Below are 142,092 nucleotides of genomic sequence, written 5' to 3'. Positions count from 1 at the left end.
TAAATGAATAAATTTTTTTTTTTTGGTTCTTTTTTTTTCGGAGCTGGGGACCGAACCCAGGGCCTTGCGCTTCCTAGGCAAGCGCTCTACCACTGAGCTAAATCCCCAGCCCCATAAATTTTTTTTTTAAAAAAAGAAAAACTAGTTTAAAAAAAAAAACCAAAAAACTCCACTTCTACAAAGAAAAGTCTAGAACTAAAGCTCTTCCACCAAAACGGCACCCTCTAGTGGCAAGGATGTGTTGTTTGATGCCAGCCTCTAGGGTCCTGCCAGCCTGCCCAACAACAGGCCTGGTGTCTGATGGATTTTGCTGTTGTTGTTGTTGTCAACTTGACCCAAACTAGAGTTGTTCTGGAAGATGGATTCTCAGTTGAGAATATGCCTTCATATGCATGGTCTATAGCCAAGTCTATTGGCTTTTTTAAAATTATTCTTGATGGCTGGGGTAGGATCCAGCCCATTAGTGCTACGGTCTCTATCTATGTAGTTCCACCCTGGGTTGGGTGGTCCTGGGTGATACACAAAAGCAGGCTGAGCAAGCCATGGGAACCAAGCCAGTAAGCAACACTCCTTTATGGCCTCTGTGTTGGCTCCTGCCTCCAGGTTCCTGCCTTGATTTCCCTTCATGATACACTCTAAGCTATAAGCTGAGATAACCCCTTTCATCCCCTAGATGCTTTTGGTCATAATGTTTTCTCAGAGTGGTAGAAACCTAAGGCTCTTGATTCTGTCTCTCCCGGCCCCCATCCATTTCATGTGCATGTGCATTTGATTGTTTACATGTTTATTTATTTATTTATGCATTTATATGTGGGAATGGAATCCAAGATCTTAATATGCTAAACATATGCCAAGTTCAAGAATTTTTTTATTTATTTATTTTTTTTAAAGATTTATTTATTTATTATATATAAGTACACTGTAGCCATCTCCAGACACACCAGAAGAGGGCATTGGATCTCCCCACAGATGGCTGTGAGCCACCATGTGGTTGCTGGGAATCGAACTCATGACCTCTGGAAGAGCAGTCGGGTGCTCCCAACCGCTGAGCCATCTCTCCAGCCCCCTATTTATTTATTTTTTGACACAGGGTTTCTCTGTGTAGCCCCGGCTGTCCTGGAACTCACTCTGTAGAACAAGCTGACCTCGAACTCAAGAGATTTGCTTGCCTCTGCCTCCCCAGACATGTCCCTTGCTTAGAAGAAGAAAAGTATTAGAGGGCATCAACCCTCCTTCTCAGCAGCGACACCCCACAGAGTCCTAGTTTCAACTCTCTGAGAAGGGGAGCTCAGATGGTAAAGAAGTTCTTGAGCAGGGCCTGAGAAGGCAGGCTTGTAATTCCAGCTAAAGGAAACCTAGGATGGCTGGCCTGAGCCCAGGTGAGTGGCCTGGACAACTTAGTGAGACCCTACCCCAAAAAGGATTAAAAAAAGGGGGGTGGGGCTGAAGACACAGCTCAGTGGCTGAGTCTAGAGTGTTTAGAAGAAGTGAGCCCCTAGGTTCAGCTGTCAATACTAAAAATTAAACAACAGCCATGCATCCAATAATCAAAGCAAATCAAAGAAGCAACCACAAAGTGAAACAAGGTGAATCGGGAGTTCACGGTCATCCTGGGCCACACAGGAAGTTTGAATTTGGGGCTGTCTTGCACTACTTATCATGCCTCAACAAGCAAACAACCTGCGGGTCTCCTGACCCCGGTGCCTCCTGGGAGCCTTGGGTTTCATGCATCTGTGTTTGCCCCTGGTGCTGGTCATACCGTGTTTCTGAGTTTGCATTTTATATCTGAAAGGATTGTACTGATTTTGCTTTTTAATTTTTTTTTTTATATCCTGCTTCATGTGTTTGGGTGTTTTGCCTGTATGTGTGTCTGTGCACCCCTTGTGTACCCGGTGGGCATTGGATCCCCTGGAACTGGAGTTAGGGACAGCAGTGAGCTGCCATGCGAGGGCTGGGAATTGAACTCAGGTCCTCTTTAAGAGCATCCAGTGCTCTTAACCACTGAGTAATCTTTCCAGCCTCCTGCAGTCCTCAGAATTAGAAAGAAAGAAAGAAAGAAGAAGGAAGGAAGGAAGGAAGAAAGGAAGAAAGGAAAAAAGAAAATAGGAAGTTGAGGAGGTCCAGTAAAAAGATGCTTTGGGCTTACACATACCTTTGTGCATCTTTGTGACTGTGTTTTTACAGTGGTGGGGACAGAACCCACCATGTCTTGAACACCAGGCATGCATTGTACCAGTAACCTGTATCCTAGACCAAGGGCTGTATTTTATATATATTTACTTTGCCTTGTTACTTAATTTTAAATGAAAAATGAGGAATAGCTACAGGGCTGCAGGGATAGCTCAGCGGTTAGAACACTGTTCTTACAGCGAACCCAGGTTTGGTTCCTAAAACAACACAGTGGCCCACAGCCGTCCGCTGTAACTCCAGTTCTAGAGAATCCAGTTCCCTCTTCTGACCTCAGTGGGCACCAGGCAAGCATGTAGTACAGACATACATGCAGGCCAAACACTCATAACATTAAAATATTATTAAAATAAATAGCAAGACTCACATCTTCAATCCCGGTGCTCAAGGGCAAAAGCGGAGGATCTCTGTGGGTTCGAGGCTGGCATGGATTACTAGAAGTGTTCCAGGCCAGCCTAGTGAAAAACCCTGTCTAAAAACGAATAAATGAGAGATGGTGAGATGGCCCAGCGGTGAAGAGCACTGGCTGCTCTTCCTGAGGTCCTGAGTTCAATTCCCAGCAACCACATGGTGGCTCACAACCATCTGTAATGGAATCTGATGCCCTCTTCAGGCAGGCAGATGTATGTGCAGCAGAGCACTCATACATTAAATCAATAAAATTTTAAACAAATAAATAAAGGACTAGCTAAATTATGAGGCAGATCCTTTCTTTATTTAAAAAATTTCTGGGGTTGGGGATTTAGCTCAGTGGTAGAGCGCTTGCCTAGGAAGCGCAAGGCCCTGGGTTCAGTCCCCAGCTCCGAAAAAAAAGAACCAAAAAAAATTTTTTTCTATTAATCAGTTAACTAATCAATTAATTATATGTGTGTGTGTATGTGCATACACATGTGCATATTCATGCTCGGTGGCCAATACCTTTAACCACCTTTAACCTCTCTTTCCTCGGGGGGCCCCCCTTTTGCAATTTACCCATGAGAAAACTAAGGCTGAAGAAGTTGAAGTCTCTCCCTCAAGGTCAGAAAGCCTTAACTGTTGTCCAACCCAGCCCTGTGCTAAGTTGGTCTTTTGGCTGCTTCCCACACCAAACAGCACTGGGTTGTGCATTCAAATACCAAAGACTTGATGGCAGTCTGGGTGAAACTCAGTGGTAGGGGCTTTGCTCTGTATGCACACTGCAAGGCTCAGCTTTGCCCTCCAACACTAGGGGATGAAATGGTGTGGCCAACCGAAAGGCATGCACGGGTCTTTCCAACGAGAACCTTCTGCATAAACTGTAAAGAGAGGATTCTGAGGAACTAGAGGCACAGGGTGAGGAGTGGTGGGGGCCTGGAAGGTTGGAGGGTGGAGAGGGCGTGTGTGTGTGGGGGGGTGGGAACGCAAGGACACAAACTAGGGCACCAAATTCTATCAACTTAAGCTTCTCACAGTTCAGGCGGCTGGCAGTGCAGGGTTCAAGCTGTGAATTGCTCTCAGAGCCTCTAGGGTATCTCACCAGCCAGCTCAGGGCACACGCTTGCTCCCTGGGAAGAGGCACTCTGGAGTGCCTCTCCTGTGTCCCCAACTAATGGGACCTTCTGTTAATGCTTGCCATCGGCGCTGGGGACCTATTAAGCACGCTAACTTAGGGCTTCTATCAAACCCAAAGAAGTTTGTTGCAAGGCCACACGTACAATACTATATGTAACATACATGTAACAAGAGCACGCCATGTATATGTGCCTTCCTTGCACTATCAAGTATTATACTGAGGCGACTGACTTTCCTTCGAGTTTCATATGGGCCTTGGCCTCCTGGCCTCTTGAAGTTTCCAGAGCCCCTGCCCTCCATCTCAGAGCCTATCCCCCCTGCAGTCTGGAATGGAACTGGGCCCCTGAGGGCTTCTCTCTACAGATTAACCCCTTCCTTCCACTCTTCCTGTGCTTGGCAAAGGACTCTGGGCCAAATGGCCAGACACTGGCTGGCGGATGCCATAAACCTGTTCTCCTTGGGGACTCACTCCAGAGATCCATGCCTGACTCTCAGAAGCACAAACGTTTTGTTTAAAATGGCCTCGGGAGAAGAGAGCGCAGGGCTCCAGACATGTGTTCCTCGTTTGCCATTGGTGGGGCACGGGACCGGCGGGCAGGCGGGGGTCTGGGGGTGTTGAGGAGTAGTGCCAGCAGGAGAGAGGCAGACTGCAGCAGCTGCTGCTGCCACCATGCCACCAGGGAGTGTGGCTTCAGGGGGGAATGGAGGGAGAGAGTGCATGGAAGAAGGGGTGGGACTTGGGGACAAGGGCGGTGTCACTGGGGAGGAGAGAGCAGGTGGTGGCTTGTTTATCTGCTCAGCTGTTTTGTATCTCTGAGCTTGAGCACTGGAGACTGAGACCAGAGCAGCTGGGAGGGGAAAAAGCGGTGCAACCAGGAGCCCTAGTGGTCTTTTGCCTTAGTTACAGGTCTGGAAACCAAAGCGGAGTCACTCGAGGGAAATTCACATGGGTGCTGTTCTCCCTCCTCTGTCTATAGGGTTCCTTGCTGCCCATGTGCCCTCTTCTGCCGTGCAGACGCCCTGGCAATGGCCTCCTGCACAGTGCAAAGGTTTTCACTGGGTAGTTACCCCCCGGGCTGACACTGGCACAAATGCAACGTAAATATCCCTGGGTCTCATTGGCATAGTCTCATACGTTAATTGGCAAGGCCGGGCGGGTGGGGCGGGCTAGCCTGCCAGCTCCCAGCCTTGGTAGCAACCCAGCCCGTACCAGTGGAAGCCATCTGGGTGCAAACAGGTCACCCCCCAATCTCTGCCTGGTATGCCCCAGCACCTCGGTCCATAGGCTGGGATTTCCCCTCTCCTATATATAGTCCAAGACCAACGGAGTTACTAACGGGTCCCCTTCACACCCCAGTGCCTCTGTCTCATTTGCATGCTAAATTGTTCAGAGGCAAAGCTACTGTTTAGTTTGCCTTGCCGCCTTTTGACCAGGTTAATAAACACAGGGGCTTTAGCGCAGGGGCTTCTGGGACGGAGTCCACCTTAATCGCGGTAGTTTGAGAGTTCACTTGCGCTGTCTTCTTGGCCCTTCCTCCAGCTTTGTTCTTGTTTGTTTGTTCAAATGAGAACATTTCGGAGACTTTGGTGGCTGAGTCCCTCCCCTCCCCATGAGGATTGCCAAAGGTCTCTTTCTGCTCTCCTCACGGTGCACAAAGCCAGGATGGCTCCGGTTGACAAAGGGTCTGCTCCCCTGGCACTGGGCCTAGGGGTTAGGATGGGGTAGGAAATGCAGATGCCTTTTGCAGATGCCTGCTGGGATCTTTTAAGCTGCCAGTTTAAAGACACACACACACACACACACACACACACACACACACACACACACACACACACACAGCACCACTCCTGTCCTGAGATGTTGACCTGTGCGCTAGGCTCAGGACCCTTGACCCTCCCCAGAGAGATCATGAGCTCAGCATTCACGGATCCACACTCAAAGCCCATTAGCCCCTAAATACTTTTTTTAAATTTATTTATTTATTTATTTATTTATTTATTTATTTATTTTTCTTTTCTTTTTTTCGGAGCTGGGGACCGAACCCAGGGCCTTGCCAGGGCCTTGAGCTTGCTAGGCAAGCGCTCTACCACTGAGCTAAATCCCCAACCCTTTTTTATTTATTTATTTTTTCTTTTTTCTTTTTTTCGGAGCTGGGGACCGAACCCAGGGCCTTCTGCTTGCTAGGCAAGCGCTCTACCACTGAGCTAAATCCCGAACCCCCCTTTTTTATTTTTAAAAGGTTTATTTTACTTTACATTTGTGTCCATTTTGCCTGCAGGTGTTTGCGTACCATGTGCACGATGCGCCCTTTGAAGCCGGAAGTGGGTGCTTATCTCCTGGAACTGGTGTTAAGGATAGCTGTTACCTGCCATTTGTGGATGCTGGGAGTCAAACTCCAGTCCTCTGGAAAAGCAATCAGTGTTCTTAACTGTTGAGCCATCTCTCCAGCCCCCATTTCACGATCACCACTGTTACCTCCACCACCACTCAACCAACACCCATCACCACCCACTACCAATGGCAACCATCTTCCAGCATTTTACCAAAATCACACACACACACACACACACACACACACACACACACACACGAGAAAGAAGAGAAGCACCCCCTACAAGATCTCTAGGGCGGTTAGGAAATGGAGTTGTTCCTTTGGCCACATGTATGTGAAGCTACAGGAAGAGTGATGGAAACATCAAGGGAGTGGGTACTGTTTGAGGAACGTCTTGTGAATGTTACTATGACAAAGCTAGACGTGTCTGTGACATCACCCATCATGCCGTGGGCATCCCTGTAAACAAGCAAGTTAAGGGCAAGATCCTAGCCCAGAGAATTAACATGCAGACGGGGCATATGGGGCACTCTGGACAACATCCGGAGGTGGGCAAAGGGAAGGCCAAAGAGCTGGGGCTGCCTCACCAGGAGAAGCACAGTTCTCTGTGGGAAAGAATGAAAAGGAGCCTGAGTAGCTGAGTCCGTTTCCTCTGAATCCATGGCCTGGACCATAAAGTGCTGTTCTTAGAAAAGGCAAGAACAATTTAAACAGTAATGTATTTATTATTATGTGCAACCTAATAGGAACTGCCATTATGGCCATCAGGAAGTCTGGTGGGTGGGGCCTGGCCTTTGGCGCTCCTCAGGGACAGGGCCTTGCTGGTGGAAGCCTGGTCTACCTCAATGAGTCAGAGTAGTCAAAGACCTGGAAGTCTCCAGGGGTTTGCAAGGAATCTATGAGGGCCTCAGGGAAAGGCCTTCTGCCAACCAAGTCGATGTGAATAGCCAACATTCCTCCCTTTTTTGTTTACTAAAACAGTCAGGGTTCAGGAAAGGGGGCAAGGCTATCATTAGACCAGTTCTTGCCTAATGGTCTTCGCCATCAGGGTATAAGGGTGTTGCAGGCCTCTGGCTCCATAGCTAAGGGCTTGGTAATCCTGTACTAGCAACTGATTAAAAGTCTGCTTAGAAGTCTTTGGCTCTGTTGTTGAAAAATCTAGATAGGAAGCTTATGAGGCAGGGCGAGATTAGTAAGATTAAGGAAAGGAGAAGAGGGGGTTAAGAAGGGTAGTGTGGCACTGGGCAGTGTTGTGCACATCTTTAATCCCAGCACTTGGGAGGCAGAGGTAAGTGGAGCTCTGAGTTCGAGACCAGCCTGGTCTACAGAGGGAGTTTCAGGACAGACAAGGCTACACGGAGAAATCCTGTCTCAAAAGAAAGAAAGAAAGAAAGGAAGAAAGAAAGAAAGAGAGGAAGAGAGAAAGAAAGAAAGAAAGAAAAGGCTGGGCGGTGGTGATGCATGCCTTTAATCCCAGAATTCTGAATTCTGAATTCTGGAGGCAGAGGCAGGCAGATCTTTTTGAATTCGAAAACAGCCTGGTATACATGGACATTCCAGGACAGGCAGAGCTACACAGAAAAATCCTGTCTTAAAAATAAATAAATAGGGGGGCTGGAGAGATGACTCAGAGGTTAAGAGCACTCACTGCTCTTCCAGAGGTCCTGAGTTCAAATCTCAGTAACCACATGGTGGCTCACAACCATCTATAATGGGATCTGATGCCGTCTTCTGGTGTGTCTGAAGACAGCTACAGTGTGCTCATATAGATAAAATAAACAATTCTTTAAATAAATACATAAATAAATCATTATTTATTGAGATAGATAAATAGATGGATAAATAGATAGATAGATAGATAGATAGATAGATAGATAGATAGATAGATAGATAGATAGATAGATAGATAGATAGGGTAGAGTTTTGTGTATCAACTTGCTACAAACTAGAGTCACCAGAAAGGCAGGTGTGTCAGTTAAGGAAATACCTCCATGAATCCAGGTGTAGGGAATTTTCTTAATTAGAGATCATAGGAAGGACCAAGTCCATGGTGAGTGGTGCCATCCCTAGTTCTACAAGAAAGCAGGCAGAGGAAGCCGTGTGAAGCAAGCCATGTAAGCAGCAGCCTCTGTGGTGTCTGCATCAGCTCCTGCCTCCAGGATCCTGCCCTGTTTGAGTTCCTGTCCTGACTTCCTGCAATATGGAAGTGTAATCCATAAACCCTTTCTCCCCAGTTTGATTTTGGGTCATGGTGTTTCATTGTGGCAATAGAAACCCTAACTAAGACAGGTCCGATTTCACAATGGACTGTCACCAAGCTGCTTCCTAACATCTTTAGAGGTGTCAGACCTTGTCTTTTACTATTACTTATTTTTACAATTGATTAACATAGAAGCAACATCCCCACCCACCTCCTCCCCCAAGGAAGACTCAGAGACCATCTCTCTCTGCTGTCAGTAAATCTAATTCTTGCCAGTTTTGCAGTGCTGCAGTGGCTGCTGAATATATTTGGCCCTAGAGGGTGAGGATGGTCCGAGCCACCCATTAGAGATCCTGGATGAACTGAGAGGAAAATGAATGGTAAATAACTAGCTAGAGAAGTAATCTGTCCCCCGACTCCAGTGGTGACACCAGAGGTTATGCCCAGGACTGCTAGAAAGGGTAGGATTCCAATCACTCATTTATTCTCCTGTACCCCTATACACCCGGTGATGGGAACTGGCAAGGGCTCTTCCCTCTTTTGGAAAAAGGAACACCAGGGGACAAGGCCACACCACCCAGCAGGTAGGCAGTGATAAACTCGAGTGCTGCAGAGAATCAAGGCACTGTGAACGTTTGAGCATAGGGGCTGGGTGGTAGTACTAGGGGTTACGGTATTATTACAGTCTCTGGAATCCCGTGTGCCCACAGAGCATGTTCCTGAGGAGCGAAAGCAATCTGTGATACCAAAGAAAGGGATGTGGGAGCGATAAGAGGTGGCTATGATATTTGGCTTAGAGCAATTAATGAGTGGCAAGGAGAGAGAGTCTGAAAAGACAATGGTCGAAGCCACAAGTGGTCATGAATTTGACCCAGGAGGGACACACAGCCAACGTTCTCCAAATGGGTCAGGTAGAGCATTATTCAACAGCTGGCCATGCAGAGGTTAAGGTCTGAAACAAGAGATGGGATGTCAGGAAGGTGGGATCAGTATCATCTAAAAGGGGTGATATTGGGGATGGGAGGAGCTTTGGACCACTTCTACCCTGTCCATACCTAGGGGCTGAGAGATGTGTACCCTCTGTATCTTGATTATGTCTGACGGGCAGCTGTGTTGAATGCTAAAGTTTCCCAATCACTCCCATCTCCCATCTGGGGTGCCATGGATCATTAACCAGAATATAAAAGACCCCCCCCCCCATTCTGCATAAAAGGTAAAATGCCTTCCTGAATATGCGTGATGTCTCTGACAGGCCCATTAAGGGCATCCTCCATACGTCTCTGGCCAACATTAACAGCAGTCACCAGTTTGATTATAGAGAAAGCAAGGGACGTAGGGGACAGGTGTTGTAGAAACTCATTTGAGTCTTACAGGAAATAGGTATCTCCTTTTGGTAACCTGCTGGTGGGCAGTCTTCTGACCTCACCACATGAATGGTCTGATTAAACGACTGGGTAGAGGTTTTCTGGATCTCAAATCTCCATTGGTAAAATTCCCGACCTATGGGGTGCAAGCAAGAGGAAGCAGAAGGAAAAGAGGTCAGGCTCAGGGCTCATGTAGAAGGCCTCGTTCTTCTGAGACTGGAGGCAGGCTGGTCAGGCTCGTATCTTCTGAAACCTAAGAGAGCAAGGTCCTGTTGGGGCCGAATGTAAAAAGGGATGTATCTTGTGCCTTGGGATGTATTTTGGGATGACGCCGTGAAGGATTTGAGATGAGAAAGATGAATCTAGTGAGGGAAAACACTTCGTGGTGGTTGGGGCAGTCAGTATGACTCTAAAGCATCTGTCCACTTACAAGAGTGAGGAGGGGGTTGTGATCAGGACAAGAGGAGAGGACCAAGCCTCTGATGTTGATCAGTTGTACCTGGGCTGCCTTGAACTTGCCCTGTATCTGAGGACAATCTGGAGGTCCTTGTGCTTGCTAGGAAAGTGCTCTACCCCTGAGCTAAATCCCCAACCCGGCAGGTTAGGTTTTCACCTAATCGTTGATGCTTTCTTTGACAGCCTCATGTGGCTTCATCGGGACTTGAACCCCTGACCCCTCACACCCAACCCCAAGTATTCGTATCACAGTCATGTGCTGTCACGCGTGACTCTGCTTTTCTTTTCCTTTTTTTTTTTTTTTTTTTTTTTTTTTTTCCGGAGCTGGGGATTCTTTTCCTTTTAAGACAATGTCTTGCTATGCAGCCAGAGTGGGCTCAATCTCCCGAGTGCTAGGAGAGCACTAGCGTAGTGTGCAGCGACATGCGACATCTTTGGTAGTCAGAGTTTGCAAATTATTTTTTTTTCTTTTTCTTTTTTTCTTTTTCGGAGCTGGGGACCGAACCCAGGGCCTTGCGCTTGCTAGGCAAGCGCTCTACCACTGAGCTAAATCCCCAACCCCTTAAAGTTTTAAGTGTTATATATAATTGTCTCTTTTTTATTTTTGCTAAGTGCATGTGTATGCATCTGCATGAGTCTCTGTGGGTGACCACAGAGGCCAGAAGTGGGTGCTGGGTCCCTTGGAACTGGAATTACAGGCAGTCATGAGCCGTCTGGGTTCCGAGAACCAAACTGGCCCTCTCGTAAAGCATTAAACGCTCTTAACTGCTAAGGCCTATCTCTAACTCAGAATGGTCTCGTTTTAAATGCTAGCAATAGTCTGGTTCTCAGCGGATGAGGAAGGTTCTACCCAGTCTGATGACATGAATTCAATTCTCTGAATCCACAAAGAGGAAAGAAAGAAATGAATTCCTAAACTGTCCTATGACCTGCTTGCGTGCACATCCCTGACCCTGGGGATTTCCAGAAAGCCTAGGTGACAGGAGACACTTCCTCCAAGGGAGTCTCCTTTTCTCTACTTCTCAGTCTGCAGTGGACATTGGGATAAAACACCTCAGAGCGGGGCCTGAAATTACAAACAGCTTTCATGGTTCTAGGCACAGATGTGCGAGGGCTGGGTTCTCCTCATGATCAACCCCACTCTCTCATGCTGTACCTACCAGCAACCCTGTGAAATGTGCCTTGTGGCTAGCTACAGTGCAGACAGCACAAGACCCAAGCTGCGTCATGTTGAAATGACTCCTAGGGGTATTCTTAGTCCTCTTTGCCGTCACGTCCACAGGTCTTATGCAAACTTTTACCCTTCTGGGTAAGACCGATCCGTGTGACTGGGCCAGTGGGTGCTACAGGTAGAAGCCAGGTCCCTCGGGCTAGCACAACACAATCCGTTGAAAACTTACTTTGGTAGTAATTAACTCAAACCTGAGTTCCCAATAAGACACAACTCAGTATCCTTGAGGAACAGAGTAAGCTAAATACAGATCAGACGTGATGGCATCGAAACTCTTGGTAAAGTTTATAAAGGTGGACTCTGACGATTGATGGAGAGAAACAGGCTTACAATAAGGGTCTGGGGAAGACCTGGAGCTGGAAAAGGCTCTAGTCACACATATAGAGCAAAGGTCGCCATTTCCAGCTGCAGCCTTCTGGGGGCATTGCCGGTTATGCGTTTCTTCCCTCGAAGGAACATCCGGTGTTTTTTTTTTTAACGTTCCCAGAGCTACATCCTCAGCCTGCCTTTCGGGTTCTAGGAAGCATTGTGAGGTTGTGACCACAGGCTTCTCTGGGTGTGCTTCTATTCTCCTAACAACAGTTCTTGTGAGTTTGTTGTTGTTGTTTGTTGTTGTTTTTGAGAGAGAGTCTCATATAGCCTAGGTTGTTCTCAAACCACCACATCGGTGAATCTGACCTTACACTACTGATGTCACTGCCTCCTCTTCCCAAGTGTGAGAATACTGTGTGTGCCTCCACCCTGGACATGCCTCCTCCATGGAGCTCAGGTTAGCCTTAAACTCGAGGTCTGTAGCCATCCTTGAGGAATGTAGACATTCTGAAGAGACCCTGATGTCCCCTGGCTATCAGCCTGTGGAACAATGGTCCCCAAGGAACTGGAGTTTCCCAGGAAGTCTCCTGCTAAGAGAAAGAAAAGGCTGGAGCCTAGTGGCAGTCAGAGTATCAGCTCTCTCCTGGGAAGAGGCCTCCCAGCATTCTCCTAAGTTGTCAGACCACCCTGCAGCCAGACTACAGCAGAGGCAATGATGGGCTGGCAGGACACCTTGCCTGGGATTGCTTAGCTGTGCACACCTTGTCCTTAAACCTACACTTCATGCTGCTCACCTCAGGATCATCTTGGGGTGTTACTGGGGCTGTTCCTCTTGTCGTCCTAAGGTAGCCACAGCAAATGAATCTTTCTCTGCTTTTCACTATTCTTCCTTTCCTTAGAAAAAAGGAAGGGGGTTGGGGATTTAGCTCAGTGGTAGAGCGCTTGCCTAGCAAGTGCAAGGTCCTGGGTTCGGTCCCCAGCTCCGAAAAAAAGAAAAAAAAAAAGAAAAAAGGAAGAAAGGAAGGAGGGAAGGAAGGAAGGAAGGGAGGAAGGAAGGAAGGGAGGAAGGAAGGGAGGGAGGGAGGAAGGAAGCAGGGCAGTGGTGGTGCACACCTTTAATCTCAGCACTAGCAGGGCAGAGGCAGGCAGAATTAGGCAGATCTCTGTAAATTCAAGGCCAGCCTGGTCTACACGGTGGGTTCCAGACCACACGGAGCCTCAATAACAATAGCCAACAGAAAGGAGCTTTGTGATACACCCCCGTAATCCCAGAATTCCAGAGGAAGCTGCCACAGGAGGCTCACTGAAGATTCTAGGCCAGCCTCGGCTACATAGTGAAACCATGTCTCTGCTCCCCTCTGCCCTGTCCTCCCCGGCTCAACAGAAAAGCTCAAACAGAATAAGATAGTAGAGGTGGGATGTTGTCAGCGTCTGAGGGAACATGCACCTCCAGTTACGAACGTCAGTGTTAACACGCTTTCAAAGTGCGGCACCATTTCGTTTAAGCTAAAACTTTTTAAAGAGAACTGTTTCCACTCCTATGTGCCATTTGGGGCCCGAGACATGGCTCACTACTTAAGTGCCATTGCTGTTCTTCCAGAGGTCCTGGGTTCCATTCCTCATGTATGGAGGAGTGCAGCCCTACCAAACCAAACCAAACAAAACAAAACAAAAACAACAAACAAACAAAATAAACAAAAACAAACAAAAAAAAAGTCCTCCATCTTTCTTTCTGGAATGACCACCTTAAACGGAGCATGCTCGGCAAAGTGCCTGCCCTTGTGACTCTGATTATTTAGGCTCTCTGAGTGATATCCCCACGCTTTTGTTCCCAGAGAGCCTTGCGTGGGAATTAACTTGCTTTACCCACTGCTGTAGGCAATATATCTTTCTCCACTCTTTTATTTACTAAGACAGGGTCTCACTCTGTAGCTTTGTCTGTCCTGGAACTCACTCTGTAGACCAGGCTGGCCTCAAACTCACAGAGATCCACCTGCCTCTGCCTCCTAAGTGCTGAGATCAAAAGGTACTCGATACCACTGCCCATCCCCCTTTCTCTACCTTCATTTCTCCCTGTGTTCATTCTCATTCTCTGCACCAAAATATGATCCTGTCGCATTTGGTTACAGTGTAGCATTTGGGTCAGTGGGGGCATGTGCCAGGTCCTGGGTTTCACCTCCTTCATCCCCCTTCCAAAACAAGTAACAACGACGACAACGACAACGACGACGATGACAACAACAGCAACAACATACAGAAGGCTGGGCATGGGGGAGCATTCTTGTGATCCCAGCATTTGGAGGGAAGGAAGAAGAGCAGGAATCAAGGGTAGCTTTGCCTACATAGTGAGTTTAAGGCCAGTCTGTGGGACAGAGTGTGGCAGTCTGACTTGTGCACTGTCAACAACAAACTCACAAACATATGCACACAAGCACACACACTCACCTCCCCAAACACATAAACCCACATGCAAAACTCACAAACGTCTCTTACTCTCTTCACTTAGACGCACACACACACAGAGAAGACCATGCGACATGCCCAAGCACACAATGGACATAGACACAACTTCCCTGCCCAAAGAAAAACCCATGCAGACACAAGGCAAGAGAATCTGTGGTAGGTCCTCCTGGCTTCGGAGGCTGCCAGCAGCCTCTTGGCTTGCTTATCCTCAGAGACTTGGGTGACTGGCTAACGAGAAGTGAAACCTCCCTGACAGGAAGTGAAACAGCTCATGGGTTTTTCTGGTACATCTGACATAGCTGTTGGGACACTAAGCAAACAGCCCTAGTTTCTGGGGCTGCCCTGTCTAACGGCCAAGGGCTGCTGTTTGAGTGGAGCCCAGCTGTGCTTAAGATTGATTTCCTTGGGTTTCTGCCCAGGGGCAGGTGGGAGGCCCAGTGGGAGAAAGAGGTCCACAGGAATCCCTCATAGCCACAGATGTGCCCAGCACCAAAACCACCACCTTTCTTCTTAGTCTGTAAAGTGCTGTCCAAAGTGTAAAGAGGGCCCCCATGTGCCCTCGTTACAGAGGAAGGAGAAGTCACGGCCACAGTAAGAAGTATCCACAGAAGTTTGCCTCACAGCTGACCAGTCTAGTTTTGATAACCTTTGTTTGTCATGCTTGGAAAAGTCCCCAGGTGCTAGGACACAAATGCTTCCTGAATGGGTCTTGGTGATTTCTTAATCGAGGTGGCCCGTGTTCTGTGTTTCTAGTGAGAAAGAGACAGGAGCTCAGACCATCAAGTGGGGAGTAGGGTGGGAACATGAGGTCACGGCCCTCCTGCCCTTCAGAGTCAGTTTGCAGGCTAATACTGTGGTCTTGTCGAGACACGTAGGGGTGTAATGAAGTAGAAGGTGTTCTTCAAAAGTCTCAATGTTTAGTGGGCCACGGTGACTTCCATGTGCTGTAATCCCTTCACTAGGAAAGCTGAGGCAGGGGTATCACTGTAAGTTTGAGGCCAACCTGTCTACACAGTGAGAGCCAGTCTCAAAGAAACGAACATTAAAAAAAACAAAAACAAAACCAAAAATCTCAACTCCTGGGTCTGGCTAGGATAGGACATCAGTCTAGCATGTGCCTCTGAGTTTATATCTAGCACCACAAATGAATGGATTAATGAGTGGATAAGTAAATAAAAGACTGGTGGGTGATAGCCCTGTGATAACTATAAGACTAAGTTCTTCTTAAAATTCCCTCTTCCCATCCACTGTAACAGAATAATTGAATACTGGCGGCGGAAAGGATTTGGGAGGCCCCGTAGACTAATGGTTTTGCAACTTTCTACTTTTGTTCCATTTTTTTTTTTTTTTTGGTTCTTTTTTTTTTTTTCGGAGCTGGGGACCGAACCCAGGGCCTTGCGCTTGCTAGGCAAGTGCTCTACCACTGAGCTAAATCCCCAACCCCCAGAACATACCTTTTAATACAAGTGAGAGCCTATCTTTAATTTCCATACTGAGTACAAACGTGCACTGTACGAATATGTGATTTTTTTTATTTTAGGTTTCGATTGATTGTTGTGTAACAAAGGGGTCTTGCTGTACTATCCTACCTTGTATTTGCTAAGCCACGTAGCCTGCCTCAGCCTCCCGATAGCTGGAATTATAGGCTGTGCCAGTAGATCTGGCTCACATTGTAAAACTGTGAATCTGGGCTGGAATTGTATGTAATGGTGCTGTATATCATACAGCAAGCTCCGGAGTCCGTCTCCAGCACTGCGGAAATCTCAAATGAAACTCAACGACTTATATGTTATAATGATTCCCACTCATTTGAGGATTGCCTGAAATCATATAGCGTATCCTGATGAAATATACGTCATATGTGGTGAATGCAGTCCCGTCAAGTCACCCTTTGCATGGGGGCGCATACTAGGCACAAGCTCAGTGGTTCTGAAGTACAACCCTGGCCTTAGAAGACATTAAAAAAGATATAAATCCGGTTTTATTTACTATAGAAAACAAACAACAAACAACAAATAAACAAACTCCCCAGCGATGATTGGGTGCCTAGAAACATACAAACAATAGTTTAGAAAATTATGCCCAATAACTTGGTATCGTACAGGGTTGGACTTTTTCATATAGTTTTGTTTTGTTTTGCTTTGTTTTGTTTTGTTTTGTTTTGTTTTGTTTTGTTTTGTTTTGTGGAGACCGAGTCTCTCTACATAGCCATAGCCCTGGCTGTCTGGGAACTCCCCATGGAGACCAGGCTCATGCCCGCCGTCGTCTGCCTCCCTGAGTGCTGGGATTAAAGGTGTGAGTCACATATCCAGTTCGTATTTTTATTTTTTGAAAGCTCCTCTTCTCTCTGGGGAGAGTGATGTGTGCATACATGTGTACGTGTATGTGTATGTGTATGTGTACGTGTGTGTGCGTGTGTGTATGCATATGTGTGTGTGCATGTGTGTGTTTTGCTGGGCATTTTTCCACGGCAGGCAAGTGTTCTGCAGCCACCTCTCCTCCTTTTTGATGACTTCCTGTTTCTTTTTGTTAGACGAATTATTTTCTTTTTCTAGATGCTGATTATAATTTTTCTGAAATTTTCTTTCATTTCTTTCATTATCTCCACATTCTCATCATGGTGGGAAGCATGTCCAGGCAAACACAGTACCAGAAAAGCTGAGAGTTCTACACGATCCGAAGGCAGTCAAGGAGGAGATTCTCCTGCAGGGATCCCAGGAGAAGGGTCGCACTGGCCAGACTTAAGCGCACTCGCACACGCGCACACACACACACACACGCACACACACACACACACACACACACACACACACACACATTTATATATACATGAATGAGACCTCATAGCCCTGTCACCACAGTGACACACTTCCTCTAACAAAGTCACACCTCCTCCAATAAGGCCACACCTGCTAATAGTGCCGAGCATGTTCAAACCACCATAGCTGGCCTAATGGCCTAGACTTGTAATCTTAGCCACTGAGGATGCCAGGTCAGTAGGAGTGCAAGTTCAGCACAGCCTTGGCAATTTAATGGAGAACTTGTCTAAAAAACGGCTGGGGAGATGGCTCAGTGGTTAAGAGCACTGGATCTGCTGCCAGAAGACCTGAGTTGGAGTCTTAGTACCACCATGGCTCATAACCATCTGTCACTACAGTTCCAGGGGATCCCATGCCCTGTGCCAGCGTCTGAGGGAACTGCATGAGCATGGTGCACATACACACATGCAGAGAAAACATACATGTTAAATAAATAAATAAGGGCTGGAGAGATGACTCAACGGTTAAGAGCACTGACTGCTCTTCCAGAGGTCCTGAGTTCAAATTCCAGCAACCACATGGGGGCTCACAACCATCTGTAATGAGATCCGATGTCCTCTTCTGTGTGTCTGAAGACAGCAATGGTGTACTCACATATAATAAAATAATAATAAAAAAAGAAGATGATGCCTCAAATGATAACATTTAAATAAATAAATTAGTAAGATAAAATTGCAGAAGATATTACTTAAAATTTTTCTCCAAAATGGGAGGACACTTAGGCTCAAAAATTGAGCACTTATACAGAATTCATGCACGAGTTCAAATCCTTATATTGAGAACGAGAGCACTGTAAAGAGACCAAAGGGTAGCCTTTATCTGGGAGACACCTACAATTATACCTTTACTTGGAGGTATTTTCTCTAGAGTCTCTGAGAAGAACTCTTCCATAGCATGCCAACTGGTAATCGGAGAATAGACAGGGAAAAGAAAATCAGGACTCAACTTTAGTTACTTTTCCTGCTCCTGTCACCGAATATTCTGACAGAAGTAACCTGAAGGGGAAGGGTTTGTTTAGGCCCCTGTCTGAGGGTGCAGCCCAGTTCAGTGAATCTGATCAAAACAATAGCTCACAAGGGTTTCTGCAGGCGTTTCTCCCAGATGATCGAAGATCCTGCCAAGTCAGCCTTTGGCGATAATCATAGCTCTGCTATGGGTGGATGCCATGTGCTCGCCGACCAATCCTTAACTCTGTGGACTTTAACGTACTCCCCTTCCGTCTCAGCCCTTGAGTCTCCATGGGAGCAGTTTTTCTCCTGGGCATCCGCATGATGGTGGATGGTGGGTGATCGATCCATCCTGCCAGCCAGCTCGGTTCTCATTGTTAGGCCCTATAACTGTACTGGCTGGTTTTGTGTGTCAACTTGACACAAGCTGGAGTTATCACAGAGAAAGGAGCCTCCCTTGAGGAAATGGCTTCATGAGACTCAGCTGTAGGGCATTTTTTCAATTAGTGATCAAGGGGGGGGGAAGACCCATTGTGGGTGGTGCCATCCCTGGGTTGGTAGTCCTGGGTTCTGTGAGAAAGCAAGCTGAGCAAGCCAGGGGAAGCAAGCCAGTAACATCCCTCCATGGCCTCTGCATCAGCTCCTGCTTCCTCACCTGCTTGAGTTCCAGTCCTGACTTCCTTTGGTGATGAACAGCAATGTGGAAGTGTAAGCTGAATGAACCCTTTCCTCCCCAACTTGCTTCTTGGTCATGATGTCTGTGCAGGATTAGAAACCCTGACTAAGACAATAACCCTTCCTCAGCTCCAGCAGACATCATCTCATAGTAGGTGAGACGTATCTGTAGTGTAGACAGCAGTCGCTGCTGCTGGTGACCCACAGTCCTAGAGAAGGCCAAGAGGAACATCGTGCCCATTAAAAAACCAAGATCACTGTTGCCAGGGAGACTCATTAGTCCCCACCCAGGCCCCCTTCCTTCAAGCCTACCATTTCAGGGTCTACCTAGGTACCTCTGGTTAGAGTAGAACTATGGCAACCATGCTGGCCTCAAGCTTGTGGTGATCCTCCTGCCTCAGCCTCCTGAGTGTTAGTGAAATAAACCCTTTCCTCCCCAAATTGCTTTAGGTCATGGTGTTTCATCATGGCAACAACACCCTAATTAAGACAATATTATTAGTTTTTGTTTCTTTCACTCTATGTAGCCCTGGCTGTCCTAGAACTTGCTATTGTAAACCAGGCTACCCTGGTTATGAAGTTCTGCATGCCTCTGCCTTCCTGGTGCTAGGATAAAGGATGTGTGCCAGACTCCTTTTATATTTGAGACAGGATTTCTAGTAAGTTCCCCAGGGTGGCCTTGAACTTTCTCCGCCTGCCTCCGCCTGCCTCAGTCTCCCTAGTAGCTGGTATTTCATGTTTTTACCACCATGTCCAACCTTTCTTTTTTTGTTTTTGTTTTCTTGAGACAGGGTTTCTCTGCAGAGCCCTGGCTGTCCCTGGAACTTACTCTGTAGACCAGGCTGACCTTGAACTCAGAGATTCATCTGTCTGCATCCTAAGTGCTGGGACTAAAGGCATGTGCCAACACAGCTAAACCTCTAATCCTTCTTTTAACTTCACTTATCTACTGATTTACTTGAGGCAGTCTCCTTTTTGTTGTTTATTTATTTGCTTTTTTGTTTAATCATTTTTTGAGACCAGGTCTCGCCATGTAACCATGGTTGTCTTGGAACTCACTATGGAGCCTAGGCTGTCCTTGTATTAGGATAAGTATTGTATAAGTCACTATGTCCTGCAAAGACAGTCTCTCTTTGTAACCCTGGCTGGCTTGGAACTTCTTAGGTAGACCAGGCTAGCCTTGAACTCACAGCAATTATTTTGCTTTTTCCTCCAAAGTTCTGGGATCCCAGGCCTGTACCACCCTGTTGGGCCTTTTAACTTATTTGTGTCAGGCTCTGTGTCACAGCCAGAGAAGATTGGAAAATTTACTGACAAGTCAGGACAAAACATTGCGATCCAGGAGGCATGGACGGACACACACACACACACACACACACACACACACACACACACACACACACACACACACGGGAGGCAGTCAGGATGTCGAGGTTATATACTTAGCTACATTGTAAGTTTGAGACAAGTATGGGCTGCATGAGATGCTGACTCAGCAGAAGCACTGAGCCCTGAACCACTGTGACCCAGGACCTGAAAACTCGATTATTCCTTTGTAACTGCCTCTCGACCCTTTCTCCTGGGCCTCCCCGCAGGAAAACGCCAGTGTGTGCATCTGCTGTTATCCGTTTCTATCAGAGTTAATTAGACAGACAAGGGCCCTTTGTTCTGATTAGCCAATCTTGTCAGACTGTGAAATCGAGCTCCCACCAATGGGATGCGACACAGCTACCAACTACCTCAGAGATGAAAGATGTCTTCACCATTGTGGTGACGGCGTTTGCTAGCCAGGTTTGGGGTCTGGCTCACTCTTCATGTTGAAAACGAACTTGCTCCTTGGAACCACTTTTGTCTCTGTGCCTTGTGTGACACCAAGATTATTAATTTCCAACGCATTCGATGGAGCGCCCTGAAGCGGGGCAGCTGTCTCCATGAAGGTCACATAATTCTAATCCCGTGTATGTAAATGGCCACATGCTGGGCTGGGGAGGTGTGGCTCAGTCTAGTACCTGGGTGCCATTCCCAGTACCGCAAGTAAATCAATTAAGTTTCAAAATAAGTGCTTACAACTTACAAGGAGTCTTATTTTTTTTAAAACCTATATCTGTTTTACTTGTGGGGATTGGGAGAGTCTGTCTGTCCGTCAGAGGGCAGGTCAGCTCTTACCTTTTGACCATGCATACTGGTTTCAGGGAATGAATTCAAGATGTCAGCCTTGGCAGCAAGTCTCTATCTTCATGTCAGTTCACTGGTTCTACTCTCTACTCTCCTTTATTTTTGCTTTGTCTTTTTTCTTTTCAGACAGGGTCTCACTGGGTAGCCTGAGCTAGCCTGGAATTTGCTATGCAGATCCTGAATTCATAGAAATCTGTCTACTTCTGTCTCCTGCTACTGTGATTAAAAGCCTGTGCCGCCTTGCCCAGCATGTCCTCGTGTCCTCTCCTTTCTTTTTCTTCTCGGTTTTTGAGACAGGGTTTCTCTCTGTGTAGCCCTGGCTGTTCTGGAACTCACTCTCTAATAAACCAGGCTGGCCTTGAACTCACAGAGATCCACCCGCCTCTGCCTCTCAAGTGCTGAGATGAAAGGCACATGCCACCACCACCCAGCCCCTTTTAAAATGTTATAATGAGATTAAAATAAAAAACTGGAGGCTCAGCCCAAGAAATAGTGCTTCTCACTGAAGTGGAAACTTTGTTTGGAAAGTTATTGGATGGTTGTTTTGCTGGGGCAAACACGTGAAGGAACATTTCACTGAGGCAGACACAGGACAGAGGATGCTCTGCTAAAGTAAGCACGTGAAAGGACACATGAGAAAAGAGTCTTTGCTAAGGACACGTGTGTATTGGTTCTCATTACAGTGCGTAGTTGACCTGCGTTTGTTGGGACTCCATAGAGGGAAACACCCCAAAAATCTTCTGTGGTGTGCTGCAGTTTCTTGCCGCTTCTGCAGACTTGGGCTGGTTGGCAGAGTGATGTCAGCTGGGACAGATGCCTGTGCTGAGAGGCACATGGAGGACACGCAGTGTTTGGAGGGTATAAATAGGACTCCATGGACAGTGACAGAGGCTGAGCCATGCTTGCTCACAGAGCTAGCTGTGCAACGCTTGCTGGCCTCATATCTTCTCTGATCTTCAGTTCCCTGAGAGAGGCACAGCTGAAAACTTCTCCTGGCATTTCTACTGACCCTGGTCCCTCCTGCTGCCTCAAGCCGAGGCCTGACTGTCTCTGCTAGGTCTTGTCACCACTGCTGACTGGTGTTTGCTATCCTGACTCTACCAAGCAGAACTGCTGGTGCATCTGTGAAGTGTCTGTGAGATGATTGCACTGTCACTGCTGACCTGTGAACCGAACTGCTCATTTCCAGGCAGCATGGATGGGAGTCGCTCCAAAGAACCTTTCTAAACAGATCCACTCCCCCACCCCTATATCCTATCTTTCCCTCCTATCTCTGGTGGGTGGTGGGCTAAAAGGGAGGTTAAAGCATTTGAGAACCATCATTAGAAACAGGTTTGGAAACAAAATTTACAGCCCATATTCAGGGGAGATGGTCCCACTCATCCGCCATAATTAACCACTAAAACTCCACCCACAGGCCAACCCCAGGTAGACAACTTCTCACTAGGGATGTTGCCAGTTGATTCTAGGTCCTGTCAAGCTGACAGTTGAAACTAACTAGCATCCCCTTCTCCTGTACCCCACCCAGATCTTCCAGTTATCCTGGCTCAGATCCCAAGGACTCACGCTCCTTGAGGAATCTTCCTGCCGTGATTTGGACTCTGCAGCTGAGGCAGCTCCTCTGAGGTGGCCAGTTCATGCTTTTCTATCTTCTCCTCTGCCTTCCCAGGGGGACCTCCCTGTGATTACTTGGAAGGGTCCATCCCAGTACATCCTACTTCCCTCTGTCCTTGGGCCCTCCTGATGACCTGCTTCCTACCTGGAAGTCAAGGAGCCCTCCATGCTCCATGCACCCTCCACTTTTCCCTCAGCACAGCCAACCTCCACCCCACTCTTCTACTTCGCTGGTCTTACTGACCTGGGCCACAGACAGCCATTCCCCAGTTGAGATGACCACAGGATCCTGTCTACAACTCAGGTTTTTACAACCCTGGGCACTTTTAGGGGCTCACGCGATCTCTGTGCTGCCTGTCTCACTTCCTAGGAAGTTCCCTCAGACATCCACTACTCCCTACTTCCTGCCCCTCAAGCCCCAAAGATATGTCCATCTTGCCCATTATAGAAACAGAGAGCAAGTCCCCCAGTTCCTCCAACATCCACGTCCATTCCTGTGCTTTCCTGGAAAAGTCTCCTTAAGGCCATTCTCACTCCCCACGTGCTGGCGTGACCATGACCTCTTCTTTTCCCATTATCACGCCATCTCTTTATCTTCTCTCTCTTTTTTCTTTTTTTCGGAGGCGGGGATCGAACCCAGGGCTTTGCGGTTGCTAGGCAAGCGCTCTACCACTCTTTATCTTCTTAAGCTTTTCTCTTGTTATTTATTATATCATTTCTTTGCTCTGGAAGATTAAATCCAAGGCTTTAAGCATGCTAAGCCATGTGTTCATCTTAACACTGGCTTTAAAAATTACCTGTCTCTTCTTGGGATCAGGAGCCGGGTGTGTTTAATTAGACCCCTCCTTAGTCATGCCAGGAGGCAGAGGGGTTCTTCTCAAAGCTTTAGTTTATTCTGAATAACTTAGAACGGTTTAGGGTTTCAACCTACTTCTTTGTAGTCCTACCAGCACATGGGAATGGACGTGTTCTCTGCCAATCTCCAAAGGGTCAACCATGCTCCCATTTTGAGTCCTTAGGGAGCACTGCCTGTCACCCTGTTACTGGTGGCAATGGCCTGGGTCAGGTAGGTCCAGGTTCTTGGTCTCTCATCAAGGAACTGTAACAAGGGCTCACAGATTTGAAAAATGGCAAGAAAACTTTATTCAAAATTGAGTAATAGTACAGACTGGAAATATTGAGCAAGGCAGTGGTGACACACACCTTTGATACCTGCAGTTGGGAGGCAGAGGCAGGTGGATCTCTAAGTTGAGGCCAGGTTGGACTACAGATGAAATTCCAGGACACCCAGGTGTACACAAAGAAACTGTCTCAAAAGACCAAAAGCAAAACAAAAACCAAAATATACTGTTAAGAGTTAACAATGGGTCACAAGAGTGAGCCAGCATTCAAAGGACTCCCTGACTGTGGTTGTGGCTTCTCTTGGAGGTTGGGGGGTGGGGCTTGGTTCCTAGCACTTCAGTGTGTGTGATTTTCTATTTTGATTGACAGTTGTGAAGTCATACAATCTTTTCACTGCTGAGATGATCCCTTCCCAAGATGTATTTTATTCTAATCATCTGCATGTTCAGTTATGCATAATCATAAGATGGTAAATGGAAAGTTTCCCCTAAAAGTCAATTCAGAGGATGCACTTTGTCTTACTATGCACGTATCCCTAATGGTTCGGGCTGTATCTGCCCATGGCCCATTGTTCCTAGAAATGTTTCAGGATGTGTTTGAATAGAAATGGGACATTATTTAGGGTTGCTAAGAGGAGTAACTTATTTCCATTGTTTAAAGCAGGTACACAGTTCAGCTTGATGCAGATGGGGGCCCTGGGTTGCCAACAGGTTGCTAAGTGCATTGTTAGGAGTTGGTATGTGCAGAGCCAAGGATAGCCTCAGGTTGCTAAGATATTCCCTATGTTTGCTGGCATCAGACCCAGTGGGAAAAGCTTCCCTGTTGGAATTCATTCAGCTCATGTGACAAGCTGTGCAACATACAATGTTCATTCCCAAAGATTCTGGTCTCCTCTAGTCTGTCTGCCTCTTTGACCCAGGAAAAGGCTGATTTTTTTTTAAATGAGCATTATGTCTTTCTGGGTTAGATCAAATACCTCAGATAAGGTATGGAATGCCCTCAATCCTCGTCAGGACCATGTGAAAACATGGCGGTTCTTCTCTTAGCTGTATTAGATCTTTTTAGGGAGAAAGAAACCAAGAGTTCAGATGGGGCCAGATTCTCCATCTCCTGCAGAGGGAGAGAAGACACTGGAGTGCATTTGGTTTGGGGTCAGGTAGAGGAAAAAGCAAGTAGGGAGGCACTTGGATAAGGAGAATGGGGTTTTACAGGGGAAGCTGGCAGAAGGACTTCTGCCCTTTATAGGAGAGCTCTGGTTCTCCATAGCTGGGGGTTACTCTTGTTGACCACTACAGCTGGTAGAGCTGTGTCAACTTTTTACTCTGAGGAAGTTTGGGGTCATCCCACAAGGGAAAAGGCCTGTCCTTAGCTGCCTTGGGCATTTGACAGAGCAGATCTACCCTGGATAGTATCAGAGTTAATACTTCCTTTGGGAGCAGGTCTCTCTTTTCAGCTTGTAGCCATGCCAAATTGGTATAGAAAAATACCTTCCCTTCAAGATCTGAAGACAAAGGATCCCAGGTATCCTGGGAAATACTTGAGAGGAGGGTACTCAGAAGGTAGGTTGTTGGCCCATCTGAAGAAAGAAGGAAAAAGTACTTCCAAGTTCTTTATCCTTTTCCTCTGAGTTCAGGGTTCTCTGTGACTATATACATATGTACACATATATAACCATATCTATCTATCTATCTATCTATCTATCTATCTATCTATCTATCTATCTATCCATCCATCCACCTATGTGTCGGTGGGTCAGACAAAAACCTTGTTTTAACACACAGAAATCCTTCCTTACCAAAATATATGCCTCTGCTCACATCCTTTTAAACATTTTCTCCTTACCTTATTCGTTCCCATTCAGTTTATTTCCTTCACATAGTCACCATCTTTCCATAGCAGCTAACTCCAGTGACAGCTTCCTCCCCTCTAACCCTTCTGAACCATCAAGAAGGATGCCTTAAAGGAATGCCCGTTATAGATGGTTGTGAGCCATCATGTGGTTGCTAAGAATTGAACTCAGGACATCTGGTAGAGGCTTAACCATTGAGCCATCTCTCCAGCCCAAGGCCGCACCTCTTAGGCCTCTCCAAACAATGCCACATTTGGGAACTAAGTATTCAAATGCCAGAGCCTGTGAGGAACATCCTCATCAGAACTTTCCACAGTTTTCACTTTGTGTATAAGCATCCTGTAACTCCTTCCTTGTGGTTTTAAACTTTTTAAAAAATTATTTGTAATTGTGGTATATGTTCTGTGTCTAGAACACCTCGTGCTCTGCTTTGTAGAAGTTGGTGGTAATGAAGAGATAGTCCAGAGGACTGTGTAAGTGTTTCTGCTTCGATGGGAGGGGATCCTGGGGCTCTGAAGCCCAGGAACCACACAGCTCTGAGAGGAAGCCCCCTCAGCAGAGGTCTGTCATGGATCCCCTGTCGTATTCCCAGCTGAGCTGAGGAGCTCAGGAGCTTCAGCCTCGCTCCTCTTCGGTTCTCTTCATTGCTTCTTTTATTCTTGGTCCATCATTTGGAAGGACGGATCCAGGGATGTCTGCCTTCTGCTCCAGGGGATTGGACAAAGGGCAAGATGGAAGGCAAAGGCCAACATCCTAGGGTGTCTTTTGACCTAGCACAGCATACCTACACCTATACCCATCCGCCTGCACATGCACACCTAGAAATAGGTAAGAGAGTAACAGTTCAGATAGAACTTAAGAGACAATTTAAAATCATGCCTGACAACAGGTAATCCTCAGGAGGCCGAGGCAGGAGGATCGCCTGTCACTTGAAGGTCAGCTTGCATCACAGCGAGTTTCAGGTCAACCTGGCCTGCAGAATAAAGTCTTGTTTATAAATAAATAAGCAAATAAATAAAACCAACACAAATTCAGAGTGCTGGTGAGGTGGGTCAGTGGTTAAAGAGCTTGCTGTGCAGACCTGGTGATTTGAGTTTGCTCCGGGGAACACGTAGTGTGGCCAACAACTTCATGAAGCACCAACCTGATTTCTGGGGCAGACATACAGGTGGCTAAGCTGGTTGGAGACTCTTCTCGGTATCTATCACTGCCTACGTAACATTGTAGAAGGACATGGTGAATTTTATGATTTTTTTTCTGTTTTTCGGAGCTGGGGACCGAACTCAGGGCCTTGTGTTTGCTAGGCAAGCGCTCTACCACTGAGCTAAATCCCCAACCCCGGCTTTTATGATTTTTACTTCTGAGTTTTGTACTTCCTATTTAATTGACTTCCTGGGTTTTTAACATACATCTATCCAGGAAGGAATGCTTCATGGAGGAAATTACTTCTCAACAATGGCTTACCTACCTCTTCTTGGGGCTGAGGAGATAGTTCAGTGTGTAAGACATTCCCCATGCAAGCTGAGGACCTAAGTTCAAATCCACATTCACATAAATCCCTATGTGGTGCTGAAAGGTAAAAGTTTTAAGGTTGCCCCCCCCCCGACAAAAGTTTAGAGCAGAAGAATTACACCAGCTGGTTCAGCAACTCTCCCCCAGGAACTAGCTGACCATAAAGTTAGATTAAAATCTTAAAGAACAATCTTGAGAAACAGGAAGCTTCTCCCAGGAACTGGCTGACCATAAAGTTAAACAATCTTGAGAAATGGAGTTTCCTCTTGTGATTTTTCACTGGTATTCTGGACACTTTCCAATGATGCCCTTCCTACCCACTTGAGTTGTGGTTTCTTCCTTTAAATACTCCTTCTCCCAGCTACTCATTGTTGAACTCCTCTACCCCTGCGTGGGATACGAGTCTTTACCCCAGTGCACTGGTTCCTATTAATAAACCTAGTGTTATTAAAGCAAGGATGGTCTCACATGAGTTCTTGGGGGGTCGCATCATACCGAGACTTGAGTGAGGGTCTCCCTGCTCTGGGAGTCTTTCATTGCACATCTCTGATCCCAGCATACCTATAGTGATGTGAGAGGCAGAAGCAGGAGAATCACTTAAAAAGCAAACAAAATTATTTTAGATAATTCATTGATAAGTATTCAACTTCTGCCTATGACATCTCTCATAGGCTAATGGTATTTGTACATATGGCCTTGTCGGCCTCCGGCCCATGAGGACTAAGGGAGTAGAGTCAAGGAACGGGTTTCTGGATACCCGTGAGTATGAACACTAATGACACACGGGGACCAGCTTCAGAGAGACAAATTGACTTTCCTCCGGGTGATTCAAGGATTATGTAGTTTTGGGGAAGGGAGATAGGAATATCCAGGGTGGGCAAAGGCCATTGACTGAAGGCTAAGGCACTGAGATGCCTCCTTAGCATGGGGAGGCATTCCAGGAATCTCAGGTGCTAGCTTTAGGGTTTCTTATTGGGAGAAAGGAAGCTGAGCCTGTAATCTAACCAAGGCTCTATGACATTCCCCAGGTACAGGGTATGGGGTCCGGATCCCCCAGGTTGAGAAGAGGAAGGCTTGCTGACAAAGGGAGTCCACCATTTTGCACCGAGCCCAGGGCTTTCTGGTAATGCCAGACTGAGAACGCTAGGCTGATTTCATGACAGGTTTCAAATTGGCAGTTAAGGAGACTAGGCCTAAATCTCTGTCCCTAAGAACTGGGCAAGTGCAGGCAAGTCCAGGCCTCAGAAGCTGCCCTGCCACCTGTCCTGAGGCAAGGACAATGGGTCAGCAGCAGTTTCCAGATTTCCTTAGTTACTTCCTCAGCAACAGTTTCCAGACCTCCTCAGCAAGGGCTCCACCCTCCCACCCCCACCCCAATAATGAAATGTCCATAGAGATGGACCCAACAGATTAGCATAGAGGTCACCTACCCTGGAGTTCCCTTGTGTCCTTTTTATCAGGCCTGTGAGCACCCTTGGATGTCTCTCTATCTTGGTAATGGGAGACCCCAGCATGCTAGACTTCTGTAGAATAAAATGCTCTCTGCAGTTACATACTATTTGAGTCTGAGGTTTCATTCTGCAAATCATAGACCCCTACAAGACTTCGACCTTAGCAGCAGAACAATAGTCTTTTGCAAATTAGCAGTAAATTCCTTCAGGGATTTTCTGTGTGCACTAACTGACAAATATCATTGCATTTGTCACAGTAAATGTTAAACAAATAATTTCTAAAGTCCCATGAGAGTAGAGCTGAGGATGTAGCTCAGTGACAAGACTGCCTGTCTGGGCCACATGCAGCCCAGGGTGGGATCCTAGCCGGGCATGAGCCAGGTGTGGTGGTGTGGGGAAGTGATCCCAGCACTGAGGGCTGGAAGGATGTGCACCCACCGAGAGACTCTGAGAGGGGATTTTCTTGAGTTCAGCATTTGTGATGACATCACTGCTCGTGTGCTAAAGTCCCCAAAACTAGCTCCAAAGTAGCCCAGAAAAAATGCATTAATAAGAAAAAAATCTGGGTGCTTCAGTGGTGTAATCGGTTAGGGCATGGTTCTTATAAGCAGAAAATCAGAGCACTTTTTATTTATTATATATTTTAAAATATACATTTAAATATATATCTTAAATATAGATAAATACATCTATCTATCTATCTATCTATCTATCTATCTATCTATCTATCTATCTTGGTGTCTATATTTAAGAAAGTCTCTCTATAGAGTCTTGGCTATCCTAGAACTTGCAACTTGCTTTGTTGGCCAGCTGGTCCCAGACTCACAGAGATTTGCCTGCTTTTGTCTCCTGAGTGCTGAGATTAAAGGCATGTGATATATATATATATATATATATATATATATATATATATATATATATATATAATTTTTGTCAAGGCTAGAAAACAGCATCCAACTCCTTTGCAACGGGATCTCTTATGCCTGAAGCTTACTCATTAGACTGGACTCATTGTGAGACCCTGACTTCCTGGCACTGGGATGACAGGTGTGCTTTGTACATCCCCAACCAATTCCCTCATGTGGCAACGTCCCATGTTGGGTGTCTTTTAGGAAACAGAAGTCACCTAGGACACTATGGGGCTATTGATCAGGCCTCCACATCTGCTTCATGACAACAATTTGTCTCATGCATCCCTTTACTGGGTTTCTAGATACGCCAGCCAACAAGTCTTCGTATTTCCTACCTTGGTCTTGTGTACACGAGTTACCACGTATTGTTTTGGAATCTCTCCATGTTGACAAAAGCTTGCTGTCTTGAGATCCAAAAGAAATGTCCTTCGCCGAAGGAGATCTCAACACTTGCCTGGATGGAATTCCAAAGAACTCCCCGATTGTTTGAAGTGAATAATCTTGGTATTCCACAAAGGAACACATAAGCAAAGCAAAAATAACTCTGCAAGGCAGGATTGCAAACCAGGTGCACCAGAGCCTAAACAGGGCCAGCAAACGTTTTCATTCAAATGGCAGCCATCAGACTGGAGAGATGGCTCACTGATTGCTCTTTCAGAGATCCTGAGTTCAAATCCCAGCAACCATATGGTGGCTCACAACCATCAGCAAATGAGATCTGATGTCGTCTTCTGTGTGTCTGAAGACAGCTATAGTGTACTTATATATAATAAATAAATAAATCTTTTTTTTTTAAAATGGCAGCTGTCTTTATCCCAGATAGAGATGGTCATTGTATCTCCTCCCATTGGTGGGAGCTCAACTTCACAATTTGAAGCGATGGGCTATTCTTTGCAAGAAGGAAGGCAAAGGTCCCTGTAGGGTTAATTATCTTTAATAAAAAAATCCGTTTCAAGGTTGGGGATTTAGCTCAGTGGTAGAGTGCTTGCCTAGCAAGCGCAAGGCCCTGGGTTCGGTCCCCAGCTCTGAAAAAAAGAAAAAGAAAAAAAAAAATCCGTTTCTCACAGAAGGAAAAGATCTTTGATCAAAGACACAGTGTCATGGGTGTTCATGTTAGAGGTTGGGCTTCCAAATCTCATGCTTCCCTCCAATAGAGCTGCAAATATTTCAAAGACAATCTGAGAGGGCTGGCTTCCCTCCTCTGTGTCTGAAGAGGAGTGAACAATCCCTGGATGAGGTGGGCTCACTGCAAATGGAGGTGGCTAATGGCAAGGGAGAAGCTTCTTTGGGTAACTCCCAACTCTCCTGCCCTCCCTTTGTTCTTTGGAGTTTTGAGACAGGGTCTCTATGTCGCTCTTGGCTATCTTAGAACTTATAGACAAGGCTGGTCTTCATCAACCTAGCTGCCTCTACCTCTGCCTCCCGAGTGTTCAGGTTAAAGGCCTGTATCACCACATCTGGCTCACCCTTTCCTTGTTTTGTTTTTGTTTTTCTCACTAGGCCTTGGACTCGGGATCTTCCTGCCTTAACACCCCCCCGCCCCCCCCCCCCCAGTGTAGTAGTTACAAGCATCAGAGACACCCAACAGTTCTCTTGGTGTCCTGAGTTAGAACAAGACCCTTCAGCTCTTGCCTGACCTGAGGGAGTTAGAGGAAGGACGGGAAGAAATGACATCAGAGGATGTGGGCCTCATTCTGAGCCTGCTGGAGAAGTTATGGGACAGTGGATTGGAGGAAACGCAGACAGCCCGGTTTTCTGATCCACTTCCCCGGCAGAGAACATTTTCTCCATGAGCTCCAGGTATCTGGGTGTGTGCCTAGCTCCTGTCCTCTCTCTCCACTCTGTCCACCCAGCAGCTCCCAGCAGCAGCCTCTCCTGAAGGTGGAGAGTCAGTGGAATTCAAGCTTCAGTTGAAGCCCAGGGGTTGGAATTCAGCCATTTACTCTGACCTGACCCCCAGACAAAGGCCTCTTGCAATAGAGTCCAGTCTTTTATGCCCCTTATTAGCCTGAGCGAGGCCTTCAACACATTAACAGCTACAACTGTCTGCACTGGAATTTTTTTTTTCCCTAGCCCCAACACCTCCCCCTTGCTTGGTCCTGGGCTACTCCAGGGCCTGGGGATGATGTTGATGGACGGTCCTGGCTGTTGGGCCTCCTATTGTGTTCTTACTATTCCATAGCAAAGGCCTCTAGCAACTGTTGCTAGGAAGGTCTTATCTCCTGGGCTCCAGCCCTGCCCCCACTGGCAGAATCTGAGCCGCAGATTGGATCCCAGAGAGTTCTTATAATTAAGACCCTGGAGGATTTCCAACAGGCAATGGACCTGCTGGCCCTTCTGACAGGAGGTCTTGTGAGAGAGGTGAGATACGAAGTCATGGTGATCACTCCTAGATATTTTCTTGGATGCGAACACTTTTGTTTTCTGAAGTGGGGGGTATTATTTTTGAGACAGGGTCTCATAATGGAGCACCAGCTAGCCTGGAACTTGTTATATAGACCAGGCTGGCCTCAAATTTGTAATGCTCCTCCTGCCGCAATGCTAGCTTTCCAGGTATGTGCTACAATGCCTGGCTGTCAACTCTACCCATCTCCTACCCTCACCTTCCACCTAACCAAATACCACCCCACCCTACTCACCCTGCCCACCCTCTGCTTCTCCCGGATTCTTACCAGTCTTTCATTGAGAAGACTCTCAACTAGCTTTTTACTGTAGTGAGTGGGGTTTTGTGTTGTTCGTGGGGTGCTGCAAAGGTCATCGGCTTAGCTGGGGGCTGGACTGGGCAGTGGTGGTGGTGCATGCCTATAACCCAGCATTCTGGAAGCGAAGTCAAGAGGGTCATGAGTTAAAGCCTTTCCTGCTTGGGGAGTTCAAGACCAACCTGGGTTATGCTATACTGGGAGACTTTATCTCAAAGAGCAAAACCAACCAACCAACCAACCAACCAACCAAACAAACAAACAAATGCCATCCCCTTAGCTATGACAGCTGTTTGTTTTTCTGGACGTGGGTGTTTTGCCTGCATGTATGTCTGTATCATGTGCCTGGTAGTGAGTGCCCTCAGAGACGAAGATACTAGATGTCCTAGAACTGGAGTCACAGATGGGTGAAAGCCCCCACGTATGGTTTGTGAATTTAACTCAGATCCTCAGGAAGAGCAGAAAGTGCTCTTAACTACTGAGTCATCTCTCCAGCCCTTCTCAGCTAGTCTTGCTTTGTTTTGGTGGCTTGTTTTGTTTCTTAGCCTACGGCACCCAGTATTCCCAGGCAGTCTCCCATCCAAGAGCTAACAAGGCCCAACTCTGCTTAGCTTCTGAGCTCAGACAAGATTGGGTGCCCTCAGGGTGGTATGGCTGAAGACGGTTTCTTTTTGTTGTTGGGGTTGTTTGTTTTTTGTACTGGTCCTAGAACTACCTCTGTAAACAGGGCTGACCTCAAACTCAGAGATGTGCCTGCTTCCTGAGTGCTGGGATTAAGGTGTGTGCCACCACTGCTCTGCCTGCTGTTTTTAACTACTCTGAGTATGTCAGTAGTCGTGTTTACTTTCCTGTCAAATCCAATAGATGGTAGATCACCACTGAACACTTGCCCAAGCTGTGTACTTCTTAGGTGTACATTAGGGTCACCTAAGAAGGTTCAAACAAGAAGAAAGCTGGATGTGGTGCATGCCCATGGTCCTGGCACTGAGGCTGAGGCATGAAGATAGCTGGTATGGAGAGAGCTCCATCCTGCCCAGCAAAACTCATTGGTTTTTGCCCTGCCTGCTGCTCCTGCCCCACTTCTGATGCAAGATGGGGTGAGGGAGGACAGAGTTGTAGTTCTGAGTGTCCTACCTGAGTTTGGCAGGCTCTGTCCTAGGTGGCACTCTTGGGTTAGACAGCCTGTCTCCTGATTGATTGGTCTGATCAAGCCAGTTCAGTCAGTCAACAGATTCTCCAGCGCAGGAAGGAGGATTAAAAGAAAAAAAGACAATTAGGCAACATTGTAGCATGACCCCAGACAGTTCTGAGGCTGAGGCGGGTTTATTTTTTTCCCAGTCTGCTTTTATACCATTTTTAACTACATGCAAGTAATAAGGTCAGTTCTAGATTAAGGAACAAGCAAGACGGGGTTGGGGATTTAGCTCAGCGCTTGCCTAGCAAGTGCAAGGCCCCGGGTTCGGTCCCCAGCTCCAAAAAAAAAAAGGAACAAGCAAGACAATAAACACAGTCAAGGAACAAGCAAGGCAATAAGCACAGTCCCTCGATCACTGTTTCTAGGGGTTTATCAGGATGACCAAGACACCTGAGCCCATTTCCCTGTCCTAGGCCAAAGTCAACCTCTTGCCTGAAGCCTACTTCTTTGTTCTAGGCCAAAATCAGATTCCTGCCTGAGCTAACTTCCCTGTCCTGGCCCAATGTCAAATTCCTGCCAAGCTGTCTCAAAAGCTCTCCACATTGGTCCTTATTTTTCTTTTCTTTTCTTTTTTTTTTTTTAAAAGATTTATTTATTTACTATATAAGTACACTGTAGCTGTCTTCAGACACACCAGAAGAGGGCATCAGATTCCATTGCAGATGGTTGTGAGCCACCATGTGGTTGCTGGGAATTGAACTCAGGACCTCTGGAAGAGCAGTCAGTGCTCTTAACCACTGAGCCATCTCTCCAGCCCGGTCCTTATTTTTCACGTGCTTTGCATATGCACTGCAGCCAATTAGGGCCCATCTAAGTCTACAATGACTCCTAAACTCAGCAACCGGGGTAGGTCACATCTCAGCCATTCCTTCTCAGGCACCCAAAGCTTTACCCTTCCCTCAGTGAACTGTCACTTCCTTCACTCTCTGCTGTCCGTCTTCATTATTCTTCATGAGTGGGAGACAAGAACCCAACAAAGACAAGCTGTGAGGTTGTTATTGGTGTGTGTCTGTGCGCAAGGATGTGTGTGTGTGTGTGTGTGTGTGTGTGTGTGTGTGTGTGTGTGTGTGTAAGCCTGCATGTGTCATGCAGAATGTGTGGCAGTCAGAGGACAACTGTCAGAAGTTTGTCCTCTACTTTCGCTGTGGGATCTGGGATCGAACCAGGTTTGCTCAATAAGTGATTTTATCCTCCTGGCCGTCTCACCACCCTGAGCTGCATAACACTTGTATTATTTCGCTATGGGAACCTGTGATGCTCTCCAGTCAAACTGAGAGGTAGCTGGGAATGAGATGCTCTTTGGAACAGTAAAACAGACTCTGCCTTGCCTCTTCCCTTCTCCCCCCCTCCCCCCATTTTCTTTCTTTCCTCCTCCTCCTTCCTCTCTCTCCCTCCCTTTCCCCTCCTCCTCCCCCTTCCCCTCCCTCTCCCTCTCCTGAACTTTTTCAAGTGACGGTCAGCTAAAGCGGCTAACCCTGGCCTTATCTGAGGGCTCACAAGGAGGTGCTCTGCTCTCTTCCTTTCCTTAGCCCCAGACTGTCGTGTGGAATGGCTTGGCCATTCTGCACACTTCCAGAAGGGACACTGTGGGAAGGCTCTTCCTAGGCAGCTGGGAGGTACATCACATTGGCATCTCCTCCCCTTCCCCCAAGGAGACAGATGTGTTTCTTTAACCTTCTCCTTAGATTTAGAAGCAGGACACGATCATGAGGAGAGTGGGCCTGAGAATACATGGGATAACCGGGTCAGGGGTATGGGGTATCGTTTGTGGAGGTTTGCTTCTTTGTTTTTTGAGACAGGGTTTCTCTGTGTAGTCCTGGCTATCCTGGAACTCACTGAGTACACCAAGCTGGCTTTGAACTCACAGAGCTCTGCCTGCCACTGCTTCCCGAGTCCTGGGACTAAAGGCATGTGCCACCACCTCCCAGACTGTGGAGTCTAATTTTGAGAAGCCATAATTATTGACCCCTTCATGAGCTCTGCTTCCAGTGACGGGCTCACAGCAAGTGGATATAAGCATATGAGTCCTGACAGTTGGTCGCCATCAAGACAAGAGGAAAGACAGGAGCTGAGGAGATGGCTCAGTGGGTAAAGTGCTTGCTTTCAAAGTTCGAGGACCTAAGTTCAAATCCCCAGAAGCCACACACCTGGTAGCAGGCATCTATAATCCCTGCACTCTACAGAGAAGTGAGAGTCAGAAACAGGGGAGTGGTCCCATTAGCACATGGGCCACCTAGCCTGGAACACACAGCATAAGACAACAGGGAAGGGCTGTCTGACCTCTCTCACCACAGACTAGAGTCCATCCTGGGAGGGCGACCTCTCCCGAGCCCGCCTCACTGTGAAGATGTTTGCTGTGCCTGTATCAGTGTCTGTACCCAGACAATCCAGCTTGGCAGGAAGTCAATACGACCGGATGTTTGCCTGATCATATGTCAGTGTACCATGTTCATGCGGTACCCACTTACACAGATATCAGTGTGGCACATGTACACGGTATGCGTTTACACAATGGAATATTACTTGGCCGCTAAGGAAATAAAATTATCAAATTTGCAGTTATATGGAGGAAGTGAGAAAAAAATCATCCTGAGGTAACCGAGACCCTTAAAGACAAATATTGCATGCCTCCTTCTTATCTATGTAGATGCTAGCCTTTAAGCTTTGATATATTATGTGCTACAATCTGAATGACCACAGTAGCTGGGTATCTACTAAGGGACCAGGGCAGAGAACAGGATCTCCCAACAAAGGGGAAATAAAATATAGAGAGTGTTCTGGAGAGATAAAGCAGAAATTAGGACAGGAGGAATAGATGGATCAGTGTAGGGGGTGGTTCGGATGCTAAGGTCCTGTTCCCCAATTGGTTCTTAGTCTTCCAGTAAAGATGCCTGGGACCAATTGCTGGATAGAAGAGGCGGGACTTCCGGGGCCCCTGGAAGGGAGTCAAGGAGACACAAGGAGAGGGAAGGGGTTCCTATCATTCTTCAGAGGGGTGAAAGGTGAGCAGCCATGTGAGATCTTGGGTGGAGTGGCCATAGGCCGCTTCTCACGCGGGACATTAGGATGTTGAGTTGGGACTAAAAGTAACTGAGCAACTGAAGCTGAGGGCAGGCTGAGAGGTGCTGAGCTAAGAGTATTGGGGAGGGCACGCCAGCCAAGGAAAGCTTAGAAGCACACAGCAATCGAGCCAGTAAGCAGGTTGAAACTGAGCAACGCGTGCGTGGCTGTGTTTTTCATCTGTGGGTCCAGTACTCTATCTGGGCGGGCGGGGGGGCGCTGGTAGCTCAGTCTGTCCAGAGCTTAAGGAGGGGCAGCAAAAGCTATGAGCTACAGATCGGGGAATGGAGGGCAGGGTGGAGGGGAGAACGCGAGGATCAACAACTAACTCTATACGGAAGCCCACTACTGGTGAAGCCTCCTAAAATATATACACACGTGAAAGGAATTTAAATAGAGACACCGTATAATAGGGGAGACAATGTCCCAGGTAATCTCATACCACCAAGTAAAACCTCCAGTGCCTAGAATGGCATACATCTTGTCAAATTGTTGGCCAAAGGGGTCCCGTTGAAAACCCCCCTCCCCCAACATCATAGGCTATTTTTTTTTTTCGGAGCTGGGGACCGAACTCAGGGCCTTGCGCTTGCTGGGCAAGCGCTCTACCACTGAGCTAAATCCCCAACCCCAACATCATAGGCTATTGACAACACTATTAGGTGCTCTGCATGACCTTATGGTAAGGCCCTATTGCCGAAGACAACACTCACTTGAACAGCTAGCTATCCACCTGTCTGTCTGTCTGTCTGTCCATGTATTCATCTGAACCTGCTGTTCATCCATCCGCTCCTCTGTTCATCTGTTCCTTTGCTTCTACAGCTTCTCCTGCACACCTTGCTTCCGCAGCTCAGTTCTGACTTGGAGCCTAACTCGGTGTCTGCAGGAGCAGCAGCAGCTGTAGCCGCTGCCCCAAAGAACTCGAGCCCAGGTTCCTGGTCTCACTGCAGAAACCCTTTGCTTCCGTCTCAGACCCCAGGTTTCCACCTCTCAGGCCTCACTGGAACTCCATGAAATCTGCTGCAGCCTCTCCAAGCTGTTACAGCCACTCAGTAACACGACAGACGGACAGACAGACGGTCAGATGGACAGACAATGTATAACGGTTCATATTACTAATTAAGATTGGAGTAAGAGCAGGCAAACTGCCTCACAAAGTTGCCCTCTGACTTCCAAATGTGTGCCCACACACATAAAACACACACACACACACACACACACACACACACACACACACACACAAACGATGGTGATAGTTTGTTAATTTAAAAACGTTGGAATGAGAGTGTCACGCCCTCCACAGCTTGGGGCCCACAACCCTGGCTAGGGCTGCTGATGGAATGAAGAAAGGACAGACACACAGACAAATGCAGTCAAGCTGGGATCATAGGGTGTGTGGGTCTGATGGAGTGGCGTCTTGTATCACCACTCTAGAACTGTGGCTGGCATTTGCTACTTTGCGAGTGCTTTTTTCTTCCACTCTTTACCCCCTATCTACCCTTTCACCCCCCTAACACTAGATAGGAGAGAAAAAAGGATAGACGGGAGAGGGGGGTGAAGTTATCCTTAGACTACTTCCTGCTCATTAGGGATGTCAGATTCCTTGGGGCAAATTTGATCTTTGCTGTCAAGATATCTAATTTCTTCTTTTTTTAGAGATTTATCTATTTATCATATATATAAGTACACTGTAGCTGTCTTCAGACACACCAGAAGAGGGCATCAGATCCCATTACAGATGATTGTGAGCCCCCATGTGGTTGCTTGGATTTGAACTCAGGACCTCTGGGAGAGCATCGACGTCTCTTAACCACTGAGCCATCTCTCCAGCCCACCTAATTTCTTCTTGTTTCTCTTTGTGCGTGACTACTTAACAAACCTCAACCAACAGCAACCAACAGCCTACCACCAACCCACAACACCTCTCGGGGCCCTAGGACTTATATACCCTCTAAAAAGTCCCCAGAATTCCAAGTGTCACATAATTGCAGAAACTATCTGCCACTGGCAAAATCACACCACTGCCAGAGCATGAGGCAAATCACAGTCAGCTGCTGTGGACGACCTGAAGCAGCCCCACATCCCACACCTGGTATTAAAACGAAAACATTCCCAAGTGATTTTTTGAAGAAACCAAAACTCCAAAATTTTTACCACATAGAAACTCAGCCTTTACTCTTTCACCTGGTCTCAGTAGGAGGTGTCTGTGGGCAGCAGTTCTCTCTGGGAGCAGGAAGTTGCAGTCACTAGTTTCTTTATACTCGGGTACTCCCGGGGAAGGCTTTGCTATCCCCCTGCATCTTAAGGCGTTGGCAATTTCTAGTGGTGCTGAGACATTAGATTGCTCTGACATGTTCATGCCCATGTCAACAAAACATCCGCCCAGGACTCCACTCACTCAGGGCTGGCTCTGCTCCATTCATGTCTCATTATGCATTGAAAGTTGGCCTTGGGGGGCTGGAGAGATGGCTCAGTGGTTAGAGCACTGACTGCTCTTCCAAAGGTCCTGAGTTCAAATCCCAGCAACCACATGGTGGCTCACAACCATCTGTAATGGGATCTGATGTCCTCTTCTGGTGTGTCTGCAGACAGTTATAGTGTACTTACACAAAAATTAATAAATAAATATTTAAAAAAAAAAAGAAAGTTGGCCTTGAACGTGAAATTTTCCTGCCTCTGCCTCCTAAGTACTAGGATTATGGTCCACCACACCATTCAGACATATTGAACACTTACACATCTGTCTCCGTTGTTATCTCTCTCTCTCTCTCTCTCTCTCTCTCTCTCTCTCTCTATATATATATATATATATATATATATATATATATATATATATATATATTAGACTAGATCTCTTTGTATATAGTACTAGCTGTCTTAGAACTCACTGTGTAGACCTGGCTGGCCTTGAACTCACCGAGATCCACCTGCCTCTTCCTACAGAGTGCTGGCAAGAAAGGTGTACACCTATACCTAGTGCCCCGTTTAATTTATAAAGTGCATGATCACAAGAGTTTGTCCCCTGCCTCAACCACCTGCAATCAAAAGTTCATCCCGAAGCCATGGCAGGAGAGGAGACTGTCTAAGGAGACACTGTGTGCTTACCCTTGATCAGAGTAGCCCTTCTATCGGCTGGAACATTGGTGTACTTAACCTCGCCAAATGAGAGCATCCAAAGCAGAGAGAGAGTGAGTTTCTGCCTCTCCCTAGGATGGGCCTAGGGACTAAGAACTCAGGCAGGCGCCAAATGGGTTGGGATCGTACATTTCAAAGACACCCCCTCTTCTCTTCCAAAAGTGGGATTTGCTGCTGCTGTTCAGGTTTTGTTCAGTCAGATGTGGTGACGCATGTCTTTAATCCCCGCAACTCTGGAGGCAGGGGTGGGAGGACATAGGTAGTTAGAAGTCAGCTTGATCTACATAGTGAGCTCCAGGACAGCCAGAGCTAGACAGACTATGTCTCAAACAACAAACAAACGACCCCAAGATTTTATTTTATTTTTAATGTGTGAGACAATTGTGTGGGTTTGCACACATTAGTGCAGTACTCACAGGAGCCAGAAGAGGGCGTTGGACCCCCTGGGAGCCAGAACTATAAGCCACACCCATGTAGATGCTGGAAAGGAACACTGAGCCATTTCACCTCCCCAAATGGGGAATCCTTAGACCCCCATTTTCCCTGGCCTGAACTGAAATGAGGAACTATGTGTAAACCAGGTAAAGTGTTACCTGCCTGCAGTCCCAACACTGGCATGGGGACGAGGGTATGTGTGTGTGTGTGGGGGGGAGGGGATGGGGATGGGGGTGGAGACAGGAAGATGGATCATAAATTCAAGGTTCTATGAGGCTGTATATTGAGTTCAAGGCCAGTGTAGGATAAATAATACCTTGTCTCAAAAAAAAAAAAAAAGAAAGAAAGAAATGCCAGCTACATGACTTAATCCCCGTACTTGTGGGGAGGAGACAGGCAGGTCTTTGTGAGTCTGAGGTGCTAACCTGGGCTACACTAGCCAGGGTGACACTGTGAGACCGTGTTTCAAAAACAAACACACAAACAAGCAAAAAAAAAAAACAGAAAAAAAACAAAACAACAACAACAACAAAAAAAAAAAACACTACAAGACGCCCCGTGTCTGAAACAGCGGACAGAGACAATAAAGGCAAAACTTGCCAGGTCCAAAATCAAGTCAGGACAAATGGCTGTGATGTCACTAGCACACCTGGTGTGTATTCTGACCTCCAGGCTCCCTCCGCATTCTCAAGTACTTATTACTGCTGGCATCCAGACTGCTCAGCTCCCCTCCCTGCCCCAGCTTCTCAGTCCCTTAGAACCCCACTGCTTCCCGTATATACTCTCCTTTCATGTGCTGCTCCTCCTGGTTACCCCTTTCTCTTACCTTCTCACCCACTCCCAGGCCCAGGTCCAGTCTGGGGGCCATGTTTAGTCTACTACTCTCTCTCTCTCTGGACCCTTCCAGATGCCGCTGGCCATAGCTGCTCTCATACCTACAATAAAGACCTTCCCTTAACCAAACCTTGGGCTCTCGTGTCATCCGTTTATTCAGAGCTCAGCTCACCTCTGTTCCAGGATAAAAATCAACTAACCTGTGTCAATTAACTATTTATTTTTGTTCTAGTCCTCGATTCGAGGGCTATATGAGAGGAAATTATAACACCCCCCTCCCCCAGCCCTTATCCAAATACTGAATAAGATCATTTTTCTTTACTGATCTGTTGAACTTTCTTTGGAATAGAGGTAGTGGATTTATTGGCTTTCGTGCCCAGTAACACAGTTTAGATTCCAAATGAAACATGTCTTAGTGTTACTATTACTGTGATCAAACACCACAACCAAAAGGAAGCTGGGGAGGAAAGGGCTTCCTTGGTTTACACTGCCACATTGTAGTCTATCATTGGAGGAAGTCAAACAGTAGAGCCTGGAGGTCATAGAGGGGTGCTGCTTATTGGCTTGCTCCCTCTAGCTTGCTCAGCCTGCTTTCTTATAGAATCCAGGACCACCAGCCCAGGGATGTCAAGATTGGGCTGGACTGAACCCCGTCGATCACTAACAAAGAAATGTCCTATCACCAGGTAGTGGCAGTGGTATGCACACAAGAGGCCAGCCAATCTCTGAGTTTGAGGCCAGCCTGTTCTATAGATCGAGTTCTAGGACAGCCAGGACTACATGGAGAAACCCTGTTTTCAGACACACACACACACACACACACACACACACACACACACACACACCCCAGAAAATAAAAACAGAAAATCTCCTCTCGAATGATTTTAGCTCGTGTCAAGTTGACATAAAACGATCCAGCACAAATCTCGTTTCCCAGGTCCAGCATTGGTTTGGGCGTAGGGTTCTGAGTACAGGACTTCCCACCTCCGAGACAAGTGCTGCATCACGGAGCCACGACCAAGCCCATAAATAGTATTTTCACAGGTATTACTCGCTTAAAATAGCAGCCATCCTAAAAATACCCTGCCCTCCTGTGTCCTTACTCCGTGTGCGAAGGGTGTAAATAAAACGTTTGGCATCTGAACGGTCCTGAGATGTCTGGAATAGGGTGAAAGTGCAGCGAGGTTGCACTTGCCTTCAGAAACCCTGGCCCACAGAGGCCAGGCTAGCCCAACGCTGTTGGGCTTTCCATCTTGCCCAATCACTTCCTCCTCCAGCTTTAGCAGGGCCCTCCGCCAGCCTTCCAAATGACCTATGCACGTCATTGTCTGGAGACCTCTTTAGGGAGTGGCCTGTCCCTGTCCTTGTTCAGTTGACTTCCCTGAGAGTTTAGTCAGTCGGAGCAGGAAAGCAGGCCTGGGAGCATTTCCAGCTCTTGGAACTAGAGCTGTCAGAGGGGAGAAAGATCCTCCTGGCTAACTAACCTCTTTGTGTTTTGAAGGCTCCCGAGGCTGCACAGTGGGTATCAGAAGGCTTGCTGAAGCTGGGTTTTATTGCTTTTTTCTTCTTGGCTAGGTGCTCTTCTGGGGTTCTCCAGGGCTAGTTTCTCCAGGGGGAGGGCAAGATCACTCTCTGGCTCACAGTGCCCGTGCCCTTTCTGCCCTAGGACAAGGCCACATACACCTCCCTTGCTCATGACGCCAAAATGCCCCAGTCCTGATAGGAGCAGCTATTTTTCTCCAGGGACAGGTGACCCTTACTCTGACCTCTGGCTCTCTGACCACATCCAAGCCCGGAAGCATCCTCGATTTCCTGTTCCCTGCCTCACCAAGGAGGAAAGGCCCTTGAAGCCCAGGCCCTCAGCTTAAGAATCTTCCCTTTGTCCAGGGTCCCCTGCAGAGTTCAGCCCCAGAAACCTCCCGCAGCCCAGCCCCCTCCCACCGACCCCGGCTTGCAGACAGCTGTGGCCCTCTGCGGAAATGGCCCGAGACGCAGCATGTGGACAGCAAATGGCGACTAGTGAGATCTGAGCGCTGCAGGAGGGACCCTTGGCTGAGGCAACCCGCTCGGGTCACCTGTGGCTGGCGGGCTGCGGGCTGCTGCTGCCCCCGTGTGGTCAAGAGCAGAACCACAGGACTGCTGCCAATAAAAGAAAAAACGTCAAAGAATCCTTATTTTCAGATGATAGGATTCTATACGTGAGACCTTAAAGACTCCATCAGAACTCTCTGAGAACTGACACTGTTAACAAAAATAGCAGGACATAAAATCAATGTATACAAGTCTGTAGGCTTCCTGTGTATCAATTTCAAACATGGTGAGGAAGAAACTGGGAAACCAATCCCTCTTAAAGTTACCTCAAGGGTTGCAAAAATGGGTCTTGTCACAAAGTCTGAAGATCTGAATTTGTTCCTCCAAACCAAGATAGTGGACGACTAGGACCAACTCAGGCAAGCTGACCTCTGACCTATACACATATATACACTGCCACATGCATGTGCCTTTTTACTCCCCCATAAATAAAATAGATAGATAGATAGATAGATAGATAGATAGATAGATAGATAGATAGATAGATAGATAGATGGATGGATGGATAGATGGATGGATGCAAAACTTTAAAACGGGGTCAGGGGTGGAGAGATGGCTCAGCAGTTAAGATCACTGGCTACTTTTCCAGATGTCCTGAGTTCAAATCCCAGCAACCACATGGTGGCTCACAACCATCTGTAATGAGATCCGATGCCCTCTTCTGGTGTATCTGAAGACAGCTACAGTGTACTCATATAAATAAAAATAAATACATAAATCTTCTTTTAAAAAAACTTTAAAACTGTCTAAAACGTTAATACATCTTGAAGTAAACCTAAGGAACTGGATGTCTTCTACGATGGAAACTTTAAAACAAGAGGAAATTGGGCTGGGGATTTAGCTCAGTGGTAGAGCGCTTGCCTAGCAAGCGCAAGGCCCTGGGTTCGGTCCCCAGCTCCGAAAAAAAAAAAAAAAGAACCAAACAAAACCAACCAAACAAACAAAAAAAACAAGAGGAAGTTGAGAGGGCTTGAGAGATGGTTCAGAGGTTAAAAGCACTGGCTGTTCTTCCTGAGGATCTGGGTTCCATTCCCAGCACCTACGTCACTGCAGCTCACAGCTGTCCATAACTCCAGTTCCTACACTTCTGACACCCTCACACAGACATGCGTGCACATAAAACCCCAATATGTGTAAAGTAAAAATTAAAAAGAGAGAGAGACATTGAAGAAGACAGAGGATGGAGAGAGCTGCTGTACTCCTGGATTGGAGGCATCAAGAACGAGGAAATCTTCTAAAACCATCTACAGATTCAGTGCAACCTTGATCAAAATATCAGCACAATTCTTCAGAGACGCAGAGAAAAATCTCCAAGCTTACTTGGGAGCACAAACCAGCTAGCAGAAAGAAGTCTGAACAAAATCAGTAATGCTGGGGGGACTGGAGTAATGTTTGAGATTGCCATATCTGGTTCTATGCTATGCAACAGAGACCTAGTGACAAACATCGGAGCCATGGCACAGATCAGTGGAGCAGAACAGAAACCCAACAGAAACCTGCATAGTTCTGGCTACCTGACTATTGAGAAAAACGCAAAAACTGTTTCTTGAACACTTGATACTCTTCTATAACAAACGATGCTTCAAAACTGGATATCCCCATGTAGAAATGAAAATACATTCACCATGATGTACCTTGTAGAAAAATCAACTCCAAATGGATCAAAGACCATCACCTGACAAGATGGCCCCCAGGTAATGGTGCTTGTCACTAAGCTGAGGTTGTGAGTGGATCCCTGGGACTCAGATGATAGGAGAGAACTGACCCTCACAAGTTGTTCAGTAGTATATATTCTCTCTCTCTCTCTCTCTCTCTCTCTCTCTCTCTCTCTCTCTCTCTCTCTCTCAACCAGAAACTGTGAGAACACGAGAGAGAGGAGCAGGAAGTACCATTTTCCAGTATAGTTGTAAGAAGCAATTTCTGCATAAAATACCAGTCAGGAATAAGGGCAGTTACTGAAAATGGGACCTCATGGAATTAAAAGTGTCTATACTGCAAAAGAAATGGTTAAGTGAAGAGACAGAGTATAGAATAGAAGAAAATCTTTGTCATGTGTAGATCTGGTATAAGGTCAATATCCAGAAAAATCTCCATTTTCTGTCATTTTCTGTGGAGATGTTCAGTGGCTAAGGGCTAAGGCTGTTTTTTTGTTTTTGTTTTTTTCTTTTTCTTTTTTTTCTTTTTTTCTTTTTTTCGGGCAAGCGCTCTACCACTGAGCCAAATCCCCAACCCCTGCACTGGCTGTTCCTAAGGATTTGGTTTTGGGTCGCAGCACCCAGATGGCGGCTCACAACTGCCTGCAACCCTGCCCCATGGGTTCTGAAGTCCTCTTCTGACCTCCTCGTGCACTAGGCCTGCAGCTGGTGCAGATAAACACATGTTGGCAAACATTCATACCCAAAAAAGTAAATAAATCCAAATAAAAAAATTAAAGATCTAGGATATACAAAGACCTTGAAAAACTTTTGTTTGTTTTTGAGACAGGGCTTCTCTGTGTAGTCCTAGCTGTCTTGGAACTCACTCTGTAGATCAGACTGGCCTGGAAACTCAGAAATCTGCCTGCCTATGCCTCCAGAGTGCTGTTGCCTGCCTCTCAAAAAAAAAAAAAAACCAAAAACAAACAAACAAACAAAAAAACACCCCGGGCCGGATAGGAGAGCTCAGTGGTTAAGAGCACTGACTGCTCTTCCAAAGGTCCTGAGTTCAATTCCCAGCAACCACATAGTGGCTCACAACCATCTGTAATGGGATCCGATGCCCTCTTCTGGTGTCTCTGATAGACTGAAGGAGTTTAACAGAGAGTTCTCAAAAGTGTTAATAAATAATATTTTAAGGTGTTCAACATCTTTGACTACCAGGGATTGACAAAGGAAAATGAAGCCAAACGAAACTACTGTGAGAGTTCATCTCATCCTTTCCAGAATGGCTGTCCAGCAACAAACAGACAGCAAATGGAGGAGAGCCTGTCAAAGATGAGAAACAATTATTTTCAGTGTCACTTTTAATTCCTTCCTAACAGAATGCCCATGTAACAAATATTGCAACCCAGGTAGAAACAAGAGAGCAGGGTTGTGAGAGGTCAGAGCGCCATGAATTCCATAGGTACAACCAGTCTCTCCTGTTTTCATTTGACAGCCGAAAGGGCAGTGGGACTCCAATGGGAGCCATCCTGTATCATCCCCTTCTGATTCCCACTGGCAGAGTACGGGTGTTAGTCGGTATTTTCCCCAGTCCTGGCTAACTCTACTACAGGGGACCTTGAAGACTCATTTAATCAGGGATGTCGGCTCTTAATGCAGTGTCTTAGGGTAACAAGTTCCAGTTATTACTTTTCGTAATTTATGTTTTTCCTAATGTTCCAAAGAGAATTAGTTTTAGATTCTACACCAAGAAGCCTTGGCATTGCTGGAGAGATGGCTCACTGGCTGCTCTTCCAGAGGTACTGATTTCGATTCCCAGCAACCACATGGTGGCTCACAACCATCTGTAATGGGGTCTGGTGTCTGAAGACAATGACAGTGTACTTATATATAATAAATAGATCTTTTTTTAAAAAAAAAAGTTTGTTTAAAAAGAAAAGAAATCTTGGCATTGTTTCATAGCTACTTCAGACTCCACATACATTAGCATTTTCAATAATTCCGTACAGGCTCTGTCTTATTTCTAAGTTTAGGGTAGTTCTGTGTAGTTGTCTAGTGTTTTAAATCCATTTTTGTAATATGTCATTTCCTTTTAAAAGTTTCCCTTCCTTTCCCCACTTCTGGAAACTGGAAATAGCATATTCTCTCTCTCTCTCTCTCTCTCTCTCTCTCTCTCTCTCTCTCTCTCTCTCTCTCTCTCTCTCTGACAGGGTCATACTATACAACCCTGGTAGCCACATCTGGCCAGGCAACAGTGAGTCCTTTCTAAAGTCTTATCTTTCTTCATTTGTAGTAATTCATCCTGACCTAAGGTTCCTAATCCAGAATCTAAATTTATAGCCCGGTCTCTTTTGACTCTTGAATTTAATAGATTATGATGAATTCACTGTCAATGCTGCCACCATTGGAGATGGCTTTGGGGGGAGGGGCAGGGGGTTGAAACAGTTCTGACTGTTCCTATGTAGACCAGGCTGGCCTTGAACTCACAGATATCCATTTGCATGCACCATCAAACCCAGCTAATTGGTTTTTTACCACCAGGGTAAAACGAGTCAGCCTGGGACTCTAGAAATGACTCAACAGGTCAGGGTACTTGCTGTCAAGTTAGAAGAAAGGGATAGCTAACTCCTGCAAGTTCTCTGATGTCCACAGACAAGAACTCACACCCAAACTCAATCCCAGCTTCCCACCCCTACCATAAAGTTAAGCAAGATTTAAAAACATGCTAACGTGTTAAAAGAGAATTAAAATACATACATGATACAATTCAACACAGACTACCTACCTACATACTGTTAAACTACAAAGGTTTCGTCTGCCGTAAGATTTAGGTAAACTTTATTACCACTTGGGTTTTATTTTCTAAGATCTATTTTTATTTGTAGGACAGTAAAACCACACCAGGAAGCTTGGTAAGGTAGAGAAGGTTGAGACCTAGAGACCTAGTGGGCCCACACCTGAGGGTTAGGGGAGTCCCCACTCCCTACCAGACTCCAGGCCTGGAACAGGTGCCATGCTCCTCATGTAAGGAAAGGTGACCTGTGGTCACATAGGCCCAGAGCAGAGTTCTCCGTGCTAGTGAGGTACCTAGATGCCCGGAGGGCTTAGCCAATAAGCTTCCCTTCCCAGACATTCTTCCCTGAAGAAGGTATTTAATCTCAGGTCTACCCTAAGGAGTGAATACAATATGGGTATGCATCCATTTCCTGCCATGAACAGACAATAAAGTTTAGAACCATGGACTGTCTCTTTCGTCATGATCGGCTGTGGGGAGCCATCCATGGAGAAGGCATTCGCCTACAGAACCGAAGTTTAATTCTCCTGTAGAAGTACTCTTTGTGCTTCGAGCCTGCCTCTGCCAAGCTAAGGACAATCAATGCCTGGACAAGCTGGAGCTCCCCACTCCCCAGCCCCTCCCCCATATGCTGTCCCCAGCCCCCGGCCCCAGCCCTGACTTCATTCTCTGCAGTGGTGCCTGGATGTCCAAGAATCTGAGAACCTCATTGCAGGTCTGGGGACCTCAGGCAGCTCTGATTTTCCCACACCTCAGACTGTGCTTTCCCACTGGTGTCTCCATGCTTCCCTACAGCTCAGCACCCACTCAGGCAGAGGCGTGGGGTAAGTGCAGTCAAGTTCACGTCCCAAGTGGCCATGCCCTGAGGCAGGTGGAACTCGGACCCACATTTATTTATATGAGCGTCTCTTCTTTGTGTGTGTGTGCGCGTTCGCACACACATGTGTGCGTGCCCCAAAAAAGGAGGGCATTGGATTGAAGGACCCTAGGGGTTTTCACCAGCCTTACACCCATTGCCTCAGGTCAAGATTAGGCCAAGTACCAGCTTCCCGCCTCGGTTCAAGGCTGGGCCAAGTTCCATTCCTCACCCACAGTTCTCGGGAGGAGCAGGGACATTCTTGAAAAACCGCAGAGTGTACCGACTGATAGTCACCTGACCCTCTGGTCCCAGATAGAGTTCGAATGCATGTCAGATGCTTGCTAGCCAATAGATTCAAAGGTCAATATGCTTAGCCAATACATTTAAACTGTAACCTTGCTGATGTAACCTGTACCCCTAAGAAGTATAACAACTGCTTATGATAGCCATTTAGGATCACTTTCTAGTCACTCGCCACGAGGGGCTGATTGAGGGTCAACCCCGACATGCTGGAAAAATAAACCTCTGTGGTTTGCATCGAACTCCGTTCTTGTGACTCCCTGTAGTAAAGACTCACTTTGAGCCTTACAGGATCATCTGGAGTTACAGGCAGTTAGCCGCAAATTGTCGCTGGTACTAGAACTCAGGTGTTCTGGAAGAGCAGACAGGGTTTCTCTGTGTAGCCCTGGCTGCCCTGGAACCTGCTTGGTAAACCAGGCTGGCCTCCAACAGAGATCCTCCTGCCTCTGCCTCCTGAGTGCTGGGTTAAAGGTGTAAGCAGCTACTGCTCACCTAGCCAAAGACTTTTTCCTCTGTTTTTATTGTTTTATACGAACAAGTGCTTTGCCTTCACGTGTGACTGTGCACCACACACACACTGATGCTTGAGGAGGTGGTGAGCCTCCTTGTGGGTGCTGGGAATGGAACCTGGGTCCTTTGAAACAACAATGTTCTTAACCTCCGAGCCAACTCTCTAGCCCCCGAAAGGGAACAACTTGCAGGAGTCAGTTCCTTCCTTCGGCCATGTGAGTCCCAGAGATGAGACTCAGGTCATCAGAGAGTCAAAAAGCTCACATATGAACCCTATCACTGAAGTTTTGGATACAAAAGGTATTTGCTCCATCCCGAGGAGGAGGAGGAAGAGGGAGGAGGAGGAGGAGGAGGAGGAGAAAGAGGAAGAAGAGGAGGAGGAAGAGGAGGAGAAGGTGGAGGGGGTGTGGGAGGGGGGAGGAGGAGGGGGTGGGGGATGGGAGAAGGAGAGGGAGGGGGAGGGGGGAAGAGGTAATAAATAGTTCCTTTTTTTTTTTCTTTTTTCTTTTTTTTTCAGAGCTGGGGATCGAACCCAGGGCCTTGCGCTTGCTAGGCAAGCGCTCTACCGCTGAGCTAAATCCCCAACCCCCATAGTTCCTTTTTCTCTGGAGGACCAAAGGAAGATAATTCTGTGGCACAGACTGGACAGGACGCTCGCTTCTGGGTCCAGGGATGTCATGCTTCTCCATAACCTGCATAGTGTATCTTAAATATCTAACAGGTATAAATATAGCTGAAAGATGTTAAGAGTCTGCAGACCTTTATGTAAGTTTTTTCCTTACCTACAAATTTACCTATTCATCCAAGGTTAAAGCCTTGTTCTAACAGGCACCTAGAAACTGTTTGTGCTTATGTTCACTGGTGTTTTGACGGCGTGTATGTCTGACTGAGGGTGTCAGAAGCCCCGGAACCAGAGTCACAGACAGGTGTGAGCTTCGAAGCGGGTGCTGGGAATTAAACCAGGTCCTCTCCAAAGAGCAGCCCTACACTGTCTTTGTTTAAAAAGATCATTTCCAGGGGGCTGGAGAGATGGCTCAGCGGTTAAGAGCACTGACTGCTCTTCCAGAGGTCCTGAGTTCAAATCCCAGCAACCACATGGTGGCTCACAACCACCTGTAATGAGATCTGATGCCCTCTTCCTGTGTGTCTGAAGACAGCTGCAGTGTCCTTGCATATAATAAATAAATCTTTTTTTTTAAAGACCTTTTCCTTTGAGCTTAAAGACAATCAAATGCAGCAAGTGATGTAGTTTTAACTGAATCTTGAACAATCTACAATTACTTGGGGATGCCAGCCATAGTGGATTATCCCAGCACTTGACAGGCAGAGGCAGCTGGATCTCTGTGAATTCCAGGCTAACCTTCATTACATAGTGAGTTCCAGACTGACCAGAATCACATGTTGAAAACTTGTCTTAAAAACAATGGCCAGAGAGCGCTTGCCTAGCAAGCGCAAGGCCCTGGATTCGGTCCCCAGCTCCGGAAAAAAAGAAAAAAAACAAACAAACAAACAAACAAAAAAAATGGCCAGGCAGTGGTGGTGACACATGCTTTTAATCCTAGCACAGAACTAGTTCCAGGACAGCTAGGGCTATACAGAGAAACCTTGCCTGGGAACAAAGAAAAAAGAAGAATAACAATTACATATGAAAATGGCTTTTCAAAGAAAATTATGAGGGTTGGATAGGGGGCTCATTGGTTAAGAGCATTTGTTGGAGCCAGGTTCGATTCCCATACCTTACATGATGACTTAAAACTGTCCAAATCCCAGTTTAGGGGATCTGACAGACATGCACATTGTTCACAAACACTCATGCAGGTAAAACACTCATATACACAAAGTAAAATACATCTGAAAAAAGAAATTATGGTGTTATGATTTATCCGTAAGTCATAAGATACTTTTGCAAGCTTTTAGTCTGGTTAAGCAATTTTTAAAATGATCATCTTTTAGGATTTAAAGGATCATTAGTATTTTGGTTATTGATCTCTTTTTTTTTTCAGGGGGAGGGAAAGAGGAGGGTGAGACAGGGCTTCTCTGTATAGCCCTGGCTCTTCTGGAAACCCCCTCTGTAAACCAGATTTTCCTGCCTCTGCCTTGAGAGGGCTGGGATTAAAGGCAAGGGCTACCACTGCCCCAAGGTTCCAGGTTTGTTTTTGTTTTTTAACTTTATTATAAAAAGAATTGGAGGGGGCTGGGGATTTAGCTCAGTGGTAGAGCGCTTACCTAGGAAGCGCAAGGCCCTGGGTTCGGTCCCCAGCTCCAAAAAAAAAAAAAAAAAAAAAAAAAAAAAAAGCGAAAAAAAAGAATTGGAGAAAAAAAGTCACAGACCCAGACTACACAGTTCAGTGAACTTCCGTAGTAGCCATTCAGAACAGAAGCTGTGTTTTACACTTTCTCTCTCATATGTTTTTATGTATCCTGTTGCTTTCAGAGGCACTCTCACCATTTGCATCCCCACTCTGGGCAGGATGGGTTGAAGACTGAGTTCTGAAGACTCCTATCTGGTGAGGGGTAAAATATGTTTTCACAGGAGGCTGTCACTAGAACAAGTGTGGATACAATTAAAGGCTACTAGCTGCTAAATCGGTTTCTTTATATTACTACTACTACTACTACTACTACTACTACTACTACTACTACTATTATTTAGACAATGTCTTGGGGTGATCCTCCTGCCAGCCTCTGGAGCGCTGGGATTATAGGTATGAGCCACCACTCACCGTTTCCTAAATTAGTTTATTTGAATAGCAGGAAGAGGTTAAAAAAAAAACCTATACAGCTGTATCTCTTGGCTGGAATGTGCTGTGTGCCATGGCAGGTTTGACTAACGGCAATACATCTTCCAATTTTTCCTCAACAGTGGTTACTGTGATTTTTTTTTTTTCCTTTTTCTTTTTTTTCGGAGCTGGGGACCGAACCCAGGGCCTTGCGCTTCCTAGGCAAGCGCTCTACCACTGAGCTAAATCCCCAACCCCCTGTGATTTCTGATCTTAGCCTTCAAAGCTGAGAAGCCATGCACACAACTGAAGTGAGATACACTGTAGGCTCACTCCCCCCCCCTCTACCCCCACTGACTGAAGCATTCTCTCCGCAGAGTGCTTAGCTGTACACCTTACATGTTTGTTGAATTCATTATCTGACTTCTGACATTATCTGACTTCCGACAATGACCATTTTCACCTTGTTTTCGCACATCAATACCCACCTACCTACCAAGTGTGAATCAAGGAGATCATTCAACATGTGGCTTTCCCGGGTTTTGGGTCAGAGCCCACAGGAAATAGGACTGTCACGCATGTTTACCGAATAAAAGGATTTTTAAAGAGTAAGATGCAGCGCCGGGCTGGAGAGATGGCTCAGTGGTTAAGAGCATTGACTGCTCTTGCCAAGGTCCAGAATTCAATTCCCAGCAACCACAAGGTGGCTCACAACCATCTATAATGGGATCTGTGCCCTCTTCTGGTGTGTCTGAAGACAGCGACAGTGTGCTCATATGCATAAATAAATAAATAAAATCTTTTTTTTTTTTTTGGTTCTTTTTTTCAGAGCTGGGGACCGAACCCAGGGCCTTGCGCTTCCTAGGTAAGCGCTCTACCACTGAGCTAAATCCCCAGCCCTATAAAATCTTAAAAAAAAAAAAAAAAAGCAGCACTCCATTCAACATTCTTTGGATGAAGCTCAGAGGACGTGGGCCTCAAAACAAAGTTCTTCTTCCTCAACCTCGGATTCAAAGTCAGGCTGCCTAGTTCCACACGGTCGCCCCAGCTCCAAAAAGTCACCAAGTAAGGTTTCTGGAGTTGAGACTTCGGCCGAGAAACACGCTTCCGGAAGTCAGCAGATGCACTGATTGGTCAGGTGTCTGTCCTCCCAGCCCGGGTGGCCGCGCTCACCAACTTGCTGACCCCAAGTCTCCTCTCGGCGAAGCGAGAGACTCAGAGCCTCTCTATACAACTACAGAGACGCGAACGCCGCCCGCACGCTCTCTGGGACTTCGAGTCCGTGGAGTATGGTCGGACTACCACCCCCGAGAGGCTCCGCGCGGGCGGCCGCTGATTGGTTGCTCGGTTGTGCGCGGGGAGGGGGCTCCAGAGTAGGCGAGACCCGCAGTCTACGCGTGCGCGCGACGAGCGCGATGGCTGCGCTCGCCCGGCTGGGGGTTCTCGGCCCCGGGCGCTGTCTGTGGAAGCTGCCTGTGCGCCTGTCCGCGGAGTTCCAGGGCTACGGACCCCGGAGGGGCTACGTCGCGGACCGCGCTGAGGTGAGGACGCATGGGGTCTGCACTCCCAGGGCTGGTGGGTGGGAGGGCCGTGCGGGGCATCGAGCATCCTGGCCTGGGGCCGCCCTCCCGGAGACCGTGGAGCCGCGGAATCCTTGGTCCTTTACGAGGCGGTGTCCGGGTGCTCACCTTCCGCCCGCTGGAAGAGTCCGTGTCCCAGGAAAACGATCCGAACCAAACCCAGGTCAGCGTTGCGTGGGTTCGCAGCTCCTTCCCGCGCGTCAGGAATGTTCCTCAGCAGTTAATTCGTTTCCACTTCTGTTTGAAGTAAAGACTTGCGGATTCGTATTTCTAAAAAGGTAACTGAATATGACCAGTGTACGGCTCAGGAGTGCAGCCGTCAAGGCAAAGGAGCTTTTATCATCATCATCATCATCATCATCACCACCACCACCACCACCACCACCACCACCACCACCACCATGATCAGTGTGTGTGTGTGTGTGTGTGTGTGTGTGTGTGTGTGTGTGTGAGAGAGAGAGAGAGAGAGAGAGAGAGAGAGAGAGAGAGAGAGAGAAAGAAAGAAAGAGAAGTAGGTATATGTAGGTAGGTTAGAGAACAACTTTGAGGATCTCACCTTCCAGTGTGTGTTGTATGGAACTCATATGTCTTCAGGTTTACAAAGCAAACTCTTTTTTTTTTTTTTTCTTTTTTCCGGGGCTGGGGATCGAACCCAGGACCTTGTGCTTCCTCATAGCAAACTCTTTTAACAGCCATCTTGCTGGGCTTTGATTTTTTTTTTTTTATGTGAGTTTCCAAAAATTAAGAGAGAGTATGAATTCCAAATTTTTTTTTAAAGATTTATTTATTCATTTATTATATATAAGTACACTGTAGCTGTCTTCAGATACACCAGAAGAGGGCATCGGATCTCTTTACATATGGTTGTGAGCCACCATGTGGTTGCTGGGAATTGAACTCAGGACCTCTGGAAGAGCAGTCAGGTGCTCTTAACCGCTGAGCCATCTCTCCAGCCCGAATTCCAAATTTTTATCTTTCAGATAAACAGTCACAGCGTTTTGGCATGCCTGCTTATCTCTCCCACTTTGCAGCTGTAAGACTTTAAATCCTGGGGTTCTTATCATTTCAACCCTAAACTATGTGGGAACCTTTAAAAAGAGGTGTTTTATTTATTTATTTATTTATTTATTTATTTATTTGTTTGTTTGTTTTTATTAACTTGAGTATTTCTTATTTACATTTCGAGTGTTATTTCCTTTCCCGGTTTCCAGGCAAACATCCCCCTAATCCCTCCCCCTCCCCTTCTTTGTGGGTGTTCCCCTCCCCATCCTCCCCCCATTGCCACCCTCCCCCCAACAATCACGTTCACTGGGGGTTCAGTCTTAGCAGGACCCAGGGCTTCCCCTTCCACTGGTGATCTTACTAGAATATTCATTGCTACCTATGAGGTCAGAGTCCAGGGTCAGTCCATGTATAGTCTTTAGGTAGTGGCTTAGTCCCCGGAAGCTCTGGTTGCTTGGCATAGTTGTTCATAAGGGGTCTCGAGCTCCTTCAAGCTCTTCGAGTTCTTTCTCTGATTCCTTCAACGGGGGTCCTATTCTCAGTTCAGTGGTTTGCTGCTGGCATTCGCCTCTGTATTTGCTGTATTCTGGCTGTGTCTCTCAGGAGCGATCTACATCCTGCTCCTGTCGGCCTGCACTTCTTTGCTTCATCCATCTTGTCTAATTGGATGACTGTATATGTATGGGCCACATGTGGGGCAGGCTCTGAATGGGTGTTCCTTCTGTATCTGTTTTAATCTTTGCCTCTCTATTCCCTGCCAAGGGTATTTTTGTTCCCCTTTTAAATAAGGGGTGAAGCATTCACATTTTGATCATCCGTCTTGAGTTTCCTGTGTTCTAGGCATCTAGGGTAATTCAAGCATTTGGGCTAATAGCCACTTATCAGTGAGTGCATACCATGTGTGTTTCTCTGTGATTGGGTTACCTCACTCAGGATGATATTTTCCAGTTCCAACCATTTGCCTACGAATTTCATAAAGTCATTGTTTTTGATAGCTGAGTAATATTCCATTGTGTAGATGTACCACATTTTCTGTATCCATTCCTCTGTTGAAGGGCATCTGGGTTCTTTCCAGCTTCTGGCTATTATAAATAAGGCTGCTATGAACATAGTGGAGCATGTGTCTTTTTATTATTTTTTTTTAAAGATTTATTCATTTATTATATATAAGTACACTGTAGCTGTCTTCAGATGCACCAGAAGAGGGCATCAGATCTCTTTACAGATGGTTGTGAGCCACCATGTGGTTGCTGGGAATTGAACTCAGGACCTCTGGAAGAGTAGTCGGGTTCTCTTAACCACTGAGCCATCTGTCCAGCCCGCACGTGTCTTTTTTATATGTTGGGGCATCTTTTGGGTATATGCCCAAGAGAGGTATAGCTGGATCCTCAGGCAGTTCAATGTCCAATTTTCTGAGGAACCTCCAGACTGATTTCCAGAATGGTTGTACCAGTCTGCAATCCCACCAACAATGGAGGAGTGTTCCTCTTTCTCCGCATCCTCACCAGCATTTGCTGTCACCTGAGTTTTTGATCTTAGCCATTCTCACTGGTGTGAGGTGAAATCTCAGGGTTGTTTTGATTTGCATTTCCCTTATGACTAAAGATGTTGAACATTTCTTTAGGTGTTTCTCAGCCATTCGGCATTCCTCAGCTGTGAATTCTTTGTTTAGCTCTGAACCCCATTTTTTAATAGGGTTATTTGTCTCCCTGCGGTCTAACTTCTTGAGTTCTTTGTATATTTTGGATATAAGGCCTCTATCTGTTGTAGGATTGGTAAAGATCTTTTCCCAATCTGTTAGTTGCCGTTTTGTCCTAACCACAGTGTCCTTTGCCTTACAGAAGCTTTGCAGTTTTATAAGATCCCATTTGTCGATTCTTGATCTTAGAGCATAAGCCATTGGTGTTTTGTTCAGGAAATTTTTTCCAGTGCCCATGTGTTCCAGATGCTTCCCTAGTTTTTCTTCTATTAGTTTGAGTGTATCTGGTTTGATGTGGAGGTCCTTTATCCACTTGGACTTAAGCTTTGTACAGGGTGATAAGCATGGATCGATCTGCATTCTTCTACATGTTGACCTCCAGTTGAACCAGCACCATTTGCTGAAAATGCTATCTTTTTTTCCATTTGATGGTTTTGGCTCCTTTGTCAAAAATCAAGTGCCCATAGGTGTGTGGGTTCATTTCTGGGTCTTCAATTCTGTTCCATTGGTCTATCTGTCTGTCTCTGTACCAATACCATGCAGTTTTTATCATTATTGCTCTGTAATACTGCTTGAGTTCAGGGATAGTGATTCCCCTGAAGTCCTTTTATTGTTGAGGATAGTTTTAGCTATCCTGGGTTTTTTGTTTTCCAGATGAATTTGCAAATTGTTCTGTCTAACTCTTTGAAGAATTGGATTGGTATTTTGATGGGGATTGCATTGAATCTGTAGATCGCTTTTGGTAGAATGGCCATTTTTACTATATTAATCCTGCCAATCCATGAACATGGGAGATCTTTCCATCTTCTGAGGTCTTCTTCAATTTCTTTCTTCAGAGTCTTGAAGTTCTTATTGTACAGATCTTTTACTTGCTTGGTTAAAGTCACACCAAGGTACTTTATATTATTTGGGTCTATTATGAAGGGTGTCGTTTCCCTAATTTCTTTTTTTTTTTTTTTGGTTCTTTTTTTCGGAGCTGGGGACCGAACCCAGGGCCTTGCGCTTCCTAGGTAAGCGCTCTACCACTGAGCTAAATCCCCAGCCCCGTTTCCCTAATTTCTTTCTCGGCTTGTTTCTCTTTTGTGTAGAGGAAGGCTACTGATTTATTTGAGTTAATTTTATACCCAGCCACTTTGCTGAAGTTGTTTATCAGCTTTAGTAGTTCTCTGGTGGAACTTTTGGGATCACTTAAATATACTATCATATCATCTGCAAATAGTGATATTTTGACTTCCTCTTTTCTGATCTATATCCCCTTGACCTCCTTTTGTTGTCTGATTGCTCTGGCTAGAACTTCAAGAACTATATTGAATAAGTAGGGAGAGAGTGGGCAGCCTTGTCTAGTCCCTGATTTTAGTGAGATTGCTTCAAGTTTCTCTCCATTTAGTTTAATGTTAGCAACTGGTTTGCTGTATATGGCTTTTACTATGTTTAGGTATGGGCCCTGAATTCCTATTCTTCCCGGGACTTTTATCATGAAGGGGTGTTGAATTTTGTCAAATGCTTTCTCAGCATCTAATGAAATGATCATGTGGTTTTGTTCTTTCAGTTTGTTTATATAATGGATCACGTTGATGGTTTTCCGTATATTAAACCATCCCTGCATGCCTGGGATGAAGTCTACTTGATCATGGTGGATGATTGTTTTGATGTGCTCTTGGATTCTGTTTGCCAGAATTTTATTGAGTATTTTTGCGTCGATATTCATAAGGGAAATTGGTCTGAAGTTCTCTTTCTTGGTTGGGTCTTTGTGTGGTTTAGGTATAAGAGTAATTGTGGCTTCATAGAAGGAATTCGGTAGTGCTCCATCTGCTTCAATTTTGTGGAATAGTTTGGATAATATTGGTATGAGGTCTTCTATGAAGGTCTGATAGAATTCTGCACTAAACCCATCTGGACCTGGGCAAAAGAGGTGTTTTAAACTGAACCACAGTGCTACTACCATGCCTAACAAATTCCTCTCAACTTATTTTGAAGTTATAAGTTGTTGTGTGTAAGAAGCCTCAATATGTTCCCTCACTGACCTGGAACTCACCCTGTAGACCAGGCTAGCGGAAAATCCTTGACGAGCCATCCTCCTGCCTCTGCTTCCTAGGTGCTAGGATTACAGGTATGTGCCACCAGGCCTGGTTTCAAGGATCCAGAAGAGTGTTGCTTCAATTCACAGTGGGACAAAAATGAAGTTGAAGTGATTGACCTTTTGGGAAATATTTCGAGGGAAGTGCTTCCCACCCCTCCTTTGGGTCACACAAGACCCATTACTGAAGACCTAGAGGGGCCTAAGCGTAGTGTCAGGGCAAGTTTATGGAGAAATTGTACCCTCTCATCTGTTCAGGCCTATATGCTGATTCTCTCCAAGAAGAGCAAGATGATAAAATCAGGACAAAACTCTGAAGAAAAAAAAAAGTAAGGGCTTCCTGTGGTCACTGAAGTTTCCCCACGAGTCCGAGTTAAGAGCCCATTAGCCCTTTTTTGAGCAATAGGGAAGGGCCGCAGGGATCCTGAGAGCCACTGGGTATGAGTAAAGGACACTGATTACACTGAAGTAGGTGATGGGTGCAGTGTGGCCAGACAGAGGCCTCAGTCCCTCCGAGAACCCTCGCTTGCCCCCAGGAGCAGCCCAGGGAGTAATGAAGAGGCGCCAGCCTTGCCCATTGCTCAGTGTGAATGGGGATTCAGGACCCAGCACTTGTAAAGCCAGCAGAGAAGCCCTTGACTCATTCTCTCAGAAGTTGGTTCTTTGATCAGGGGGAAGGAGCTGAGAAAAGAACCCAGGCATCATACAAGTTAAGTAATAATTGGTCACACTCTTTAGTAGCTGGTATTGGGGGGGGGGACATGGTGGGAGGGGACACAGCGTCGTTAGGTAACACGGCATTTGGAGATAAGACACTTCCTCAGAGTTTGATAGAACACATAGAAATAGGTTTGTTATATGTTTGGCTTGGAGCCCAGTATACTCTCCTGAGCTAAGGTGCAGTGGGATCAGCCTTGGAGGCTTTTGGCTCTGTTTGTGTGTTTCCTGCATACGTCTCTCTGGCTGGTATTTTCTGGTGGTTAGAAGTGATGGTCTTATTGATTTGAGTCGGTGTCTCCCTTTTTCCAGTTTTCCTCCCCACCTTCAACTTGGCCCATGGGTTAAGCCTGGGAGACTGTGCGTACATAAGCTGGGTAAAGGCCACTCCCCTGGGAGCTCTTACCTGCTTAATGGAAGGAAAATAAGGCCATTACTTAGTCTCCTTCTTAGCGTACCTGACACAGAACGTCAGAACGTCGTCTCCTGATCTCTACTTGGTTTCCATGTTACCTGGACTGCTGCTTCTCTGAGGTTTCACGTGTTCCACCCTTAAATGGCGCTGTTCTTCCTACTTCCCACTTCCAAAAAAACTACTTTCAAAAAGCTTTTTTTGCCAGGTGGTGTTGGTACATGCCTTTTATCCCAGCATTCAGGAGGTGGAGGCAGGGGGATCTTGTGTGAGTTTGCATTAACAGCAAAAAATCATGTGCAGCCAGCTGGATGTCTCCATGTGGACATGCGTGTCTGCAAGTGGGTGTGGGTGTGTGTCTGCAAGTGATTGTGTGTGTCTGCATGTGGGTATGTGTGTGTCTGCAAGTGGGTATGTGTGTGTGTCTGCAAGTGACTGTGTGTGTCTGCATGTGGGTGTATGTGTCAGCAAGTGGGTGTGTGTGTCTGCATGTGGACATGTGTGTCAGCATGTAGGCCTGTGCACCCAAGGGCACATACTTTTGGCGGCCAGAGGCATCGCATCCCCTGGAGCTGAAGTTGTGGACAGCTGTGAGGTGCTGGTGTAGGTGCTGGGAACCAAACTTGGGTCCTCTGAAGAGCAGCAAGTGCTCTTAACCACCGAGCATCTCTTCAGCTGACAGACATTTCCATCTGTAGTCCTGCCCCACAGGTCCTTCCTGACTGACCACCCGCTGTTCCCCTTGGTTCACTGCTGCACATCAGCATCAGTCTTTCTCTCATGGTCCCCAGGGCCCCCATAAAACTCACAGCGATCCCTGTTGCTCTCCTCCCTACCCTGCACCTTAGTAGTTTCTAATTCCCGGCGAATTCCCTTCCTAGTAAAAGGTGCCCTTTCTCTCTCATTGTGTGGTGTTTCATTTGAGTATGTGAACTATATAACATACTGAGTCTCTGTGTGACCTCTTTCTTACACACAGGTAGTGCAGTAGGGACATTGATTACAGGGTAAATAAAACGGAAACCCTTCCCATCGGCCTCCTGCTTTCCTGTCTCGTCTTTAAAATTTTAAAATTCCACATATGAGGAAAACTGGTGCTTGCCTTTCTGCGCCTGGTTTACTTATTTATAGATCAGTTCATCCAGTTTCCTGACTTCTCCATTCTTGCTGCTGCCTGAAATAAATTCCCTACCATTGCTGTCTTGGTTGCAGAAGGTCCCCTCTTGTCCCTCACCTCAATTCCCTTCTTGTTCTCTCTGTAGGCACGATCCTCTGTGATCAGGCCTGAGGATGCCATTTTCCTTTTTCAGATTTCAAGGTACAGGAGCCTGTGGTTAGTCCTCCATCCCTGCAGGTGAGGTCCACTGGTCCAGGCCTTTCTCACTACCCACGTTCCTCAGCATAGACTGTCCTGGGGCTGTGTTTTTAAGTATCTTTTCTCCTCATCTGTGGTCAGGGGCTTTTCCTGTCCTGCACAACTGATTGGGCCCTTGGGAGACTGTTGTTTTGTTTTGATTTACATTATTTTATTATATGTGTGCGACATGAGTATGTGCATGGCACAGTTCATGTGTGAAGGTCAGAGGCTAATTGCAGGAGTAGGGTCTCAGCTACCTTATAGATTCTGTGGATTTAACTCAGCAAGTGCCACTACCCACTGAGCCACCTGATGTCCGGATGTTTCTGAAACACTGTTTCCCTAGGAAACCTGGGCTGGCCTTGAATTCACACTCCGTAAGTCTCCCAAGTGCTGGGACTGCAGGCACGCACCACCACACTTAGTTTAACAGTTTTGACAGGTGAGTTTAGTATGTAGTGCTTTCACTGATAGCTCAAGATTCTCTTCCCAGAAACTCAGCCTGTTTACCATACATGTAATTATCAGGCTTAGAATGTTCAGAGCTAGGGATCTAACCTGCCTAGCATGTGTAAGGTCCATGATTCTATCTCTAGTTGTTCTGAGAAGTTGGACCTTTAGAAGGATTCCTGTTTGTAGAATGCGGCTGCTCAGCGCTTGTTTTCTAGACTAGCTCCCATTCTGCCTGTTAACTCAGCATGAGGCCTACAGAGAGCCCTGCGTGGGCTTTTGTTTAAGACAGGTCTCATTATAGAGCTCTGGCTGCCCCAACCTCCTAGAGCGAGGACTACAGGCCTGTGACACCGTGCCTTTTCTTACCTGGGTCTGGCTTCTCATCACTGATAGGGCTCTGTGCGTAGACCTCATGTGTTCTGAGAGTGGCTTGACTTAGCTGGCACCAACAAAGGAGAAATAGCAGACAGGTTAGGCTAGTTCATTTGTTTTGAAAATTGAGAAATATCTTTTATATTAGCAGGCAGTTTATAAACTAAGAAATGGAATGTTTAGAAATTGGGGAGTGGCTATAGAAGTGGTGGTGCCCGCTGTTAATCCCAGCACTCACATGGCCCAGGCAGGCAGATCTCTATGAGTTCCAGGCCAGCCTGGTCTAAGGAGCTAGTTCCGGGACAGCCAGGGCTACACAAAGAGACCCTGTCTCATTTAAAAAAAGGGGGGGGCAATGAGAATTGAACTTTTTGTTAGGCCTCATGCATGGTAGGTAGAAATACCACCACTGAACTGTGTCTCCAGCCTTGAATATTTTTTAAATATTCAAGTTAATGAAGTTTAATAATTATCTTTATTGCAAGGATGAAATACAGTGCCAGTGGCCATGTAGGTTGACGTGTTTTTCAAAGGACAGCTGGGGAGTTAACTCTGCTTCTAGCATGTGCGGTCTGCGGAGGAAGCTCAGTGTCAGTGTCAGCGTCTAGCATGTGCGGTCTGCGGAGGAAGCTCAGTGTCAGTGTCAGCGTCTAGCATGTGCGGTCTGCGGAGGAAGCTCGGTGTCAGGTTTGTGCTCCTGCCGGGCCCGTTTCACCGGCCAAACTCAACTTTTTTCTTTGTTGAGTTGGGGACACACTGTATGTCCCTGGCTGTCTGGAACTTGCTGTGTAGATGAGGTCACAGAGATGCTTTCCTCTACCTCAGGAATGACCAATGGAATGGTGTTACTGGTTTATTCACTCGGAATGTTAGGGAACTAGAAATGATGTTTAGGGAGTGGACTATGTCTAGAAATTGGCAAGTCACCAAAGAGACACCAACTAAAAAATATAAGATGGGCCGCTGGGCACGGTGGGCCACGTCTTAATCCCAGTGTTTAGGAAGCAGAGGCAGGAGGATCTCTGAGTTTGAGGCCAGCCCAATCTAAAGTGAGTTCCAGAACAGCCAGGGACACACAGAGAAACCCTGTCTTGAAAAACCAAAACAAACAAACATAGTGAGGTGGAAGTAAAGAGTAACACGATCACATTTGTACATGTGTGCATGTAGGCAGGCGCACTGTTAAATGTATGTAGTACGTTTCCAGAGAACATAAAAGCGAGAGTTGGACCATCTGGGAAAGTTGAGAATCTCTTAAAATATTTAATGCTATTGGTAGCAGTTGAAGGGCTTCATTTGTTTGAAACTTTGTGTATGTTGTTAGAGTAAAATGAACACATTTTTTTAAAAGATAAAATTATGTAGCCCAGGCTGTCCGAACTTACTCTGCAACTGAGGTTGGCCTCTTAGGTGCTAGGATTATGAGTACGTCGCTGAACATGATTATAAAATGATTTTTTCTTTTTGAAAAGTGATGCTAGAAATTGAACGTATGTCCTGAAGCACACTAGACAAGTATACTTACCACTAAGGTATATTCCAGCCTCTAAAACAATCTTTCCCCCTTCAAACTTTAGTTAAAAAATTCAAAGCATATACTGGATCCATTTTCAGAAAAGCCGCTTTCGTACGAGTCGGGGATGCGGGACACCACCTTCCACCTGAACTGAAGGTGTTCTCTTCTCAAATTTAGTTCCCCCGAGTATGTCATCACATGGATTGGGTTAAACTCTTGGCACCAGTGTCCTGATGGGAATGCTGGTGCCAGCGCAAATAGGGACACTTCAGGAATCTGTCCTTGGGCCGGACTGTGCTAATCTCTGTCATTCCAGTTTTAGTGTGTGTGCTGGCGAAGGGAGCACTAAAGCGAAACCTCAATAGGGCTGGGCATGGTGACACACAGCAGTGGCACACAACAGTGACACAGCAGTGACAACAGTGACACATAACAGTGGCACACAATTCCAGCAATTGGAAGGAAGGCCGCAGCGGTGGATCTCAGAGACTCCACACTAGCTGTGTCTAAGTAGTGAGTTCCAGACTGGCCAGGTCCACAAAGTGAGGCCTTGTCTCAAAACACAGAGAGAGGTGAGGGGTGAGGGTGGGGGGAGGACAAAGAAGAAGAAAAGATGGGGCAGATGGATGGCTCAGCAGTTATGAGCACTGGGTGCCATTACCAACATCCACTCGATGGCTCACAGTGACTCGTAGCTGCAGTTCCAAGGGATCCGACACCCTGCCTGACCTCTTCAGGTATCAGATACACACATGGTGCACAGTACGCACAACCTGGCAGAACACTATATGCATAGTGTTTCCCTCAAAGATGGCTATGAATACCAATGCTTTTGGTTAAAATGTTTATCTCCCACAGAGAACCGGGCACAGAATTATGTTTTAATAGTAACAGCTATGGGGTAAAAAGGAGTAAAGGAGAAGATTTAAACTGGTTGTACTAAAGTGCTGGGCTCGTGGTTTCTTTGGATCCCTCTATTTCCAGTTTTAAATTGCTTGTATTGTTTGCTGTGTGCCCAGCGCTTGCTTCAGATTCACTGTGTAGCCCAAGATGGACATGCCTGCCTCTGCCTGCTGAGTGCTGGGGATACCGGTGCGTGCCACTGTGCCTGGTACAGAGTTAACCTCAGGGAGGGAGCTCTGTGTTCCGTAAACTTAAACATCTTTGCTACACGTGGATTTGGCCAGTTAGAAGTCCCGTGCCTTGGTGCAGCTCAGTGGTAGAGTCTTGGTCTCTAGCACCACCAAAGGACAGGGAAGAAAGCAGGCTGTGCCTCGTTTACGCCACGGCTCACCAGGGGGCTGAGGACAGACCTTCCTAAAAGAGATTGTCTCTTTCCCTGAGTTTCTTCTGTCTCTTGACTCATGCCGGTTCTCTCTCCTCCCCTCGTAGCGTTCTCCCACCTTTGGCTTACTGTTCGACATTGATGGAGTGCTGGTCCGAGGCCACAGGGTGATCCCAGCTGCTCTGGAAGCATTCAGCAAGCTGGTAAACTCCCAGGGGCAGCTGCAGGTACCTGTGGTTTTTGTCACAAATGCTGGGAACATCTTACAGCGTGACAAAGCCCAGGAGCTGTCAGCCCTGCTGGAGTGCAAGGTAAGAAGTAACCAGAGGCATGGAAACCCAAACCAGATTCCTATTGGAGCCTCCGCCCCACCCCTTCCTGCCTTGGTTAGGCTGAGGTACAGCTGGGGCAGTGGGAGTCCGAGACTACATAAGTTCTCACAGTTCCAGCCTAACCTTGTGATGACATCAGTAGAGTCTTCTTCACACACAATTGAGTGAGCACAGAAATCCAGCTTGTGGGGCTGAGGACGAGGTTCAGTGGGTAGGATTTGTGCCTAGTACATGTGAAGCCACAAGTTGGGTCCCAGCATGGCGTTACTAGCTATAGTGGTGCACACTCTTCATGGGCCTTGTTCAAAACCAGGCTGGATTACCCTATGTGGGGAGGTGGGACGGAGATAGGATTCTGCCCCTACACTTTGAGACAAGCACTTATGCATCTGTTAGTAGATGGTGATGACTCTGATGTCTGGCCGCACTTCACTAATTCTGGGATCACAGCTGTGCACTACCACACCTGCTTTATGTGCTGGGAATTAAACCCAGGGCTTCATGCCTACTCGGCAAGCACTCGGCCAGCTGTGTCCCCAGCCCAGCAGTTTACTTTGTTGTCTTCATGACTCTTCTAGAAGTTTGGCCCCTGAAAGTGAAGGTCACTTGTGTTCACCATTCCACAGTGCAGATGGGGCTGTGGAATAGTAGCTCTCATTAATAACAGTAATAGAACGAGTGGCAGGTACCTGAGAGACTGAAGCAGCAGGCCTATGACTTATAGGTGACTTGGGCTGCATATAGACTTTGGGACAAGAAAATAACAAAAATTGCAACCATGCACATGGCCTGCAGATGTACCTCTCTGTGAGTGCTGTCCTCTGAAATCCTAGCAGCTTTCCCCTTTGTAGTTAGTTCCTCACTGCATCCAAGACGGGCGGGCAGTCAGGCGGGCACCTGTTCGGTAAGGGTGAACTAAGTTTTGAGAAGGGGTTCTTTGTAACCAAGAGAGTCAATAAAGGCTGATTGGTGGAGGTTGAATCCAGGGTAGAGACTGAATCCAGTATATTGAAACCCTTTTTTCCATAAAGGGCTCTAAAAGCATTCCAAGGAACCTGGTGTGGTCATGAGCACTTCTGTTTGCACAGAGGAGACCAAGGAAAGAGGATAATACAAGTTTGGGACCAGCCTGAGCTGTGTAGTGAGACCTCCATCAAAATAGTAATAGAGACTACACTGTTGGAGCTAGTGCTGAAAATCTAAGTCTTGGGACCCGGGGATGGCACCACAGGTCAGGTGCTTGAGTTTCATCTCTAGCACCCACCTGAAAAGCCAGGCTTGGTGGCAGGCATGTCTGTAATCCCAGGGCTGGAGGGGCTGGGGACAGTTGTATCCCTGAGGCTCGCTGGCCAGCCAGTACAGCCTGTCAGCCAGTCTGGCAAAACAGGGATCTCTAGGTTGAGTAAGAGACTCAAAAAATAAGTAGAGTGTGGAGAGAATTGAGAAAGACACCCAGGGTTGGCCTCAGGTTCTCCACACACGCATCTTCTCACATACATGTACACACACATGCATACAACACAAACTAGACCTTGGGCTGGGGTATGAGTCAGTGACAGAATACTCACTTCTGATACCACTGCAGAGGTAAGGGTAAGCCCAATTTTTAAGTAGAAGTGAAAACACAGTGTCTGTGTCCAAGACAGATTTATTCTGACCATGGTTGCAAAGTCTGTGGTTTCCAGCACGGATATTAAGAACTCTGAGGGGTCTCTAAGCTAAGCTCAGCAGGATCTTACATCTGATAATGCTGCTCTTATTTTGTGTGTTGAGAATTAAATTTGGCAATTCCCTATTTGGTTGAACCCATGGTCTCCCACAGACTGGGCTAGTTAGTACTCTGTCACTGAGCTACATTTCCAGCCCTAGGTAAGTTCTTGTTATGTGACTAAGTCTTAGCAAGTGTCAGGTGCTAGGAGAGGCTTTTACAGTGGTTGGTTGGTTGGTTGGTTGGTTGGTTGGTTGGTTTGTTTGTTTGTTTGTTTATTTATTTATTTATTTATTTAAAACCCAGGGCCTTGCACTTGCTAGGCAAGTGCTCTACCATTGAGCTAAATCCCCAACCACAGTGTTTTGTTTTTAGCCCCCTCCTGCCCCACTTCCCAGTGACAGACCCCAGTGGCTATCTCCCTGTTATTTTCTCTCAACCCTATCTTCCTCTGCTTTCCTGTTCCTTGGTTGTCTCTGTAGGTGGATCCAGACCAAGTCATTCTTTCTCATAGCCCCATGAAACTCTTCTTGCAGTACCACAACAAGCGGATGCTAGTGTCTGGGCAGGGACCCCTGGTGGAAAATGCCAGAGCGTATCCTTTTCGTGTTGCTGTTTTGGATGGAGAGGAGGGTGAAGGCCTGAGGTGCCGGAGTTGTGCAGTGGGATGTTGGGAAACCAGGATAAATGCTTTGTGTGGTCAGCCCTTGAGACTGTTGGCAGCAGACCACAGACCACATCAGAGCTATCCGCAAAACCTAGTGTGCAGAGTCCTTTGTCCTAATCTTGAGGAATCTTGATCTGGTGTGTCTCCATAAGAATTCAAGAATCTTTTAAGTCAACGATTCTCAGCCTGTGGGTTGTGACTCCTTTGGGGGTCGGATGACCCTTCCACAGGGGTTACACATCAGATAACACTAGATTCTTCATTATGATTTATGACAGTAGCAATATTACAGTCATGAAGTAGCAACGACAGTGACTTTATGCCTGGGGATCACCACCATATGTGGAACTGTATGAAAGGGTTGGAGCGTTAGGAAACTGAGAACCACTGCTCCAGTGGGAGTATCGCACTAGCCTTCATCCTTCCTCATCAGCTCCTGTTTTGGATTAGTGTACTTTTGGTTATGTGTACTCAGAAAGCAAAGGACACGGTCACAAGGCAGCTTGTTCATGTGCCCTGGATGCTTCCTGGGAACCATGCTAGGCTGTGCTCTAAGGCAGGTTGGGACCCTGGTAAGAGCATGGGGAATGTGACTTACACGGGGGCGTCATGCTTAGGAAGGGAAAACATACCCACAAACCACAGAGGAATGTGTAAGAGAGCGGGTGTTCTCTAGAGGAACAGAATTGATAGGATAAACATAAATGAGATTTATTCACTTTGCTTACACAGTAGGAGCTGGGTAGTTCAGAAATGGCTGTCTACTGTTAGAGAGCCTAAGAACTCTGTAGCTGCTCAGTCCACAGCGATCGAGCGCTCAGCACTGAAAAGCTGCTGGCACTGAAAGCCCAAGTGGTCCTGGAGAGAACTTCAGTACATGCTGGAATTCCTCAGACCTCTTATATCTGACCATCTCCAAAAAGTGCCCCTACTCTAGCGAGAATCTTTCCCCTTCAGTTAATCCTTTCCCATTCCTGTCTTAGTCAACACTTCATGTCTCTTAGGTGAATGTAGGTCCAGCCAAGACGACAGTCATCGCAGGCGGGAAGCAGGCTCAGCTATGAGGGCACTGTGACCGAGTCTGGCCACCTGTGTGTGAAAGGAGTGCACTGACTCCCAGAGGTTGTTCTTTGATGGTCATAATCCCCACAAATAAATGTAATTAAAAAAGAGATGAACTGTTACAGCACAAGGACTGGGCATGAGCTCAGTTGGAGAGTACTTGGTATCGTCATGAGGCCTTGGTTTGAATCCCAAGTACCACAAAGAAGAGAAGATGGCAGGGCCAGGGCAGTGGTTCAGCAGGTAAAAGCACTTGCTTCTAAGCTTAACCACCGTAGTTAGTCCCCAGGTTCCACACAGTGGGAGGAGAGAACCGACTTCTTAAGGTGTCTCCTGCCATCCAACATGCGCCCTCCCCAGCTAAATAAATGTATTTTTAAAGTTGAAAAGATGGGCTGAGAGGTTGAGATTGACTCCAGGTTTGGGCAGGTTTGTGCAGAGGGGGGACCTCCGGAGCAGGGGGTAAAGACTTGGGCATTAGAGGACAGAAAGATAGGCTGGGGGTGGACAATCTCCTCCTGAACTCAGCAGTGGACAGCTGCTGCAGGCTTTACTGCTGCTGGGTGGAGCTGTTAGAGTGACCATTTCCATCCTGGTTTTGAGTGTCATCTGAGACTAGTTAAGGTGGGATGGAGTTAGGGACAGGAGATGGAGGAGAACAGGCTGGAGTCAGCATGGTCTTCTGCATGACAGTCCCTTCCTTGCTGAATGGGGTTTGACAGTCAGTGTTGTTGTTTCTTCTAATTATTTGACTGTTGTGTGACTTTTCCTGGGGAGATGTGAACTCATCGAGGCAACCAGGTAGGGAGACAAGGCCAGACCAATTGACTTAATGAACCAGGCAGTTAGTTGGCGGGAACCACTTCACCAAAGGGCACGCCTCAGAAAATCCTGAAAGGTTTGAATGGTGGCTGATAAGAGCTGCATTCTGGGAGCTCCCTGGACGGCCTGCAGCAGCTCGGCTAATGGGAGTCTCTCTTCCCCCACAATCTTGTATAGCCATATGGGGGAGAGGAATTTAAGCAGTACAGGAGGGTGGTTGTGGATCTAGTAACTTTCAGGGGTTCCCACTTCCCTCCAGGAGGGAATGTTTCAATCCAGAGGAAATAGCAATTCACCAGTTATTTGATTTTGCCTAGCTCCTCCCCACCCAGTACTTAGGATCACAGAGCACCAGTTTGAGTGGCCCTGGCATGGCAGAAGCTCCTTGAGTCCACAGTGGGGTTTTGGCCTCTTGTTCTCTGGGTCTTGCTGGTGTAGCTAGACTCAAGTACCTGGAATATGCCCTAGTGGGTGCCAAGGGATTGCACTGGTGTTGCACGCATCTGCTCTGTCTATGCAGTCCCGGCCTGCATGGCCTGCACTTGGTGACTGTCGGGTTTATGATAGTTGCCTGCCTGCCTGCCTGCCTGCCATGGTCTGGACTGGACTGGGTTGGGTCTGCCCTCTTGTCAACTGACTTATCTATAAAAGCATCTTCCCAGAACTGTGTAGCTTTGCTTCCCTGATCTTGCTACAGACTAGGCTTCCAGAATGTGGTGACAGTAGATGATCTGCGAATAGCCTTCCCAGAGCTGGACATGGTGGACCTTCAGCGGCGGCCGAAAACCATGGTAATAAGGACGGTGGGTCACTTCACCCTTCACTGTATTCCTGGGCTCTTTTTGTGGTTTTCTTCCTGTTTGTTCTTGGAGTGGATTCCTCGGTTGATGTGGCCGCCTTCTGTAAGGAGCTGCATGTTGGCTTACGGTGCTTCTGCACTGCCTTCTTGCAGTGGTGTGTCTGCAGAGGGCTGTGTCCCTGGGTAGGTAAGGGTGGCCGAGAGAAGCAGTGGGCTCCACTCTCTGGCCTTCTGCTTTGCAGGAATTACCTAGCAACTCTGTTCAGAGTCTGGGCCTTTGCTTAGATCAACAGTGCACTTTGGTGGCTTCCCCGGGTTTTCCTTTGTAAGTTACTCACTCCTGCTCCTTTACCCTGAAGCACAGCCAGGCTGCCTTGTGAGAAGAGAAACACTGATGACTGTCTTCCCGCTGCCCTTGCTGTTCAGCTCGTTGTTGAAGAAAGCAGCTTCATTTGTTTTGGGTGGCCAAACCTAGGTTGTGCAGACTTCGGAGGTCCCTGCCACCTAAGCTATACTCAGCCGTGATTTCTTACATCTTGGGGTCTTCAGTTCCAGGCCACTCTTTGATCCTTTGGAATATGATGGCCTGTCTTCTACAGTGCCTCTTGGCCTATCCTTCATAAAATCTTTTATACATTTGATAGTTTATGTTAACAATATAGGATTTGATAAAATACACTTACAGACAGATAGGCTTACTTCATTAATTTAATAGACCATAGATTATCAGTTCTCCTACCAGGATTTTCAAGCTATAGAGCAGATCCTGTCCTTGGGGAGCTTTCTCTGAGTCACTAAACTTCTGAGAAGAAGCAGAATATAGAGTGGGACACATCTCAGAACAGCTCCAAGGCTGAGCCTGGCACAGGAGAGCTGACTCACGTCAGCCAGGACTGCAGTGGTTCAGGGAAGAGTGAACCCACGGCTCGTAAGGAGAAAGAACGCCTCTGGAACTGGCATAAGGATGAGAATTCTAACGCCCAGAGAGCTCCTCTCTCACAGACTACCTCCCCCTTTAGCTCCCTGACTCTAGAGGCCCTTGCTCTCTGTCTGGGCTGGAAAAGCACAGCTGGCCACCACCCCTCTTGGACACCATCCCTCAGCAGGGATGGAGTCCAGTCTGGGCCGTGGCTTCCTTTCCCTGGTGCTTCTTCTTCCTCAGTTTTGTCATCGTCTTCTTCGGTTGTGCTGGTCCTTGTGGGTGGTCTCTGGCCTTCGGGGGACCTGTCTTTCCTTCTCCTCCACTCTGGAGACTCGATGCCCCAGGGGTGGAAAGTGGCTGGCACTGATGGCACTTCTTTGTCTTTTGGCAGCGCCCGAGGAGTGACTTCCCTGCCATTGAAGGTAAAGAGGCCCTGTGCCGGGCAGCCGTGGGCTCTTTGTTTTCCCTCTCTCCTTTCAGACTCTTATGCAGATGGTGCACATCAGTGCACATCATGAGACGGTGTTGGGGGTTTCTCCTTCTCTGCAGTGCTTAACTTGAATTAGAAGCACAGTAACTCTCAGGAAGTCATAGGTATGGACAGTCTAGTATAGTGTCGCTTAGGTCTCCCTTGGACAAGAAAGACATTGTAACTTCTTACTGCCATCCTGAAGTAAAATACCTTTCCCATGAGTCATATCAGAAAGCAACCAGTGGCCAGTCGGAGTGGTGCACATTTGAAGCCTCCCCCTGTAGGGCTGAGGCATTTGAGGTCTAGGCTATCTGGGCTTCACAGGGACTCTTATCTCAAAACCAAACAAAGCCGTTTAGTGCAGGGAATGAAAGGAAAATGTCTTGGTGAGACATTGGCATTATAATTATCTGAGAAGTAAAATGATTGTTCTAAACTGAGCGACCTGGAGTGTTCCAGCAACAGATAAGGTCATGTTTTAGCACTGATACAGGCCTGTGGGCAGGGTTGCCACGGGGAGTTGATTTCTAAAATGGAGTTCTTGGGGTTTTTTGTTCGTTTTTTTTTTGTTTTTGTTTGTTTGTTTTGCTCTGTTTTGTTTGGAGATAGGATTTCTCTGTGTAGCCCTGGCTGTCCTAGAACTTGTTCTGTAGACCAGGCTGGCCTTGAACTCACAGAGTGCTTGCCTCTGTCTCCCAAAATTAAAGTTGTGTGTCACCACTGCCCAGCTAATTTATGGTAAATTTTTTTTTTTTTTTTTGGTTCTTTTTTTCAGAGCTGGGGACCGAACCCAGGGCCTTGCGCTTCCTAGGCAAGCGCTCTACCACTGAGCTAAATCCCCAACCCCGGTAAATTTTTTTTTAAAGAATTATTTATTTAAGTGAGTATACTTCAGACACACCAGAAGAAGGCACTGGATCCCGGTACAGGTAGTTATGAGCCACTGTGTGGTTGCTGGGAACTAGACTCAGGATCTCTGGAAGAGCAGTCAGTGCTCCTAACCACTGAGCCATTTCTCTAGCCCCCTCGTGGTAAATTTTTAAGAAATATTTGGAGTCTCTTGGTTGATTGTATGATCACTTAAAAACTGTTAAAGCTGTACAGTACTTTGGAAGGCTGGAGAGATGGCTTAGCAGGTAAAACCTAGGTTTTGCAGGCCCAGGTTTGAGTTCCAGCCCCCACATGGTAACTCACAACCGTCTGTAGATTCAGTTCCTGATAAATCAAGAGCCTTCTTTAGTCGTCCACAAACTCGCACCAGGTGTGCACATAAATACATGCTGGCAAAACACTCATCCACGCAAGAATAAATAAGTAAGTAAATACTTTGTGGTTAGACATAAGATGGAGTTTCTCCAGCAGTTATGGGTGAACACTGGGGGTACCTCGGGTCCTGCTGGGATGGGACAGTTTTGCCTGTGTAAATGCTCTGCTGAGTGTTCAGTTGTGACCATCAGAACATGTCCTCCATCTTCCAATTTTAACTTTATTTTTTAAATATTTGTTTTGATACAGGGCCTCTACCTAGCCCTGGCTGTCCTAGAACTCACTTTGTAGATCAGGCCACCCTCAGACTCACAGAGCCACTTTCTCCTATCTCCTGAGTGCTAGGATTTAAAGGGTGTGCCAGTTCACACTTTTATTTTTTACTTTTATGTGTCTATGTACATGCCACATGTATTCAGGAACCCGTGGAAGCCAAAAGAGGGCATTTGGATCCTTAGAGGTGGTTGTGAGCCATTGGACACGGGTACTGGGGATTGAGCTCAGGTCCTCTGCCAGAGCAGAAAATGTTTCCAACCACTGAGCGCGCTCTGTTCCCTTACTTTGCTTTGTTTTGAGACAGAGGCCTTACTCTGTAGCCTGGACTGGCCTTGATCTTTTTTGGGGAAGAGATCTCATGTAGTAATCACTGGCTTCTGATTTGTGGCTTGATCAGTAGCTGAGGGTGAGCTATTTAGCATCCGTGTCCACCTCGCAAGCGGTAGTGCTGTCGTGTGTGTGTGCGTGTGCGTGTGTGTGCGTGTGCGTTGTCATGCCAGCCTTAGTTGTTATTGTTTATTTTGTATTGCTAGGATTGCTAGGCAAGTCCTTGGTTACTGAGCCGTACTTCCAGGGCCCATGTTTCTTTTTATTTCGGATATAGTTGAGGCAACTGAAGTTTAGCAGTGGGTAACTACCACCGTTCCACAGGAGTCTTGGCTGTTAGGATCAGAGCTCAGGGCTCCCTCATTCCAAGTTCTCATGCATGGCTCAGAGATGTGGCTGAGGGAGGCTAGCCCCCGTAGAGTGCAGTGGTGCTTGTGGGATGAGGTATGGTGTATACAGGTATGGTGGGTAGAGCCCCATCCACAGAAACAGCAGCATGAGATCTGCTGCTTCTGTGAGACAGCAGGGGACACAAAGGACACCTTTAGGGTGTTCCTTGCTAGGCCCTGGGCTCTGTTCACCCAGGGTACACTGGGACGTGGCTTGGCCAGGGCCCCTCTGATGTGCGCCTTAGTAAAGACCTCCAGCTCTGGGTAGGTGTTACTGACAGGCCCCTGTGGTCTCTGAAGGGCCTTCTACCTGCCCACCACAAAGGGCAGGGCAAGCACCCTGCTCCTTCATCCCTGTGCCTTTGACTTTTAGGGGTCCTCCTTCTTGGGGAGCCAGTCCGCTGGGAGACAAACCTGCAGCTGATTACAGATGTCCTTCTTAGCAATGGACACCCTGGAGCTGGCCTGGCGACAGCTCCGTATCCCCACCTTCCTGTTCTGGCCAGCAACATGGATCTCCTGTGGATGGCCGAGGCCAGCATGCCCAGGTGAGGACATCGTATCCCTGACTTCCCTCATGAGCCTTGGAAGCACCACCATAACCTGGCTTCTGAGAGCGAAAGCTTCCAAGAATTACTTCATGTCAGTTATTAAACTAAAGCTACAGAGTGCTGAGCATAAAGATGTGAGTGATTTTTAATATGGGCCCCATCCCTGATGACCTCAGCACTCCATCAAATGGGCAGCTCTGAGGGCTACCAGTGGGTATGCATTCAAGGTTCTCCTAGAGCTGGTCCTGTCACTTCTCTGTTTGCTTTCATATGTGCACCCTAGGGATGGGAAAGCTAGGACCACAACCAGGGTATTCCCATGGTGTATCGCCAAGAGCTGAGACCGGCTGCGTGGCACTTGGGTCCTGGACTTTTCTGGGCTGTAGATACCTCTTTCGTGGCCCTCAGGGTGCCTGGGTGTGAAGCCAGCTGATGACAGAATATAGTATCTTCTCACTCTGTCATGGACTTCAGACGCTGTATATAGTCAGCAGAGGGTGGTCTAGACCCAAGACTCAGCCTCAGAGAGGCATGGCTTCCCTTCGTGACTCTCCCTCTCCCTCCCTTTCTTTCTCTTTCTGTGAGCTGGGATGGCACCAGATAGCCCAAGTTGACTTAAGCTCATGACCTTCCTGCCTCAATTCCACACAGTGCCTGTGGCATTTAGAGGTGTATTTTATAGTCTGAGGTTAGATATTTTCTCTGAGTTAGTGCCTTGGTTTGGGTTTTATTCCTTTGAAGAGACACCATGACTAAAGCAGTTCTTATAAGGAAAACGTTTCATTGGGACAGGCTTACAGTTTCAGAGGTTTAGTCCATTCTCTTCATGGTGGGACGCATGGCAGTGTCCAGGCAGGCATGGTCCTGGAGGAGCTGAGACTTCTACATCTTGACTGGCAGGCAGCAGAAAGGGACTGTTTTCTAGATTGGGTGGAGCTTGAACACAGGACTCCACAGTGACTCTCTTCTTCCAACAAGGCAACACTTCCTAATAGTGCCACTCCCCATGGGCCAAACATTCAAACTCTACCTGTTCAGACCACCACAGTTAGGATGTGTTGATTCCAGATGGGGACCAGGCGGGAAAGTCAGGCATGTAGCTGTGGGCTGAGAAGCACAGGGAAACGGTTCATGGACGAGAGAGAGTCAGGCATGTAGCTGTGGGCTGAGAAGCACAGGGAAACGGTTCATGGACGAGAGAGAGTCAGGCATGTAGCTGTGGGCTGAGAAGCACAGGGAAACGGTTCATGGACCAGATTTGAGGTGATATGTTGTTATCGTTGTTCAAAGAAGCCATATTTGAGACTTTTTTCCACACAATTATTTTTGTATTATTTTGAGACAGAGTCTCACTTCATACGTAGCTTTGATTTGTCTGTGACTCATAATGTAGTCCAGGCTAGCCTTAAAATCATAGTTATCCTCCACCAGCCTCTGCGTGCTGGGTGTACAGGCACGCGTCACCATGTCTGGCTCTACTCCATGATCTCAAAGTGCTTGGTTGCTGTGGTACACGGTGGTAATTCCGGCAAGAGAAGAGAGGCAGGAGAACCACGTGTTTGCACCAGCATGGGCTTCATGTGTAGTTCCAGACCAACCTGGGATACAGCAAAATCCTGCTTCACAAAATAAAAACAAACGAAAAGGAAACGGAGCTCTTCTGTTGTAATGTTGTATTGTTTGAGATAGGGTCTCACTGTAGCCTGATTGGTGTTGACTTTGGCCAATTAGCAAATCTGATTCTTGGAGACCTGGCATCTGAGAACTTGAAAGAATGGGGTGTCTAATGCTGTGGACAACCTTACTTCAGTCTCAGTGTACTTTTATTATACAACTGTGGCAAAGAAAGCAGTGATTCAACTGAGTTCAGACAAACATGTAAATAAACACCAGGAAGCACATACAAATATTAACAGCGCAGCCCTTTCTCAGGGCAGACCAGTTTAAACACTATTGCCTGGCACGGGCTATAGATTATATCTGGGAAAGCATGAAAGCAAAGCAGAGGCCAAGCCCAGACTCAGGGCTCACTGACCAGATTGGGTCCTGTAGCTATGATCTGACATCCAACAAGAGTAGGCACGTCTTGTAAATTCATTGTAAATGTCACAGGAGGCACAGAGTCACGTCCAAGAACAATCCAGGAACAAAATGCACCTCTTCTTTTACTCCTGGAGCCCCTCTCACAGTTCCCTAAGATATTATTCACCATGGGTCAGTTCTGACAGTTGGCCTGGAATCCCCTGTATAAGACAGGTTGTACTTGAACTCCAAGAGACCTGCTTTCTTCTTGACCTCCCAAGTACTGAGATCAAAGGCATGACCCAGCCAGAAAGTGGAATTGCATGTGAGTGAGTGATATTGAATATAACGTGCTAAGAGCAGTGTCTGTTAGGTTGGCACTGAGGAGGGAATACAGAAGCACTTTACCCGAGATTGGTGTGCTGGCTTTCTTATTGAAGGAGTTAGCAATCTGGACCTGCGTTCAGCTCTTTATTAAGGACGCACACGTATTTCTGCAGGGTGCGCCTTAGGCCTTAGGCCTCGCCTGTGTCATCCAGAATGGCTGCCCAAGTGTCAGCCATCCTATCAGACAGCAGGAAGCAGCAGAGGGGGCTGTTCGCTTGCAAGGCTGACAGAATACTTGAATAAACAACTTGAGAGGAGGAAGATTAACTTCTACTCTATTGCTTTGGGGCTTGTGGTGACCCTAACATTGTGATAGGAAGCAAATTGTGGAGCAAAGCTGCTCCCTTTGATTGCTGGGAAGCAAGGAGGCAGACGGAGCACACCCCAGTGACCTATTTCCTGTCAGCTCCCCATGCTGAAGGCTGTGGCACCAGCCAAGGTGTCATCAGCTGGGAACCGAGCCCTGAGCTCTGGGGGCCACGTGAGGTCAGAGTAAGGTCGGGAAAGGCATGCCTCCTTGTTTCCAGGACGCTGTATCACAGCTAGCCCAGCACCTCTGCTTCTGTTGACTGTCGAGTGGGGCTTTCTTGTGTAATGTGTAGACAGGTGACCACACCTAACTTCAGGGGAGGCAGTGAGCACAACTCTGGCCGCCAACAGTTGTAGAGCAGCACCCAATCTTAGGTTTGGGGGCCGGTAAGATGGTGTAGTGGGTAAACGCCTGCTCTCAAGCTGATGACCTGAGTCTGAGCCTTGGAGCTCACATAAAGTTGGAATGAGAGACTGACTCCATGAAGTTGTCCTCCGCCCTCGCAGTGCCCCTGCAGTGGCACATCACATGCACAGTATTGATTTTTAAAAATCCAGAGCACTGTGTTTTGGGAGTGGGACTTTCAGGGTTTTCACCCTGGTTTTGCTCCCTGGGGAAATCTGCTCTCGCCTCAGCTTCTTCATGTAAAATGACCACGGGGAAGGGAGTGCAGGTTGATTGCAAGGAGGCGGCTTAGAGAGTGGCAGGTCGGCCGGAAGGCTGAGCTGCTGCGATCTCTCCTTGGGCAGGTTTGGTCATGGCACTTTCCTGCTCTGCCTGGAAACCATCTACCGGAAAATTACAGGCCATGAGCTGAAGTACGAGGGCCTGATGGGCAAGCCCAGCATCCTCACTTACCGATATGCAGAGGAAGTCATCAGGCAGCAGGCTGAGAGGCGGGGCTGGGCCGCCCCCATCAGGAAGCTGTATGCTATAGGGTAAGTCCACTGCATCTCCATTCTCAAGGCTTCTCTGCCCACACCCTGGCTTCCCTGCAGCTGAGTTACACTGCCCCCAGGCTGGTCTCTGTGCTGTAGCTTCGAAACATTAAACTTAGGCTTTCTCCTCTTTGCCCTCTGCTACTGCTGCCCTGCCAGTGATAACCCTATGTCTGATGTCTACGGGGCCAACCTGTTCCATCAGTACCTGCAAATGGCAAATGGTGGAGAGAAGGAGCAACGGGCTGATGGACAAGAGAAGCAGCGGCCTTCAGCAGCCCGGAGCTGTGCTTCCGTCCTGGTGTGCACTGGTATATACAGTTCTCAGGACCCAGGCTCCCAAGCACCTACTCCTGGAAGGGCAGAGCTCCCATTCCACGGGCACCGAGACTTCAGCTTCAGTCCAGAGCTCCTAGAGGCCTCCCACATCGTTCATGATGTAAATGAAGCTGTGCAGCTGGTTTTCCACCAGGAGGGTTGGGCTTGAGCGTAAGGAGATGTAGCAGAGGCGAAGGGGGCCGTTGGAACATGCACCTCAGGGACTCCTGTGTGCCAGGCCGTCTGTGGTCTGGGCCACAGGCATCAAGTCTGAGCCTGGTCTCTTGCCATTACTTCCTGGGACAAAGAGGACCACAGCTTCAGTAACTACAGAATGCCCTTTCAGAGGAGGGATGGGTTTCTGGGCCCTTCCTGTGCGTCTCTTGCAGTCTGACCTCATGCTGGTCCCTTTACCTCTGTGCCTCAGTGTCCTCGCAGGGAGGACCTTTTTACTTCCAGACAGGGACTCACTATTGTAGCTCCGGCTGTCCTGGAACTCACTGTGTAGCCCAGGTTGTCCTGAAACTCAGATCTGCCTGCCTCTGCCTCCCCGGTGCTGGGATCAAAGGTGCACGCCATCACACCTGCCTCGTAAGGACTTTTAAGACAGGGCACAGTGTAAGACTGTGTGGAAACTTTGGAGAGCCTGTGGTTGCACGGATGGGAGCACTGCCAGGGAGGGGTGTGACTAACACTCTCGCTAGTGTTTACTGTGTTTTAGAGTGTTGCCCAGAAGACTTTGGGACTTTTTTTTAAAAAAATTAAAAACTATCCTAATATTTGTTAAATTGTGTCTTGTGAAGATTTATATGGAATGTGTTAAAAGTCCCGTGATGGGAGGTTTGGGGAGTGGTACATGGGTACTCTTCTGGGTTGAAGAGTTTGTGGCATTTCATTCTGTAAGTATGGTGGGTGTCTCCTTCTCCTGCTGTCCGTCCTCCCATGCCCATGTGGGCTCTGTCTAATAATGTGTAGTCGGTACTATTTACATTATGTCCCCAGAGAGGAATCCTTCTCTAGCTTCCCCTTGTCTCTTCCACAGCCTTGGCATTTGTCAGATCTCTTGCTGCTGTAGCTTGGATGTTGACTGTCTTGCAGAGGCCCGTGTGTGAAAGGCTCGTCCCCCTGAATGTTGGAGGACCTCTTACTAGGTCGGGCCCAAGATCTAGACTTGGTGGCACATAGCCCTAATCTCAGCATTCTGGAGGCTGAGACAGGATTTTGAGTTTGAGGCCAACCCAGGACACAGTAGAATACTGTCTCAAGAAATTTTTAAAAAATAAATAAGTAAAAAATAAAGTAAGAAACCCTGACTAACAGACTTGGGGTTCCTGCCTTTGTCTTACTGTGTAGTGACTTGATAGGACACAAACTCCATTCCCCCTGTCTCCCTCTTTCCCTCCCCTTCCTTTCTCTTCTGTCTGGCCTTGAGCTCCTGATCTTCCCTCCTTCACCCCCAGGTGCTGAGAGTCTAGAGGTCTACCACCACACAGCTTTCCTTTTTTCTTAATACTGTTGGTCAGCTACATCTGACTAACTGACATCTCTGGATGCTTGGTTTAGAGGCGAGGAAGAGAAGAGATTGAGGGGATAGCCCATGAAATAGGAAATGGCATCAAAGAAGCTAAATAAAGAAATTGCTCCATGCCCACTCCCTAAGGACCAGTGTCCAGGGGCTGGGGATTTAGCTCAGTGGTAGAGCGCTTACCTAGGAAGCGCAAGGCCCTGGGTTCGGTCCCTAGCTCCGAAAAAAAGAACAAAAAAAAAAAAAAAAAAAGGACCAGTGTCCAAAGCCAAGCACACCTACTCTAGCGCCTCACAGACAACGCAGTCTCTCCTGTCTCCCGGAGGCCAGAGGCTTGAAGTCACACTTCTGTCGTTTCCCACATTGGCTTTGCTCTGAATGCATGTAGTGTGGGGCACTGATCGCCTTAACCTGCCCTTACTGGGCTCCATAGCTTCCTGTGGCTCCTGGGATGGGATGAGGGGAGAAAGACAGACACACAGAAAGGCTTGGATTTGTGAGCCGAGCTCTGAGCTCTGATGGAGGGGCCGCAGCACACTGCAAGCGCATTTATCATACACAGAAAGATGGGGGTTTGCAGACAGCTGAACAAGGAGGCAGCATTAGCTCACCTCTGTAGGAGCAGGCTCTGTAAGGGAGCCGTCTTAAGGCTGAGGAGAAAGCTAGGGGCGACATTTTTTGCTCTCATTGTGAACATCTGCACATGAGCAGAGGAAGGCTGTGCCGTCCTCGGTGGGTGTGGATGGGGCGTGTGTGTACTTTTCCTGTGGGTCTGAGGCTAGGTCAGGGTTCCTGACATGGAAGGCTCTTGTCAGCAACACACATTAGCTCAAGAACTGCATATATTCAGGCTTCTATCACATCATTGTCGTCGTCGTTGTCGTCGTCATCATATTCCTCTTCCTTTTCTTTCTTCCTTTCTTTTTTCTTTGTTTGAACAGGGTTTCTCCTGAATGTTGGGATTAAAGGCATTTCTTTCTTTTTTTTTTAAATTTATTTATTTATTATATATGAGAACACTGTCACTCTCTTCAGACACACCAGAAGAGGGCATCAGATCTCATTACAGATGGTTGTGAGCCACCATGTGGTTGCTGGGAATTGGACTCAGGACCTCTGGAAGAGCAGTCAGTGCTCTTAACCACTGAGCCATCTCCAGTCCCTGTCACCAGTTTCTTACAACACAAAGATCTGTCCATCCTGCCACCCCACCACCTTATGGCCCATGCCTGCTGCAGCATTTCCTCCATCACTTCATGCCCATCCTCCATCACTTCATGCCCATCCTCCATGCAGACACAGATGTCCCCTGCATGTCCTGCCTGAGGGCTTCGGCTGTTCTCTACATGTGGCTCACAGCATTCCTTTTTAACCCAGCTAGTGGGCAGATCACCTCAAAGACTTCCCTGACTTCCTCTAAGGAAGAACACTCTCACTCCCTTAACCTGCTCACTTTCTTCTTAGTACTTACATTCCTTGACCTAAAGCTATCCTTGATTATCTTATCCTACTAAAGGAAGCTCCCTTGGTTTGTTGTGTGCCCCACACTGACATGGCCGGCACCTGGCAGGATTCAGTCTATAGATACTTGTTCAACTGATGCTCCTTGCTGACCCTGCGTGCTTACCTATAGGACCTCCTTATCCTTGGCGAGTCTGACAGGAATGAAGACCATAGGTTGACCTGGAATGAACCTGAGCTCTGCCACCCTCCAGCTGTATGATGAACCCTGTAGGCTTTTCTTCTCATCAGGGTTCTGGTTTTCTCCATATTAAGTGTGTGTTTGCAGTATCTATGCTGTAGGCTTATGTCAGAAATAAGCAAACGACAGCTGGAGATTGGCTCACTCACTGGAGGGCCTGGGCTTGCTCCCCAGCACTTCATAAACCAGGCATGTGACACATACTGTAATCCCATCACTTAGGGGGTAGAGGCAGGAGGATCACAGTTCTAGGTTATTCTTGACTGTACTAACAGGCTCAAAGCCATTCTACATGAAACCATCTCAAAAAACAGTTAAGTTTTTTAAAGTACAGAAGTTCTCATACAGAACCATTTTCCTAGGCAGTAGGACGTCCAGGCTTAGCATTTTCTGACTATAAAAGAGTCTCAGGGCTGCCCTTGAGGATTTGGGAATTTGTCCCTAACCTCCTTGGTTCTGCACATTCCAGAAGGGAAAAGGGAGCAAAGAGCCCCGTTCCCAGGGGCTAGAGAGATGGCTCAACAGTTAAGAGCACTGACTGCTCTTCCAGAGGTTCTGAGTTCAATTCTTAGCAACCACATAGTGGCTCACAACCATCTGTAATGGGATCTGATGCCCTCTTCTGGTGTGTCTGAAGACAGTGACAGTGTCCTCACATACATAAAATAAATAAATCTTAAAAAAAAAAAAGTTTTCTTCCCTTTGAAGAACTTTCCAGAACATTCCCAGGACTTCTGGTTCCATTTGTTTGACTACAGTGTGGTCTCCCAAGCACCACTGACTTCAAGGGACAGGGACAGAGTACAGTGATACTTATAGAATTCAGGCTCTGGGCCCAGAAAGGCTCAGTGCTGCAAGCCTGACCAGTTGGGATCTATCCCTGCCGGGGAGCCACATGATGGAAGGAGAGGGCTGACTCCTGCAGGTTATCCTGACTTCCCTATGTACACTGTGGTACATGAGCCCTCCCTCCCTTAAAATAATTGCAGTAATTTCTCAAACATTAAACCGGTTCAGGTTCTACCTAGCAGGAATGATACTGGAGTGCATGCTGGGCCGGAATCAAGGAACAACTACAGCCTGGTACCTAGAAGCACTAAGCTGTCGTTACCAGTGTTCATCCCGCAGGGGCGGAGCTCAGGCCGCTGAGTGCTAGGCAAGTGTTCCACCACTGAACAGTACCCCTTGCTGTGTCGTTTTGTTTTTAATTTACTTTTTGTTTGTTTTTGTGGTTTCTCTGTATAACCCTGGCTACCCTGGAAACTCACTCTGTAGACCAGGCTGGCCTCAAACTCAGATCTGCCTGCTCCTACCTCCCAAGGGCTGGGATTAAAGGTTTGCACCACCACTGCCTAGCTTTTAATTTACTTTGTAAAGAACGTGGTTTCACGTATCCTAGGCTAGGTCCACGCTTGCTAGGTAGTCAGGATGACTGGCCCTCCTTCTGCCACCTCCTGTGCTACAGTGTGTGGTTCACTCAGGGTTGAGCATTGAGCCCAGGCCTTTGTGCATTCTAGGCAAGCACTCTATCAACCGAACTATACCCTAGCCCAATTTACCTGATTTTTTTGAGTCTTGCTTTGGAGCTCATTCTGCTGCCAGCGCAACAATTCTTCTGCCTCAACATCCCAAGTTCTAGGATTAGACACTCGGGCCATGACTTCTGGATTTTGATTATTTCTTTTGTTCTCTCTCGGGAGGGTATGAGTGTACATGCATACCTATGTGCCTTTGGTGGTCAGAGGTCAATGCTCCTGTCTTCCTCAGTTACTCCCCACCTAATTTTATTTTTGTTTAATGTTTATTTCTGTGCCTGTGGAGGTCAGAAGAGGATATCAGGTCTCCTGGAACTGGAGTTCCAGATGTTAATCTCTTGCGGATGCTGAGAATCCACCGAGGGTCACCTGGGAGAGCAGCAAGTGTTCGCAGCCTGTGAGCCACCATACTTTGTAATACAAGGCCTCCTTCTGAACCAGGAGCTCAGGGATTTGACTAGTCTGCTTGGCCTCTGAGCCCTGTCATCCTCCTGTCTCCACCATCCCACTGCTTCCATAGTCGGCGAAGCCATCACATCTGGCTCCAGATGCTGCAAAGCTTTACTTACTCTGTGTATGCGGTGTGTGTGGAGGTGAGCATGGGCTGTGGCAAGTGTGCACAGGTCAGAAGACAACTTCGTCACCTTGGTTCTCTCACCTTTATGTGGGCTCTGGAAATGGAGATCAGGTGGCGAGGGAAGCACATTTACCTGCTGAGCCATGTCCCCAGCCTACAGTTCTTAAATGAGCATCAGGAGTTCATAGAGTTCAGAGCCTCACAAACCCCACCACACAGAGGCCATTCTCAACCTATTCCATTTCGTACCAATAAGGTCCAAAGGCAGAAGTCTTTCAGTTACTTGTTTGAGAAACATAAAGGCATGTTGCTTGGCCGGTAGCACTCAGCATCGTGATATTGGCAGCGATAGCATTCCTGAGTGGAAACCATCTGAAATCAGATGAGGAGGCTTCGGTAGGGTGGGTGGGGACGGGGCTGGAGAGATGGCTCAGCGGTTAAGAGTGCTGGCTGCATTTCCAGAGGACCACATGGCGACTCAAAGCCATCTGCAACTCCAGTCTCGGGGAATTCAACCCCTTCTCCCCGGCCTCTGCAGGCACAGCACAAACATGGTGCAGAGACAGGGGTGCCGGCAAACAGAGGGACCGGCCCTGAAGTCAGCCTTCTCACTAACTGGGTCTTGTGTACACGCCCCCCCCCCCCCCCCCCAGAGCTCCCCTGGCTGTGGGCTTCCTGTCTTTCTCCAAGCATTGCTTAGTGGAGTCGCAGCCGGAAGCTCTCCCCGGGTCCAGCGTGTTGAGCTTGTATGGAGTGCAGCTGAGTATTCAAGAGAACAGGAGGGCAAAGCCAAGTGGGGCCATGTGAGGACACCAGGACTGTAGCCCGGATCCTTCGGCGACATCCTACGGACTGTTGTAGCCCTGGTCATTTCTTCCCTCTTGTTTTGCTCCTAAAGACGTCGTACAGGATTTCTGGCTCCCGGCCAGCAGCTCTAGTCCCGTCCCTGAGGGGCTAATTGAGCTAAATGGGAAGTGGAGACAGAACTCATAACCAACTGCCTTCATTTGCCCAATTACGCACTAAATGCAAATGTGACCTGCACGTGTTTTGATGGAGCACCAAAAGGCTTCCCAGGACAGCCAGGGCTATATAGACTCTGTTTCAAGCAAACAAAAACAGCTGGGTGGTAGCGGCACACGCCTTTAATCCCAACACTCTGGAGTCAGAAGCAGGTGGATCTTTGTGAGTTCAAGGCTCAGCAGTTAAGAGCACTGATTGCTCTTCCAGAGGTCCTGAGTTCATCTCCCAGTAACCCACACGGTGACTCACAACCATCTAATGGGGTCTGATGCCCTCTTCTGATGTGTCTGAAGACAGCTACGTTTTTGGTTTTTTTTTTTTTTTTTTTTTTTAAAGATTTGTTTATGAGTACACTGTAGCTGTCTTCATGCACACCAGAAGAGGGCATCAGAGCCCATTAGATAGTTGTGAACCATCATGTAGGTTACTGGGCATTGAACTCAGGACCTATGGAAGAGCAGTCAGTGCTCTTAACTGCTAAGCCATCTCTCCAGATCATGACAGCTACGTTTATTAAATAAATAAATAAATCTTAAAAACAAAAAACAAATAACAAAAAACCACAAGTAAAAGGCCAGATATCAGTTTGAATTATATGTAAGCCTTTTAAGGAACTGTTTTTGGTGTGGTGGCTCACACCTTTAATCCCAGCACTTGAGAGGCAGAGGGAGGCAGATCTCTGAGTTCGAGGCCAGCCTGGTCCACAGAGTAAGTTCTAGGACAGCCAGAACTACACAGAGAAACCCTGTCTTGAAAAAACAAATTTTTTTTGCATTCTGTTAGTGGAACTGGGTTTCTACAACATTCTAGGCAAGGATTCTGTTTTGTGTTGAGACAGGGTCATGTAGCCCAGACTAGCTTCAAACTTGCTTTATAGCACAGGGTGACCTTAAATTCCTGGACTGCCCTCCACTCTCAAGTGCAGAGATTCTAAGTATATACCACCACTCCTGGCTCCCATAACCCTCCCCTGCTTCAGTTTAATCCTTCCTTGGGATCAACCCCAGAGAGTCATATATGGTAGGCAACGAACCCGTAGTTTGTTCTATTTTATTCTGAGGAGATAGGTTTCACTATGTTGTCTAGGCTAGTCTTGAACACTTGGACTCAAGCTATTCTCTGCCTCTACCTCCCCAGTGTTAGGACTGCAGGCTTGTGCCACCATGCCTGATGAACCCATATTTTATGAAATTATCAGTCTGGGACCAAGCTTCTGTGAGGCATGACAGTGAACAGATACATCACCGAGGCACTTTGATTGGTCCACTGAAGGCAGACCCCAGAGCTGTTGAGGACCACCTCTGGACTGCCTCATGCAGGTTTGGGGAGCATTTGGTAATCAGGACACCCTACAGAGCCAGGGTTGCTGTAGCAACCGGATGCTGCCTTGAGGGAGGAATTTTAAAATACCTCGGCTAAAATACTGGGGCTCTCAGCAGCTTCTGGGACCTGGAGGTGGGAAGATGTTTCAGAGTGTGAATTGCTAGGAAGCTGACAGAACTTTGGCAAGCATTTGCTTCCAGGTTCCTCCAACTCTTGGTTCCAAAGCCTGTGCCAGCCATCTTCTCTTTGGAGAATAGACACTCCCCACCGCCGCCCCCTCTCTGACTCCCAGTACTTCTTGCATTGCCATGGTGTTCCTTGGGCACTCTCTGGAGGGCAGGGCACAGTCTTTCTTCTCTGGGTCTGTTTCTTTCTCTGCACCTTCTTTTACTCAACCAGCAAATGCTTCGGGGCACCTACCAAGCAGGCTGTATGGGAGGTAGACAGGGGCTCAGTAGCCAGCTAGCAAATCAAGCTTTATATTAAATTGGATCTCAAGTCTACATTTGGTCTCTATTTGTTGTAGAAGCATCTGGTTTTAGATGAATTTGGTGCCAAGCCCATCTCTGTGTGCTTGCATTCAATTGTGAGGAGCCTGTGTATGACAATTTTTTTTTTTTTTGGTTCTTTTTTTCGGAGCTGGGGACCGAACCCAAGGCCTTGCGCTTCCTAGGCAAGCGCTCTACCACTGAGCTAAATCCCCAACCCCAAAACTAATCATTAAAGTGTGAAGACCCACCTTTGATCTGGATCTTTGGAGCAGGGAAGACCAGCCTTTGATCTGGCAGTCTATAAAGGACGTGGCAGAAGGAAGCGTTTGCTCTTTGCCTGCCTGCCCTTGCTCTGTTGACAAGTCCCTTCCTTCATTGGCATTAGAGCCTGCTTCTTTGGGATTCTGGTGTATACTGAAGACTAGCTGAGATACCCAGCAACTATTGATTTTTTGATTTTCTGTTGGAAAGTTCTTAGCCATTGGTAGACTACCTGGCCCACAGCCTGTAAGCCGCTGTAGTAAAAACCATCTCACACGCACACACACACACACACACACACACACACACACACACACACATCTATTTTATCAATTCTGTTCCTCTAGAGAACCTTGACTATTGTGCATGTCAAGTTGGTGGAGACCCTACGTGTTGAGCCCCAAATCAACCTAACGGATGGCAGGAAACTAGGATAATGAGGAGGCTCTGCAAAGTTGGTGGAGAATGTGTAACCAACTCTGTAAAGTGGTTGGTTGTACTTGTGCAGTGGCTAATGGTTACGGGGAAGAATCTCAGACCAGCAATGTCATCGGACAATACTTCAGATGCAAGAAATGAACAAATGAAAACGGGCTCATTTTCTTAAAGAGAAGAAAGGCAAGGTGCGGTCTAGAAGCTCCTGAAGAGTCAGTGGTACTGAGTTCATGCTGTTACCCCAGAAGCTATCATTTGATGCTGCAGGCCAGGGCAGCAGCATTAGACTCACTTGCACAGGAAGTGCAGCATGCATGCACCTGCTCACTTCCTCTTTTAACTTCTCCATCCACAACCCCAGCCCATTGGACAGTGCCATCCACATTAGAGGTAGCCTCCCCTGTCCCTCCCAGCCACCGTCCAACGTGTCAGTACCCTCTGGAGGTGCCACCACAGCCATATCTAGAAGTTCTAAACAGCTCTAATTCCAGTGACGTTGACAGCTGAGACCACCTGTCACACTCTCCTTCTGAGATGGTTAATATTGTCAGTGTCACAAGACACAGAGCCCTCTTGGCATGTCTGGGAGGAATTCAGTCAGAAGACCCACCCTACACGTGAGTGGCACCTGCCAGTCAAATAGAAGGGAAGTCCAGGGGGACACTTGGTTTTTGCCTGCTGGTCGTCATGTTTTGGTGGTAAGTCTCATCGGGCCTGCTGCTGCCACTGCTGCACTTTACCAATAACAGAACCAAGCTTTTTCTGCCATCTGGTGTGAACTTAAGACCCAGGGGCTCTCCAGGAACCCCTCAGTCTTCAGTTCCAGACTGACTGCTGAGGCACCCATCTTTGTGGACTGAGAGGGTCTCGGTTTCTCAGTGTGAAGACGATCATTATTGGACACCCAGACTGTACCATGCAAGCCAGTCCCATTAGTCTCCTTTTAACTATGTATGCATTCTGTTGATTCTTGTCCCCAGAGAACTGAAGCTAATCAGTTTATGTTGTTGAAATTATTTAATCATATTCCCGGGTTTCCACCCTGCCCCGAGAGCTGGCAAATTGGAGTGAAGAGCAGCACAAATAAAACAATAATGACTAAGGGTTATCGATAGGGAAGTAGACTCTAATGGCATAGAGGGCAAGTTATCTGCCCAGATCTTGTGCTGCTTAAGGCTTATTGTAAATAATAAAAGTTGTATGTCTTTTATCTGGGAACTGAATGATCAAGGTGGGGTAGAAACCCCAGATTGGGATTAAATAAATTCTACAACAAGCTTCTCTATGTGGTGGAGGCAGGATTTGAACCTAGAAAATACCCCAACAAAAGCAACTTAGAGGAGAAAGGGTTTATTTTGCCTTACAGTCCATCGTGGTAGGGATTCATCTACAGTCAGGAAAGAGAATAAAGAATGCTTCTGGGGGTTGGGGATTTAGCTCAGTGGTAGAGCGCTTGCCTAGCAAGCGCAAGGCCCTGGGTTCGGTCCCCAGCTCCGAAAAAAAGAAAAGGGAAAAAGAAAAAAGAAAAAAAAAAAAAGAATGCTTCTGCACAGCCTACATCCTCATTTTTATGCAGCTCAGGATACCAACCAGCCCAGGGAATGATGACACCCAAAGTGGATGGGTGTCATAGTTGCTTTTCTATTGCTGTGACAAAACACTATGAGTAAAGGCAACTTATTAGAGAAAGTGTGTTAATGGGGTGTTTTAGGGTTTTTTTTTTTTAATTTTAGGGTTTCTGTTCCTGCACAAACATCATGACCAAGAAGCAGGTTGGGGAGAAAAGGGTTTATTCAGCTTACACTTCCACATTGCTGTTCATCACCAAAGGAAGTCAGGACTGGATCTCAAGCAGTCAGGAAGTAGGAGCTGATGCAGAGGCTATGGGGGGATGTTACTTACTGGCTTGCTTGCCCTGGCTTGCTCAGCTTGCTCTCTTATAGAACCCAAGACTACCAGCCCAGGGACAGCACCACCCACAATGAGCTGAGTCCTCCCACTTTAATCACCAGTTGAGAAAATGCCTTACAACTGAGTCTCATGGAGGCATTTCCTCAATTGAGGCTGTTTCTGTGAAAACTTCAGCTTGTGTCAAGTTGACACACAAAACTAGCCAGTTCAATTGACCCCTTGTCAACTTGACACAAACACATCACTATTAAGCCTCAACCCTTACTTTTTATTCATCCCCAAGATCTAAATAACTTTGAGAGTCCCGCAGCATTTAACAAATTCTTACATAGTAAAATTTCAATCCCTTTAAAATATCCAATCTTTTTTTAAAATTCAAAGTCTTTTTACAGTTCAATGTCTCTTAACTGTGGGCTCCACTAAAATACTTTCTTCCTTCGAGAGGGAAAATATCAGAGCGCAATTACAATCAAAAGCGAAATCAAACTCTAACTGCCCAGTGTCTGGGATCCATTCATGATCTTCTGGGCTCCCCCAAGGACTTGGGTCACTTCTCCAGCTCTGCCCTTTGTAGCACACACCCTGTCTTTTTAGGCTCCAGACACCTGTATGCCACCGCTGCTGCTGTTCTTGGTGGCCATCTCATGGTACTGCCATCTCCAAAATACTACTGTCTTCCGCTGCAACTAGGCTTCACCAATAGCCTGTATAGGCTCTCTTCATGGTGCCAAGCCTCAATTCCTTTGCATGACCCCTTCAGTCCTAGGCCATTAATTGCTACTGAGGCTGAAGCTGCACCTTCATCAACAGCCTTCCATGGGCTCTCACAGTGCCAAGCCTCAGCGGCTCTCCATGACCCCTTCATACCCTCAAAACCAGTACCACCTGGGTGACTCCTACACATTACCAAGTCCAGCCACAGCATGAGGTACAACTTTAGCTATCTCTGGAGCATGGCTCTCAAAACACACTTCCCAGATTTTACCTCAGTGATGCTGGTCTCTTCTTAATCACCACTAATTTCTTAGCTCCAGCTGACCAGCATCAATTGTCCCAGTAATGCAAAGGTTTTGCTTGAGTATCTTGTTATCACAGCTGATTCTTCAGCCCCAGCTAACCAAAACCACAGAATCTTCACAATCAAAACAGCAATAGCCCTGAAAATAGTCTTTAATCTTCCGTCTGGAATTTCACAAGCTAGGCCTCCATCTTCTGCACTGTTCTTGACATTATCTTCCAAGCTCCTACAGAATATCCCACAGAGTGCTTAACATCCCAGTGGTTCTTCTAGCTCAAAGTTCCAAAGTCCTTCCACAGTCCTCCTCAAAATATGGTCAGGTTGTCACAGGAATGCCCCACTTCTGGTACCAATTTGTCTTAGTGAGGGTTTCTATTCCTGCACAAACATCATGCCAAGAAGCAAGTTGGAGAGGAAAGGGTTTATTCAGCTTACACTTCTTCCGCATTGCTGTTCATCACCAAAGGAAGTCATGACTGGAATTCACACAGGGCAGGGAGTTGGAGGCAGGAGCTGATGCAGAGGCCATGGAGGGGTGCTGCTTACTGGCTTGCTTCCCCTGGCTTACTCAGTTTGGTTTCTTATAGAACCCAAGACTACCAGCCCAGGGTCAGTACTACGCACAGTGGGCTGGGTCCTCCCCCCTTGATCACTAATTGAAAAAAATGCCTTACAGCTGGATCTCATGATTCCTCAACTAAGGCTCCTTTTTCTGTGATAACTCCAGCTTGTGTCAAGTTGACACACAAAATCAGCCAGGGCTTCTGGTTTCAGAGGGTCAGAGTCTACATGGCATAGCCAAGGAATGACAACAGGAGACCTCATGGCTTGATCTACAAGCAGGAAGTAGAGAGGGAGGGTACACTAGGAACAGCTCAAGTCTCTTGAAACCTCAAAGCCAGGACATACCTCCTTCAACAAGGCCATGCCTTCTAGTTCTTCCCAAGCAGTTCCACTGGTGGAAAATGTGTTCATATTCTTTCCATTAATTTTATAAATGAATTGTTTTTAATTTCAAAATACTTAAAATAGTTGTTTTAATTTAATATTTGGGCTTTCTCATAGCCAGTTACTTTCTTCAAGTGTTCAAAATTACTTTCCTGGTGGTTTTGTTTTTACATGTCTCATACTCTTTGTTGAAAACTAGACATTTCAAAGGCAGGCAGTGGTGAACACCTTTAATCCATCACTGGAGAGGCAGAGGCAGGTGAATCTGTGTGAATTTGAGGCCAGCCTGGTCTACAGAGCGAGTTACAGGACAGCCAGGGATACACAGAGAAACCCTATCTTCAAAAACCAAAAGAAAGAAAGAAGAGAGAGAGAGAGAGAGAGAGAGAGAGAGAGAGAGAGAGAGAGAGAGAGAGAACTAAACATTCCAGGTCTATGGATGTGGCTCAGTGGGGAGTGATTGTCTTGGATACAGAAAGCATCAGTCCCCAGCACCACATAAACCAGGCAGGGTGGCACATGACCGTAATCCCAGCACTACGAAGGCACAGGCAGGAGGATCAGAAGTTGAATATTATCTTTGGCCATATAAACAAGTTTGAGGCAAGGTTGAGCAACATGAGATTGCATGTCTCCAGAAAAAGCACACGAGGTGATGGGGACCTGGAAGTTTTAAATGTAATATGGAAATGGTAAAATTTAGGTTTTCCCTGCCCAAGATTTGTTATTATTGCTGATTTCTTTTTTCCTGGCCGTGACAGTTAATTCTCACTGTCACTTTGATTGACTTTGGAACCACCTTGGAGATATGCCTCCCGTGAGGGTGTTTCCAGAGTGGTTTGACTGAGGAAGGGAGCTGTGCTCTGAGGCCCAGGCTGAAGAAAAGGTATAAGTCAGCTGAGAACCAGCATTCAGCTCTTTCTTCTCACTGACTGCATCATGACAAGTTGCCTCAGCTCCCTGACACCATGGTGAACTGTATCCCTTCAAACAGTGAACCAAAATTAGCGTGTCTTAAATGGATTCATTTGGTATTTTATCACGACCAAGTAGAGGTGGTGTACACCTTTAATCCTAGCACTGCGGTGGTTCACTTTCATCTGTAATGGGATCTGATACCCTCTTCTGGTGTGCTGGAGACAGTAACAGTGTACTTATATACATTAAAAAAACAACAACAACAAACAAAAATATAGTATCACAACAGTGAGAAGGAGTCAGGGCAGAACATGGGGTTCCTCCCATACAGCATCTCAGTACTCCCATACTGCAGTCCCAGGGGATCAGATGCCTTCTGGCTTCTGGAGGCACACTCATGTGCATGGTACACAGACATGTTGGAGGTACTCAGTGGTAGAGTGCTAGCCTGTGTGAGGTTCTGGGGTTCTGTCTCCATAGAACAAGAAGAGCCAGGTATGCTAGCACACACTTAATCCAACAACTGGGACCCGAGGCAGGCTGGTCTCGGAGGTAGGGGGTCTACATAATGAGTTCTAGGACAGCCAGGGCTACAAATGAGGCTGTCTCAAAAACAAACAAAACTGTTCCTTGCGCTCTCTTTAGATTAACTAAACATTACAAGGTTGCTATGTTTTGCTTAGCTTTTTGCTAAGATGGACATTTCTCTAACATGTAGTTCTCCAGTCCTCACCATCCTCAGAGACCTGGCTCTCCATCTTGCTTCTAGGATACTCTCTATCCCCATCCCATCCCTCATCCCAAGCCCAACTTCCTGCCAACATCCGTTCCTTCAGAATGGCTCTCATCTAGGCCAGCCTCACTGCCTGGCTCCTGACTCAGGGCTCAGGTGATGGAGAATACGGGACTTAGTCTACTCTCCACACCGCTCAGTGCATGCTGGCTTCCCTACTCCTAGGAGGAACTTGCTTCCACTTTTCAGAGAAAATCCGTGGAGACCCAGCACCTAGTGCGGGCTGAAGCATGAGGAGACTGTCCCTGTGGGTGGTGGCATCACCATGAGACTTTCACTGCGCAGCTCGGGTCACAGCCCAGGCTCTAAGAGCTCTGTATCTGTGGAGATGCAGTGTCTGTTCTCTGAGTGCCGAGCAGTGCCGAGGCTTCAAGTCCTCAATGAGTTGAGTCTTCTCCTGCTTTGGTCTCAATCTCCTGCTGGGTTTGTTCTGTGAGTACCTTGTGTGCTGATTGCGAGTGAGAACCTGTGAACTCCACTTGTCTGTTCTCAAGTTCACACAAGAGGTCTCTGTGGGCTCCTCAGATGCTCTGACAACTTCCTTTGAACCTGGCCTTTATTCTTGCTTTAAGGGTGAGAGGCAGTGATTCTGAGTAGAGAAAGAATCTGGGAAGAGGGCTGTGGGCAGTGCAAGGAAAGGCTGCCCTGCTCCCCACTGAACCTTCCTCTGCTGCTGAGCCGGACAAGGCCACGTCTTCCTTTTGGTTTGTCTCTTGCTCTTCTGGGAGGCCACAAGCCATTGGCTTTGTAGGTCGGAAGCACAAGGTGTTATGTTGCCAGAGGAACTTTATCCGGTGTCTAGGATGTGAGGAATGCTTGGGGAAACGGCTCTGACTGACCCCTTTTCCCCATGTCTGTGAGCTTCTCACATCTGGGTTTGTGAGGAGAGCTGGCAGCCATGACAGCAGAAGTCTAGGTAATCTGCATTTTTCACTGGTAATGTGACCTGGATAGGTCAGGGTCTTTCTCTCCAAGTGTTGTATGGAAGGCGTCTAGCATAGACCCCTAAATGCTTATGCTTATAAGGGGCACTGTGACTATTTTCTTTCCTTTTCTAGATATCTTTTGAGATGTTTCAGTTAAATCCACTGCACTGTGTGTGTGTGTGTGTGTATGTGTGTATGTGTATGTGTGTGTGTATGTGTGTGTATGTGTGTATGTATGTGTGTGTATGTATGTGTGTGTATGTATGTGTGTGTATGTATGTGTGTGTGTATGTGTGTGTGTATGTGTATGTGTATGTGTGCTACCAGTACTGTGGCCACCAACTTGTTCCATTCTTACCCTGACTTATCCTTATTGTTGTGCTTCTTACTCAGAGCATGGGCTCTACAGGAAACTCAGCTAAAGGACCTCTTACAGATAATTAACTTTGTGTAGGGGCTGCAGAGATGATAGCCCGTTAGTTAAGAGTCCTGGCTTCTTTCCCAGGAGACTCAGACTTGACTTCCAGCGTCCGAGTGATGGCTCACACCCATCTGTAACTCCAGCCCCCTGGGCTCCAACACTTTCTTTTGACCTTTACACATACCAAGCATGCATATGGTACACAGAGATACATGCAGACAAAACACCCCTACACATAAAACATAATAATAATATGTTTAATAATATTAATAAAAAAGTTAATAATAATAATAAAAAGAATGGTAACCCCATTGGTTGATAGTATGCTTCAACAGACAGGTAAAGTAAAGTAATCTGGTCCTGGTGAACGAGAGGGTGGGTCTGAGGCAGGGGCACCAGGGCCAGGGAGACTGGTTCTTCGGTGTTCTCAGGAGTCCCGATGCTTTTTCGTTGATTTCAGTCTTTTCCAGCTGTCTTTACCTCTCCCTCCACATCATTGACTTAACGAGGAATCTCAGGCTTCCGCGCTCACTGTGGCTGGCATTTTCCCTGGGGAAAACTAGGAAGCTGGTCTGTAATCACTCACATTAAAAGCTGGCAACTCCCCAAGCCCCGTTTCCACCCAGACTGGCTCAACCCAGACATCTCTGCTGGACTTGGTGGGATGTGTACAAGTGGAGGCTACATCTTCATAGCTGTCATCCCTGCCCTGCCTCAAGAGGGTGGCCTTGGCACCAGCTGGCATGGCTGAAGCTCTCATACCATGAGGCCTGTGACAATCACATTTAAAGTAACACTTTTGCTCCCCAGTACTAGCTGAAATATAAAGCTTTAGGGGAGACCTCTGACTGAAGTCTTGAAAGGAACTTGGTTCATACAGCATCAGCGGCCCACGGTGTGAGTATGTGCTCCCTGGGAGGCTGAGTAGTTGAATACCAGCTTCTTTAACTGAGACTATACTCTGTGCCAGCACTGGGCTGAGCTGCTTCCACACACGGTCTCTCAACACAGTGTTTCCTTAAAGGAGGTGCTGGTCCCTTTTTACAGATCAGTGTGAACTCAGAGAGGAGGCTAACTGGCCTTAGCTCGCACAGGCTGTGTGGTGGAGCTGGGGCCATGGGTTCCCATCCTTACACTTGCTCTGGCTTCCACACAATTGGGCATAGGACTTTCAAAGGTTGTCTGTGCCAGGGTGAGGGATTGGAAGATTGTACATCATAAATTCTACATTTTATGTGTGCCATGGATTTGTCCAGAGAGGCCTCCAAGCAGCTAGGAAAGAGCAAGTTTGGCTGAGACAGATTCTTTAGAAATTTTCTCTTTGCTGGGTGTGGCAGTCCATGCCTTTAATCCCAGAACTCAGAAGGCAGAGGCAGGAGGATCTCTGTGAGTTTGAAGGCAGGCGTGTGTGTGTGTGTGTGTGTGTGTGTGTGTGTGTGTGTGTGTGTGTGTGTGTGTGTAGGGAGAGAGAGAGAGAGAGAGAGAGAGAGAGAGTTAGTTCCAGGGCTACACAGAGAAAGCCTGTCTCAAAAACTGAAAACCAACTAACCAAACAACGACAAAAAGGGCAGATAAGGGTAAGGCTGTGGCTGGCAGCTTGGGATCCCATCCTGGCAAACAGCTATGGCAGCAGCGAGTCTATAGGAGGAGGATGAAGGCACAGGCAAGCTCCTAACTTGCTCCTATGGACTGGGAATTACACGGAAGCCCAGAACCTTCCTGAGCCCCAAACGCTATTGTAGTTTTCTTCTCCCCTACCTCCAAAAGACATTTTCCTGTTATTTCATCTCCTGCTTTATCTCTCTTGGTTTTGTGACAGGGTCTCCCATAGCTCAAGCTGGCCTCAAACGTGCTACGTAGTTGAAGATGACTTCGGATTTCCTATCCTGCTGCTTTACCTCCTCAGACCTGGAGTCAGATATGATGGGGTGTAGGGGAGGAACCCGGTGCTGCATGCATGCGAGGTACAAACCTTCAAGAACACCAAAGATGAGCCTGGCTAAGCAGCAACCCCACCCCAGGTCTCCAGAGCGGCTTCATGCCTTGGCCCTGGCCTCCCTACCCCAGGACTAGACAGTGGTACTTACACACACGCACACGCACACACACACACAACTTCCTAAGCTCTCTTCTCAGCAATTATATTCAGGGAGCCTTTTCATTTACTGGAAACTGAAGATCTCCCGGGGGAGGACAGTTTTGGATGTGTGAATACACAGTGTTTTTATGGGGCAGAGGGTGCTCCTTCTGAAGAGTTTGGGGTTTTTTGTTTGTTTGATGGGTTGGTTGGTTTGGTTTCTGGTGATGGGTTGGAACCCAGAACTGAATGCATACAAAGCAGTCATTCTACCAGTGAGACACATCATCCCCGGTCGCCTTCTGGTTTTCTTTTATTAAACTTTTCAATCACTTCCATTGAGTTCTCAGGGCCTTACAGAAGGACATGGGGTGGTCGGTGGCGCACAGAGGAAAAAATTGACCCACGTTCCCTTCTAAAAGGTATTGTGTAGACTAAGGGAAGAAACCACATGGTGCCGGTGCCTGAAGGCAGGAAGATGTGGTCTACGCTGCGACCAAGGCCACCCAGCACTTCAGGTTCAGCCCTTAGGGCTGTGGAGTTAGCGACTTCAGGAAACCTATGCTCCTGTCCCGCCGGCCGGATGCGCTTTCAGCTCTACTCCGGCGTCGCCTCAGTTCTCCCTCCTTTCCTTCCTGCTGATCCAGCCAGCCAGGCTTTCTCCTCCTCTATTCTCGCCTCCTCTCTCCCTCGAATCCAGTCCTGGTTTCCCCGCTGCCAGCTCCTTCTGCTGCCTGCTGGGCTCGCTCCCCTCCTCCGCCCCCGCCTCTCCAGTCCCGGCGGTCTGCTCGGCTCCCCGGCTCTCCCCCAGCCCAGCCACCCGCGGCTCCGCTCGCCCAGTCCGGCCGCTCCAGTCCGGATCTCTCCGCCTCCCGACCCGGGTGCGAGTTTCAGCAGCTGGAGAGGAGGCGGCAGCGGCTGGCCCGGGTTCCCCTCTGCCGCCTCGTCAGCCCGAGGTTGGCGGGGAGAGAGCGGCAGGGCAGCCCCTGGAGCCCCTCCGAGGACAATGCACCCGGCGCTGGGCCACCCTCGCGCGCTCTCGTCCGCGCCCGCCTCCTTTCCGCCGCCCCCCGCCGCCGCCCGGCTACAGCCCCTCTTCCTCCGGGGGGGCTCCTCCCGCGGCCGGAGAGGCTCGGGAGACAGCAGCACCAGCACCAGCACCAGCCGCGGGGGGGGCGGCGGCAGACGCGGCGGGGGCGGCGGCTCCCCGAGCAGCAGCACAGGCGCGGAGCGAGAGGACGACGACGAGAGCATTAGCATCAGCAAGCCACTGGTGCCCGCCGCCGCGGCGCTCCCGGGGCCCCCGGCTCAGGGGGGCGTCCCAGCCTCCGCCACCGCGCCCGCCGCCGCCTCCTCCACTTCCACGCCCACCTCCTCCTGCAGCATGACCGCCGCGGACTTCGGCGCGGGCGCCGCGGCCGGCACCGTCGGGGGCCCCGGGAGCCGCTCGGCGGCGGGCGCAGGCGGCACCGGGACCGGCGGCGCCGCCTCCTGCTGCTCGTGCTGCTGTTGCTGCTGCGGCCGCCCCTCTCGCTCGGGCCGCCGGGGTCGGCGCCGGGGCTGCTCCCCAAGTCCCGGGTGCCGCTGGGGCTACCAGGCGCTGTCTGTGGTGCTGCTGCTGGCGCAGGGCGGTCTGCTGGACCTGTACCTCATCGCTGTCACTGACCTGTACTGGTGCTCCTGGATCGCCACCGACCTGGTGGTGGTGGTGGGCTGGGCCATCTTCTTCGCCAAGAACAGCCGGGGCCGTCGGGGCGGCCCAGCGAACAGCACGCACAACCATCACCAGCTCCACCACCACTCGGCTCCGCCTCTGCACCTCTCCGCTGCGGCGTCGGCGGGGGCCGGGGCCAAGGCCCGCGGGGGCCGAGGAGGTTCAGGCGGCTCGGGGACCGGGCCGGGAACGGCTGGGGCAGCGGGCGAGTTCGCCTTTGCGTACCTGGCCTGGCTCATCTACTCCATCGCTTTCACTCCTAAGGTTGTGCTCATCCTGGGCACATCCATCCTGGACCTCATCGAGCTGCGCGCGCCCTTTGGCACCACGGGCTTTCGCCTTACCATGGCGCTGTCGGTGCCGCTGCTCTACAGCCTAGTGCGTGCCATCAGCGAGGCGGGCGCGCCCCCGGGCTCGGCGGGCCCCCTGCTCCTGCAGCCACAGCAGCATCGCGCCGCCGGCTGCTTCCTGGGCACGTGTCTGGACCTGCTGGACAGCTTCACGCTGGTGGAGCTGATGCTGGACGGCCGCGTGCCGCTTCCCGCGCACTTGCGCTACCTGCTCATCGCCGTCTACTTCCTCACTCTTGCCTCCCCAGTGCTCTGGCTGTACGAGCTGAACACCGCAGTGGCAGCTCCGTCCTGGGGCCAGGCCTCCGGGCCTGGAAGCTGCAGCCGCCTTTTGCGTTTGCTGGGCGGCTGCCTGGTGGACGTGCCCTTGCTGGCGCTGCGCAGCCTCCTGGTCGTGAGCTACCAACAGCCGCTGTCCATCTTCATGCTCAAGAACCTCTTTTTCCTTGGCTGCCGTGGCCTGGAGGCCTTGGAGGGCTGCTGGGACCGGGGGAGTTGGGTATCCCCAAGTCGGGCCAGAAGCAGCTATGGTGCTCCTCCCTCCGCCCCTCCACCACCTCCTCCACCACCACCTCAGGGAGGCTCCCAGCGGGGCCACTTGGAAAATGAAGGGGGCCCTCATGGCTATGTCAACACTCTAGCTGTGGCCTCTCAGAATTGAAGCAGTGAAGGGTCGGGGCCCTGATCTTGGCTTTAGGGTTTCCGGCCCCCTTGGCTGTATTTTAGAGGTAACTGTTGATGAGGCTGAAGGCCCATGGGTAGAGACTTCTTGGAGGGAGAACAGCAATATATCGTGAGGAAGAAGGGCCCATGTTCATCACGGTCTTCCCTGTCCCGACATACAAGGGATTGGATCCATGTGCACCTGCTTTTCTTGTCCTGATTCCTATCCTGTGGTGGTGGGGGATGGAGGAAAGGGGTTCAGGCAGGGATAGTGAGCTGCTTCGGTAGGGGTGTGCGTGTGCGTGTGCGTGTGCGTGTGCGTGTGCGTGTGCGTGTGCGTGTGCGTGTGTAGTTTAGTGTATTTTCTGGGTGTCAGTCCCATGCCCTTTGCAGTGGGAAGGAGATCTACAGAGGCCTTGCTTCACAACACGCATACCACCATGCTTTCATGCCTGAATTGATGACCACGGTCCCCCAGGAGTTGCTTGGTTGCTGTACTCCAAGGGAGAAGCTCACCCAGGGTCTTCCTCCCCCTGCTCCTCTCTGCTCAGCTGGGGGAGGAGCACCTCTAGGTGGAAGGAGCAAACACCACCCTTTCTTGGGTGAGCGCGTATTTCTACCTCTGTGCTTCCATTTCCAGCGCGTCGCACACTGATGCTGCTTGCAAAAAAAAAAAAAAAAAAAAAAATTAAGTTAAACACTCAGAAGTTGCGTTCAACAGGGCCACTGGATCCCCTTGGGGTTTGGTGCCAGATATTACAGGGTCTGTGGAGTATCAGCCATTGGCTTGCTCTCCCTTGGTTCCTCCCTCTGCACCAGAATAATAAGCCTTCCTGGGTTGGTGCTGGCCGGGTTGGATTGGGTCCAGAGCAACTGCTTTTGTGGGTTCAAATGTATGAGGTCAGGCCTCTTAGGAACCCAGGGGAGCAGCACCTGCTCCTTTAGAAAGCTTGGCACAGAGCAGAGAGGGAGTGACCTTTCACACCCCCCCCCCCCCTCTGCTTCAGGTCTCATCGGGGAGAAAGCACACTGCAGAACCCTCCTGCTTAGCCTTCCCCAACAGGGTCCTTCCTGAGAGGCTGTCCTTAGGATTGTCCTTCAAGGGAAGTCAGGGTTGGCTCCTGCAGGCTTCACGAGGGATGTCATTCTTGGAGTCTTTAAGGCAGGATATGTATCCTGAGGGCAGTCTAGGTTCAGCAGGCACAGGGAGCCAGGCCAGGATATACTCACCCCCACAATGGGACTAGGTGGGGGAGGAAAAAAAACTTAAGAATTTTGGTTCCCCTTCTGTTTTGGGAGTTTTATGTGCCGTAACGAACCTAGACAAGGGACCAGGAAGAAATGATCTGTAGTCCTGTCTGTTATCTGCTAGGTTTGAATGCCATACCATTTTACTGTTTAGGCCTCTAGGGCAGTATTCTTTGAGTTCCGGTCTAGGGTAGTATTGAGCTCTGGTCTTTCTGGGGCTTGAAAATGCTGCATTAAAGGTAGCTAGAGGAAGAGCTCTCCAGGTGGACTTGAGGAAGGCTCTGTGTCTATACTGTGTCTGGCCTTGGGCTGCGAGATCTGAGGGGAGGTTTGCCAACTAGGTTGGAGGACAGGCATTGCAGAGTCCTCTAAGCCTGAAGCACAGTGGCAGGCCCAAAGCGCCAAGTCACTGACTACTAACTCAGCAGCCAGGCCCAAGTCCCTCATCCCCTTTGACTCTCTTAGGACCTTCTGAGAACACAAGGGCTGCATGGGGCCCCTCTTATTCAACTGCCTGGGGCGTTGGACTGAGGATATCTGTGTGGACAGAAGCATGGGAGTCTGAGCTGGAACGCTAGTGGGCCTGACTGTCCAGCTAGCGTGGGCCGTGTGGAGGATGTTTACAGTCTACACTCTATGCTCCTGTTCTCTCAACCTCAGCCAGTGCTGACTAGCTGCTTCTCACAGTGAGCCTGCCTTTTCTCCTCTCCCTGGCTGCCCGGATGGAGGTTATGGCTACTCCCGGTGTTCTGATTGTTTTTCAGCTTTGCTGTGTTTCTTGCTACCTAATTTCAATGACTGTGAAAAGAAATTATCTCTGAGCCATGGCCGGCTCTGGCTGGCCCCCAACCCACCCTCTTTCTACTGTTTGGATAGCTGTCCCTCTACTGTGGGACCGCTGTCTGCTGCCGAGAGACTGCCACTGGATTTAGGACAGAAGGCTGACATATCTCTGGTACATCGAGAGGCATGGTCACTTGTGAGAGAGGCCAGGACTGCTGAGGGCCTAGGGAAGGCCCAGCACATGTCCAGCATGTCAACATGTCTTCTGTGAGTACTCTGACTCAGGGCTGGTCCCTTTCCCTGGGGTATTTATTTTGGGTCTTTTCAGTCACTTCCCTGTTCCATGCACATGTGACCTATTATTAAGGCCTATTTGTTTCTTCTCTTGCTTTCTAGGGTATCTGTAGATAGGGATCAGACTTGAGATGTCCCCAAAATGTTACGACCGGAATAGTACACTATCCTAAGGTTTATTCCCGAAGAACGGATCATGGAAAAGAAGTCTAGGCTCAGAATTTAGCCTTGTCGACTCCTAGCCTCTGAGCAAGGAAGCAGAGGGCCTAGTACCTGGGCGTCAAATGGTACCTGTCTTTTAAACACAAGTTGATTACTTTGTAGTGCTGAGGACTTAACCCATGCCTCAAGCATGCTTGGCAAACACTGGTCAGCCTGCTGAGCGACACCCCCAACCCTTAAGTCTTATTCAGTCTGTTCTCTCTCTAAAGGCTTGTACCCCTCCTTCTAAAAATTTCTTTGAGTCAGTGCCTCCCAGGGCTGGCTTAGAATTTTGGGGTTTAGGAACCCTCTTTAGCCTCTGCTTCATCCAACTAAGACTATTCTTGTTAAACATGCCCTGGGAAGTAGCCGGGTATGGGGGTGCAGGGCTGGGGATTAGAGCCCAGAAGAGAGAGAGAAGCAGCACCTCACAGCATTCATCACATTCCCCCCTCTTTTTAAAAATAAAACCAGACTCTGTTCTGAAAATAAAAACTTGAGACTTGTGACAAGCTTCCTGTGTGGTTTAAGACCATTCCTGTTCTGATTTCCTCACTGAATTCTTAAATGTCACCGTGACATTTGTCATTATTTTGTAAGTTGGTGTTGGTGTCGTGGGCATTCCATACTTGGCATGTGATTCGGGGAGGCAGTGATTGGGGTTTGGGCCTGGCCTCCTTCCTCTGTTGTTGACGGAGGAATTTCCCAGTTGTTTTGGGTTTCTTTCACTCCAGGGGTAGCTTACTAGGGTGGAAGGCAGGGGAGATGAATTTGCCTGTATGAGACAGGTTCTCAGATATACTGCTCAGACTGGTTTCGAACCCTGAGCTTCAAGGACTCCTCCTGCCTCAGTCTGCACAGTGGCTGGGACTACAGCAAAGTGCCCAGTGAGAAACCATCTACCTTTCTTACTGTGTTGCTCTTCCCTCAAGCAGAACCACAGGGCATAAGTAAGGTCATTGTTTCAAAACAACACAAAACACCAAAGAACCAAAACACAGGAAGGAGATTAGTGAGTCTCAGGGAGACCACTGGGATTTCATCCAAAATTGCATGGGCTAGAGAGATGGCTCAAAAGTCAAGAGCACTGGCTGTTCTTCCAAAAGACACAGGTTCAATTCCCAGCAGCAGGAGAACTCATAACCACCAGTCTTAGGGGACAACTCCAGTCCCAAAGGGTCTGATGCTGTCTTCTGTGCCCCAAGCACTGGGCACAGGTGGTATACAGATATATACATCAAATAAATAAATACATTTAAACATGTACACCCAAAACAAGAATCAGGAGCCATGGTAGCTTGAAGGGACATGTTAAGAATGAAGGGCGGGGGGGGGGGTGTCAGGTGGTGGCGGGGCAGACCTTTGATCCCAACACTCAGGAGGCAGAGGCAGGTGGATCTCTCTGAGTTCAAGGCTGGCTTGGTCTACAGATCAAGTTCCAGGACAGACAGGGTTACACAGAGAGACTCTATTTAGAAAAACAAAGAATGAAATGCAGTAGACAAACAAGATGGCTTTGAGGATGAAGGCATTTGCGGCTGAGCCAGGCCCCGTCACGATGGAAAGAGCTGTGTCTCACAGCTGTTCCCGACCTCCACAGCCATACCACGGCAGTAGACATTCCCCACACCACACACAACATAAATACACAAATAAATAAAAGTAAGAACACTTTTTTAAGTTAAATGAGGTGACATATTCCAAAATGATTCTTTTCTCAAGCCTGTGGTAAATCGCAGAAGCCAAAGTGTACACGTGCAGAAAACATCTCCAGGACAGCGTCACAGCACGTTTTCACCTCTTCCTGAGTGTGGTCGCTATACGTATTTGCACACATCTTCCAGGTAAGCCAGCAGTTCCTGTTAGCTTTGGTCAGCCGGAGTCCCTCAGAGACACCTGGGAAAACTGGAGGAGGGCTCTGGATGACTGGTTTAGTGTGGGGACAGGGAGGCTACCCTAGAGTGAATGGTGATGTGGTACTGGTGCCAAGGAAGAGGACAAAATCACGCCGTGGGGCACCAGGCCGAGGGGCAGAGCAGCTGTTTCCTCAATAGTCGCCTGTAGGTGGCGTCAGCTCCTTTTCCTGAAGCACTCGGACATAAGAAGCCAGCGGAGGCTACCTGCAGCCTCTTTAAGCCTGGGTCTGTCACCTCTCAGACCTTCCCTTCACAGGAGCCGTCAGATGTCAGCCGCTCAATGGGGTCAACTTTCCCTGTGCTTAAGCTCAATTGTAGCCGAAAGCAAAACTGATTTTCACCTTCTGAGCAGGTCCCGTGGAAGAGAAGAATAAGGTCAAGCAATGGAGGCGCCTTGCCAAGGTGTGGGCACACCCTTCTCAGGCCAAGGTTACCTCACCTTCTTCTCCAGTCTGAGATGAAGGATCCTGGATGCTAGCGCCTACTGAGGTGCCGTGGCCCAAGGGTGATCCTTTAGGAAAAGTATCCAGGTGAGGGGCAGACAGGGCAGGCTGGGCAAGACCTTTACTCTCCACGAGCAAGGGGAGGGAGGATGTCAAGTCCCAATAATAGACAAAGGCTCTCTCCATGCGGTGACCACCCACCTTCACTGCTCAAAACGGGCGGGTCTGGAGAGGGGACCTGGTGCCCGCAGAGGCCACAATGTAGAGAGCGAGCTAGAGAAAGAGCAGGAACAAATAGGTGGCCCTGGGAGCCACTTGGGTACAGGGTGATATGGACGACCAGGAGATGCTCCCCGGCCAGCTCCTTGTGTCAGTCTCCATAACATAATCTTCCATAACACGCCCCAGTGTGCTGCCCTGTGGCTACTTTCCCACGATGCTACATTCACTCGGTGTGAGCCAGTACAGGGCAGAGATGGCTTTGATAATCTCAGAAAGCAAACTCTAGAGGAAGAGGGCAGGAGGCAGCAGGAGAAGAGACGAAGCAATGCCTCAGGATCCACAAGCTGCTCGAGCCCAGAACCAGGTCAGAGGCTCAGACTGAGGCCAGGAGGAGGGGCAGCAGTTTGGTGGGGAAGCCACAGTGGCCCGGTTGTGGTTAACATGTTTCCAGCACTTCCTGGGCGTGGCGGTGTCAGTTCCTCTCGTGTAAACTTCACCCGTCCCTTAGGCTCTGAGGTGGGAACTAATGCTGTGCCAAAGAGCTCTTGGGCTGCTGTTCTCTTACATGGGTGGAGCCCACAGTGTCTGGTGGCCCTAGGTGAGCAGGTTTCCTCAGGAGGTGCCAGGGTAGGGCAAAGCCTGTTCTTCCACTTACTTAGAAAGGGAGTCTAACTACCCCGGCATCTAACTGTTCACTACATCCTAAGGATACCATCCTCCTCCCTCCTTAGTCCCTACTTCATTTTCACATTTTCTTGTTTTACTTCCGGGGCTGGGGATGAAACCCGGGATCTCAGGCTGAGCGAACCATCTAGCAATGAGCTGCAGCCCTGGCCTTTACCTGTTCCATTTTCATAGGTAAGTTAAAACTAACCAAATCCATCTTCGTCTCCCAGTCAGATATCAGTTTGAATGCAGGGAAGGGCAGCTAAGAGACTTGAGTGTGGGTCTTCCGAAGCAGTGCCAAGAAACTAGACCTGGACTGAAACACTGTATCAAGTGATGCCCAGGTCACCGTCTAATTGTCCCTCACTCCTTCCTTGTTTGCCGTCCCCCGCCCCCACACACACCTCATTTCTTGATTAGGCTCAAGACAGGAAAAGGCAGTCAGGAGCTTGCCTGGAGATGCACTGAAGGGCCAATCAAGGGTACATGTCCCATGCCCGTTCTGGCCACATGCTGACTGGAGCGTTCTACTCGACAACCGCCCCCCTGCTACTTTCTAGGAGATGGGCAAAGAGCCAAGAAAGCAGAACATGGTGGAGCGGCTTCTGTTGGTGGGGGGCTTTTCTTGCAAATAAGATCTTAAAGGACTTGTGTTTGCCTGCGTGTATGTGTGTGCGCTGTGTGTATGCCTGGTGCCTGAAGAGGCCAGAAGAGCACACGGAATCCCCTGGAACTCGAGTTACAGGTAGTCGTGAGCTGCCATGTGGGTGCTGAATACTGAACCTGGGTCCTCTGCCAAAGCAGCCAGTGTTTGTCTGCCATCTCCAGCACCAAGGTTCTCTGGTTTTGCTGATGTACATGCGTGCTAGAAAAGTAATCTATCACTGAGCCACACCCAGTCCCCCAAACAGGGGTCCACTTATTCCTCATTCCTGGCATGTGTACCCACACACTCATGTGTCATGTGTGTGTACCATGAACTGTGTGTTGAGCTCGATTCTCTCCTTCCAGGCAGGCTCTGGGGATTGAACTCTGGACATCGAGCTTGGGTGGCGAGCACCTTTACCTTTTCTCCCCTCTCTTGAGACAGGATCATACTCTAACCGAGGCTGGCTTGGAGCTCCTGCTGAGACTCAAATGTGCCACCATGCCAGGCCAAAACAGTGTTACTAGGCATGGTTCAGAACAAGACGAGTGTAAAGAGCGGTTTTAATGTTCCCGAGGATCCTGGCATTTGTCTGACAGCAGACACCAGTTTCCAGAATTTCTAACATTCATGATGAGCAAAGATCTCCAAGGAGGGATGGGTGTGAAGAACACGAAATAGCCAAGAAGCCCCTGAGAATTCTGATCCTACTATATGGAAAATCTAGAGCTGACATGTCTAGAGGGTGAGAGTAAGCAGACCGGGTGCTCCCTGGGGCTGAGGAGGTAGGGGGAGGACTGAGGAGCACTGAGTTTCTTTTTGAGGTACTGAAGTGATCTAAAGCTGACTACACTGGTTGTCACTGAACTCTGAATACGCCAAGCCACTCAGCTGCAAAGCGACAATTGTGAACTGTACAACGAGAGGATGTCTCTATAAGATCTCAGAAGACCCAGTGAGGGCAGAACTCTGCACTGATACTGTTGGTCTAATGGCAGCAGCTAGAAGCTGAGGGTTGTGAGCTCCCAGTGAAGTTGGACACTGTGGGGAGCAGCTCTGTGCTGATGTCAGACTCATTTGAAGCTGGGAGAGCTTATGTTTAAGTTCATATTTGAAGCTGGGGCGGGGGATGTCATAGGCTTGACTGGGATCTAGACCCAGAGACGCTCGCTGCCCGAATCTCTAAAAGGAGCCAGGACTAGAAAAGGCTGATGGGTGGGAGCGGCTTTCTCTCCCACTTGGCCCTTGGCAGCTGCGCGGTTGAATGCAGGCCACACGTTGTCTGAGACTAGGAACCTCAGGGCTTGCTAATGCTAAACAAGATTTGTCTGTAACAACTCAGAGTGGGAACTTCTTTTTTTTTTTTCTTTTTTTTTTTTTTTGGTTCTTTTTTTCGGAGCTGGGGACTGAACCCAGGGCCTTGCGCTTCCTAGGCAAGCGCTCTACCACTGAGCTAAATCCCCAACCCGAGTGGGAACTTCTTGACTATGGTCAGAGGTGATTCAGTAACAACTCTGAATTCTTACCAAAACAGTAACTTTATTACGTCTTCATTACAGCACACACAGTCACTGCATTCTCGTTTCCCACAGCATTCATGGTCCTTTTCTCACTGCAGTCGAGACGATTGGAAGTGGGTAGCCAGGGCATGCAGACCTGTGCGTTCTCCAGAACCTGTGCTGCAAGGCTGCTGTCTGCTCCAAGAGGGCGCCCAGGAGCTACCTTAAACCGGCTTCTCATACGGAGTTACACAGCGATGCTTCCCTCTGACCTTGGAGAGCCTGCCATGTTCTCCACCTTTCTTTACTCCATCACTGTACCCTGAGGTAGAGCCGAGGGATCTTAGACTCCCAAGCTGCTGGGATCTGGTGGCTGCAGCCCACGAAGAATCACATGCCTCAGCTCTCCCACGGACTGGCAGCCAGCACTTGAGCACAGGATTTCACACGCCTCTTCCTGCTTCTTAAGTTTGCATCACCCGTTTCTATACTGACTCTTTCTAAAAAACCGATCTGAGAAGACTTCTGGGGAACTTTGGCATACAGTTTGCTCCCCGACAGGGCAGCAGATCCACTTATGAAAGCAGTCCCCAGCTGCTCCCACCCTAGCACACAGCTTACTCTGGCTCCTTGATACCCAAGCCGCAGGCTGCTCCCCCAGGAATGCAGCTCCCCTCCTGCCCAGACCCCGATCCCCGCCCCCCTTCTGCGGCCAGGGGAGGGGCCCTCTGTTCATTCTGGCTAATTTCACATCTTTACTGAATGTTAAGCTTCTTTGTGGCCAAGACTGTGTCATGTAACTTGTTTTTGAATTCCAAATGCCTGACTAGTAGGTACAGAATAAATGTTCAAGGAATGAGCGCCACACTTGGCTGTTGGTTCTGGGAGCGGGCTGTGGACTCTTGTGCAATGATGACCAGACGTTCCGTCCATATCAGGTACAGGGGAGCGTTTAGGGACCAGAACCAAGATGTCTGCATTTATTTCTCTGAGACCTTGCTATGTTTTCATGCTGGCCCTGAACCCCTGTGTTCAGGAGACCATCAAGTCCCAGCCCCCAAGTGCTGGGACTTCAGGCATACAATACTATGTCAGACGCAGATGCCCGTATCTCCAAGCTGGGCACTTCCCCCACACGCACAGTACAGCAGACATCCTCTTAAGTAGCAGGATTAGGAGGCCCAGGGGGGAGGCTGATCTTCTGCTCCTGGCCTCTGCTGTCCCAGCCAGGGTTCTTCTCAAGCTCCCAGAAGAAAAGCCGCCGCTGGACACTCCTCAGGCTCCGCAGCTCCTCCGGAGAGAGAGACTCACCGGACTCACCCAGTTCTAGCTCTTCCTCCTCTGTGAGCCAGTCGGGGGGCTGCGGGGAGCTTCTGGAGATGTAGCCCTGGTCTGACTGCACTGACTGCCGCTGCTCCTCCTCAGAGGGCATGCAGTCCTTGAGGACCACCTCAGGCCTCGGCCAGCCCTCCTGAGCCTGTGCGCTCAGGCTATGCTGCAGCACCGAGAGCATCAGGCTTTCTAGCTGCTCTCTTGCATCGCCTTGGAGGTGGTCAGGTGACATCATTGGAGTGCTACAGAGAGGCGAGTCATCTGAGTCCATGGGGAGGCAAAGGATGCTGTTCCTCCGGACCCCAAGCAGCGGGCAAGCCTCGCCGTCCTCGGCAATGGCCAGCTGGGTAGCTGCTCCAGTGCCATCTAGAAGACGGACAGGCTCCACCACATGAGCTGCAGGGACCTGTTCTGTTGGCAGCACCAAGGTTTGGAGGGTCTGAGCCATTAGCTGTCTTTGTGGCCACAGCTGAGGCTCCAGCTTTACCACTCCACTTTCTTCCTCCCTGGCACAGACATCTACCACAAGGCAGCCTTCTGAAGGCAGCTCCCGCACCAGGGGCTGCTGTTTGACGATTCTTCCCCCTGGTGGCAGCAGTGGGTCTTCAAACACTTCCTCATCCAGGGATGGAAGGTCTTGGTCACCTGCTAAGCAGAGGTTCTCTCGCTCAAACCAGTCGGGGTACCGGGTTTGCCACTCCTGGAACCTAACCACAGCCTCCTTGAGCTGCCGGCCACTAGGGCTCTGCAGGTAATTTTCCCCTGTGAGCTCTTTGACATGGTGCATCCGGCCAGGTTCAAACATCTCCAGGTCCTGGATCCGGAAGTAAACCTCCTCAAATTTGTCCATAAGTGGGTACCTGGAGGTGATGTTGAAGAGGTCGGGGACATCCCTCTCGTTACAGATGCCACTGAAGTAGCAAACAATGTAGGTGCCGAAGCAGGCTGGCCTCTTGAAGTCTGGTAGAATCATGTTCATGGCTGCTGTGAAAAGGTCCCCAGCAGGCTTCCAGTGGTCACACCGTAGCTGGACAGCAGGCTCCGCCCAACCCAAGATGGCTTTCCACTTAGCTCGGGTCCCTCGGGAGCACAGGACGATGATCTTGGAACCGCTCTCCTCCATTTCCTGCTTCTGCCGGCTCACCCAAGTCATGACCCCCATCTCAGAGATGGTCTGCTCTTCCAGCAGGTCAAGGGCTACTTCGGTACCACAGGCAGTGATCAGGAACTGGGCGAACTTTAGGACCACGTCCACATAGAGGGGGTGGTCAGCCGAGTAGACGATCCAGACCTTCCTGGGCTGCAGGGGTGGGGGAGTCAGGTCTGTTGTTGGCAAGATGCCTGTAAGGGACAGAGATATATGCTGATCCTCATGCCCATGACTGGACCTGGGCGTCGCCTCTAGAGTAGCAGTTCTCAATCCTTCAGGGTTTGAACGACCCTTTCACAGGATCATGTATCAGATGTCATGAATTTGTGTATTTATGTCATGAATAGCAGTAAAACAGCTACATAACAGTAGCAAAATTATAAAGTAGCAACAAACACAGTTTTACGGCCGGGTCACCACACCGTGAGGAACTGTGTTAAGGGTCGCAGCATTAGGAAGGTTGAGAAGCGCTGCTCGAGAGTCAGCCTATGAGCGACCTGAAGTGAAGGCAGAGTCTGGCTTTCTGTCTTCAGCAAACAGCCTTCTGGCAGACCAGATGCTGCTGCACTGCCTTGTGACGTGTGAAAAAGCTCTGAGGGTCCTGTGTGAGAAGGAACCAATCTCTCTCCCTCCTTCGCCACTGCCACTTTCCTCCACATAGCACCAGCTGGTCATTGGCTGATCTTTTCATCATTTTAAATAAAAAAGGGGTAAAAAGGCAGATATAGTGGTGCACCCCTTTAATCCTAGCACTTAGGAGGCAGAGGCAGGAGGATCTCTATGCCTGATCTACACAGAATGTTGCAGGCCAGCCAAGGCTGCATAGTGAGACCCCCGAAATCAAAATAAATAAGAATTAAAGGTACAATGCCCACAGAAGAGAAACACCCATCACGAAGGGCTCTCTCTGAGAAATGTTCACCTTTTCTTCTTTGTCTAAGCAATTACTAAAGGAACTCCAAGCCCTGTGTTTGGGGCATCCCAAGCCCTCTCTGCATGAGGTGGAAACTTGTGTCCTAAGTAGGGGTGGGGCCTTCTGAAAGGACTCAGGAGTCTGATGAGAGACACAACAGATCCATCTACCCCAGGAAGCCAGTAGGCTTCAGAAAGCAGGCAGAGCCCACAGAGCACATGCTACTGACCATTGACTTTGGAGTCATCTCCATGTTTCTCTTGATCAGCACCTGCAAGGAAAAGAAATCTACTGAGTGGCTTATCCCAAAGAGAAACAAGGACCGACTGGCTCACAGGTGTCTGACGGAAGGGTGCTAACGACACAGGTGAACAGGGGAGCAGCCCCCAGCTGGTGACCACTAGACATTTCTGGGCCTCCGCAGAGACCGAGTCATGAGCCCTGGGTCAGCTGCTCCAGTAAGCTGGGTGACCAGGGACGAACGCCTCTGACACGGCATTGTTCCGAGGAGTGAGGCTGTGGAGGGACAGTCTCAGGATTATGTGAGAAGTGCTGGGCCCTTCAGTCAGCTGGAGTCTGGATTATTCTGTGGCACTTGCCAAGCTGGGAGCCATGGACCTGAGCTGGGGTGTACTCCCTGGCCCCCTCCTGAAGTTCGGCTACTGAAGCCTCTGTGGGCAGACTCCACTGGAGGGAAGAGAAGTCCACGCAAGAAGTAGACATCTTACAACACTACCTGACAGAAGCAGCCCCTGTGGCCCTTTCGACATTTCCTCCTGGTGTCCTTGAGGTAAAGAAGAGGAACTACACTCTTAAGTAATTGTTCTCCTTGGACATGTGACCAGGAGGATTATTTCTCTGTGGTCCAGGGAGGGAAACCAGGGCCTTGAGCACATTGGGCAAGCGCTCTGCCCGAGTTGCATCTCAGTTCCTAAAGAAGAATCTTGATTTCACTCCTTGTTCTGTGGACCTTTGCACAGAACTATTGAAGATACTCTAACGAGTCGTGAATGAGTTTTCTCCTTTTCTCTTCCCTATGGTGGGGGCACTGTGGTAGAAAAACTTAAGAGCAGCTAGGGCATGGCTCACCATCAGAATGAGCTGTCATGTGACCCTCCCCTGAATCTGTGGACCCCACAATTCAAGATAAACATCAGCGAGGGTAGAGCAGGTTTCCCAGACAGACAGCCAGAGATACATTCTACCACAGGACAGGGAAAGCCAAGTCAACGCGCCTTCTCCCTGCTAACACTCGGCCAGTGGAAGAGGGCGCAGGGAACGGACACTTACTCTGGCTCCTGGAGGCCTTAGAATCCTATTCTATGGAGAAGGAAATGGAATCTAAGATTAAGTCTCCTATGACTGCAAAGCTAGTGAAGAATGAGGGTCTTCGCTTGTGAGTTCAGGGTCAGGACCCTGAGCCTTTTCAGCCAAACCCTGCTGTCCTCAGATTTGGCTCTGACCTGAGGCAAAGGCTGGAGACTTGGGGATGGAAGTGTGCAGGTTGTTGTTTAACTGACCATGGCTGATGCGGGGAAATCCCACACTAGCTCCTACCAACCTGCTGACTTTAGAAATACTAACTTTAGCAAAAAATGTCACTGTAGTGACCAGTCTTGAGCAAACACCATGTGCCTGGTTCTCAGGAAAGAATTCTCGTTCATTAATCCTCTAATCCTCACCACAGCCTTATGATGTGCATATCATTATAACTGCCATTTTGCCAGAGAGAGGCCTGAGACTCCGAAAAGTCCCCTATGGAGCTAGCCTTCAATCCAGGGAAAAGGCTGGAACAGGAAGGACAGTGTACTCCTTACCAGAAAGCCTCCAGGTCATGCAGATAATCAGCAGGATGACAGAGCCCACCAGCAGGATGGCGATGAGGGTGATGAGGCCATACACCCAGAGGGGAATATAGTCTGCAGCTAAAAGAGCAAAGTGAGTCTGTGCAGGGAGCCCACCCCCACCCACCCTCACCCCCAGCCCAGGCTCTGTCAGCTATGGCCAGTACCAGGCTACCCTATTGATTTCACCCCTTGGCTAGCTGTGGGTACAGCATGCCTTCTGGACTGGCCCAGGGATCAGCTGGGAGCTCACGTGGTCCCTTGGGAATGACCTTGGCTGAAGGAAGGACTTACCTGTTATGGAAACTGTAATAGAACAAAAGGAAACGGAGACAGGGTTAGTCTCAATGATTAGCGATCATCTCAGCCAGTCACAAATGCCCACTAACGGCCTTAACCTATCAGCTGTCCACTGAGGACCTTCACCCATCAGACACCAGTGACACCCTTAACTCCGCAGACAGGCATAGCTACACTTGTGTATCCTTCTCCATGGAGCCCCTGCAGCCGAAGCTCTAAGAGACTCCACTCTTCCCATGGGGGCCAGGGTTACTTCCCCCACAGTGTCACACTGGCCCGTCTGAGCTGCATGTGGCAGAAGCAGAGAGCCGGGGACATACGGATGCCAACCCCTACAAGCTCAAGGAAGAGCCCATGGTTATGGCTTTAGTATGTGAACATGGGCAAATTAATATCCGTGCCTCAGTTTTCCCATATTTGACCTTGGCATGCTAAAGCCATGGTACATAGTCCTAACTCTCCAAGAACAACTATCTCATTTTTTGGCCAAGGAAACTGAGTTGATGAGAAGGGTTAAGTCCTCTTGCCCACAGGTGCAGAGCTAGTGAAAGGCCTTGAGGAGGCTGACCCAGGGATGTCATCTGCACTCCACTGTGGGTACCAGCAGCTCTAAGCTAAACCTTCCTCTCCCCACAGTCAGGACTCCTCTCCAGTGGACAGCCTCTCACCCCCCCCCCCACACACACACTCCAAGGACAAGTCTTCCTCTCCTACCTGGGGTCTCTGAGATGACTGGGCAGGGCACAGTCACAGCGTGTCTCAAGCAGTCATTTTGGCAGCTGTTGAAGAAGGGCTGGACCTGGGGGAGCAGAGGGAGACGAAGATGCCAACCTATTCCCTCACAGCAAGAGAAGCGACTGTGAGTAACAGGCCCTGCTGGCCAGGCTCAGATCTCCACGTAACTACTGAACAGCATGTGGTGCTGTAACCTATAGCCCAGCTGCTTGGAAAGCCAAGGTAGTGGTCTCAGGCCTGCCTGGGAGATACAGCAAGACTCATCTCAAACGGTCTACCCTCCTTGTTACTCAAAAAGGTCTCCCACCATACAAAAGGGTAAAGCCCTACCAGGCTGGGTGAAAGGCAGAACGGTGTTGTGAGCCAGAGCTCCTAGCAGAAAGACAGAGCTACCCACTGCCTGCCTCCTCCCTCTGAAAGAAAAGCTGCCTGCACGTGCTCTCCTCCGCTCCCGACTCACCTGCACGAGGTGGTGGCAGCACCAGCCAGACTTGCTCAGAGTGAATGTGACATTGGATCGCTGGTGGAATTCCTCCTGTCCGGGCTGGAGAGAGGGACGGAAGAAGCTTGTTGGGTAAGACTCTGGTGTTGTCTGCCAGGAAAGTGACTGTGGACCTGTGCCCCCCCCCCCATAAATGCCAGAGGGAGAAATGCTTTCCTGATTTCTAGTCCAGAAAAATTGGTATTTCTGCAGAGTGACTAGCCCGTGACGAGCTTAGAAGCACATTAGTAATGGGCACTTCTGACGAACCTGGACAAGCCCTGTTTGCTCTGGCTGCTGGGCCTGGGGCTCCAACCTATGTATATGCAGCACGGGTACAGGGGGCACCCACCCTGCTCTCACCCGGCCTCATCTATTTTCCTTAAGTAAATGCCCTTATTTATTTATTTATTTATTTATTTTTTTTTTTTTTTTTTTGGAGCTGGGGACCGAACCCAGGGCCTTGCCACTGAGCCAAATCCCCAACCCCCCCTCATTTATTTTTAAATTTCAAAATAATTTTTGAGAAAGTAGAATAAATACAACCAAATAAAAAGAGACTAGGCAAGACTGTGGAGGGACCACGGGCTGGATGGGTGTGAAGAAGGTGGGTGGGACAGTAGGCTGGGTGATATCAGCTTTACCAGCTGAGGAGTCAGTATTAGAGGAAGTGACCTCAAAACAGGTAACTACCAGGAAAACATAGAAAGTAGCAAAACAGGTAACAGGAAAACAAAAACTAACAAAACTTAGCTGGGCACACATCCTTAATTCCAACACTCAGGAGGCAGAGGCAGGTGGATTCCTTTGAGTTCAAGGACAGCCTGGTTTGCAGAGGGAGTTCTAAGACAGCCAGGTCTATACAGAGAAACTCTGCCTCAGAAAAAAAAAGGACCAGAACTTGCCATTCTAATTATTCTTGCCACTTAAACCCTCCTCCTACCCCGATAATTAGTTCCCTTGATTTCAAGTTTAGGGCAGGATTTGCTCAAGGCCTTCAAACTTTTAAGTTTAATTTATGTTATTTAAGGATTGTAAGATTTTATATTACATCTCTATTGAATGCAGATCAACCGAGTTTATTAAGCCAAATCCCCACTAGACTGATGGGATAAAATAAAACTTTAGTTAACAGGGCTGGGGATTTAGCTCAGTGGTAGAGCGCTTACCTAGGAAGCGCAAGGCCCTGGGTTCGGTCCCCAGCTCCGAAAAAAAAGAACCAAAAAAAAAAAAAAAAAAAAAAAAAAACAACAACAACAATAAAAAAACTTTAGTTAACAACTATTCCCTTATGGATAGTTTCAGTCTACTCCTCCCTTCTGGGAGGCTGCAGGGAGAAGGCTCTGAAGAGACTTGGTTTTTCCTACTTCTTTCAGTTTGCAATTTAAATGAACTTCACTTTGAGATGTCGTAAGCAGAGGACTTAGACTGTATACTTATATTCACAGTCTGATGCTTCCTCAACCGTTTACCTATGTTCATGAACTACTGTCCTCAGCAAACTGAAACGACACCAGAGCCCTCGACTTCCTGACTGGGAAAGGTAGCTGCCAAGTGCACCTGAGCCCAGGCCAGGCTCTAACAACAGGGTGACCTAGGGCCCATATGGAGGGAGGTTAGGGTTTGAGAGATACTTTGACCTATGGCTGAGGGGTAAGCACACAGGTACCGCAGATATCTGTTTAATGTCTTCAAAGCAGCTCTGGTTCTCTGAGCCCGAAAAACTTTCCAGCAGGATCTGGTAGGGGGTGGATTCATTCCACAGGGTGAAGTCCACTCGAAGATGCTGGGTGTCCAAGGTCTCCACTGTGATGTTGGGGTTCCAAAGGCTGCCTGCCAAGGGCACAGCGCAGGTTGGAAGTGAGGAGGGTGTGTGTCCCCATGGGCACGTGTGTCATATGGGCCAGTACACAAGTGCACACATACCCAGTTTTATTCACTATGTACAAGTTCATGTGTACACACACCCAATTTTACTAAGTGCATGTTAATGTGCCCAGGTCAAGCCAGCCACTTACCTGAGCTCACACACGGTGTAGTCATCTTCATCTCCGTGTCCTCGCAGCCTGCCAACCCCGGTAAAAGAGAAATTGGTAAGTCTCTGCCTTTAGGGAGATGGTTCTTACAGATTTGAGTGGTTTTGTCTGAGACAGGGTCACTCTACATATCCCTGACTGTCCTGGAACTCACAATAGAGCAGGCTGGCCTCAAACTCACAAAGATCCACCTGCCTCTGCCTCCCAAGCCATCACACCCAGCCTGTTCTTCCAGAGTTTTGACTGAGGGGTGGGGGGACCTATTATGTATCTGTTCAAAGACACAATCTTCATGGTCTGTTCCAGGCCTAGACAGCTGCCCCTGGCCAGCGATCCCATCAAATTGGGGCAATCTGGCTGGGAGTCACGCCCTCCTGACTCAACCATATTCCTCCTCCCGAGTTCAGAGCTTGCTTCACATTCACATAAAATTTTCATATGAGAGAGAGAGAGAGAGAGAGAGAGAGAGAGAGAGAGAGAGAGAGAGAGAAAATGAATATGAATATGAATGAGGAGTCACTGTTCTGTTATCTTTAACAAGAGTAGCCCCTGTCTTGCCTTTTACACTTCAGAGGCCCATCTGCCCACCACTGAATCCTCTGACTCTCCACTCATTACTAGGCTCTCACTCAGGAGCTCCAGGTCAGCATTTATTTACTCATTCGTTGTTTTCGTTTCCTTCTTCCTGTAGAACTGAGGATCAAACCCAGTCAGGCACATTGCATTGAGCACTTGGAATCAGTGTTTCTAACAAGTTCCCAGGGGCAGGGGAGAGAGGGCAGCAGTTCTTTAACAAGTATTTATTGAGCCCTCCTGTGCGTGATGTCCCGGGCCCTGCACATACAGTGGAAACCACCGCTTTCTGCAGATTAACTCTACAGAGGAGCTGCAGGATATTTGAGCACACTGTGAACCCTGAGATTGTACTTACTGAGATAAACCGTTTCTGGTTGTGGCTCAGTCCTTAGCACACACCTTTAATCCTTTAACCTCAAGCAATGAAGGTAAAGTTGGTTTGTAGAAGGAAGCACTCATGTTTTAAAGTGATGTCTAATTGAGTGACAGACAGAGAGACGAATCAGAGAGATTTGACAGACTAGGATACACCTAACTCTCACAAGAAGAGAGATAAGGGAAGCTACTTAACAGAGTAGTGGGGGGGGGGGGTGCAGTTCTAGCGGGACAGTGGCACAGGGACAGGCTGCAGAGATAATAAGCAACACACAGGTGAAGCCTGGAGCTCAGAGCAGATTGCCAGAGTTAGTTTGAGGCCAAGCAAAGCAAAAAGAGGTTGAGAGCGAAGCCAGACCAAATCAGTCAGCTTAGAGCGGAGTTTGCGCCAGAACAGCTGAGTTGACCGCCAGTCAGAGGTCAGAGAGCACAGAGCACGAGTGTGAGATTTTTTTTTTTTTTTTGGTTCTTTTTTTTTTTTAGGAGCTGGGGAGTGAACCCAGGGCCTTGCGCTTCCTAGGTAAGCGCTCTACCACTGAGCTAAATCCCCAGTGTGAGATTCTTAAGTAGAAAGTCTCAGAGGCAGAAAACATCCTAGGCCTAGATTAGAAGGTACGGAGGCTAGAAGCTTCCAGGTTAGCAGACAGAAGTGGTAATTATTTCAGGCGAATAAAAGATACTTTTACAGAGAGAAAACAGCAAAAGCAAACTGATGGGGGCTGGGGATTTAGCTCAGTGGTAGACCCCTTACCTAGGAAGCACAAGGCCCTGGGTTCGGTCCCCAGCTCCGAAAAAAAGAACCAAAAAAAAAAAAAAAGAAAAGAAAAGCAAACTGATGGCATCTGGTATCATGTCAGCGTAAGGATATGTGGGAAGGAAGCAGGTGAGCATGCGTGTGTGTACTCATTCGAGTGTGCACTTCAGGTGAGGAGTCCCTGCCATCTTTAACAAGCATTTCTTGGGCTGGGATGTGGTTAACTTCCCAGTGTGTGTGCCTAGGGTCCACAGCCACCAATAAAACAAAAAACGAATTTTCCTGACCGCCCACAATGAGTGTAATGAGAAATGACGTCAGTGATAGTCAAGGTTCTGGGAAAGGCAGAGACAGAGGGACCGGAGCTGATAGTCCCTAAGTGAGATGGCGATCACAGACAGCATGGACTGGTGGGGGAGAGTAGGATGTGTAGGGTGGGTGCTAGTCAAAGGCAGGAGGGAGGCAGGGGAAGTGAGCAAACTGAGGGAACCTGTCCAGGCTGAGTGCACAGGCCACCACCCTTCAGGGATCTGGCATTTTCTGGGATGGAAACTACTTTTCAGCACAGAGGAAGGGACTCTAGTTGCCAACACAGTCAGGGGTCTCTCCAGAGAACAGAGGACAAACTGCCTTCAGGACATACGGGCTTTGGCCTCAGCTGGAGGCACCCAGGCTCTGGATCTGCAGCCTCTGCTGTCTGAGCCTCCTGCTGCTTTCTTCACCCAGAGCCCGGCACCAAGTGAATGCTTAGAAGGCACTTACCAGGCACTAAGATGGTCTTGGACTTGTGGTTTGGGTCCCCGTCAGGGATGGGCTTGGGCAGGTGGTGAACAGTCACCTCATACTCCTGGCCAGGATCTACCACGAAGTGACTGAAGGAGAACCGCCACTGAGGAAGAGAGGTGATGGGATGGGTCATGCAATGCTTTATCCATTGTGTCCAAAGTTCCAAGGTCACACTTTCCCATAATCAGCCAACAAGCAAACAAACAAAAGGATAAAACGATAACCACAGAACCTCACATTAGAGGCATGCTATCTTTGTCTTTATGTCTGTTTAAAAATTCTATCAGTACATGGCCATGCCATTCACATGCATGCATGCATGCATGTGCGCGCGCACACACACTCACACACACACAGAGGCCCGTGAGAGTGAACCGGCCTTGTAGAGTGCCTTGGGCAAGTGGAAGGAATGATAAGAAGTAGGAGTGACAGGCTCTGTCCCTCACTATGGCTCATAGCAGCACCCGCACCCTTTCCGTTAAGTGTACCTTTGGGAAAGAAGCCTGTACTGGTGTCACTTGGGAACACAGTCCAATGAAGCTGTCTCCTTACCCGCTTATGATGATTCGACAGCTTGGACAGAAACTTGAACTTGACACACAGCTGCTCATTGGTGTTCAGCTTCAGGATGGACAGCTCTGCACCCTCGAGATACAGGATGCTGGCTGCAGGCCAGGAAGGAAAGGGGAACACAGTTGCAGACCAACCCCCTGCCAGGGTGTGGCTCTTCCCCATCTGTCCTCTTGCCTAACCCCCACTTCCCCTCCTTAGGCATTGCAGAAAGTACCTCCTAGTGGAACAAGGGACAGTCTATAGCATAAAGCAGCCATGTGGCCAGAGCCCTGGCAACAGGACACAGTGCTAAGGTAGGATCATGTTCATCCTCCCAGAGGCTGCCGGAGGGTAGCCAGGATACCAGCTAAGGAGCTACAGAGAGCAGTTACTGTTGCCCCTTCACAGATCTGGGGCTGGCTCTGTTCAGAAATTCTGCAGTTAATCACCCCTGAAGTGGCTTGGAGTGTGTTTGGAAAAGTTCTGGCTCCTTAGCTAAGAGAAAAAGGAGCTGGAAAACATTTTTTTTCTATCAAATATTTAGAATTATTAGTAAAATTAAACACTTGCTTTTTTTTCCCCATGTAATCAAAAGCTGATGCAAGGAAAGGCCTTTCATAAAGACAGTGTGAACAGAAGACACTCTAAGCACACATCTAATGCTAGAAAAGTTCTTGCTGTGTAAATGATGGAGCCTCCCAGTACCAAACAGGAGCTGTGGTGGTCTCTTCCCAAGGGCAAACCCAGGCACTGGCTGATGTGGCCACTCACCATCTGTCTGCAAGGTCCACTCAACGTGCAACACAGGGACTAGGTCTCCGTGCTGGGTAGACGAAACGTTCAGATGGAGATAGATGTTTTTCGGGGAAGACGGCGTCAGGTTTCGAGGGTAAATCCAGCTGTCATCCAGGCAAGTACCTATTGAGGAGAACCATCAGACCTGCAGCCAAGCCCCTCCGGAGACCTGCAGTGACTTCCAACATGTTCCAGGTCTCAGCTGTTTGTAGCCTTCCAGCGGTGACCTGGGCAGGCTCTCGGCCCAGACCACCCTTTTCTAACACTGCTCTGGGGTGCTCACAAAGCTCTTCCAAGAAGTTTAGGGAGCAGGGTTTTGAAAAGAGGCAGCCATTGGAAATGGGGCACAGGAGGGAGGGGCAGCAGTGAGAGCTTCCTTATTTTTATTTGTCATGGCCCCTAATTAGCACTGACACTTAAAGTATATGCCTCATCCTTAAAACAAAACCAGGGTGGGTTGGGGATTTAGCTCAGTGGTAGAGTGCTTGCCTAGCAAGCGCAAGGCCCTGGGTTCGGTCCCCAGCTCCGGATAAAAGAAAAAACAAAAAACCAGGGGCTGGGATTGTGGCTCAGAAGTGTGATTTATCTACTGAGTCTAAGCCATGGGTTCTATATCTAGCATAGAAAAAAACTTCTCACAGACGAAAAACAAACCGGTAAACAAGCAAACACTCCAAAGCCAAGCCAGCACCATTGATCCTGTGACAAGATGAATGGGACAGGCATAGTTACGTGCACTAGGGTACCACCCCGGGCAGCATCCAAAGCCCAGATGGCAGTGGGGTACTGCCTGCATTTTGCATAATGAAAGAAAGTTTTCATTGTGGAGCACTGATGCCTATGGTGAAGATGGCCCAGCTGACAGTGACAAACCCCACCCAGATCGTCTACACAGGAGGCTGGAAGTCAGCAGGAGGCCCCCACTGTACCAACAGCAGTAATAAGTGGAACAAAAGAGGACTTACTATTCTCGACTCTGCAGTTCAGCCCCTGTGGGAAGAAAGGAAGTGTTGATTACAGATGAGAAAGACCAGGCTCAGTGGCCCAGCTGCCTGGCAGGCCCATGAGAGCAGTTCACACAGCCCCTGTCTTCCTCCCGTCTCACTTTTGGGAACTGCTCTGCTGCTGAGTAGCCAAAAGTCTTCTACACTTTTCCCGTCTTTGTCCAGTCAAGGAGGTGAGTAATGGAGAGACAGCAAACAGAACTGGAGGCTTTTATTTGGGGGGGGGGGCGTCTTTTGGGGACAGGGTCTCACAGTGTAGTCTAGACTTGGCTCACCTAGAACTCACAGAGAACAGCTTGTCTCTGCTTCCCTGAGTGCTGGGACTAAAGGCATGGACTGCCAATCAAGGCTAGAATTGGAGGCTTTTGAGTAACTGTTATGGGCTGGGAATTTAAACAATAAAAATAAATAATAATAACTCCCCCCTAAAAGCTATAAAAACAAAACAAAGCAGAGAGGGTTGTCTGGCAAAGAAGGTCTTTAAATTCTGAGGTTCCCAGTTTTCCTAAGAGGTGAAGCATCAAACTTATAATTCCTGCTGGAGATCAGTCATAAGAAGTAAACTAAGCCCCTGTAAACTCGTAAACTCGTTAGGAAAAGTTTAAATAACTGTTCTGGCTCTCTCTCTCTCTCTCTCTCTCTCTCTCTCTCTCTCTCTCTCTCTCTTTCTCTCTCCTCTCTCTCTCTTTCTCTCTCCTCTCTCCTCTCTCTCACAAACACGCACACACTCACACACACTCACTCACACACACACACTCGCTCACACTCACACTCACTCACACACACACTCATACACACATACACTCGCTCACTCACACTCATTCACACACACTCACACACATATACACACTCACACACATATACACACTCACTCACACTCACACTCACTCACACACACTCATACACACATACACTCGCTCACACTCACACTCATTCACACACACTCACACACATATACACACTCACACACATATACACACTCACACACACTCACACACACATACACTCGCTCACACATACATTCACACACACTCACTCACACACACATACACTCGCTCACACTCACTCTCACACATATACACACTCACACACACTCACACACATACACTCGCTCACACTCACACTCACTCACACACACATATACACACTCACACTCACATTCACTCACACACACACTCACATACCCCACATAACACACACACACACACACACACACACACACACACACACACACTACCCTCACAGCCCTGTTGAACCACCTTACTCAAATACTCAAAGCCTCAGTTTCTTTGACATAAAATGAGAATAACCTAACACCAACTTCACACTGTTGTTGGGGATTAAACTAACCACAGGAGTGAAGACCCAGGGCAGGATGTGGACATGGGAGATGAAGCAGACCCTTCACTTCTCACTTCTGCTTCACAAACACTGTAAACACTGGGCTGTTGTTCTCAGACCGGCCCTCAAAAGGAAATGCCACAGAAGTCTGACCTGATCAATCTGCAGCTCATGAAACCCTGACTCATTACATATAGTTCACTGGCAACAGTGCTCAGACAGCCACCTCCCTGCCAATATCTGGCACAAGTGACAAGGGACATCCTCTAGAGCTGGAGTCTGGTACTCTAAGGAGTGACCTCCAGAGTTGGTGCTGGCAAGGTAGCAAGGAAGCTCTGGAATTCAGGCTCTGATACTTCCCAGCCTGAACTACCCAGATTGGCCCACACCATCCTGTGAGGCTGATGTGGAGCTGAGGGAAGACCTGGATGATGGGTGCACAGATGCACTGTGTGTAGGGTGGACACTGATTGACACTGATTGACAGCTGCCTCTCTGGAGGGAGCGGAGTGCAGGACTCTGGGTGATGTGATGCCACAGGATGGTCCTGAGTCTGCCACCTATTCTACTGTCTGGGACACCAGTTCACTGCTCCTGGAGCCCAGACTTCATGTGCCTCTCCCAGTCCGTTCTCTTTGTGATTAACTGTCCTTCACTGCCCCTGGGCTAACATCACAGTCTGCTGAATGTTCCTTGCAGGTTTAAAACAAGACGCATCTCAATGTCTCTGCTCACTTAGACACACACCACACTGTGTTCTGAGATTAACTCCCACGAGCCTGCCTCTCTCCTCCTACCTAGTGCTCCTGTGAACCGGGACACAGAGGACAGAACCTGGTCTTGAGATTGGGAACTCTGACAGAAACAACAAGCAGCTGCACTCCATTTGGGGTAACTCCCTGTTACCCATCAGTAGCTACTTAAAATCCAGGGCAAGATGGTACCTATCCTGACAAGAGGCTTCAGGAAGTGGGAGGGCTTGGAAACACTTGGCTGACAAGCTTGCTACAACAGATAGAAATGTCTTGATACTTCAAGTTTCAGTCTTGCCTGTTGGTAGTTGGTTGTGTGATCATCTGAGAAGGGGAGAGGGGAGGAACTACCAGAAAAATGTTTCATCAAAGTACATCTCTTGCCTCACCAGAGCAACAGCTGGCTGCTGGCTGTAACAGTAGAGAGTTGAGAGGTCGGGGCAAGTGCTGTTTCCTCGACTACCAGAGTTAGTAAAACGGCACAGTGCAGAAACGTGGGTGTCAAAAGAAACAAGCAAGTCCATTCTAAGTGTCTGCCTTTGGGGAGCAGGTTTGGGTGTGGCATAGGAAGCTGTTTTTTTTTTTTTTTTAAGATTTATTTATTTTATGTATATGAGTATATACATATGTGTATATTTATTTTATGACACTATAGCTGTCCCCAGACACACCAGTAAAGGCCATAGGATCCCATTACAAATGGTTGTGAGCCACCATGTGGTTTCTGGGATTTGAACTCAGGACCTCTGGAAGAGCAGTCAGTGCTCTTAACCACGAGACATCTCTCCAGCCACATAGGGAGCTGTTTTAAATATCCCAGTACAATTTTCCTTCCTTCCTTCCTTCCTTCCTTCCTTCCTTCCTTCCTTCTTTCTTTTCTTTCTTTCTCTCTCTCTTTCTTCCTTTCCAGTACAATTTCTAAAAAGGAACCCCTATATTACTTGATAAAAATGAATTTAAAGATGGAAGATTATGATATTAATCTAACAAAATATTTAAAAATGAGATAAGCAAATAAAAGTTAATTGAGGAAGGACATATTTTTCTTTAAAATTAAAAAATTGGGGTTGGGGATTTAGCAAGCACAAGGCCCTGGGTTCGGTCCCCAGCTCCGAAAAAAAAGAAAAAGGAAAAAAAAAAAAAGAAAGAAAAAGAAAATTAAAAAATTATTCTACATGCATGGGTGTTTTGTGTGCACATATATCTGTGTGTCATATGTGAGCCAGCAGATGCTAGAAAAGGAAGTAGGTCCCTGAAGCTGGAGTTATAAGTAGTTGTGAGCCACCATATGGTCACTGGGAATTGAACCTTGGTCCTCAGGAAGAGCAGCCAGTATCTTAACCACTGAGCTATCTCTTCAGCCCCTGCTTATTTTTACTTATAATTTAATTTTAATATAGAATTTATACTGATGTTGGGGTATGCATATGCACATGTGTGCTGGTGTGTGGAAGCCAGAGGTTGAGGCCAACGTATCTTCCCCAATAGCTTCTCTGCCTTCTCTGGTTGTTTGAGACAGGGTCTTCCTCTCTCTACCTTATTTTTTTTGTCTCTCACTGAATTTGGAACTCACTGTTCTAAGCTGGCCAGTGAGCCCTTGGGGTCTGCTTGTTTCTGTCCCCTGACACTGAGGTTATAGGGCATAGCTGCCACACCTAGCTTGTGGTTGGTAGAAATCTGACCTCAGGCCTTCATGCTTGCTTAGCAAGCATTTACCCATGAAGTCCCTCAGCCCCTGCAACTTTTCTCCCCACTTTTACTGTGTGTGTGAATGCAGGGAGGCACACATTCAGAGAGGTTGGAAGGTAACTTTCAGGAGTTGGTCCTTTCCTTTCACTTTGTTTTGGTCCCAGGAATTGAACTCAGGTCATCAGGCATCTTTACCCACTGAACCACCAACAGCCCTGTAATCTTCTTTTTTTTCTTTTTTCTTTTTTTTAAAGATTTATTTATTATATATAAGTACACTATAGTGGTCTTCAGAAGAGGGCATCAGATCTCATTACAGATGGTTGTGAGCCACCATATATATATAGTTGCTGAGATTTGAACTTAGGACCTGTGGAAGAGTAGCCAGTGCTCTTAACCACTGAACCATCTCCCCTACTGTCCTCTGTAATCTTAATAATATAAAATGTATTTGGTATCATCTTTGGACACCACTAATATAGATCTCATTCTGCCCATAATTTCCTCCCCAGCAGCCTCCTTAATCTTTTCAGAATTCCTGTTCCTAGGACTAAGGGGTAAGTCACTAGGAAATGTTTAATGACATGTACATCCTGGATTTAATCCCAACAGCATGCATGTAAGCATGTTGGCACCCTGCACCCCAGGCACCAACACCAACCAACCACTCGTTCTCCTAAACAGAAGGACAGTTATCACTGGGCAGTAGAGGTGTGTGTGTGTGTGTGTGTGTGTGTGTGTGTGTGTAGACAGGATTTCTCTGTATAGCTCTGCTGTACTGTACACTCGCTCTGTAGACCGGGCCTCAAACTCAAGAGATTCTCCTGCCCCTGTCTCCTGAGTGCAAGATATGCTCTTTTAAACAAAAACTTCACTGTCTCCCTAGTGGTCCTCTGTTCAAGGCCAGCCTGGTCTACAGAGAGAAACCTTCTCAAAAAAACGAAACAAAGCCAACCAAGCTACCAACCACCCAATCGTCGACCAGCTACCTCCTCATGAATGGCAGTTACCCATCTGTAGAAATCCGGGAATATTCAGAATGATGAGGAGATCATGACAGCAGCTACACTCACTGAACTGCCTGCACTATTTGAAGCAGACTCCTGTACTTTAAAAGCTCACTGTAACTTGTGTTGCTGGCAGCAGCCTTACAAACTTGCTTTCCACATCTCTGCTACATCAAGAGGCTGCACGAAGCCCCTGACGATACCATCCAAGTCTGTGTGTGTGCATTCTGTGATGCTCATGGAGGATCAGGTCACCTACCAAGATAAGTCTCAGGACATCTCTCCACTGTTAGGTGACTCAGAGCTGTGGTGCAGGGAGAGTAGCCAGGGGGCTGCAGGGGGCTGCAGGTTCCAGAGCTACAGTAAGCCTTTGCTCCAGAACCATGCCCCAGTACTGCTATCCTGTCTCCCAGAAAAGGGATGTTTACAACACATAGACTTCTCCTCTTACTCATAGCAGAGGACTAAAAGAAGAAGTGTTTAGCTCTGGGCATTGAGCAAACATTACCAACTGCCTGACACAGGTTGTTGTCACACCCCAGTGTACACAGCCTGAGGCCTTCAGACAAGCTGAGTGGAGACCCTCCCCACAACCTGGGAGGAGAGGACACAGGGCACAGGAGATGGGGAGGCTTGGCTGGGGACAGGTCTTCTGACTGAGCACCAGGCTCTTGTCTGCTCATTGCTAACTGATGCAGAGTCTTCTGATGGCAGAGGACCCCGACAAGGGCAGCCAGGGTGAGAACTGGTCCAGCGTGTGCAGACCCTGCTCCCTGCTGACTACATCATGGGTGCGGCAGCCTTGTGTTCAGGACCGTGCCCACCAAAGGAGCACCCACAGAAGACAACTTTTTAACTTGGGGAAGCATGGAAGGGCTGAGCACAGCTTCCGGCAACCACAAGACAGAAGGGTGATGCCGAACAGCCATTCTACCACAAGTCAAAGCCACAGGCACTCAGGAAAACGAACTGGTAACAGTAACATATCCTGTCTGTGAGCAGGGTGAGCATTTGTGCTGGCGGACTCCCAGGTGCTGCTCACAGGGCTTCCTCAAGAACAGCAGTTACGGGAACTGAACTTTGGGAACTACTCGTGTCTTCAGGGTTGGTTTCTGTGGGGGACATCACGGTCATCCAGGCTTTGAGGTGCTAGTGCCAGCCGGTCCAAACAAGTGCAGTGGCCTCAGCTTACCACTGCCTGAAAAACGGGGGGCCCTTCTTCCTTCTTTTAGTTCTTGTACTTCATGCCACACATAGTTACCAAGCCCTTAGTGCTTGCAGCATGAAACAAGGCGCAGAGCAGGTATGCTGAAGCCACCTTCCAGTCTCAGGAGGGAGTCCCTGACTGTTCCTCAACCAGTTCTCAAGTGAAAGTGGCAGGCTCCCTCTGAACTGCCTCATCCAGGCCTCTCATGGTGGAAATGAAGTATACTGCGACCACTAAAACCATGTGGGGTGTGTGTGTGTGTGAGTGTGTATGGTGTGTGTGTGAGAATGTGTATGGTATGTGTGTCAATTGTCAATATGTGTGACTGGTGTGTGTATGTGTGTGTATATGTATATGAGTGTTTTTGTATTTATATGCTGTGTGTGTGAGTATGTGTGTATGGTATATGTATTTGTGTGTGTATGTAAGTGTGTGTATGGTGTGTGTGTTATGTGTGTATGTGTCTGTGGTGTGCATAATGTGTGTGTATGTGTTTGGTGTGTGTGTGTGTGTGTGTGTGTGTGTGTGTGAACAGTGTTCTTCCTCTATGCAGTTCTGGGGATGGAACCCAGAGACCACTGAGCCACACCCATGGCTCTAGCATCTTTTAAAAAGACTTCAAAGCCAATGAAAATGGAAGCTGTCAGCCTGTGGAGCCCAGGTGTCAGTGAGGCAACAGAGAAGTGAGGGAGGCTGCAGAGAAATGTGGCTTTCTGAGTAACAAGTAAAGCCAGCCCCTTTAGGGGGCTGGAAAGATGGATGGCTCAGCAGTGAAGAGCACTTGTCTGCATCCTACAGAGAGCCCAGGAGAGACCCAGCATCCATGTGGTGGCTCACAACTGTATAATTCCAGTTCCAGAAGATCCAGTGTCCTCTTAATTCCAAGGACACAGGCATACATGTGGTGCATGTACATGTGGTGCACATGAGGGCAAAATACACATAAAAAACAAACAGACAGACAAAACCCCAAATCTAAGTTAAAAATAAAAACCATGAGTGGGCCATGGCACTGGAAGGCAGAGGCAGGTAGATCTTCTGGTCTACAAAGTGAGTTCCAGGCCAGCCAGGGCTACACAGAGAAACCGTGTCTGGAAAACAAAATGAAACAAAACACAGACAGACAAACAAACAAAAACCCCAAACAAATAAATAAGAACTAAAACCAAACCAAACCCAAAAGACCTCAAGATTCGTCAGGGCCTGTGTGGCTGAGCGTCTAGATGAGCTAAGGCAGACTTAGCCTTTTTAGCTCAGCTCCCACCCATCTCTCTCTCCTGTTCCACAGACACCCCATCTTCTACCTGATCCTGCCTCACCTGGAGACACTGGCTCAGGCACCTTCCGCCAGTGAGAATGAATGCTTTAAGCAGAATGTTTCTGAGGTTCCCACTCTGGATCAGAACTGCTCAAATGTCTTTTCAATGAAAAACAGCCCATCTGGAAGTCATTTTCTCCTCCCTGGATTCTTCACACTCACTGGTTGTGCAAAGAACTCTTGCTCCAGGCTGCCTTGCAAGATTCTACACCCAAAACAATTTCACCCTGGACTCCAGAGTCCCAGGCTTACTTCTTTGCTTTCAGTTTACTTGTATTGGGAGGCCCTCAGCAAGTGACAGGCCAAAACAAACAGCAATCCTCCACGTTGTGACACTTTTGTCCTGTCTGAAGATGTCACTCGGAGTTGTCCAGTATGGGGCTCACAATGACATTTCCCAACAGCCCTCAGACTTAAAAAAAAACAAAACACATGTTTTTTTTTTCCTGTAAAATAGTCACCCTCTCTCCACCCTCTTTTGGTAAATCTACAAAATTAGATAAGGACTATCCTTTTGTTTCATATCCTCTGACTCAGCTACTGAACACAGTTCCTGGGGTCAGCGGTGGAAGGGAAGGGAAGGGGCTAGAAAAACCAGTGGAGGAGGAGAAGGCTTGGAGGGCAGAAACGGAGGAAAGTCTATTTGTGGAACAGGAACTAAGTTTTGCACAGGTTCCTAGTTTTTTTGTTTTGTTTTGTTTTGTTTCGACAAACGAGCGGGTTCAACATTAAGATTCAACTGCCAGGGGTGTGTCAGTTTCCGAGGAGCGCAGCCCGGCGTGGGGGTGGGGTGGTCCTCCTTGCCAGTAACAAACTGGAAGACTTCCACACTTGTTAAGTCAGTTTTGGCATTCTTGGTTCTGAGATACACGTGGTGGTGGAAAAAAATGGGATGGACGGCATCTTTCAACCCACATCCTGTTTGATTCCCCTGGGCACAGGACTCGCCCGCACTACCCGACCTGTGGGGACCCCCCGGGTCAGGCTGGGGCGCCTGAGCAAAGGAGAGCTGGAGGATGACTGCTCAGGGAGCAAGGAGTTAGGGGTTCATCTCCTACCAAGGCCCCTTCTCTAGGTCCCTGTCCCTCCTGAGCTGCCAGCCTCTGTCTTCCAATTCCGAGGCCCGGACAGAATTGTCACCCCCGCCTCGCGCTACCAGTGACACCGCCGCCCGGCCCGCGTAGTTTCCCTAGAACTCCCCCTCACCGCGACTCCACTCCCGGAGTCCTTGCCAGCCCGCCTCCACGTTGCGCCCATGCCCCGGACCTCCTCCGAGTCTCTAGGGCGGACTTTCAGGCTCCTCTAGCCCGCCGGAGCCCGGGCGGTCCGCCCCTTCGCACAGCCGACGGCTCTCATCACCTTTGACAGCCCTTCGCATTCCCGCCCTCGGACACCTCTTCACCACCCTCCGCCGTCCTCCCCACCACCACCGGACGGCTCCCGCATCCTCGCTCCACCCGGCTTCACTCACCTCCTGCGAGCAGACTAGAGCCGGGAAGTCGAGGAGGCGCAGGGAGGCGCGGCCCCGGAACAGCGCGCTCAACAGCAGAAGCAGCCATCCCAGCGCGGGCCCGGGGACGACCCGTGGCCAGCGGCGCGGAGTCGCCATGGCCCCCGGCCTGGTCGCGGAGCGCTCGCGGCTGGCTCCGCCGGACAGCGAGGGCCCACGACGGGCTTTCCTAGCCGAGGACTGGCGCAGGTCGACTTCGCCCGGCCTCCTCTTCCTCCCGGCTTCCGGCTCCCCCGAGGGCGGGCCGCTCGGGGCGGGGCTTGGGCGGGGCTGTCCTTCCTCTGGCCCCGCCCCCGCCTCGGCCCAGGTGCGCTCTTGGCCTCTGGCTCCCCTTGGATGCATCTCTGAAAGACCGGAACCCTTTTTACCAGTCCAGCCCCGCGGTCAACTTGCTGTGGAGCCGTGACTGTCCTCGCTATCGAACCCTCCCGCTTGATACTGATCGGTTTCTCCATTTAGTCATTTTAGTCTAATTCCCGCCGCGGGACTCAACGAAGACTGTTTACTCAGTCTTCCCTTCAGTTTTTATGCGTTGTAGCGCTGTTAATGAAGAAACGAGTCCATCTCGTCGTCGTAAAGCTCATTTCTCGTTTTCCTGTCAAATTTCTAGCCTTTGATGGCCGGACCATGTAGCTTAAGCCTTATTTGGAAAGTCCATGAAATTCTGTATTTTCTCCCTTTAAGCGTTGAATCATACATTCGCACACTCAAACAAAACCCTGGAAGGTGAATTTAGTCACTTCATGGCTTGAGTAAAGCAAATACAGCGTTCTGTAACAGAGACAGGGGCTTTAGCATTGTTAAGTATGAAGGGTTAAAAGTGAAAAACATAAAAAAGGGATCAAGGAGGAGGGACGTGGAGACAGCCTGTGGAGACAGCCAGCTCTTTCAAGGAGTCTCATTGTGGCACCCAGCAGAGTGAAGTATAGCTGATTAGAGGACACAACATAGGAGGGCATGAGTCCAGGCTGAGGGCGGAGGTGTGAAAGCTGAGGACTGGAGGCCTGGGGACTAAGCAGTAAAACAGTCTCTGAGGAGGCCTGGGAATGCCCTCTAGAGGCTCCTGGAGAGACTGGCCTTTCCACCGCTAATGCAAGAGAGGAGAGAAATGGTGAAGATAACTTGGGAAGCAATGGCAGGTGATCTCTGGGTTCAAGGCTAGCCTGAGCAAGTTGCGGGTCAGCCAGGTCTACACAGAGAAACCAAGGGGAGAAAGGTGAAAATAGATTCGTGGGTTTGGAAGGAAAGCAAGGATCTTGGGTGGTGATTTCTCTGCTTTTGGTTTTGAAGCAGGAGATGCATTACAAGAGCCATAGCCCAGAGGCTTGGCAAGAGAGAAAGGTGTTGAAGCTGCCTGGTGAACAGGCTGTTGGTTTTCTCCGGAATCAGACATCTGGGACCTTGGAAGCCAGGTGCATATTGAAAAGGGACAGATCCAGACAGGAATAGCACCAGGGCCCTGAATTACCTTAGAGCAGGTTCAGGACACAAAACCCTACCTTGTAAGCCACAAAAAGCTGATCTTTAGATTCCCTTTGGCCTCACCAGTCCCTTGGGTAACTGGCAGAGCCCAGAAAGACACAGCCCATGGGGTAGCTCCCCAGTGGAGCAGTTGAGAGGCAGGAAGGTTCCCAGGACAGGACAGGCTTCTGCAAGAGGCTAAGGGATTCAGCTTGGGCCTGTAGCAGAACAATCTAACTGCCAACTGGTTGATTTAGAGTTAAGTCTTTGAAGCAGAAATTAGATGTCAGTTTTCTAATTTCCAAATCGGTAATAACTGTGCCCAGTGTCTAAGGTCAGCCTAAGGGCTAAGTCCATAACTGTTCTCTTTGTAGGAAAGTGTTCAGCGGAAGTACTGTTGCTCTCTTGTCCCCATCTACTCCTTTGAGAGTAAGGGACTCTTCTTCAGCATCCATCTCGCTAGGCAGAGCCATCAACTAGTCTAGTCTGGTGCCCACCTCTTCTGTTGCCCATGCATGAGCTGCTCCAGTGTCACCTGACACTTAAGCAGTTGTCTGCAAGAAATGCTTGTATAGTACACATCTCCAGAAACTCTTCTGTAGTGGCTATGTCCATAAAACTTAAATCATGACTTTACTTTTTACTTAAACATTAGTCTTCGGCAATTTGATACATGTATGCAGTCTAACTTGGCCACACCCACCCCTACTCTCTGCTTCTTCCCCCTTCCTCCCTCCCCCCTCATCCCCTCCCATATGTCTCCCTCCCACCTTCACGTCCTCTTTTTTTTTTTTTTTTTTTTTTTTTTGGTTCTTTTTTTCCGGAGCTGGGGACCGAACCCAGGGCCTTGAGCTCGCTAGGCAAGCGCTCTACCGCTGAGCTAAATCCCCAACCCCACGTCCTCTGTTTTTAAAAGTGACTCACAGGGGCTGGAGAGATGGCTCAGCGGTTAAGAGCACCCGACTGCTCTTCCAGAGGTCCTGAGTTCAATTCCCAGCAACCACATGGTGGCTCACAACCATCTGTAAGGAGACCCGATGCCCTCTTCTGGTGTGTCTGAAGACAGCTACAGTGTGCTTATATATAATAAATGAATAAATAAAAAAAAAAAGTGACTCACAGAGTCCAATTAGTACTGTCCGTGTGCCCCTGGGTGTGGGGCCATCCACTGAGGCGTGGGTAACCTACCAGAGGCCACACACACACAGAGAAAATCAATTCTACCTTTCCCTGCAGCCGCCGAAAGCCAATAGCCTCTCAGCTAGGGGTGGAGCCTTGGGAGCGCCTCCCTCACCTTGGCTGGAATGTTGACTGCACTGATCATGCGCAGATGATTACAGCTATTGCGGGCGGAGTGCAGCAGCTACTTCCAGAAGATGGCATTTCTCAGCGCTCCTCACCGTCCGTCCTCTGGCTCTTTTATTCCTCCTACCCTCTCTCCCCGATGTTTCCTGAGTCTTGGGGAGGGTTGTGGATGGAGACAAATGTCACTTAGGATTGAGCACTCAACAGCCACTTACTCTGGGCTCTTTTACCATCCAGGAGTCTCTACAGTAACTGTTGCCCACTGCCAAAAGAAACTTCCTTAGCCGAGGCTGAGAGCAGCAGTAGTTTATGGGTATAAATATATATTTAGAAGGTAGTTTAAGAATGTGAGCATTGGGGGTTGGGGATTTAGCTCAGTGGTAGAGCGCTTGCCTAGGAAGCGCAAGGCCCTGGGTTCGGTCCCCAGCTCCGAAAAAAAGAAAAAAAGAACCAAAAAAAAAAAAAGAATGTGAGCATTTAGAAGAAAAAAAATTAAAAGGTTCCCTAGAAACTATAGCCTCCCTTACTATGGACGTTTTAGTCATGTATACAAAACCAGGCATGAGTTCCTTCTGGGGACCAGGCCTTGAATTCAACCAGAATCTTGTGGTTACGCCCATAAGATCGGTAAAAGTCACATCACTATTACAACAGCGGTCACCTGCCACCCTCTCCGTACTGTGAAAGCCAGTCAACAGGTCAGTTCCAGATTGACGTTTCTGTCCTGAAAACTAAGTGTATCATGTCTTCAAGAATCTGGATGTGTCTTACCACCTAGTAATAGGGTGCGCCAAGATCAATGGCCGTAGACAAGGTTCTTTTGGGATTCTCCAGGTCTCCCTGACCCATAACTCATAGTAAAGTTATGAGGCAGAGACAGGCAGATGTCTGGGTTTGAGGTCAGCCTGGTCTTCGGAATGAGTACCAGGATACCCAGGACTATACCAAAGGATTAAATAATTCATAGCTCCATTTTTTAAAAAAATTAAAAAAGAAAAGAAAAATTCAAAGAAGCCCCTTGGTAGCAATTCAAATTTCCCCAAGGTTAACACTTCTTGTAATCAAAATATGTGCTCGCGGTTGCACCCTCTGCATTTTTGAATGCAGAAAATTGCATTCTGGTTATCAACTGTGTCATCTAAGAATGCGAGGCGATGGTCTGACCACCCAGACTGAGGCGCAGGACACCTTAATGTTGGGAATAAAAACCAGGCAGACTCTCGCTTTATGTGCTTACGCGCCCAGTTTGACAGCCGTTTGCAGAAGGAAACTTTGGCCTTACTGAAACCCTTCGGATTGTGTACTCATTTTCTTGAACCTCATCCTCAGACCCAAGGGGCTCTTTCTTCATTACCAAGGTTCTTGGGAGCTGATTCCCATCTTAGAGGTACACCGTGCTGCCTTGTGGACATGGATGTGGAGACACACTCTAGTTTCTGGACTGACAGAAACCCAAAACCAGAAGTAAACCAAACTCAAGTGGGCACCACAGCGTGAAGCTCGGCGCGAAGTTCGGCAGAAGAACTGTGCTATAGAACACTGCCTTGGAGGTTGGGGATTTTCCAAAGACGAGGCTGTGACTAAGGTCGCCTCAGGCATCATGAGTTTGAGCTGAAGATGGAGAACAAAAGGTCCAGGTAGAATCCAAGAAACGGCCAGTGTGGGTGGTGGTGGTAGAGGTGGAAGGACATGGAGTAAGTCCAGGGATGTGTACGAAAGGAGGAAGTGAAGGTTACTCTCTCCAACAGCCTCCATTAGGGTGCCTGTTGAGGTTCTGTGAAGGTAACTCTCAAACCAAGAGGAGGAGAAGAAAATCGAAGTCTCACAGTCCTGCTTCGGTGGCCGCGTCATCCCTGAGGTCCTGTGAGAAGCAGACAGAAAGCACGTGCAGACTCCCAACCTGAGGGTCCTGTCTCCCAAGACAGAGACAGAGGGAGTGATTTGGGCAGGCGCAGGAAACCTCCGTGTAGCGCTAAGGAGTGTGATCTGGAGGATACCTCCGTGTGCATAAGGTGGCCAGAACAGACTCCAGGCGTGACCTCGGCAGGAGTTTGCACGGCCCCCATCAGAAGCCACGAAGGGCATCGACGATGCTCTCTGGGGGTTTTCACATAGGAAGGGGCGGGGAAAGCCTCTGATCCAGAAATCACAGCACGAGCTAGGGTTGGAAAGCCAGGTTTCTTTTTGTGGAAAGGAGAAGAATAAAATATCTGAGCCCAGTAAGAATATAATCCTCGGGCTGGGGATTTAGCTCAGTGGTAGAGCGCTTACCTAGGAAGTGCAAGGCCCTGGGTTCGGTCCCCAGCTCCAAAAAAAAGAACCCCCCCCCAAAAAATGTAAGAATATAATCCTCAGGAGTCAGTTCAGAGGTTAAGGGCACTGGCTGCTCTTCTTCAGGTCCTGGCTTCAATAAAGCACCCGTACAGTGGCCCACGACCATATATAACTCCAGTTCCAAGGGATCCAACAACCTTTTCTGACCTTCTAGTGCACCAGGCACACAAGTGGTGCACAGACATAATACATAAAGGGAAAATATACATACACATAAACTTTTAAAAAAGTTTCCCTTATAATATACATAACATAATATATAATATAGCATATAATGTTATTTATTATATTTAATGTACAATATAATATTGTAAATATTATATATTATACATAATAAATTACATCATATATTATCTATCATATATCTTATGCTATATATTATATACTATATGGTACATAGCATATAGTATATTTTATATTTTAAATGTATTATATTATATAATATATAATGAAATAATATATAATATATAATAATTGTATACTACATATAATTATTATATAAGCTTCCTCTGGGGGACGTAGTTCTGTATTGGGGAGATAAACCTCATACAAAAGAAAAAAGAATCGGCAGGTGAAGATTTGCATGTAAACTCTCACAGACTGTGCTAATGAGGGTAGGAAACAGATTAGGGAAGGGATCTGTGACCATCTTTTCTCTGAAACACAGCAAGAACAAAACAACTGAAGGGAAGCCTGCCTTTTGAGTGAGATCCCCTTGGCCACTTTCAGCTTGGTTCCTGAGCTGGGACCCTCGGCGTCCCAGCCTATGCTCCCCTTCCCCAGTCCTCTCCTCTCCCCAGCCCTCTCTCCTCATTTTTTTATACCTCATTCCTCAGTTTAAGAAAGAAGGAAAGAGGGGCTGGAGAGATGGCTCAGTGGTTAAGAGCACCGACTGCTCTTCCAGAGGTCCTGAGTTCAATTCTCAGCAACCACATGGTGGCTCACAACCATCTGTAATGAGATCTTATACCCTCTTCTCTTCGTGTGTCTGAAGACAGGACAGTGTAATCACATAAAATAAATAAATAAATCTTAAAAAAAAAAGAAAGAAGGAAAGAAAAACCTAACAAATCCAGAAGGATAACCAAAATCCTCCCTTCTAAACAACATTACCCAGCCATCAGTGCTCCCCTTTAGGGAGGGCTCTGCTGCCAGATGAACTCTGTCCACCTTTCCAGTTCAGAAGTCTGCTGTCCCTGGTAGAAAATCATAGAGTGTGGCTGGTCGGTTGGGTCAGTTCCTTAGGCCTCAACTCCATACCTGGCAGAGCTGGTGTCAACACTGAATATTCACTCCTCTGATGCCACTAGGAAAGGCTATTTAGAAAGAAACAACTGCCCAATACTGTATAAAGGTAACAAGTTTTTGGTAAAATTTATTTTTCATTTTTTTCATTTTTTTTAATTTATTTTTTATGTGCACTGGTGTTTTGCCTGCATGTGTATTTGTATGAGGGTGTAGGATGCCCTAGGACTGAAGTTACAGACAGCTGTGAGCTGCCCTGTGGGTGGTGGGAATTGGAACCCCAGTCCTTCGGAAGAGCAGCCAGTGCTCTTAACTACTGGGCCATCTCTCCCACCTCTAATGACAGCAAATTAAAAAAATAAAACAAAACAAACAAACAACAAAGTCCACAAGCACACCCTACAGGGGAGAGTAATAATGAGTCCACTGAGGTGACTTGCCAGGATCTTCGGAGTTTGGTCCTAAACGGGAACATCAGTACCCGAGTCTGGGGACATGACAGGCCTGCGGGTCCCTAGGAAGGCTGACAACTGGATGAGAAAGCACTCAGGTTAGATACAGACGAGCCTCCTTGTGAGGGATGCTGAAGTTACACTGTCTAGCTAACAGCTGAAAAAGGTAGAAGATTGGGGTTTGGACGGACTGAAAGAAACTTCCAGAGAGAGGGGGAAGTGCTGTGAATATAGGGGAAAGGGCATTCACAGAGGGCCTGCCCTGTCTTAGAAAGAACAATAATTAATATCACTCCTGACTGTGGATGAGGATTAAAAGGCATTAGTTAATGTCATCTAAAGTTGCAACTATAGGGATGATATGTAAAGATTGTTGGCTTCCTGTATACATTATTTTTTTGTCTTTTCTCATCATCATCAACAACAACAACAACAAAATGCCCCTCCAAGGTCACAACTGTGCACCATCCTCTTAGAACAAGATTCTTATTTTATTTGATATCTTACTTTTAGCATCCCTTATCCTGGAAACTCTTCTGTGTCTATCCTAACTACTTTCTCATCTGATTCTTCAGATAATAATTTATCTTGATGGGGTGACTTTTTTTTTTCTTTTCAGAGCTGGGGACCGAACCCAGGGCCTTGTGCTTGCTAGGCAAGAGCTCCACCACTGAGCTAAATCCCCAACCCCTAGAGTGACCTTTTAAAAATGGTGGGATTGCAGACTGGTACAACCATTCTGGAAATCAGTCTGGAGGTTCCTCAGAAAATTGGACATTGAACTGCCTGAGGATCCAGCTAGACCTCTCTTGGGCATATACCCACAAGATGCCCCAACATATAAAAGAGACACGTGTTCCACTATGTTCATCGCAGCCTTATTTATAATAGCCAGAAGCTAGAAAGAATCCTTCAACAGAAGAATGGATACAGAATATGTGGTACATCTACACAATGGAATATTACTCAGCTATCAAAAACAATGACTTTATGAAATTCGTAGGCAAATGGTTGGAACTGGAAAATATCATCCTGAGTGAGGTAACCCAATCACAGAAAAACACACATGGTATGCACTCATTGATAAGTGGCTATTAGCCCAAATGCTTGAATTACCCTAGATGCCTAGAACAAATGAAACTCAAGACGGATGATCAAAATGTGAATGCTTCACTCCTTCTTTAAAAGGGGAACAAGAATACCCTTGGCAGGGAATAGGGAGGCAAAGTTTAGAACAGACACAGAAGGAACACCCATTCAGAGCCTGCCCCACATGTGGCCCATACATATACAGCCATCCAATTAGACAAGATGGATGAAGCAAAGAAGTGCAGGCCGACAGGAGCCGGATGTAGATCGCTCCTGAGAGACACAGCCAGAATACAGCAAATACAGAGGCGAATGCCAGCAGCAAACCACTGAACTGAGAATAGGACCCCCGTTGAAGGAATCAGAGAAAGAACTCGAAGAGCTTGAAGGGGCTTGAGACCCCATATGTACAACAATGCCAAGCAACCAGAGTTTCCAGGGACTAAGCCACTACCTAAAGACTATACATGGACTGACCCTGGACTCTGACCTCATAGGTATCAATGAATATCCTAGTAAGAGCACCAGTGGAAGGGGAAGCCCTGGGTCCTGCTAAGACTGAACTAGATTGTTGGGGGGAGGGCGGCAATGGGGGGAGGATGGGGAGGGGAACACCCATAAGGAAGGGGAGGGGGAGGGATTAGGGGGATGTTTGCCTGGAAACCGGGAAAGGGAATAACACTCGAAATGTAAATAAGAAATACTCAAGTTAATAAAAAAAAAAAAAGGTTTATTCATGTGCCTGTGAGTGTAGTTCTGGAGGCGTCCTGAAGAGGGCGACAGATCCAGTGGAAGTCGCGTTTCAGATGGCTGCAGGAGGTCGGTGTTGGAGACCAGACTCTGCTCCTCTTCAAGAGGGAGACCTGTCTCTTCAGTGAGCAGCCGTCTCTCAAGCCCCGATAGTGTGATTCTCAGGGTGAAGAGAGGGTGGCAGTGAAGGTCCAAGTGGAGAGGACCCTTTCTTGCAACAAGGAGGAACATTTTGGTGACTAAAAATAGAGACGTTCTTAATTTTCTATGATATGCCATGTGTGTAATTTAGATTTAATATATACTTAAAGAAACAATTGGGGTTGGGGATTTAGCTCAGTGGTAGAGTGCTTGCCTAGCAAGCACAAGGCCCTGGGTTCGGTCCCCAGCTCTGAAAAAAAGAAAAGAGAGAAAAAAAAAAAAAGAAACAATTAGTGATTGGGAGAAAGAATTGTTGAAAAGGGTGGAAGTGTGAGGTTAAGGGGTTAAAAAGAGAAGAATATTTTAGATGAGGGCGAATGTCGTTTGGCAACATAAGATTTTTTTTTTTTTTTTTTGGTTCTTTTTTTCAGAGCTGGGGACCGAACCCAGGGCCTTGCGCTTCCTAGGCAAGTGCTCTACCACTGAGCTAAATCCCCAACCCCAAGATTTTTGTTCTATGAATGAAGAGGGGAGAGGGGCTTAAAACCAAATCACTGGGGGCTGGGGATTTAGCTCAGTGGTAGAGCGCTTACCTAGGAAGCGCAAGGCCCTGGGTTCGGTCCCCAGCTCCGAAAAAAAGAACCAAAAAAAAAAAAAAAAAAAAAAAAAAAACCAAAACCAAATCACTGAGGTTTTAGATAAATCGTACAAGGTTTGTGGAGGATGGGCCGTGAGGATGGTCTGTGTGAGACGGTTGGACTTTATGGAATTCCTAATGCTATACTGATCTACTGGTGGTAGCATTTACAGGAGCTGGCCAAGGAAGAAGAACATAGGTCTAATTAAGCTAACTACCCGTGCCTTTGCTCACTGTTTTAGACTTTAACCCCTCGGGGAAACTGAGTCATAGCAAATCCAAGATTCAAAAAGGAAGTTTGGAATATTCTGTCTAGACTTTACCTAAATGTTACATACATGTTCAAGCACCAAGGTGGGTGGAAACTGCCCTGTGTTCAGCAAAGTTTGGAAGCCTGCAGCAATGGGGACAAGGGGGCAGAGTCATCCAGCCAGGACCCCAGAGGACAAGACCCTTCTCATAAATCACCCTGTCCTCCTGATCAGAGCCATGGCAGATCCCCCCGAGACTGGGCTCTCGTCAGTACCCACCTTCTAGGAGTTCTGAGGCCTCCAGCTATGTGGGATGCAGTCTAGAAGTTATAACTGCGTGAGGCTCTCTCCAGACCACAGCTCAACAGGCGTGGGAGGGATGTGCAAGTTGCTGAAGGCAAGCAAAAGATGATAAAACAGACCCCAGGGGGAGGCCTCCTGAGCCCAGACTTCTTCAGAGTCTGCAGGGGGAGTCACAGACATGCCCAAGGTAGAAAGAAGGTAACGGTGACCGAGGACAACGGATGGACGCCTGTATAGGTGGGTAGAGGCCTTCTCCTTCCCAATTTCTGGTAATGTGGTTACGATTATTTTAGAATAAGTCAAGACATGACTTGGCCTTGTGGGAAAAAAAATAGGGAGACTCAAATAATAAAAGCCATCTTGTTGCCACTATTTTAAAAACCCTCATGAAGGCAGCAGACGTTAACTGAGATCACACCTCCTGGTACCGGCTCCTAAATCTGATAACACAGAGTGAAACGGTTTTAAAATGTGTACCTAAAACCCGGGCTAAGATTCTCCCTTAGGTTTGCCTAGGATTAAAATAGCTCTAGGAAGTGGTGTCCGCCTGTTCCCACAGTTGTGTGACCTCACGTGTCTTAGTGATTCACAGAGCTTCCCACCGCAGAAAGTAAGAATCGGGGTTCTCAGAAATTCTGTGCTGGGAGTCTCCTCTGCCATGCTCCCTCTTAGCCTTCCTGCCCAGACTGCTCCACTCGAATTCCCAGCCGATCCTTCTCAGCCTGGGACTAAAGGCTGATTGCTACAAAGCAGAAAGAACAGATCGGAACTGACCTTGGAGGAGCCTTTCTGGTGCTCTTAGCCACTGAAACCAAAATCAACGGAGGAAAGTGTTTGTTTTGCTGTATGGTGCCAGATGGCCAGAGCCCCTAAAGGCAGGGGAGGGCAGGAGCAGGAAGCTGAGAAACCAACATCTCAACCAACACGCGCACACGGAGCAGAGAGTGCAAGCCAGAAGTAGGTGAGGCTATAAATCCTCAAACCTCATCCCCGGTGACATACTTCTCCGATAAGGCTCTCTTAATGGTTTCATAACTTCCCTGAACAGTGCCAACCAATGGGAAACCAAGTGTTCAAATATATGAACCAGTGATAGGTATTTCTCATGTCTGGCTTACAGCCTCCCTAGGTCTAACTTCACAAGTTCCCATGGTGCTTCACACTCTCAACACCGTCCAAAGTCCAAATGGTAGTTTGAAGAGATAGGACTGAACGAAAAGGCTCATTAACAAGGATCCAGAAGCAAAAGTGCAGAGAGCAGCCGCTCTGGAGGTTGGGACTGGAGTAAGGGAGGGAAGGTGGCTGCCACAAAATAGGTGACCAGTGAAGGACAAAGTCAGAGCTAGCCCACAGGGTCATCAGCGGGTGCTATGAGAGGCAGCCCTTACGGTATCGAGCCTCAGCCAGCCTCGAACAATCTACGAACCAGCACCATGCAACAATTCCTCTTCCTTCCTACAGCCTCCAGCGTCTCTCCGGGATTCTCTCTCCACAATCCCACCATTAAGACATCTGGCAAGGCCGAAGGTGCACCCTGTGCAACTCTAGTATGAATGTCTGGGGAGAATGGTAGGAGCCGAGAGACAAGACTGGACAACGGTGCCCTATTGGTCACTCGGCTTCCACAATGTATCCTACATCTGAACGTCCACACAAGGAAACAACCTTCGCTTCAGCCCCACAAGCTGTAACTGCCCTTCCCACAAGGGAAGGCGTCCTCATTCACCCTTCTAAAGGGGCAAACTGCCCCCGCAGACATCACACCCATTATTCTGGATACTTGAAGTTTGCAGTTAGCCACAGCCCCCCGACAGTTCTCTTACCCAATAACCAAACTTTCGTTACGGTCCTTGTTATTAGCTACAAGTTTGTAGTCCGTATCTACAGGTTTCTCTTCTCTCTAAAATGTCTGTCGTTTCTGGGTTTTAATCCCAGCACTAGGGAGGCTGAGGCAGGCAAATCTTTGAGTTCGAGGCCAGTCTGGTCTACAGAGTGAGTCCCAGAACAGCCAGGGCCACACAGAGAAACCCTGTCTTGAAAAACAAACAATACAAATTTTTTTTTCTGTCCTCAACTAAAAACCTACCTAGATAGGGGGCTTGTATGTGGGTTAGATGACCCAAACCATCATCGAGAATCTTGATTTTTCCCCCCTTTTTGTTTGCTCCAGTTTTTTTTGTTTTTTGTTTTTTTGTTTTTAAAGATTTATTTATTTATTATATATAAGTACACTGTAGCTGTCTTCAGACACACCAGAAGAGGGCATCAGATCTCATTACAGATGGTTGTGAGCCACCATGTGGTTGCTGGGATTTGAACTCAGGACCTCTGGAAGAGCAGTCGGGGCTCTTAACCACTGAGCCATCTCTCCAGCCCTGGTTTTTTTTTTTTTGTTTTTTTTAAAGATTATTTATTTTATGTATATGAGTGCCCTATCTGCATGGACACCTACATGCCAGAAGAAGGCATCAGATCTAGTTCACACTAGAGCCACCATGTGGTCGGTGGCTGGATTGAACTCAGGACTTCTAGAAGAGCAGACAGTACTCTTAACCACTGAGCCACCTCCCCAGCCCCTTGCTCCAGTTTTTTTTTTTTTTAATTGACCTTTACTGTTGGCTGAGAAGCCTATGGTGGGTTCCTCATTCCCTCCTGTGTGGTAGGCAGCAGTTCGCTTTCCCATAGGTAGCTGGGATCCATTGTGCCAGCCAGTAGTCTAACCCTTTCTTGTGCTCATTGGTTCTGTGGTGTAGGAGCCCCACTGTCTGAGCAGTAGCCATCTCTGTAAAGGGGGAGCCAGTGTTGTATCCTTTAATTCCCACCAAGGCCTCCGGTCCAGGAAAGTTTGAGGCTTCTCAATGGGCAGCAAAGAAATTCTGCTGTTGTACAATGGAGTAATGAGAGGAACTTGTCTCCCTGTCTCCCGGTGGTTCCCAGTACAGGGTCTCTGCCTCACATTGCCCACTGCTACCCGAGAGACATGTTCCATATTTTCAGGGTGCCATTTCACAGTTGACACCACGACTAAGTGTCTAGGAAGTCACTCACTGGCTTCTGGGTGATGGGATTGTGGTGAGCGTGCACAGGCACAAGCCTACTGCTCCATTTCCCTTGCTTTTATCAGTGTGATCTGTAGGCACGACAGTGAATGAGACAGCCCAAGGGTCTACAGATAGGCGTCTTCGTAGAAGCACTGCGCAGGAAAGGAAAGTTCATGTTCAGAGAAATATGTCTACTCCAGGGAGGACACCTCTCTTACAGTGGGAGAGGTCAAAGGTCATCAACTTGCCATTAATGTCTGGCTGGTGCCCTAGGGAAACAATTCCACACGGACCTCACTGTTGGCATAAACTGTGAGAGAAGAGTCCTCTGGAGCAGCTCCCTCTTCAGTGGGGAGATCTTGATCTGTTCTTGAGTACCTTCCATCTCTACCATCAAGGCCACTTTGCTCACGAATCCACTGAGAAATCAATGTGGCAGCTGGGGAAAGAACCTGACAGAGTGTTTGTTTGTTTGTTTGTTTTTTCAAGACAGAGCCTCCTCTGTGTAGCCCTGGTTATCCTGGAACTCACTTTGTAGACCAGGCTGGACTTGAACTGAGGAATCTGCCCGCCTCTGCCCCGAGTGTTGGGATTGAAGCTGAGTCGCCATGCCTGGCTGACAGAGTGTACTATTTTGTC

The 142,092-nt window shown here is 48.1% G+C and overlaps 3 protein-coding genes and 2 long non-coding RNA genes across 15 annotated transcripts; 4 read left to right on the top strand and 1 right to left on the bottom strand.

Annotated features, from left to right (window-relative positions):
* The first annotated feature begins 52,806 nt into the window (after positions 1 to 52,806).
* Hdhd5 (haloacid dehalogenase like hydrolase domain containing 5) lies at positions 52,807 to 78,246 on the top strand. Of its 5 annotated transcripts, none has more exons than XM_087657671.1 (8): positions 52,807 to 52,961; positions 63,998 to 64,201; positions 66,413 to 66,525; positions 69,179 to 69,272; positions 70,594 to 70,624; positions 73,306 to 73,480; positions 76,952 to 77,140; positions 77,346 to 78,246. In XM_087657671.1, exons 1-8 carry the CDS (start codon positions 52,836 to 52,838, stop codon positions 77,554 to 77,556), a joined length of 1,143 nt encoding a protein of 380 aa, XP_087513797.1. In that variant the 5' UTR covers positions 52,807 to 52,835; the 3' UTR covers positions 77,557 to 78,246.
* A 17,910-nt stretch (positions 78,247 to 96,156) lies between these two features.
* Tmem121b (transmembrane protein 121B) lies at positions 96,157 to 101,109 on the top strand. Its single transcript, NM_001399096.1, is given in 1 exon segment — positions 96,157 to 101,109. A coding segment is annotated over 1 exon segment (1,719 nt). The 5' UTR covers positions 96,157 to 96,348; the 3' UTR covers positions 98,068 to 101,109.
* A 1,613-nt stretch (positions 101,110 to 102,722) lies between these two features.
* On the top strand, positions 102,723 to 106,481 carry LOC147995043 (uncharacterized). Of its 3 annotated transcripts, XR_015686971.1 has the most exons (3): positions 102,723 to 103,041; positions 103,974 to 104,034; positions 104,933 to 106,481. It is a non-coding gene; the product is annotated as an uncharacterized LOC147995043 (long non-coding RNA). The 3 variants fall into 3 exon arrangements; XR_015686970.1 differs by lacking the exon at positions 102,723 to 103,041 and having other exon boundaries at positions 103,683 to 104,034; XR_015686969.1 differs by lacking the exon at positions 102,723 to 103,041 and having other exon boundaries at positions 103,683 to 104,034; positions 104,854 to 106,481.
* On the bottom strand, positions 106,008 to 128,643 carry Il17ra (interleukin 17 receptor A). Of its 5 annotated transcripts, XM_087657666.1 has the most exons (14): positions 128,406 to 128,626; positions 126,936 to 127,346; positions 119,582 to 119,606; positions 118,593 to 118,739; positions 117,822 to 117,934; positions 117,246 to 117,372; positions 114,761 to 114,808; positions 114,412 to 114,575; positions 112,722 to 112,805; positions 112,241 to 112,325; positions 111,521 to 111,532; positions 111,200 to 111,307; positions 109,612 to 109,653; positions 106,008 to 108,660 (listed from the first exon to the last, which is right to left on the bottom strand). In XM_087657666.1, exons 7-14 carry the CDS (start codon positions 114,789 to 114,791, stop codon positions 107,147 to 107,149), a joined length of 2,040 nt encoding a protein of 679 aa, XP_087513792.1. In that variant the 5' UTR covers positions 114,792 to 114,808; positions 117,246 to 117,372; positions 117,822 to 117,934; positions 118,593 to 118,739; positions 119,582 to 119,606; positions 126,936 to 127,346; positions 128,406 to 128,626; the 3' UTR covers positions 106,008 to 107,146.
* Positions 119,544 to 127,807, top strand: LOC147995042 (uncharacterized). Its single transcript, XR_015686972.1, has 2 exons — positions 119,544 to 119,793; positions 126,905 to 127,807. It is a non-coding gene; the product is annotated as an uncharacterized LOC147995042 (long non-coding RNA).
* Positions 128,644 to 142,092: the final 13,449 nt, after the last annotated feature.

Source organism: Rattus norvegicus, chromosome 4 (genome assembly GCF_021556685.1).
Source record: "Rattus norvegicus strain SHRSP/BbbUtx chromosome 4, alternate assembly SHRSP_T2T, whole genome shotgun sequence".
Taxonomy (NCBI): Eukaryota; Metazoa; Chordata; class Mammalia; order Rodentia; family Muridae; genus Rattus; species Rattus norvegicus.
This window is presented reverse-complemented; position numbering and strand designations above follow the sequence as displayed.

What these genes read in the sequence shown, in the direction of transcription:
- Hdhd5 (XM_087657669.1), top strand. Translation starts at nt 52,836, where the DNA reads ATGGCTGCGCTCGCCCGGCTGGGGGTTCTCGGCCCCGGGCGCTGTCTG. An exon ending in ACGTCGCGGACCGCGCTGAG is followed by an intron (nt 52,962 to 63,997) that starts GTGAGGACGCAT and finishes CTCCCCTCGTAG; the next exon opens with CGTTCTCCCACCTTTGGCTT. An exon ending in CTGGTGGAAAATGCCAGAGC is followed by an intron (nt 66,526 to 69,178) that starts GTATCCTTTTCG and finishes ATCTTGCTACAG; the next exon opens with ACTAGGCTTCCAGAATGTGG.
- Il17ra (XM_087657665.1), bottom strand. Translation starts at nt 128,543, where the DNA reads ATGGCGACTCCGCGCCGCTGGCCACGGGTCGTCCCCGGGCCCGCGCTG. An exon ending in ACATTAAACAGATATCTGCG is followed by an intron (nt 112,806 to 114,411) that starts GTACCTGTGTGC and finishes CCCTCTCTCCAG; the next exon opens with CCCGGACAGGAGGAATTCCA. An exon ending in CATGACCTGGAGGCTTTCTG is followed by an intron (nt 109,654 to 111,199) that starts GTAAGGAGTACA and finishes TTTTCCTTGCAG; the next exon opens with GTGCTGATCAAGAGAAACAT.